General features: G+C 54.8%; 1 pseudogene; it reads right to left on the bottom strand.

Moving 5' to 3' along the window:
• Window positions 1–75581: 75581 nt before the first annotated feature.
• On the bottom strand, window positions 75582–75783 carry LOC139227245 (U2 spliceosomal RNA; annotated as a pseudogene).
• Window positions 75784–142951: the final 67168 nt, after the last annotated feature.

Below are 142951 nucleotides of genomic sequence, written 5' to 3'. Positions count from 1 at the left end.
CAGCACCTTCAGGGACTCTACCCCAGGGAGAGTCACACCTTCAGGGACTGTACCCCAGGGAGAGTCAGCATCTTCAGGGACTGTACCCCAGGGAGAGTCAGCACCTTCAGGGACTGTACCCCAGGGAGAGTCAGCATCTTCAGGGTCTGTACCCCAGGGAGAGTCAGCACCTTCAGGAACTGTACCCCAGGGAGAGTCAGCACCTTCAGAAACTGTACCCCAAGGAGATGCAGCACTTTTAAAGACTGTACCCCAGGGAGAGTCTGCACCTTCAGGGAGTGTACCCCACGGAGAGTCAGAACCTTCATGGCCTGTACCCCAGGGAGAGCCTGCACCTTCAGGGACTGTACCCCAGGGAGAGTCAGCACCTTCAGGATCTGTAACCCAGGGAGAGTCATCACCTTCAGGGACTGTACCCCAGGGAGAGTCAGCACCTTTAAAGACTCTACCCCAGGGAAAGTCAGCATCTTCAGGGACTGTACCCCAGGGAGAGTCAGCACCTTCAGGAACTGTCCCCCAGGGACAGTCAGCACCTTCAGGGACTGTACCCCACGGAGAGTCAACACCTTCAGGAACTGTTTTCCAGCGAGAATCAACACCTTCAGGAAATGTTCCCCAGGGAGAGTCTGCACCTTCAGGGACTGTACCCCGGGGAGAGTCAGTACCTTCACGAACTGTACCCCAGGAAGAGTCTGCACCTTCAAGGACTGTATCCCAGGGAGAGTCAGCACCTTCAGAAACTGTACCCCAGGGAGAGTCAACACTTTCAGGAACTGTTCCCCAGGGAGAGTCAGCACCTTCAGAAACTGTACCCCAGGGAGAGTCATCACCTTCAGGGACTGTACCCCAGGGAGAGTCAGCACCTTTAAAGACTCTACCCCAGGGAAAGTCAGCATCTTCAGGGACTGTACCCCAGGGAGAGTCAGCACCTTAAGGGACTGCACGCCAGGGAGAGTCAACACTTTCAGGAACTGTACCCCAGGGAGAGTCAGCACCTTCAGGGACTGTACCCCAGGGAGATTCAGCATCTACAGAAACTGCACCCCAGGGAGATTCAGCACCTTCAGGAACTGTACCCCTGGGAGAGTCAGTACCTTCACGGACTGTACCCCAGGAAGAATCTGCACCTTCAAGGACTGTATCCCAGGGAGAGTCACACCTTCAGGGACTGTACCCCAGGGAGAGTCAGCACCTTCAGTTACTGTACTCAAGGGAGAGTCAGCACCTTCAGAAACTGTACCCCAGGGAGAGTCAACACTTTCAGGAACTGTTACCCAGGGAGAGTCAGCACCTTCAGGGACTGTACTCCAGGGAGAGTCAGCATCTTCAGAAACTGTACCCCAGGGAGAGTCAACACTTTCAGGAACTGTAGCCCAGGGAGAGTCAGCACCTTCAGGGACTGTACCCCAGGGAGAGTCAGTACCTACAGGAACTGTACCCCAGGGAGAGTCAGCAGCTTCAGGAACTGCACCCCAGGGAGAGTCAGCACCTTCAGGAACTGTACCCCAGGGAGAGTCAGCACCTTCAGGGACTGTACCCCAGGGAGAGTCAGCACCTTCAGGAACTGTACCCCAGGGAGAGTCAGCACCTTCAGGGAATGTACTCCAGGAAGAGTCAGCACCTTCAGGAACTGTACCCCAGGGAGAATCAGCACATTCAGGAACTGTACCTCAGGGAGAGTCAGCACATTTAGGGAATGTGCCCCAGGGAGTGTCCGCACATTTAGGGAATGTTCTCCAGGGAGAGTCAGCACCTTCAGGGACTGTACTCCAGGAAGAGTCAGCACCTTTAGTAACTGTACCCCAGGGAGATTCAGCACATTCAGGAACTGTACCCCAGGGAGAGTCAGCACATTTAGGGAATGTACCCCAGGGAGTGTCAGCACCTTCAGGAACTGTACCCCAGGGAGAGTCAGCACCTTCAGGAACTGTACCCCAGGGAGAGTGAGCACCTTCAGGGACTGTACCCCAGGGAGAGTCAGCACCTTCAGGGACTGTTCCCCAGGGAGAGTCAGCACCTTCAGGGTCTGTACCCCAGGGAGAGTCAACACCTTCAGGAACTGTTCCCCAGCGAGAATCAACACCTTCAGGAAATGTTCCCCAGGGAGAGTCTGCACCTTCAGGGACTGTACCCCTGGGAGAGTCAGTACCTTCACGAACTGTACCCCAGGAAGAGTCTGCACCTTCAAGGACTGTATCCCAGGGAGAGTCACACCTTCAGGGACTGTACCCCAGGGAGAGTCAGCATCTTCAGGGACTGTACCCCAGGGAGAGTCAGCACCTTCAGGGACTGTACCCCAGGGAGAGTCAGCACCTTCAGGGTCTGTACCCCAGGGAGAGTCAGCACCTTCAGGAACTGTACCCCAGGGAGAGTCAGCACCTTCAGAAACTGTACCCCAGGGAGAGTCAGCACTTTTAAGGACTGTACCCCAGGGAGAGTCTGCACCTTCAGGGAGTGTACCCCACGGAGAGTCAGAACCTTCATGGCCTGTACCCCAGGGAGAGCCTGCAGCTTCAGGGACTGTACCCCAGGGAGAGTCAGCACCTTCAGGATCTGTAACCCAGGGAGAGTCATCACCTTCAGGGACTGTACCCCAGGGAGAGTCAGCACCTTCAGGGACTCTACCCCAGGGAAAGTCAGCATCTTCAGGGACTGTACCCCAGAGAGAGTCAGCACCTTCAGGGACTGTACCCCAGGGAGAGTCAGCACCTTAAGGGACTGTACGCCAGGGAGAGTCAGCACCTTCAGGAACTGTCCCCCAGGGACAGTCAGCACCTTCAGGGACTGTACCCCAGGGAGAGTCACCACCTTCAGGGACTGTACCCCAGGGAGAGTCAGCACCTTCAGGGACTCTACCCCAGGGAAAGTCAGCATCTTCAGGGACTGTACCCCAGGGAGAGTCAGCACCTTCAGGAACTGTACCCCAGGGAGAGTCAGCACCTTCAGAAACTGTACCCCAGGGAGAGTCAGCACTTTTAAGGACTGTACCCCAGGGAGAGTCTGCACCTTCAGGGAGTGTACCCCACGGAGAGTCAGAACCTTCATGGCCTGTACCCCAGGGAGAGCCTGCACCTTCAGGGACTGTACCCCAGGGAGAGTCAGCACCTTCAGGATCTGTAACCCAGGGAGAGTCATCACCTTCAGGGACTGTACCCCAGGGAGAGTCAGCACCTTCAGGGACTCTACCCCAGGGAGAGTCACACCTTCAGGGACTGTACCCCAGGGAGAGTCAGCATCTTCAGGGACTGTACCCCAGGGAGAGTCAGCACCTTCAGGGTCTGTACCCCAGGGAGAGTCAGCATCTTCAGGGTCTGTACCCCAGGGAGAGTCAGCACCTTCAGGAACTGTACCCCAAGGAGAGTCAGCACTTTTAAGGACTGTACCCCAGGGAGAGTCTGCACCTTCAGGGAGTGTACCCCACGGAGAGTCAGAACCTTCATGGCCTGTACCCCAGGGAGAGCCTGCACCTTCAGGGACTGTACCCCAGGGAGAGTCAGCACCTTCAGGATCTGTAACCCAGGGAGAGTCATCACCTTCAGGGACTGTACCCCAGGGAGAGTCAGCACCTTTAAAGACTCTACCCCAGGGAAAGTCAGCATCTTCAGGGACTGTACCCCAGGGAGAGTCAGCACCTTCAGGGACTGTACGCCAGGGAGAGTCAGCACCTTCAGGAACTGTCCCCCAGGGACAGTCAGCACCTTCAGGGACTGTACCCCAGGGAGAGTCAGCACCTTAAGGGACTGTACGCCAGGGAGAGTCAACACCTTCAGGAACTGTTTTCCAGCGAGAATCAACACCTTCAGGAAATGTTCCCCAGGGAGAGTCTGCACCTTCAGGGACTGTACCCCGGGGAGAGTCAGTACCTTCACGAACTGTACCCCAGGAAGAGTCTGCACCTTCAAGGACTGTATCCCAGGGAGAGTCAGCACCTTCAGAAACTGTACCCCAGGGAGAGTCAACACTTTCAGGAACTGTTCCCCAGGGAGAGTCAGCACCTTCAGGGACTGTACTCCAGGGAGAGTCAGCACCTTCAGAAACTGTACCCCAGGGAGAGTCAACACCTTCAGAAACTGTACGCCAGGGAGAGTCAGCACCTTCAGGAACTGTCCCCCAGGGACAGTCAGCACCTTCAGGGACTGTACCCCAGGGAGAGTCAACACCTTCAGGAACTGTTTTCCAGCGAGAATCAACACCTTCAGGAAATGTTCCCCAGGGAGAGTCTGCACCTTCAGGGACTGTACCCCGGGGAGAGTCAGTACCTTCACGAACTGTACCCCAGGAAGAGTCTGCACCTTCAAGGACTGTATCCCAGGGAGAGTCACACCTTCAGGGACTGTTCCCCAGGGAGAGTCAGCACCTTCAGGGACTGTACTCCAGGGAGAGTCAGCACCTTCAGAAACTGTACCCCAGGGAGAGTCAACACTTTCAGGAACTGTTCCCCAGGGAGAGTCAGCACCTTCAGGGACTGTACTCCAGGGAGAGTCAGCACCTTCAGAAACTGTACCCCAGGGAGAGTCAACACTTTCAGGAACTGTTCCCCAGGGACAGTCAGCACCTTCAGGGACTGTACTCCAGGGAGAGTCAGCACCTTCAGAAACTGTACCCCAGGGAGAGTCAACACTTTCAGGAACTGTACCCCAGGGAGAGTCAGCACCTTCAGGGACTGTATCCCAGGGAGATTCAGCATCTACAGAAACTGTACCCCAGGGAGATTCAGCACCTTCAGGAAATGTACCCCAGGGAGAGTCAGTACCTTCAGGGACTGTACCCCAGGGAGAGTCAGCACCTACAGGAACTGTACCCCAGGGAGAGTCAGCACCTTAAGGGACTGTACGCCAGGGAGAGTCAGCACCTTCAGGAACTGTCCCCCAGGGACAGTCAGCACCTTCAGGGACTGTACCCCAGGGAGAGTCATCACCTTCAGGGACTGTACCCCAGGGAGAGTCAGCACCTTCAGGGACTCTACCCCAGGGAAAGTCAGCATCTTCAGGGACTGTACCCCAGGGAGAGTCAGCACCTTCAGGGACTGTACCCCAGGGAGAGTCAGCACCTTAAAGGACTGTATGCCAGGGAGAGTCAGCACCTTCAGGAACTGTCCCCCAGGGAGAGTCAGCACCTTCAGGGACTGTACCCCAGGGAGAGTCAACACCTTCAGGGACTGTACCCCGGGGAGAGTCAGTACCTTCACGAACTGTACCCCAGGAAGAGTCTGCACCTTCAAGGACTCTATCCCAGGGAGAGTCACACCTTCAGGGACTGTACCCCAGGTAGAGTCAGCACCTTCAGGGACTGTACTCCAGGGAGAGTCAGCACATTCAGAAACTGTACACCAGGGAGAGTCAACACTTTCAGGAACTGTACCCCAGGGAGAGTCAGCACCTTCAGGGACTGTACCCCAGGGAGATTCAGCATCTACAGGAACTGTACCCCAGGGAGATTCAGCACCTTCAGGAAATGTACCCCAGGGAGAGTCAGTACCTTCAGGGACTGTACCCCAGGGAGAGTCAGCACCTACAGGAACTGTACCCCAGGGAGAGTCAGCACCTTCAGGAACTGCACCCCAGGGAGAGTCAACACCTTCTGGAACTGTTCCCCAGGGAGAGTCAGCACCTTCAGGAACTGTACCCGAGGGAGAGTCAGCACCTTCAGGGACTGTACCCCAGGGAGAGTCAGCACCTTCAGGAACTGTACCCCAGGGAGAGTCAGCACCTTCAGGGAATGTACTCCAGGAAGAGTCAGCACCTTCAGGAACTGTACCCCAGGGAGAATCAGCACATTCAGGAACTGTACCTCAGGGAGAGTCAGCACCTTCAGGAACTGTACCCCAGGGAGAGTGAGCACCTTCAGGGACTGTACCCCAGGGAGAGTCAGCACCTTCAGGGACTGTTCCCCAGGGAGAGTCAGCACCTTCAGGGTCTGTACCCCAGGGAGAGTCAACACCTTCAGGAACTGTTCCCCAGCGAGAATCAACACCTTCAGGAAATGTTCCCCAGGGAGAGTCTGCACCTTCAGGGACTGTACCCCTGGGAGAGTCAGTACCTTCACGAACTGTACCCCAGGAAGAGTCTGCACCTTCAAGGACTGTATCCCAGGGAGAGTCACACCTTCAGGGACTGTACCCCAGGGAGAGTCAGCATCTTCAGGGACTGTACCCCAGGGAGAGTCAGCACCTTCAGGGACTGTACCCCAGGGAGAGTCAGCACCTTCAGGGTCTGTACCCCAGGGAGAGTCAGCACCTTCAGGAACTGTACCCCAGGGAGAGTCAGCACCTTCAGAAACTGTACCCCAGGGAGAGTCAGCACTTTTAAGGACTGTACCCCAGGGAGAGTCTGCACCTTCAGGGAGTGTACCCCACGGAGAGTCAGAACCTTCATGGCCTGTACCCCAGGGAGAGCCTGCAGCTTCAGGGACTGTACCCCAGGGAGAGTCAGCACCTTCAGGATCTGTAACCCAGGGAGAGTCATCACCTTCAGGGACTGTACCCCAGGGAGAGTCAGCACCTTCAGGGACTCTACCCCAGGGAAAGTCAGCATCTTCAGGGACTGTACCCCAGAGAGAGTCAGCACCTTCAGGGACTGTACCCCAGGGAGAGTCAGCACCTTAAGGGACTGTACGCCAGGGAGAGTCAGCACCTTCAGGAACTGTCCCCCAGGGACAGTCAGCACCTTCAGGGACTGTACCCCAGGGAGAGTCATCACCTTCAGGGACTGTACCCCAGGGAGAGTCAGCACCTTCAGGGACTCTATCACAGGGAAAGTCAGCATCTTCAGGGACTGTACCCCAGGGAGAGTCAGCACCTTCAGGAACTGTACCCCAGGGAGAGTCAGCACCTTCAGAAACTGTACCCCAGGGAGAGTCAGCACTTTTAAGGACTGTACCCCAGGGAGAGTCTGCACCTTCAGGGAGTGTACCCCACGGAGAGTCATCACCTTCATGGCCTGTACCCCAGGGAGAGCCTGCACCTTCAGGACCTGTACCCCAGGGAGAGTCAGCACCTTCAGGATCTGTAACCCAGGGAGAGTCATCACCTTCAGGGACTGTACCCCAGGGAGAGTCAGCACCTTCAGGGACTCTACCCCAGGGAGAGTCACACCTTCAGGGACTGTACCCCAGGGAGAGTCAGCATCTTCAGGGACTGTACCCCAGGGAGAGTCAGCACCTTCAGGGACTGTACCCCAGGGAGAGTCAGCATCTTCAGGGTCTGTACCCCAGGGAGAGTCAGCACCTTCAGGAACTGTACCCCAGGGAGAGTCAGCACCTTCAGAAACTGTACCCCAAGGAGAGTCAGCACTTTTAAGGACTGTACCCCAGGGAGAGTCTGCACCTTCAGGGAGTGTACCCCACGGAGAGTCAGAACCTTCATGGCCTGTACCCCAGGGAGAGCCTGCACCTTCAGGGACTGTACCCCAGGGAGAGTCAGCACCTTCAGGATCTGTAACCCAGGGAGATTCATCACCTTCAGGGACTGTACCCCAGGGAGAGTCAGCACCTTTAAAGACTCTACCCCAGGGAAAGTCAGCATCTTCAGGGACTGTACCCCAGGGAGAGTCAGCACCTTCAGGAACTGTACCCCAGGGAGAGTCAGCACCTTCTGGAACTGTCCCCCAGGGACAGTCAGCACCTTCAGGGACTGTACCCCAGGGAGAGTCAGCACCTTCAGGGACTGTTCCCCAGGGAGAGTCAGCACCTTCAGGGTCTGTACCCCAGGGAGAGTCAACACCTTCAGGAACTGTTCCCCAGCGAGAATCAACACCTTCAGGAAATGTTCCCCAGGGAGAGTCTGCACCTTCAGGGACTGTACCCCTGGGAGAGTCAGTACCTTCACGAACTGTACCCCAGGAAGAGTCTGCACCTTCAAGGACTGTATCCCAGGGAGAGTCACACCTTCAGGGACTGTACCCCAGGGAGAGTCAGCATCTTCAGGGACTGTACCCCAGGGAGAGTCAGCACCTTCAGGGACTGTACCCCAGTGAGAGTCAGCACCTTCAGGGTCTGTACCCCAGGGAGAGTCAGCACCTTCAGGAACTGTACCCCAGGGAGAGTCAGCACCTTCAGAAACTGTACCCCAGGGATAGTCAGCACTTTTAAGGACTGTACCCCAGGGAGAGTCTGCACCTTCAGGGAGTGTACCCCACGGAGAGTCAGAACCTTCATGGCCTGTACCCCAGGGAGAGCCTGCAGCTTCAGGGACTGTACCCCAGGGAGAGTCAGCACCTTCAGGATCTGTAACCCAGGGAGAGTCATCACCTTCAGGGACTGTACCCCAGGGAGAGTCAGCACCTTCAGGGACTCTACCCCAGGGAAAGTCAGCATCTTCAGGGACTGTACCCCAGAGAGAGTCAGCACCTTCAGGGACTGTACCCCAGGGAGAGTCAGCACCTTAAGGGACTGTACGCCAGGGAGAGTCAGCACCTTCAGGAACTGTCCCCCAGGGACAGTCAGCACCTTCAGGGACTGTACCCCAGGGAGAGTCATCACCTTCAGGGACTGTACCCCAGGGAGAGTCAGCACCTTCAGGGACTCTACCCCAGGGAAAGTCAGCATCTTCAGGGACTGTACCCCAGGGAGAGTCAGCACCTTCAGGAACTGTACCCCAGGGAGAGTCAGCACCTTCAGAAACTGTACCCCAGGGAGAGTCAGCACTTTTAAGGACTGTACCCCAGGGAGAGTCTGCACCTTCAGGGAGTGTACCCCACGGAGAGTCAGAACCTTCATGGCCTGTACCCCAGGGAGAGCCTGCACCTTCAGGGACTGTACCCCAGGGAGAGTCAGCACCTTCAGGATCTGTAACCCAGGGAGAGTCATCACCTTCAGGGACTGTACCCCAGGGAGAGTCAGCACCTTCAGGGACTCTACCCCAGGGAGAGTCACACCTTCAGGGACTGTACCCCAGGGAGAGTCAGCATCTTCAGGGACTGTACCCCAGGGAGAGTCAGCACCTTCAGGGACTGTACCCCAGGGAGAGTCAGCATCTTCAGGGTCTGTACCCCAGGGAGAGTCAGCACCTTCAGGAACTGTACCCCAGGGAGAGTCAGCACCTTCAGAAACTGTACCCCAAGGAGAGTCAGCACTTTTAAGGACTGTACCCCAGGGAGAGTCTGCACCTTCAGGGAGTGTACCCCACGGAGAGTCAGAACCTTCATGGCCTGTACCCCAGGGAGAGCCTGCACCTTCAGGGACTGTACCCCAGGGAGAGTCAGCACCTTCAGGATCTGTAACCCAGGGAGAGTCATCACCTTCAGGGACTGTACCCCAGGGAGAGTCAGCACCTTTAAAGACTCTACCCCAGGGAAAGTCAGCATCTTCAGGGACTGTACCCCAGGGAGAGTCAGCACCTTCAGGGACTGTACGCCAGGGAGAGTCAGCACCTTCAGGAACTGTCCCCCAGGGACAGTCAGCACCTTCAGGGACTGTACCCCAGGGAGAGTCAGCACCTTAAGGGACTGTACGCCAGGGAGAGTCAACACCTTCAGGAACTGTTTTCCAGCGAGAATCAACACCTTCAGGAAATGTTCCCCAGGGAGAGTCTGCACCTTCAGGGACTGTACCCCGGGGAGAGTCAGTACCTTCACGAACTGTACCCCAGGAAGAGTCTGCACCTTCAAGGACTGTATCCCAGGGAGAGTCAGCACCTTCAGGGACTGTACTCCAGGGAGAGTCAACACCTTCAGAAACTGTACCCCAGGGAGAGTCAACACCTTCAGAAACTGTACGCCAGGGAGAGTCAGCACCTTCAGGAACTGTCCCCCAGGGAGAGTCAACACTTTCAGGAACTGTTCCCCAGGGAGAGTCAGCACCTTCAGGGACTGTACTCCAGGGAGAGTCAGCACCTTCAGAAACTGTACCCCAGGGAGAGTCAACACTTTCAGGAACTGTTCCCCAGGGACAGTCAGCACCTTCAGGGACTGTACTCCAGGGAGAGTCAGCACCTTCAGAAACTGTACCCCAGGGAGAGTCAACACTTTCAGGAACTGTTCCCCAGGGACAGTCAGCACCTTCAGGGACTGTACTCCAGGGAGAGTCAGCACCTTCAGAAACTGTACCCCAGGGAGAGTCAACACTTTCAGGAACTGTACCCCAGGGAGAGTCAGCACCTTCAGGGACTGTATCCCAGGGAGATTCAGCATCTACAGAAACTGTACCCCAGTGAGATTCAGCACCTTCAGGAAATGTACCCCAGGGAGAGTCAGTACCTTCAGGGACTGTACCCCAGGGAGAGTCAGCACCTACAGGAACTGTACCCCAGGGAGAGTCAGCACCTTAAGGGACTGTACGCCAGGGAGAGTCAGCACCTTCAGGAACTGTCCCCCAGGGACAGTCAGCACCTTCAGGGACTGTACCCCAGGGAGAGTCATCACCTTCAGGGACTGTACCCCAGGGAGAGTCAGCACCTTCAGGGACTCTACCCCAGGGAAAGTCAGCATCTTCAGGGACTGTACCCCAGGGAGAGTCAGCACCTTCAGGGACTGTACCCCAGGGAGAGTCAGCACCTTAAAGGACTGTATGCCAGGGAGAGTCAGCACCTTCAGGAACTGTCCCCCAGGGAGAGTCAGCACCTTCAGGGACTGTACCCCAGGGAGAGTCAACACCTTCAGGAACTGTTCCCCAGCGAGAATCAACACCTTCAGGAAATGTTCCCCAGGGAGAGTCTGCACCTTCAGGGACTGTACCCCGGGGAGAGTCAGTACCTTCACGAACTGTACCCCAGGAAGAGTCTGCACCTTCAAGGACTCTATCCCAGGGAGAGTCACACCTTCAGGGACTCTACCCCAGGGAGAGTCAGCACCTTCAGGGACTGTACTCCAGGGAGAGTCAGCACATTCAGAAACTGTACACCAGGGAGAGTCAACACTTTCAGGAACTGTACCCCAGGGAGAGTCAGCACCTTCAGGGACTGTACCCCAGGGAGATTCAGCATCTACAGGAACTGTACCCCAGGGAGATTCAGCACCTTCAGGAAATGTACCCCAGGGAGAGTCAGTACCTTCAGGGACTGTACCCCAGGGAGAGTCAGCACCTACAGGAACTGTACCCCAGGGAGAGTCAGCACCTTCAGGAACTGCACCCCAGGGAGAGTCAACACCTTCTGGAACTGTTCCCCAGGGAGAGTCAGCACCTTCAGGAACTGTACCCCAGGGAGAGTCAGCACCTTCAGGGACTGTTCTCCAGGGAGAGTCAGCACCTTCAGGAACTGTACCCCGGGGAGAGTCAGTACCTTCACGAACTGTACTCCAGGAAGAGTCAGCACCTTCAGTAACTGTACCCCAGGGAGAGTCAGCACATTCAGGAACTGTACCCCAGGGAGAGTCAGCACATTTAGGGAATGTACCCCAGGGAGTGTCAGCACCTTCAGGAACTGTACCCCTGGGAGAGTCAGCACCTTCAGGAACTGTACCCCAGGGAGAGTGAGCACCTTCAGGGACTGTACCCCAGGGAGACTCAGCACCTTCAGGGACTGTTCCCCAGGGAGAGTCAGCACCTTCAGGGTCTGTACCCCAGGGAGAGTCAAAACCTTCAGGAACTGTTCCCCAGGGAGAGTCAGCACCTTCAGGGTCTGTACCCCGGGGAGAGTCAGTACCTTCACAAACTGTACCCCGGGGAGAGTCAGTACCTTCAGCGACTGTTCCCCAGGGAGAGTCAGCACCTTCAGGGTCTGTACCCCAGGGAGGGTCAGCACCTTCAGGAACTGTTCCTCAGGGAGAGTCAGCACCTTCAGGGACTGTACCCCGGGGAGAGTCAGTACCTTCAGGGACTGTACCCCAGGGAGATTCAGCACCTTCAGGGACTGTACTCCAGGGAGAGTCAGCACCTTCAGAAACTGTACACCAGGGAGAGTCAACACTTTCAGGAACTGTTCCCCAGGGAGAGTCAGCACCTTCAGGGACTGTACTCCAGGGAGAGTCAGCACCTTCAGAAACTGTACCCCAGGGAGAGTCAACACTTTCAGGAACTGTACCCCAGGGAGAGTCAGCACCTTCAGGGACTGTACCCCAGGGAGATTCAGCATCTACAGGAACTGTACCCCAGGGAGATTCAGCACCTTCAGGAAATGTACCCCAGGGAGAGTCAGTACCTTCAGGGACTGCACCCCAGGGAGAGTCAGCACCTACAGGAACTGTACCCCAGGGAGAGTCAGCACCTTCAGGAACTGCACCCCAGGGAGAGTCAACACCTTCAGGGACTGTACTCCAGGGAGAGTCAGCACCTTCAGGAACTGTACCCCGGGGAGTGTCAGTACCTTCACGAACTGTACTCCAGGAAGAGTCAGCACATTTAGGGAATGTACCCCAGGGAGAGTCAGCACCTTCAGCGACTGTACCCCAGGGAGAGTCTGTACCTTAACGAACTGTACCGCAGGAAGAGTCAGCACCTTCGGGAACTGTTCCCCAGGGCGAGTCAGCACCTTCAGGGACTGTACCCCAGGGAGAGTCAGCACCTTCAGGGACTGTACCCCAGGGAGAGTCAGCACCTTCAAGAACTGTACCCCAGGGATAGTCAGCACATTCAGGAACTGTACCCCAGGGAGAGTCAGCACATTCAGGAACTGTACCCCTGGGAGAGTCAGCACCTTCAGGGACTGTACCCCAGGAAAGTTAGCACCTTTTGGGACTGTACCCCAGGGAGAGTCAGCACTTTAAGGGACTGCACCCCAGGGAGAGTCAGCACCTTCGGGGACTGTACCCCAGGGAGAGTCAACACCTTCTGGAACTGTTCCCCAGGGAGAGTCAACACCTTCAGAGAATGTTCTCCAGGGAGAGTCAGCACATTCAGAACCTGTACCCCAGGGAGAGTCAGCACCTTCAGCGACTGTACCCCAGGGAGAGTCTGTACCTTCACAAACTGTACCCCAGGAAGAGTCAGCACCTTCAAGGACTGTACCCCAGGGAAAGTCCGCACCTTCAGGAACTGTACCCCAGGGAGAGTCAACACCTTCAGGAACTGTTCCCCAGGGAGAGTCAGCACCTTCAGGAACTATACCCCGGGGAGATTCAGCACCTTTGCGTACTGTACCCCAGGGAGAGTCTGCACCTTCAGGCATTGTACCCCAGGGAGAGTAAGCATCTTCAGGAAATGCACCCCAGGGTGAGTCGGCACCTTTAGGGACTGTACCCCAGGGAGAGTCAGCACCTTCAGGGACTGTACCCCAGGGAGAGTCAGCACCTTCAGGGACTGTACTCCAGGGAGAGTCAGCACCTTCAGGATCTGTACCCCAGGGAGAGTCAGCACCTTCAGGGACTGTACTCCAGGATTGTCAGCACCTTCAGGAACTGTACCCCAGGGAGAGTCAGCACATTCAGGAACTGTACCTCAGGGAGAGTCAGCACTTTCAGCAACTGTACCCCAGGGAGAGTCAGTACATTTAGGGAATGTACCCCAGGGAGAGTCAGCACATTTAGGGAAAGTTCCCCAGGGAGAGTCAGCTCCTTCAGGGACTGTACCCCAGGGAGAGTCAGCACCTTCAGGGACTGTACCCCAGGGAGAGTCAGCACCTTCAGGGACTGTACCCCAGGGAGAGTCAGCACCTTCAGGAACTGTACCCCAGGGAGAGTCTGTACCTTCACAAACTGTACCCCAGGAAGAGTCAGCACCTTCAAGGACTGTACCCCAGGGAAAGTCCGCACCTTCAGGAACTGTACCCCAGGGAGAGTCAGCACCTTCAGGTACTATACCCCGGGGAGATTCAGCACCTTTGCGTACTGTACCCCAGGGAGAGTCAGCACATTCAGGAACTGTACCCCAGGGACAGTCAGCACCTTCAGGGACTGTACCCCAGGAAAGTTAGCACCTTCTGGGACTGTACCCCAGGGAGAGTCAGCACTTTAAGGGACTGTACCCCAGGGAGAGTCAGCACTTTAAGGGACTGCACCCCAGGGAGAGTCAGCACCTTTGGGGACTGTACCCGAGGGAGAGTCAACACCTTCTGGAACTGTTCCCCAGGGAGAGTCAACACCTTCAGAGAATGTTCCCCAGGGAGAGTCAGCACCTTCAGGGACTGTACCCCAGGGAGAGTCTGTACCTTCACGGACTGTACCCCAGGGAGAGTCAACACCTTCAGGAACTGTTCCCCAGGGAGAGTCAGCACCTTCAGGACCTGTACCCCAGGGAGAGTCAGCACCTTCAGAAACTGTACCCCAGGGAGAGTCAACACTTTCAGGAACTGTACCCCAGGGAGAGTCAGCACCTTCAGGGACTGTACCCCAGGGAGAGTCGGCACCTTCAGGGACTGTACCCCAGGGTGAGTCAGCACCTTCAGGAACTGTACCCCAGGGAGAGTCAGCACCTTCAGGGACTGTACCCCAGGGAGAGTCAGCACCTTCAGGAACTGTACCCCAGGGAGAGTCAGCACATTTAGGGAATGTACCCCAGGGAGAGTCAGCACCTTCAGGGACTGTACCCCAGGGAGAGTCAGCACCTTCAAGAACTGTACCCCAGGGTGAGTCAGCACTTTCAGGAACTGTACCCCAGGGAGAGTCAGCACATTCAGGAACTGTACCCCAGGGACAGTCAGCACCTTCAGGGACTGTACCCCAGGGAGAGTCAGCACTTTAAGGGACTGCACCCCAGGGAGAGTCAGCACCTTCGGGGACTGTACCCGAGGGAGAGTCAACACCTTCTGGAACTGTTCCCCAGGGAGAGTCAACACCTTCAGAGAATGTTCCCCAGGGAGAGTCAGCACATTCAGGACCTGTACCCCAGGGAGAGTCAGCACCTTCAGGGACTGTACCCCAGGGAGAGTCTGTACCTTCAGGGACTGTACCCCAGGGAGAGTCAGCACCTTCAGGACCTGTACCCCAGGGAGATTCAGCACCTTCAGGGACTGTACCCCAGGGAGAGTCAACACTTTCAGGGACTGTACCCCAGGGAGAGTCAGCACCTTCAGGGACTGTACTCCAGGGAGAGTCAGCACCTTCAGGGACTGTACTCCAGGGAGAGTCAGCACATTCAGAAACTGTACACCAGGGAGAGTCAACACTTTCAGGAACTGTACCCCAGGGAGAGTCAGCACCTTCAGGGACTGTACCCCAGGGAGATTCAGCATCTACAGGAACTGTACCCCAGGGAGATTCAGCACCTTCAGGAAATGTACCCCAGGGAGAGTCAGTACCTTCAGGGACTGTACCCCAGGGAGAGTCAGCACCTACAGGAACTGTACCCCTTGGAGAGTCAGCACCTTCAGGAACTGTACCCCAGGGAGAGTGAGCACCTTCAGGGATTGTACTCCAGGGAGAGTCAGCACCTTCAGGGACTGTTCCCCAGGGAGAGTCAGCACCTTCAGGGTCTGTACCCCAGGGAGAGTCAGTACCTTCACGAACTGTACCCCAGGAAGAGTCTGCACCTTCAAGGACTGTATCCCAGGGAGAGTCAGCACCTTCAGAAACTGTACCCCAGGGAGAGTCAACACTTTCAGGAACTGTTCCCCAGGGAGAGTCAGCACCTTCAGGGACTGTACTCCAGGGAGAGTCAGCACCTTCAGAAACTGTACCCCAGGGAGAGTCAACACCTTCAGAAACTGTACGCCAGGGAGAGTCAGCACCTTCAGGAACTGTCCCCCAGGGACAGTCAGCACCTTCAGGGACTGTACCCCAGGGAGAGTCAACACCTTCAGGAACTGTTTTCCAGCGAGAATCAACACCTTCAGGAAATGTTCCCCAGGGAGAGTCTGCACCTTCAGGGACTGTACCCCGGGGAGAGTCAGTACCTTCACGAACTGTACCCCAGGAAGAGTCTGCACCTTCAAGGACTGTATCCCAGGGAGAGTCACACCTTCAGGGACTGTTCCCCAGGGAGAGTCAGCACCTTCAGGGACTGTACTCCAGGGAGAGTCAGCACCTTCAGAAACTGTACCCCAGGGAGAGTCAACACTTTCAGGAACTGTTCCCCAGGGAGAGTCAGCACCTTCAGGGACTGTACTCCAGGGAGAGTCAGCACCTTCAGAAACTGTACCCCAGGGAGAGTCAACACTTTCAGGAACTGTTCCCCAGGGAGAGTCAGCACCTTCAGGGACTGTACTCCAGGGAGAGTCAGCACCTTCAGAAACTGTACCCCAGGGAGAGTCAACACTTTCAGGAACTGTACCCCAGGGAGAGTCAGCACCTTCAGGGACTGTATCCCAGGGAGATTCAGCATCTACAGAAACTGTACCCCAGGGAGATTCAGCACCTTCAGGAAATGTACCCCAGGGAGAGTCAGTACCTTCAGGGACTGTACCCCAGGGAGAGTCAGCACCTACAGGAACTGTACCCCAGGGAGAGTCAGCACCTTAAGGGACTGTACGCCAGGGAGAGTCAGCACCTTCAGGAACTGTCCCCCAGGGACAGTCAGCACCTTCAGGGACTGTACCCCAGGGAGGGTCATCACCTTCAGGGACTGTACCCCAGGGAGAGTCAGCACCTTCAGGGACTCTACCCCAGGGAGAGTCAGCACCTTCAGGAACTGTCCCCCAGGGACAGTCAGCATCTTCAGGGACTGTACCCCAGGGAGAGTCAGCACCTTCAGGGACTGTACCCCAGGGAGAGTCAGCACCTTAAAGGACTGTACGCCAGGGAGAGTCAGCACCTTCAGGAACTGTCCCCCAGGGAGAGTCAGCACCTTCAGGGACTGTACCCCAGGGAGAGTCAACACCTTCAGGAACTGTTCCCCAGCGAGAATCAACACCTTCAGGAAATGTTCCCCAGGGAGAGTCTGCACCTTCAGGGACTGTACCCCGGGGAGAGTCAGTACCTTCACGAACTGTACCCCAGGAAGAGTCTGCACCTTCAAGGACTCTATCCCAGGGAGAGTCACACCTTCAGGGACTGTACCCCAGGGAGAGTCAGCACCTTCAGGGACTGTACCCCAGGGAGATTCAGCATCTACAGGAACTGTACCCCAGGGAGAGTCAGCACATTCAGAAACTGTACACCAGGGAGAGTCAACACTTTCAGGAACTGTACCCCAGGGAGAGTCAGCACCTTCAGGGACTGTACCCCAGGGAGATTCAGCATCTACAGGAACTGTACCCCAGGGAAATTCAGCACCTTCAGGAAATGTACCCCAGGGAGAGTCAGTACCTTCAGGGACTGTACCCCAGGGAGAGTCAGCACCTACAGGAACTGTACCCCAGGGAGAGTCAGCACCTTCAGGAACTGCACCCCAGGGAGAGTCAACACCTTTTGGAACTGTTCCCCAGGGAGAGTCAGCACCTTCAGGAACTGTACCCCAGGGAGAGTCAGCACCTTCAGGGACTGTACTCCAGGGAGAGTCAGCACCTTCAGGAACTGTACCCCGGGGAGAGTCAGTACCTTCACGAACTGTACTCCAGGAAGAGTCTGCACCTTCAAGGACTGTATCCCAGGGAGAGTCAGCACCTTCAGGGACTGTACCCCAGGGAGAGTCAACACTTTCAGGAACTGTTCCCCAGGGAGAGTCAGCACCTTCAGGGACTGTACTCCAGGGAGAGTCAGCACCTTCAGAAACTGTACCCCAGGGAGAGTCAACACCTTCAGAAACTGTACGCCAGGGAGAGTCAGCACCTTCAGGAACTGTCCCCCAGGGACAGTCAGCACCTTCAGGGACTGTACCCCAGGGAGAGTCAACACCTTCAGGAACTGTTTTCCAGCGAGAATCAACACCTTCAGGAAATGTTCCCCAGGGAGAGTCTGCACCTTCAGGGACTGTACCCCGGGGAGAGTCAGTACCTTCACGAACTGTACCCCAGGAAGAGTCTGCACCTTCAAGGACTGTATCCCAGGGAGAGTCAAACCTTCAGGGACTGTTCCCCAGGGAGAGTCAGCACCTTCAGGGACTGTACTCCAGGGAGAGTCAGCACCTTCAGGGACTGTACCCCAGGGAGAGTCAGTACCTTCACGAACTGTACCCCAGGAAGAGTCTGCACCTTCAAGGACTGTATCCCAGGGAGAGTCACACCTTCAGGGACTGTTCCCCAGGGAGAGTCAGCACCTTCAGGGACTGTATCCCAGGGAGAGTCAGCACCTTCAGAAACTGTACCCCAGGGAGAGTCAACACTTTCAGGAACTGTTCCCCAGGGAGAGTCAGCACCTTCAGGGACTGTACTCCAGGGAGAGTCAGCACCTTCAGAAACTGTACCCCAGGGAGAGTCAACACTTTCAGGAACTGTACCCCAGGGAGAGTCAGCACCTTCAGGGACTGTATCCCAGGGAGATTCAGCATCTACAGAAACTGTACCCCAGGGAGATTCAGCACCTTCAGGAAATGTACCCCAGGGAGAGTCAGTACCTTCAGGGACTGTACCCCAGGGAGAGTCAGCACCTACAGGAACTGTACCCCAGGGAGAGTCAGCACCTTAAGGGACTGTACGCCAGGGAGAGTCAGCACCTTCAGGAACTGTCCCCCAGGGACAGTCAGCACCTTCGGGGACTGTACCCCAGGGAGAGTCATCACCTTCAGGGACTGTACCCCAGGGAGAGTCAGCACCTTCAGGGACTCTACCCCAGGGAAAGTCAGCATCTTCAGGGACTGTACCCCAGGGAGAGTCAGCACCTTCAGGGACTGTACCCCAGGGAGAGTCAGCACGTTAAAGGACTGTATGCCAGGGAGAGTCAGCACCTTCAGGAACTGTCCCCCAGGGAGAGTCAGCACCTTCAGGGACTGTACCCCAGGGAGAGTCAACACCTTCAGGAACTGTTCCCCAGCGAGAATCAACACCTTCAGGAAATGTTCCCCAGGGAGAGTCTGCACCTTCAGGGACTGTACCCCGGGGAGAGTCAGTACCTTCACGAACTGTACCCCAGGAAGAGTCTGCACCTTCAAGGACTCTATCCCAGGGAGAGTCACACCTTCAGGGACTGTACCCCAGGGAGAGTCAGCACCTTCAGGGACTGTACTCCAGGGAGAGTCAGCACATTCAGAAACTGTACACCAGGGAGAGTCAACACTTTCAGGAACTGTACCCCAGGGAGAGTCAGCACCTTCAGGGACTGTACCCCAGGGAGATTCAGCATCTACAGGAACTGTACCCCAGGGAGATTCAGCACCTTCAGGAAATGTACCCCAGGGAGAGTCAGTACCTTCAGGGACTGTACCCCAGGGAGAGTCAGCACCTACAGGAACTGTACCCCAGGGAGAGTCAGCACCTTCAGGAACTGCACCCCAGGGAGAGTCAACACCTTTTGGAACTGTTCCCCAGGGAGAGTCAGCACCTTCAGGAACTGTACCCCAGGGAGAGTCAGCACCTTCAGGGACTGTACTCCAGGGAGAGTCAGCACCTTCAGGAACTGTACCCCGGGGAGAGTCAGTACCTTCACGAACTGTACTCCAGGAAGAGTCAGCACCTTCAGTAACTGTACCCCAGGGAGAGTCAGCACATTCAGGAACTGTACCCCAGGGAGAGTCAGCACATTTAGGGAATGTACCCCAGGGAGTGTCAGCACCTTCAGGAACTGTACCCCTGGGAGAGTCAGCACCTTCAGGAACTGTACCCCAGGGAGAGTGAGCACCTTCAGGGACTGTACCCCAGGGAGACTCAGCACCTTCAGGGACTGTTCCCCAGGGAGAGTCAGCACCTTCAGGGTCTGTACCCCAGGGAGAGTCAAAACCTTCAGGAACTGTTCCCCAGGGAGAGTCAGCACCTTCAGGGTCTGTACCCCGGGGACAGTCAGTACCTTCACGAACTGTACCCCGGGGAGAGTCAGTACCTTCAGGGACTGTTCCCCAGGGAGAGTCAGCACCTTCAGGGTCTGTACCCCAGGGAGGGTCAGCACCTTCAGGAACTGTTCCTCAGGGAGAGTCAGCACCTTCAGGGACTGTACCCCGGGGAGAGTCAGTACCTTCAGGGACTGTACCCCAGGGAGATTCAGCACCTTCAGGGACTGTACTCCAGGGAGAGTCAGCACCTTCAGAAACTGTACACCAGGGAGATTCAACACTTTCAGGAACTGTTCCCCAGGGAGAGTCAGCACCTTCAGGGACTGTACTCCAGGGAGAGTCAGCACCTTCAGAAACTGTACCCCAGGGAGAGTCAACACTTTCAGGAACTGTACCCCAGGGAGAGTCAGCACCTTCAGGGACTGTACCCCAGGGAGATTCAGCATCTACAGGAACTGTACTCCAGGGAGATTCAGCACCTTCAGGAAATGTACCCCAGGGAGAGTCAGTACCTTCAGGGACTGCACCCCAGGGAGAGTCAGCACCTACAGGAACTGTACCCCAGGGAGAGTCAGCACCTTCAGGAACTGCACCCCAGGGAGAGTCAACACCTTCAGGAACTGTACCCCAGGGAGAGTCAGCACCTTCAGGGACTGTACCCCAGGGAGAGTCAGCACCTTCAGGAACTGTACCCCAGGGAGAGTCAGCACATTTAGGGAATGTACCCCAGGGAGAGTCAGCACCTTCAGCGACTGTACCCCAGGGAGAGTCTGTACCTTAACGAACTGTACCCCAGGAAGAGTCAGCACCTTCGGGAACTGTTCCCCAGGGCGAGTCAGCACCTTCAGGGACTGTACCCCAGGGAGAGTCAGCACCTTCAGGGACTGTACCCCAGGGAGAGTCAGCACCTTCAAGAACTGTACCCCAGGGATAGTCAGCACATTCAGGAACTGTACCCCAGGGAGAGTCAGCACATTCAGGAACTATACCCCTGGGAGAGTCAGCACCTTCAGGGACTGTACCCCAGGAAAGTTAGCACCTTCTGGGACTGTACCCCAGGGAGAGTCAGCACTTTAAGGGACTGCACCCCAGGGAGAGTCAGCACCTTCGGGGACTGTACCCCAGGGAGAGTCAACACCTTCTGGAACTGTTCCCCAGGGAGAGTCAACACCTTCAGAGAATGTTCTCCAGGGAGAGTCAGCACATTCAGGACCTGTACCCCAGGGAGAGTCAGCACCTTCAGCGACTGTACCCCAGGGAGAGTCTGTACCTTCACAAACTGTACCCCAGGAAGAGTCAGCACCTTCAAGGACTGTACCCCAGGGAAAGTCCGCACCTTCAGGAACTGTACCCCAGGGAGAGTCAACACCTTCAGGAACTGTTCCCCAGGGAGAGTCAGCACCTTCAGGAACTATACCCCGGGGAGATTCAGCACCTTTGCGTACTGTACCCCAGGGAGAGTCTGCACCTTCAGGCATTGTACCCCAGGGAGAGTAAGCATCTTCAGGAAATGCACCCCAGGGTGAGTCGGCACCTTTAGGGACTGTACCCCAGGGAGAGTCAGCACCTTCAGGGACTGTACCCCAGGGAGAGTCAGCACCTTCAGGGACTGTATTCCAGGGAGAGTCAGCACCTTCAGGGACTGTACCCCAGGGAGAGTCAGCACCTTCAGGAACTGTACCCCAGGGAGAGTCAGCACATTCAGGAACTGTACCTCAGGGAGAGTCAGCACTTTCAGCAACTGTACCCCAGGGAGAGTCAGTACATTTAGGGAATGTACCCCAGGGAGAGTCAGCACATTTGGGGAAAGTTCCCCAGGGAGAGTCAGCACCTTCAGGGACTGTACCCCAGGGAGAGTCAGCACCTTCAGGGACTGTACCCCAGGGAGAGTCAGCACCTTCAGGGACTGTACCCCAGGGAGAGTCAGCACCTTCAGGAACTGTACCCCAGGGAGAGTCTGTACCTTCACAAACTGTACCCCAGGAAGAGTCAGCACCTTCAAGGACTGTACCCCAGGGAAAGTCCGCACCTTCAGGAACTGTACCCCAGGGAGAGTCAGCACCTTCAGGTACTATACCCCGGGGAGATTCAGCACCTTTGCGTACTGTACCCCAGGGAGAGTCAGCACATTCAGGAACTGTACCCCAGGGACAGTCAGCACCTTCAGGGACTGTACCCCAGGAAAGTTAGCACCTTCTGGGACTGTACCCCAGGGAGAGTCAGCACTTTAAGGGACTGTACCCCAGGGAGAGTCAGCACTTTAAGGGACTGCACCCCAGGGAGAGTCAGCACCTTCGGGAACTGTTCCCCAGGGCGAGTCAGCACCTTCAGGGACTGTACCCCAGGGAGAGTCAGCACCTTCAGGGACTGTACCCCAGGGAGAGTCAGCACCTTCAAGAACTGTACCCCAGGGATAGTCAGCACATTCAGGAACTGTACCCCAGGGAGAGTCAGCACATTCAGGAACTATACCCCTGGGAGAGTCAGCACCTTCAGGGACTGTACCCCAGGAAAGTTAGCACCTTCTGGGACTGTACCCCAGGGAGAGTCAGCACTTTAAGGGACTGCACCCCAGGGAGAGTCAGCACCTTCGGGGACTGTACCCCAGGGAGAGTCAACACCTTCTGGAACTGTTCCCCAGGGAGAGTCAACACCTTCAGAGAATGTTCTCCAGGGAGAGTCAGCACATTCAGGACCTGTACCCCAGGGAGAGTCAGCACCTTCAGCGACTGTACCCCAGGGAGAGTCTGTACCTTCACAAACTGTACCCCAGGAAGAGTCAGCACCTTCAAGGACTGTACCCCAGGGAAAGTCCGCACCTTCAGGAACTGTACCCCAGGGAGAGTCAACACCTTCAGGAACTGTTCCCCAGGGAGAGTCAGCACCTTCAGGAACTATACCCCGGGGAGATTCAGCACCTTTGCGTACTGTACCCCAGGGAGAGTCTGCACCTTCAGGCATTGTACCCCAGGGAGAGTAAGCATCTTCAGGAAATGCACCCCAGGGTGAGTCGGCACCTTTAGGGACTGTACCCCAGGGAGAGTCAGCACCTTCAGGGACTGTACCCCAGGGAGAGTCAGCACCTTCAGGGACTGTATTCCAGGGAGAGTCAGCACCTTCAGGGACTGTACCCCAGGGAGAGTCAGCACCTTCAGGAACTGTACCCCAGGGAGAGTCAGCACATTCAGGAACTGTACCTCAGGGAGAGTCAGCACTTTCAGCAACTGTACCCCAGGGAGAGTCAGTACATTTAGGGAATGTACCCCAGGGAGAGTCAGCACATTTGGGGAAAGTTCCCCAGGGAGAGTCAGCACCTTCAGGGACTGTACCCCAGGGAGAGTCAGCACCTTCAGGGACTGTACCCCAGGGAGAGTCAGCACCTTCAGGGACTGTACCCCAGGGAGAGTCAGCACCTTCAGGAACTGTACCCCAGGGAGAGTCTGTACCTTCACAAACTGTACCCCAGGAAGAGTCAGCACCTTCAAGGACTGTACCCCAGGGAAAGTCCGCACCTTCAGGAACTGTACCCCAGGGAGAGTCAGCACCTTCAGGTACTATACCCCGGGGAGATTCAGCACCTTTGCGTACTGTACCCCAGGGAGAGTCAGCACATTCAGGAACTGTACCCCAGGGACAGTCAGCACCTTCAGGGACTGTACCCCAGGAAAGTTAGCACCTTCTGGGACTGTACCCCAGGGAGAGTCAGCACTTTAAGGGACTGTACCCCAGGGAGAGTCAGCACTTTAAGGGACTGCACCCCAGGGAGAGTCAGCACCTTCGGGGACTGTACCCGAGGGAGAGTCAACACCTTCTGGAACTGTTCCCCAGGGAGAGTCAACACCTTCAGAGAATGTTCCCCAGGGAGAGTCTGCACATTCAGGACCTGTACCCCAAGGAGAGTCAGCACCTTCAGGGACTGTACCCCAGGGAGAGCCTGTACCTTCACGAACTGTACTCCAGGAAGAGTCAGCACCTTCAGTAACTGTACCCCAGGGAGAGTCAGCACATTCAGGAACTGTACCCCAGGGAGAGTCAGCACATTTAGGGAATGTACCCCAGGGAGTGTCAGCACCTTCAGGAACTGTACCCCTGGGAGAGTCAGCACCTTCAGGAACTGTACCCCAGGGAGAGTGAGCACCTTCAGGGACTGTACTCCAGGGAGAGTCAGCACCTTCAGGGACTGTTCCCCAGGGAGAGTCAGCACCTTCAGGGTCTGTACCCCAGGGAGAGTCAAAACCTTCAGGAACTGTTCCCCAGGGAGAGTCAGCACCTTCAGGGTCTGTACCCCGGGGAGAGTCAGTACCTTCACGAACTGTACCCCGGGGAGAGTCAGTACCTTCAGGGACTGTTCCCCAGGGAGAGTCAGCACCTTCAGGGTCTGTACCCCAGGGAGGGTCAGCACCTTCAGGAACTGTTCCTCAGGGAGAGTCAGCACCTTCAGGGACTGTACCCCGGGGAGAGTCAGTACCTTCAGGGACTGTACCCCAGGGAGATTCAGCACCTTCAGGGACTGTACTCCAGGGAGAGTCAGCACCTTCAGAAACTGTACACCAGGGAGAGTCAACACTTTCAGGAACTGTTCCCCAGGGAGAGTCAGCACCTTCAGAAACTGTACCCCAGGGAGAGTCAACACTTTCAGGAACTGTACCCCAGGGAGAGTCAGCACCTTCAGGGACTGTACCCCAGGGAGATTCAGCATCTACAGGAACTGTACCCCAGGGAGATTCAGCACCTTCAGGAAATGTACCCCAGGGAGAGTCAGTACCTTCAGGGACTGCACCCCAGGGAGAGTCAGCACCTACAGGAACTGTACCCCAGGGAGAGTCAGCACCTTCAGGAACTGCACCCCAGGGAGAGTCAACACCTTCAGGAACTGTACCCCAGGGAGAGTCAGCACCTTCAGGGACTGTACCCCAGGGAGAGTCAGCACCTTCAGGAACTGTACCCCAGGGAGAGTCAGCACATTTAGGGAATGTACCCCAGGGAGAGTCAGCACCTTCAGGAACTGTACCCCAGGGAGAGTCAGCACCTTCAAGAACTGTACCCCAGGGAGAGTCAGCACATTCAGGAACTGTACCCCAGGGAGAGTCAGCACATTCAGGAACTGTACCCCAGTGAGAGTCAGCACCTTCAGGGACTGTACCCCAGGAAAGTTAGCACCTTCTGGGACTGTGCCCCAGGGAGAGTCAGCACTTTAAGGGACTGCACCCCAGGGAGAGTCAGTACCTTCGGGGACTGTACCCCAGGGAGAGTCAACACCTTCTGGAACTGTTCCCCAGGGAGAGTCAACACCTTCAGAGAATGTTCCCCAGGGAGAGTCAGCACATTCAGGTCCTGTACCCCGGGGAGAGTCTGTACCTTAACGAACTGTACCCCAGGAAGAGTCAGCACCTTCAAGGACTGTACCCCAGGGAAAGTCAACACTTTCAGGGACTGTACCCCAGGGAGATTCAGCATCTTCAGGAACTGTACCCCAGGGAGAGTCAGTACCTTCAGGGACTGTACCCCAGGGAGAGTCAGCACCTACAGGAACTGTACCCCACGGAGAGTCAGCTCCTTCAGGAACTGCACCCCAGGGAGAGTCAGCACCTTCAGAAACTGTACCCCAGGGAGAGTCAACACTTTCAGGAAATGTACCCCAGGGAGAGTCAGTACCTTCAGGGACTGCACCCCAGGGAGAGTCAGCACCTACAGGAACTGTACCCCAGGGAGAGTCAGCACCTTCAGGAACTGCACCCCAGGGAGAGTCAACACCTTCAGGAACTGTACCCCAGGGAGAGTCAGCACCTTCAGGGACTGTACCCCAGGGAGAGTCAGCACCTTCAGGAACTGTACCCCAGGGAGAGTCAGCACATTTAGGGAATGTACTCCAGGGAGAGTCAGCACCTTCAGGAACTGTACCCCAGGGAGAGTCAGCACCTTCAAGAACTGTACCCCAGGGAGAGTCAGCACATTCAGGAACTGTACCCCAGGGAGAGTCAGCACATTCAGGAACTGTACCCCAGGGAGAGTCAGCACCTTCAGGGACTGTACCCCAGGAAAGTTAGCACCTTCTGGGACTGTGCCCCAGGGAGAGTCAGCACTTTAAGGGACTGCACACCAGGGAGAGTCAGTACCTTCTGGAACTGTTCCCCAGGGAGAGTCAACACCTTCAGAGAATGTTCCCCAGGGAGAGTCAGCACATTCAGGTCCTGTACCCCGGGGAGAGTCTGTACCTTAACGAACTGTACCCCAGGAAGAGTCAGCACCTTCAAGGACTGTACCCCAGGGAAAGTCAACACTTTCAGGGACTGTACCCCAGGGAGATTCAGCATCTTCAGGAACTGTACCCCAGGGAGAGTCAGTACCTTCAGGGACTGTACCCCAGGGAGAGTCAGCACCTACAGGAACTGTACCCCACGGAGAGTCAGCTCCTTCAGGAACTGCACCCCAGGGAGAGTCAGCACCTTCAGTGACTGTACCCCAGGGAGAGTCAGCACCTTCAGGAACTGTACCCCAGGGAGACTCAGCACATTTAGAGAATGTACCCCAGGGAGAGTCAGCACATTCAGGAACTGTACCCCTGGGAGAGTCAGCACCTTCAGGGACTGCACCCCAGGGAGAGTCAAAACCTTCAGGAACTGTACCCCAGGGAGAGTCAGCACCTTAAGGGACTGTACGCCAGGGAGAGTCAGCACCTTCAGGAACTGTCCCCCAGGGACAGTCAGCACCTTCAGGGACTGTACCCCAGGGAGAGTCATCACCTTCAGGGACTGTACCCCAGGGAGAGTCAGCACCTTCAGGGACTCTACCCCAGGGAAAGTCAGCATCTTCAGGGACTGTACCCCAGGGAGAGTCAGCACCTTCAGGGACTGTACCCCAGGGAGAGTCAGCACCTTAAAGGACTGTATGCCAGGGAGAGTCAACACCTTCAGGAACTGTTCCCCAGCGAGAATCAACACCTTCAGGAAATGTTCCCCAGGGAGAGTCTGCACCTTCAGGGACTGTACCCCGGGGAGAGTCAGTACCTTCACGAACTGTACCCCAGGAAGAGTCTGCACCTTCAAGGACTCTATCCCAGGGAGAGTCAGCACCTTCAGGTACTGTACTCCAGGGAGAGTCAGCACCTTCAGAAACTGTACCCCAGGGAGAGTCAACACTTTCAGGAACTGTACCCCAGGGAGAGTCAGCACCTTCAGGGACTGTACCCCAGGGAGATTCAGCATCTACAGGAACTGTACCCCAGGGAGATTCAGCACCTTCAGGAAATGTACCCCAGGGAGAGTCAGTACCTTCAGGGACTGTACCCCAGGGAGAGTCAGCACCTACAGGAACTGTACCCCAGGGAGAGTCAGCACCTTCTGGAACTGTTCCCCAGGCAGAGTCAGCACCTTCAGGAACTGTACCCCAGGGAGAGTCAGCACCTTCAGGGACTGTACTCCAGGGAGAGTCAGCACCTTCAGTAACTGTACCCCAGGGAGAGTCAGCACATTCAGGAACTGTACCCCAGGGAGAGTCAGCACATTTAGGGAATGTACCCCAGGGAGTGTCAGCACCTTCAGGAACTGTACCCCTGGGAGAGTCAGCACCTTCAGGAACTGTACCCCAGGGAGAGTGAGCACCTTCAGGGACTGTACCCCAGGGAGACTCAGCACCTTCAGGGACTGTTCCCCAGGGAGAGTCAGCACCTTCAGGGTCTGTACCCCAGGGAGAGTCAAAACCTTCAGGAACTGTTCCCCAGGGAGAGTCAGCACCTTCAGGGTCTGTACCCCGGGGAGAGTCAGTACCTTCACGAACTGTACCCCGGGGAGAGTCAGTACCTTCAGGGACTGTTCCCCAGGGAGAGTCAGCACCTTCAGGGTCTGTACCCCAGGGAGGGTCAGCACCTTCAGGAACTGTTCCTCAGGGAGAGTCAGCACCTTCAGGGACTGTACCCCGGGGAGAGTCAGTACCTTCAGGGACTGTACCCCAGGGAGAGTCAGCACCTTCAGGGACTGTACTCCAGGGAGAGTCAGCACATTTAGGGAATGTACCCCAGGGAGAGTCAGCACCTTCAGCGACTGTACCCCAGGGAGAGTCTGTACCTTAACGAACTGTACCCCAGGAAGAGTCAGCACCTTCGGGAACTTTTCCCCAGGGCGAGTCAGCACCTTCAGGGACTGTACCCCAGGGAGAGTCAGCACCTTCAGGGACTGTACCCCAGGGAGAGTCAGCACCTTCAGGGACTGTACCCCAGGGATAGTCAGCACCTTCAAGAACTGTACCCCAGGGATAGTCAGCACATTCAGGAACTGTACCCCAGGGAGAGTCAGCACATTCAGGAACTGTACCCCTGGGAGAGTCAGCACCTTCAGGGACTGTACCCCAGGAAAGTTAGCACCTTCTGGGACTGTACCCCAGGGAGAGTCAGCACTTTAAGGGACTGCACCCCAGGGAGAGTCAGCACCTTCGGGGACTGTACCCCAGGGAGAGTCAACACCTTCTGGAACTGTTCCCCAGGGAGAGTCAACACCTTCAGAGAATGTTCTCCAGGGAGAGTCAGCACATTCAGGACCTGTACCCCAGGGAGAGTCAGCATCTTCAGGGACTGTACCCCAGGGAGAGTCTGTACCTTCACAAACTGTACCCCAGGAAGAGTCAGCACCTTCAAGGACTGTACCCCAGGGAAAGTCCGCACCTTCAGGAACTGTACCCCAGGGAGAGTCAACACCTTCAGGAACTGTTCCCCAGGGAGAGTCAGCACCTTCAGGAACTATACCCCGGGGAGATTCAGCACCTTTGCGTACTGTACCCCAGGGAGAGTCTGCACCTTCAGGCATTGTACCCCAGGGAGAGTAAGCATCTTCAGGAAATGCACCCCAGGGTGAGTCGGCACCTTTAGGGACTGTACCCCAGGGAGAGTCAGCACCTTCAGGGACTGTACCCCAGGGAGAGTCAGCACCTTCAGGGACTGTACTCCAGGGAGAGTCAGCACCTTCAGGATCTGTACCCCAGGGAGAGTCAGCACCTTCAGGGACTGTACTCCAGGATTGTCAGCACCTTCAGGAACTGTACCCCAGGGAGAGTCAGCACATTCAGGAACTGTACCTCAGGGAGAGTCAGCACTTTCAGCAACTGTACCCCAGGGAGAGTCAGCACATTTAGGGAATGTACCCCAGGGAGAGTCAGCACATTTAGGGAAAGTTCCCCAGGAAGAGTCAGCACCTTCAAGGACTGTACCCCAGGGAAAGTCCGCACCTTCAGGAACTGTACCCCAGGGAGAGTCAGCACCTTCAGGTACTATACCCCGGGGAGATTCAGCACCTTTGCGTACTGTACCCCAGGGAGAGTCAGCACATTCAGGAACTGTACCCCAGGGACAGTCAGCACCTTCAGGGACTGTACCCCAGGAAAGTTAGCACCTTCTGGGACTGTACCCCAGGGAGAGTCAGCACTTTAAGGGACTGTACCCCAGGGAGAGTCAGCACTTTAAGGGACTGCACCCCAGGGAGAGTCAGCACCTTCGGGGACTGTACCCGAGGGAGAGTCAACACCTTCTGGAACTGTTCCCCAGGGAGAGTCAACACCTTCAGAGAATGTTCCCCAGGGAGAGTCTGCACATTCAGGACCTGTACCCCAGGGAGAGTCAGCACCTTCAGGGACTGTACCCCAGGGAGAGTCTGTACCTTCACGGACTGTACCCCAGGGAGATTCAACACCTTCAGGAACTGTTCCCCAGGGAGAGTCAGCACCTTCAGGGACTGTACCCCAGGGAGAGTCAGCACCTTCAGGACCTGTACCCCAGGGAGATTCAGCACCTTCAGGGACTGTACCCCAGGGAGAGTCAACACTTTCAGGAACGTTACCCCAGGGAGAGTCAGCACCTTCAGGGACTGTACCCCAGGGAGAGTCGGCACCTTCAGGGACTGTACCCCAGGGTGAGTCAGCACCTTCAGGAACTGTACCCCAGGGAGAGTCAGCACCTTCAGGGACTGTACCCCAGGGAGAGTCAGCACCTTCAGGAACTGTACCCCAGGGAGAGTCAGCACATTTAGGGAATGTACCCCAGGGAGAGTCAGCACCTTCAGGGACTGTACCCCAGGGAGAGTCAGCACCTTCAAGAACTGTACCCCAGGGTGAGTCAGCACTTTCAGGAACTGTACCCCAGGGAGAGTCAGCACATTCAGGAACTGTACCCCAGGGACAGTCAGCACCTTCAGGGACTGGACCCCAGGGAGAGTCAGCACTTTAAGGGACTGCACCCCAGGGAGAGTCAGCACCTTCGGGGACTGTACCCGAGGGAGAGTCAACACCTTCTGGAACTGTTCCCCAGGGAGAGTCAACACCTTCAGAGAATGTTCCCCAGGGAGAGTCAGCACATTCAGGACCTGTACCCCAGGGAGAGTCAGCACCTTCAGGGACTGTACCCCAGGGAGAGTCTGTACCTTCACGGACTGTACCCCAGGGAGGGTCAACACTTTCAGGGACTGTACCCCAGGGAGAGTCAGCACCTTCAGGGACTGTACTCCAGGGAGAGTCAGCACCTTCAGGAACTGTACCCCAGGGAGAGTCAGCACCTTCAGGGACTGTACTCCAGGGAGAGTCAGCACCTTCAGGAACTGTACCCCGGGGAGAGTCAGTACCTTCACGAACTGTACTCCAGGAAGAGTCAGCACCTTCAGTAACTGTACCCCAGGGAGAGTCAGCACCTTCGGGGACTGTACCCCAGGGAGAGTCAACACCTTCTGGAACTGTTCCCCAGGGAGAGTCAACACCTTCAGAGAATGTTCTCCAGGGAGAGTCAGCACATTCAGGACCTGTACCCCAGGGAGAGTCAGCATCTTCAGGGACTGTACCCCAGGGAGAGTCTGTACCTTCACAAACTGTACCCCAGGAAGAGTCAGCACCTTCAAGGACTGTACCCCAGGGAAAGTCCGCACCTTCAGGAACTGTACCCCAGGGAGAGTCAACACCTTCAGGAACTGTTCCCCAGGGAGAGTCAGCACCTTCAGGAACTATACCCCGGGGAGATTCAGCACCTTTGCGTACTGTACCCCAGGGAGAGTCTGCACCTTCAGGCATTGTACCCCAGGGAGAGTAAGCATCTTCAGGAAATGCACCCCAGGGTGAGTCGGCACCTTTAGGGACTGTACCCCAGGGAGAGTCAGCACCTTCAGGGACTGTACCCCAGGGAGAGTCAGCACCTTCAGGGACTGTACTCCAGGGAGAGTCAGCACCTTCAGGATCTGTACCCCAGGGAGAGTCAGCACCTTCAGGGACTGTACTCCAGGATTGTCAGCACCTTCAGGAACTGTACCCCAGGGAGAGTCAGCACATTCAGGAACTGTACCTCAGGGAGAGTCAGCACTTTCAGCAACTGTACCCCAGGGAGAGTCAGTACATTTAGGGAATGTACCCCAGGGAGAGTCAGCACATTTAGGGAAAGTTCCCCAGGGAGAGTCAGCACCTTCAGGGACTGTACCCCAGGGAGAGTCAGCACCTTCAGGGACTGTACCCCAGGGAGAGTCAGCACCTTCAGGGACTGTACCCCAGGGAGAGTCAGCACCTTCAGGAACTGTACCCCAGGGAGAGTCTGTACCTTCACAAACTGTACCCCAGGAAGAGTCAGCACCTTCAAGGACTGTACCCCAGGGAAAGTTCGCACCTTCAGGAACTGTACCCCAGGGAGAGTCAGCACCTTCAGGTACTATACCCCGGGGAGATTCAGCACCTTTGCGTACTGTACCCCAGGGAGAGTCAGCACATTCAGGAACTGTACCCCAGGGACAGTCAGCACCTTCAGGGACTGTACCCCAGGAAAGTTAGCACCTTCTGGGACTGTACCCCAGGGAGAGTCAGCACTTTAAGGGACTGTACCCCAGGGAGAGTCAGCACTTTAAGGGACTGCACCCCAGGGAGAGTCAGCACCTTCGGGGACTGTACCCGAGGGAGAGTCAACACCTTCTGGAACTGTTCCCCAGGGAGAGTCAACACCTTCAGAGAATGTTCCCCAGGGAGAGTCTGCACATTCAGGACCTGTACCCCAGGGAGAGTCAGCACCTTCAGGGACTGTACCCCAGGGAGAGTCTGTACCTTCACGGACTGTACCCCAGGGAGATTCAACACCTTCAGGAACTGTTCCCCAGGGAGAGTCAGCACCTTCAGGGACTGTACCCCAGGGAGAGTCAGCACCTTCAGGACCTGTACCCCAGGGAGATTCAGCACCTTCAGGGACTGTACCCCAGGGAGAGTCAACACTTTCAGGAACGTTACCCCAGGGAGAGTCAGCACCTTCAGGGACTGTACCCCAGGGAGAGTCGGCACCTTCAGGGACTGTACCCCAGGGTGAGTCAGCACCTTCAGGAACTGTACCCCAGGGAGAGTCAGCACCTTCAGGGACTGTACCCCAGGGAGAGTCAGCACCTTCAGGAACTGTACCCCAGGGAGAGTCAGCACATTTAGGGAATGTACCCCAGGGAGAGTCAGCACCTTCAGGGACTGTACCCCAGGGAGAGTCAGCACCTTCAAGAACTGTACCCCAGGGTGAGTCAGCACTTTCAGGAACTGTACCCCAGGGAGAGTCAGCACATTCAGGAACTGTACCCCAGGGACAGTCAGCACCTTCAGGGACTGTACCCCAGGGAGAGTCAGCACTTTAAGGGACTGCACCCCAGGGAGAGTCAGCACCTTCGGGGACTGTACCCGAGGGAGAGTCAACACCTTCTGGAACTGTTCCCCAGGGAGAGTCAACACCTTCAGAGAATGTTCCCCAGGGAGAGTCAGCACATTCAGGACCTGTACCCCAGGGAGAGTCAGCACCTTCAGGGACTGTACCCCAGGGAGAGTCTGTACCTTCACGGACTGTACCCCAGGGAGGGTCAACACTTTCAGGGACTGTACCCCAGGGAGAGTCAGCACCTTCAGGGACTGTACTCCAGGGAGAGTCAGCACCTTCAGGAACTGTACCCCAGGGAGAGTCAGCACCTTCAGGGACTGTACTCCAGGGAGAGTCAGCACCTTCAGGAACTGTACCCCGGGGAGAGTCAGTACCTTCACGAACTGTACTCCAGGAAGAGTCAGCACCTTCAGTAACTGTACCCCAGGGAGAGTCAGCACATTCAGGAACTGTACCCCAGGGAGAGTCAGCACATTTAGGGAATGTACCCCAGGGAGTGTCAGCACCTTCAGGAACTGTACCCCTGGGAGAGTCAAAACCTTCAGGAACTGTTCCCCAGGGAGAGTCAGCACCTTCAGGGTCTGTACCCCGGGGAGAGTCAGTACCTTCACGAACTGTACCCCGGGGAGAGTCAGTACCTTCAGCGACTGTTCCCCAGGGAGGGTCAGCACCTTCAGGAACTGTTCCTCAGGGAGAGTCAGCACCTTCAGGGACTGTACCCCGGGGAGAGTCAGTACCTTCAGGGACTGTACACCAGGGAGAGTCAGTACCTTCAGCGACTGTTCCCCAGGGAGAGTCAGCACCTTCAGGGACTGTACTCCAGGGAGAGTCAGCACCTTCAGAAACTGTACCCCAGGGAGAGTCAACACTTTCAGGAACTGTACCCCAGGGAGAGTCAGCACCTTCAGGGACTGTACCCCAGGGAGATTCAGCATCTACAGGAACTGTACCCCAGGGAGATTCAGCACCTTCAGGAAATGTACCCCAGGGAGAGTCAGTACCTTCAGGGACTGCACCCCAGGGAGAGTCAGCACCTACAGGAACTGTACCCCAGGGAGAGTCAGCACCTTCAGGAACTGCACCCCAGGGAGAGTCAACACCTTCAGGAACTGTACCCCAGGGAGAGTCAGCACCTTCAGGGACTGTACCCCAGGGAGAGTCAGCACCTTCAGGAACTGTACCCCAGGGAGAGTCAGCACCTTCAAGAACTGTACCCCAGGGAGAGTCAGCACATTCAGGAACTGTACCCCAGGGAGAGTCAGCACATTCAGGAACTGTACCCCAGGGAGAGTCAGCACCTTCAGGGACTGTACCCCAGGAAAGTTAGCACCTTCTGGGACTGTGCCCCAGGGAGAGTCAGCACTTTAAGGGACTGCACCCCAGGGAGAGTCAGTACCTTCGGGGACTGTACCCCAGGGAGAGTCAACACCTTCTGGAACTGTTCCCCAGGGAGAGTCAACACCTTCAGAGAATGTTCCCCAGGGAGAGTCAGCACATTCAGGTCCTGTACCCCGGGGAGAGTCTGTACCTTAACGAACTGTACCCCAGGAAGAGTCAGCACCTTCAAGGACTGTACCCCAGGGAAAGTCAACACTTTCAGGGACTGTACCCCAGGGAGATTCAGCATCTTCAGGAACTGTACCCCAGGGAGAGTCAGTACCTTCAGGGACTGTACCCCAGGGAGAGTCAGCACCTACAGGAACTGTACCCCACGGAGAGTCAGCTATTTCAGGAACTGCACCCCAGGGAGAGTCAGCACCTTCAGAAACTGTACCCCAGGGAGAGTCAACACTTTCAGGAACTGTACCCCAGGGAGAGTCAGCACCTTCAGGGACTGTACCCCAGGGAGATTCAGCATCTACAGGAACTGTACCCCAGGGAGATTCAGCACCTTCAGGAAATGTACCCCAGGGAGAGTCAGTACCTTCAGGGACTGCACCCCAGGGAGAGTCAGCACCTACAGGAACTGTACCCCAGGGAGAGTCAGCACCTTCAGGAACTGCACCCCAGGGAGAGTCAACACCTTCAGGAACTGTACCCCAGGGAGAGTCAGCACCTTCAGGGACTGTACCCCAGGGAGAGTCAGCACCTTCAGGAACTGTATCCCAGGGAGAGTCAGCACATTTAGGGAATGTACCCCAGGGAGAGTCAGCACCTTCAGGAACTGTACCCCAGGGAGAGTCAGCACCTTCAAGAACTGTACCCCAGGGAGAGTCAGCACATTCAGGAACTGTACCCCAGGGAGAGTCAGCACATTCAGGAACTGTACCCCAGGGAGAGTCAGCACCTTCAGGGACTGTACCCCAGGAAAGTTAGCACCTTCTGGGACTGTGCCCCAGGGAGAGTCAGCACTTTAAGGGACTGCACCCCAGGGAGAGTCAGTACCTTCGGGGACTGTACCCCAGGGAGAGTCAACACCTTCTGGAACTGTTCCCCAGGGAGAGTCAACACCTTCAGAGAATGTTCCCCAGGGAGAGTCAGCACATTCAGGTCCTGTACCCCGGGGAGAGTCTGTACCTTAACGAACTGTACCCCAGGAAGAGTCAGCACCTTCAAGGACTGTACCCCAGGGAAAGTCAACACTTTCAGGGACTGTACCCCAGGGAGATTCAGCATCTTCAGGAACTGTACCCCAGGGAGAGTCAGTACCTTCAGGGACTGTACCCCAGGGAGAGTCAGCACCTACAGGAACTGTACCCCACGGAGAATCAGCTCCTTCAGGAACTGCACCCCAGGGAGAGTCAGCACCTTCAGTGACTGTACCCCAGGGAGAGTCAGCACCTTCAGGAACTGTACCCCAGGGAGACTCAGCACATTTAGAGAATGTACCCCAGGGAGAGTCAGCACATTCAGGAACTGTACCCCAGGGAGAGTCAGCACCTTCAGGGACTGTACCCCAGGAAAGTTAGCACCTTCTGGGACTGTACCCCAGTGAGAGTCTGTACCTTCGGGGACTGTACCCCAGGCAGAGTCAACACCTTCTGGAACTGTTCCCCAGGGAGTGTCAACACCTTCAGAGAATGTTCTCCAGGGAGAGTCAGCACATTCAGGACCTGTACCCCAGGGAGAGTCAGCACCTTCAGGGACTGTACCCCAGGGAGAGTCTGTACCTTCACGAACTGTACCCCAGGACGAGTCAGTACCTACAAGGACTGTACCCCAGGGAAAGTCCGCACCTTCAGGAACTGTACCCCAGGGAGAGTCAACACCTTCAGGAACTGTACCCCAGGGAGAGTCAGCACCTTCTGGAACTGTACCCCAGGGAGAGTCAGCACCTTCAGAGAATGTTCCCCAGGGAGAGTCTGCACATTCAGGACCTGTACCCCAGGGAGAGTCAGCACCTTCAGGGACTGTACCCCAGGGAGAGTCTGTACCTTCACGGACTGTACCCCAGGGAGAGTCAACACCTTCAGGAACTGTTCCCCAGGGCGAGTCAGCACCTTCAGGGACTGTACCCCAGGGAGAGTCAGCACCTTCAGGACCTGTACCCCAGGGAGATTCAGCACCTTCAGGGACTGTACCCCAGGGAGAGTCAACACTTTCAGGAACGTTACCCCAGGGAGAGTCAGCACCTTCAGGGACTGTACCCCAGGGAGAGTCGGCACCTTCAGGGACTGTACCCCAGGGAGAGTCAGCACCTTCAGGGACTGTACCCCAGGGAGAGTCAGCACCTTCAGGAACTGTACCCCAGGGAGAGTCAGCACATTTAGGGAATGTACCCCAGGGAGAGTCAGCACCTTCAGGGACTGTACCCCAGGGAGAGTCAGCACCTTCAAGAACTGTACCCCAGGGTGAGTCAGCACTTTCAGGAACTGTACCCCAGGGAGAGTCAGCACATTCAGGAACTGTACCCCAGGGACAGTCAGCACCTTCAGGGACTGTACCCCAGGGAGAGTCAGCACTTTAAGGGACTGCACCCCAGGGAGAGTCAGCACCTTCGGGGACTGTACCCGAGGGAGAGTCAACACCTTCTGGAACTGTTCCCCAGGGAGAGTCAACACCTTCAGGGACTGTACCCCAGGGAGAGTCAGCACCTTCAGGGACTGTACCCCAGGGAGAGTCTGTACCTTCACGGACTGTACCCCAGGGAGAGTCAACACCTTCAGGAACTGTTCCCCAGGGCGAGTCAGCACCTTCAGGGACTGTACCCCAGGGAGAGTCAGCACCTTCAGGACCTGTACCCCAGGGAGATTCAGCACCTTCAGGGACTGTACCCCAGGGAGAGTCAACACTTTCAGGGACTGTACCCCAGGGAGAGTCAGCACCTTCAGGGACTGTACTCCAGGGAGAGTCAGCACCTTCAGGAACTGTACCCCAGGGAGAGTCAGCACCTTCAGGGACTGTACTCCAGGGAGAGTCAGCACCTTCAGGGACTGTACCCCAGGGAGAGTCAGCACATTCAGGAACTGTACCCCAGGGAGAGTCAGCACATTTAGGGAATGTACCCCAGGGAGTGTCAGCACCTTCAGGAACTGTACCCCTGGGAGAGTCAGCACCTTCAGGAACTGTACCCCAGGGAGAGTGAGCACCTTCAGGGACTGTACTCCAGGGAGAGTCAGCACCTTCAGGGACTGTTCCCCAGGGAGAGTCAGCACCTTCAGGGTCTGTACCCCAGGGAGAGTCAAAACCTTCAGGAACTGTTCCCCAGAGAGAGTCAGCACCTTCAGGGTCTGTACCCCGGGGAGAGTCAGTACCTTCACGAACTGTACCCCGGGGAGAGTCAGTACCTTCAGGAAATGTACCCCAGGGAGAGTCAGTACCTTCAGGGACTGCACCCCAGGGAGAGTCAGCACCTACAGGAACTGTACCCCAGGGAGAGTCAGCACCTTCAGGAACTGCACCCCAGGGAGAGTCAACACCTTCAGGAACTGTACCCCAGGGAGAGTCAGCACCTTCAGGGACTGTACCCCAGGGAGAGTCAGCACCTTCAGGAACTGTACCCCAGGGAGAGTCAGCACATTTAGGGAATGTACCCCAGGGAGAGTCAGCACCTTCAGGAACTGTACCCCAGGGAGAGTCAGCACCTTCAAGAACTGTACCCCAGGGAGAGTCAGCACATTCAGGAACTGTACCCCAGGGAGAGTCAGCACATTCAGGAACTGTACCCCAGGGAGAGTCAGCACCTTCAGGGACTGTACCCCAGGAAAGTTAGCACCTTCTGGGACTGTGCCCCAGGGAGAGTCAGCACTTTAAGGGACTGCACCCCAGGGAGAGTCAGTACCTTCGGGGACTGTACCCCAGGGAGAGTCAACACCTTCTGGAACTGTTCCCCAGGGAGAGTCAACACCTTCAGAGAATGTTCCCCAGGGAGAGTCAGCACATTCAGGTCCTGTACCCCGGGGAGAGTCTGTACCTTAACGAACTGTACCCCAGGAAGAGTCAGCACCTTCAAGGACTGTACCCCAGGGAAAGTCAACACTTTCAGGGACTGTACCCCAGGGAGATTCAGCATCTTCAGGAACTGTACCCCAGGGAGAGTCAGTACCTTCAGGGACTGTACCCCAGGGAGAGTCAGCACCTACAGGAACTGTACCCCACGGAGAGTCAGCTCCTTCAGGAACTGCACCCCAGGGAGAGTCAGCACCTTCAGTGACTGTACCCCAGGGAGAGTCAGCACCTTCAGGAACTGTACCCCAAGGAGACTCAGCACATTTAGAGAATGTACCCCAGGGAGAGTCAGCACATTCAGGAACTGTACCCCAGGGAGAGTCAGCACCTTCAGGGACTGTACCCCAGGAAAGTTAGCACCTTCTGGGACTGTACCCCAGTGAGAGTCTGTACCTTCGGGGACTGTACCCCAGGCAGAGTCAACACCTTCTGGAACTGTTCCCCAGGGAGCGTCAACACCTTCAGAGAATGTTCTCCAGGGAGAGTCAGCACATTCAGGACCTGTACCCCAGGGAGAGTCAGCACCTTCAGGGACTGTACCCCAGGGAGAGTCTGTACCTTCACGAACTGTACCCCAGGAAGAGTCAGTACCTACAAGGACTGTACCCCAGGGAAAGTCCGCACCTTCAGGAACTGTACCCCAGGGAGAGTCAACACCTTCAGGAACTGTACCCCAGGGAGAGTCAGCACCTTCAGGAACTGTACCCCAGGGAGAGTCAGCACCTTCAGGAACTGTACCCCAGGGAGAGTCAGCACCTTCAGGGACTGTTCCCCAGGGAGAGTCAGCACCTTCAGGGACTGTACCCCAGGGAGAGTCAACACTTTCAGGGACTGTACCCCAGGGAGAGTCAGCACCTTCAGGGACTGTACTCCAGGGAGAGTCAGCACCTTCAGGAACTGTACCCCAGGGAGAGTCAGCACCTTCAGGGACTGTACTCCAGGGAGAGTCAGCACCTTCAGGAACTGTACCCCGGGGAGAGTCAGTACCTTCACGAACTGTACTCCAGGAAGAGTCAGCACCTTCAGTAACTGTACCCCAGGGAGAGTCAGCACATTCAGGAACTGTACCCCAGGGAGAGTCAGCACATTTAGGGAATGTACCCCAGGGAGTGTCAGCACCTTCAGGAACTGTACCCCTGGGAGAGTCAGCACCTTCAGGAACTGTACCCCAGGGAGAGTGAGCACCTTCAGGGACTGTACTCCAGGGAGAGTCAGCACCTTCAGGGACTGTTCCCCAGGGAGAGTCAGCACCTTCAGGGTCTGTACCCCAGGGAGAGTCAAAACCTTCAGGAACTGTTCCCCAGGGAGAGTCAGCACCTTCAGGGTCTGTACCCCGGGGAGAGTCAGTACCTTCACGAACTGTACCCTGGGGAGAGTCAGTACCTTCAGGAAATGTACCCCAGGGAGAGTCAGTACCTTCAGGGACTGCACCCCAGGGAGAGTCAGCACCTACAGGAACTGTACCCCAGGGAGAGTCAGCACCTTCAGGAACTGCACCCCAGGGAGAGTCAACACCTTCAGGAACTGTACCCCAGGGAGAGTCAGCACCTTCAGGGACTGTACCCCAGGGAGAGTCAGCACCTTCAGGAACTGTACCCCAGGGAGAGTCAGCACATTTAGGGAATGTACCCCAGGGAGAGTCAGCACCTTCAGGAACTGTACCCCAGGGAGAGTCAGCACCTTCAAGAACTGTACCCCAGGGAGAGTCAGCACATTCAGGAACTGTACCCCAGGGAGAGTCAGCACATTCAGGAACTGTACCCCAGGGAGAGTCAGCACCTTCAGGGACTGTACCCCAGGAAAGTTAGCACCTTCTGGGACTGTGCCCCAGGGAGAGTCAGCACTTTAAGGGACTGCACCCCAGGGAGAGTCAGTACCTTCGGGGACTGTACCCCAGGGAGAGTCAACACCTTCTGGAACTGTTCCCCAGGGAGAGTCAACACCTTCAGAGAATGTTCCCCAGGGAGAGTCAGCACATTCAGGTCCTGTACCCCGGGGAGAGTCTGTACCTTAACGAACTGTACCCCAGGAAGAGTCAGCACCTTCAAGGACTGTACCCCAGGGAAAGTCAACACTTTCAGGGACTGTACCCCAGGGAGATTCAGCATCTTCAGGAACTGTACCCCAGGGAGAGTCAGTACCTTCAGGGACTGTACCCCAGGGAGAGTCAGCACCTACAGGAACTGTACCCCACGGAGAGTCAGCTCCTTCAGGAACTGCACCCCAGGGAGAGTCAGCACCTTCAGTGACTGTACCCCAGGGAGAGTCAGCACCTTCAGGAACTGTACCCCAGGGAGACTCAGCACATTTAGAGAATGTACCCCAGGGAGAGTCAGCACATTCAGGAACTGTACCCCAGGGAGAGTCAGCACCTTCAGGGACTGTACCCCAGGAAAGTTAGCACCTTCTGGGACTGTACCCCAGTGAGAGTCTGTACCTTCGGGGACTGTACCCCAGGCAGAGTCAACACCTTCTGGAACTGTTCCCCAGGGAGCGTCAACACCTTCAGAGAATGTTCTCCAGGGAGAGTCAGCACATTCAGGACCTGTACCCCAGGGAGAGTCAGCACCTTCAGGGACTGTACCCCAGGGAGAGTCTGTACCTTCACGAACTGTACCCCAGGAAGAGTCAGTACCTACAAGGACTGTACCCCAGGGAAAGTCCGCACCTTCAGGAACTGTACCCCAGGGAGAGTCAACACCTTCAGGAACTGTACCCCAGGGAGAGTCAGCACCTTCAGGAACTGTACCCCAGGGAGAGTCAGCACCTTCAGGAACTGTACCCCAGGGAGAGTCAACACCTTCAGGAACTGTTCCCCAGGGAGAGTCAGCACCTTCAGGAACTGTACCCCGGGGAGATTCAGCACCTTTGCGGACTGTACCCCAGGGAGAGTCTGCACCTTCAGGCATTGTACCCCAGGGAGAGTCAGCATCTTCAGGAAATGCACCCCAGGGAGAGTCGGCACCTTAAGGGACTTTATCCCAGAGAGAGTCAGCACCTTCAGGGTCTGTACCCCAGGGAGAGTCAGCACATTTAGGGAATGTTCCCCAGGGAGAGTCAGCACCTTCAGGGACTGTACCCCAGGGAGAGTCAGCATCTTCAGGGACTGTACTCCAGGGAGAGTCAGCACCTTCAGGAAATGTACCCCAGGGAGAGTCAGTATCTTCAGGGACTGTACCCCAGGGAGATTCAGCACCTTCAGGAAATGTACCCCAGGGAGAGTCAGTACCTTCAGGGACTGTACCCCAGGGAGAGTCAGCACCTACAGGAACTGTACCCCACGGAGAGTCAGCACCTTCAGGAACTGCACCCCAGGGAGAGTCAGCACCTTCAGTGACTGTACCCCAGGGAGAGTCAGCACCTTCAGGAACTGTACCCCAGGGAGACTCAGCACATTTAGAGAATGTACCCCAGGGAGAGTCAGCACCTTCAGGGACTGTACCCCAGGGAGAGTCAGCACCTTCAAGAACTGTACTCCAGGGAGAGTCAGCACCTTCAGGAACTGTACTCCAGGGAGAGTCAGCACCTTCAGAAACTGTACCCCAGGGAGAGTCAACACTTTCAGGAACAGTACACCAGGGAGAGTCAGCACTTTAAGGGACTGCACCCCAGGGAGAGTCAGCACCTTCGGGGACTGTACCCCAGGGAGAGTCAACACCTTCAGAGAATGTTCTCCAGGGAGAGTCAGCACATTCAGGACCTGTACCCCAGGGAGAGTCAGCACCTTCAGGGACTGTACCCCAGGGAGAGTCTGTACCTTCACGAACTGTACCCCAGGAAGAGTCAGCACCTTCGGGGACTGTACCCCAGGGAGAGTCAACACCTTCTGGAACTGTTCCCCAGGGAGAGTCAACACCTTCAGAGAATGTTCCCCAGGGAGAGTCAACACATTCAGGTCCTGTACCCCGGGGAGAGTCTGTACCTTAACGAACTGTACCCCAGGAAGAGTCAGCACCTTCAAGGACTGTACCCCAGGGAAAGTCAACACTTTCAGGGACTGTACCCCAGGGAGATTCAGCATCTTCAGGAACTGTACCCCAGGGAGAGTCAGTACCTTCAGGGACTGTACCCCAGGGAGAGTCAGCACCTACAGGAACTGTACCCCACGGAGAGTCAGCTCCTTCAGGAACTGTACCCCAGGGAGAGTCAGCACCTTCAGAAACTGTACCCCAGGGAGAGTCAACACTTTCAGGAACTGTACCCCAGGGAGAGTCAGCACCTTCAGGGACTGTACCCCAGGGAGATTCAGCATCTACAGGAACTGTACCCCAGGGAGATTCAGCACCTTCAGGAAATGTACCCCAGGGAGAGTCAGTACCTTCAGGGACTGCACCCCAGGGAGAGTCAGCACCTACAGGAACTGTACCCCAGGGAGAGTCAGCACCTTCAGGAACTGCACCCCAGGGAGAGTCAACACCTTCAGGAACTGTACCCCAGGGAGAGTCAGCACCTTCAGGGACTGTACCCCAGGGAGAGTCAGCACCTTCAGGAACTGTACCCCAGGGAGAGTCAGCACATTTAGGGAATGTACCCCAGGGAGAGTCAGCACCTTCAGGAACTGTACCCCAGGGAGAGTCAGCACCTTCAAGAACTGTACCCCAGGGAGAGTCAGCACATTCAGGAACTGTACCCCAGGGAGAGTCAGCACATTCAGGAACTGTACCCCAGGGAGAGTCAGCACCTTCAGGGACTGTACCCCAGGAAAGTTAGCACCTTCTGGGACTGTGCCCCAGGGAGAGTCAGCACTTTAAGGGACTGCACCCCAGGGAGAGTCAGTACCTTCGGGGACTGTACCCCAGGGAGAGTCAACACCTTCTGGAACTGTTCCCCAGGGAGAGTCAACACCTTCAGAGAATGTTCCCCAGGGAGAGTCAGCACATTCAGGTCCTGTACCCCGGGGAGAGTCTGTACCTTAACGAACTGTACCCCAGGAAGAGTCAGCACCTTCAAGGACTGTACCCCAGGGAAAGTCAACACTTTCAGGGACTGTACCCCAGGGAGATTCAGCATCTTCAGGAACTGTACCCCAGGGAGAGTCAGTACCTTCAGGGACTGTACCCCAGGGAGAGTCAGCACCTACAGGAACTGTACCCCACGGCCAGTCAGCTCCTTCAGGAACTGCACCCCAGGGAGAGTCAGCACCTTCAGTGACTGTACCCCAGGGAGAGTCAGCACCTTCAGGGACTGTATCCCAGGGAGAGTCAGCACCTTCAGAAACTGTACCCCAGGGAGAGTCAACACTTTCAGGAACTGTTCCCCAGGGAGAGTCAGCACCTTCAGGGACTGTACTCCAGGGAGAGTCAGCACCTTCAGAAACTGTACCCCAGGGAGAGTCAACACTTTCAGGAACTGTACCCCAGGGAGAGTCAGCACCTTCAGGGACTGTATCCCAGGGAGATTCAGCATCTACAGAAACTGTACCCCAGGGAGATTCAGCACCTTCAGGAAATGTACCCCAGGGAGAGTCAGTACCTTCAGGGACTGTACCCCAGGGAGAGTCAGCACCTACAGGAACTGTACCCCAGGGAGAGTCAGCACCTTAAGGGACTGTACGCCAGGGAGAGTCAGCACCTTCAGGAACTGTCCCCCAGGGACAGTCAGCACCTTCGGGGACTGTACCCCAGGGAGAGTCATCACCTTCAGGGACTGTACCCCAGGGAGAGTCAGCACCTTCAGGGACTCTACCCCAGGGAAAGTCAGCATCTTCAGGGACTGTACCCCAGGGAGAGTCAGCACCTTCAGGGACTGTACCCCAGGGAGAGTCAGCACGTTAAAGGACTGTATGCCAGGGAGAGTCAGCACCTTCAGGAACTGTCCCCCAGGGAGAGTCAGCACCTTCAGGGACTGTACCCCAGGGAGAGTCAACACCTTCAGGAACTGTTCCCCAGCGAGAATCAACACCTTCAGGAAATGTTCCCCAGGGAGAGTCTGCACCTTCAGGGACTGTACCCCGGGGAGAGTCAGTACCTTCACGAACTGTACCCCAGGAAGAGTCTGCACCTTCAAGGACTCTATCCCAGGGAGAGTCACACCTTCAGGGACTGTACCCCAGGGAGAGTCAGCACCTTCAGGGACTGTACTCCAGGGAGAGTCAGCACATTCAGAAACTGTACACCAGGGAGAGTCAACACTTTCAGGAACTGTACCCCAGGGAGAGTCAGCACCTTCAGGGACTGTACCCCAGGGAGATTCAGCATCTACAGGAACTGTACCCCAGGGAGATTCAGCACCTTCAGGAAATGTACCCCAGGGAGAGTCAGTACCTTCAGGGACTGTACCCCAGGGAGAGTCAGCACCTACAGGAACTGTACCCCAGGGAGAGTCAGCACCTTCAGGAACTGCACCCCAGGGAGAGTCAACACCTTTTGGAACTGTTCCCCAGGGAGAGTCAGCACCTTCAGGAACTGTACCCCAGGGAGAGTCAGCACCTTCAGGGACTGTACTCCAGGGAGAGTCAGCACCTTCAGGAACTGTACCCCGAGGAGAGTCAGTACCTTCACGAACTGTACTCCAGGAAGAGTCAGCACCTTCAGTAACTGTACCCCAGGGAGAGTCAGCACATTCAGGAACTGTACCCCAGGGAGAGTCAGCACATTTAGGGAATGTACCCCAGGGAGTGTCAGCACCTTCAGGAACTGTACCCCTGGGAGAGTCAGCACCTTCAGGAACTGTACCCCAGGGAGAGTGAGCACCTTCAGGGACTGTACCCCAGGGAGACTCAGCACCTTCAGGGACTGTTCCCCAGGGAGAGTCAGCACCTTCAGGGTCTGTACCCCAGGGAGAGTCAAAACCTTCAGGAACTGTTCCCCAGGGAGAGTCAGCACCTTCAGGGTCTGTACCCCGGGGACAGTCAGTACCTTCACGAACTGTACCCCGGGGAGAGTCAGTACCTTCAGGGACTGTTCCCCAGGGAGAGTCAGCACCTTCAGGGTCTGTACCCCAGGGAGGGTCAGCACCTTCAGGAACTGTTCCTCAGGGAGAGTCAGCACCTTCAGGGACTGTACCCCGGGGAGAGTCAGTACCTTCAGGGACTGTACCCCAGGGAGATTCAGCACCTTCAGGGACTGTACTCCAGGGAGAGTCAGCACCTTCAGAAACTGTACACCAGGGAGATTCAACACTTTCAGGAACTGTTCCCCAGGGAGAGTCAGCACCTTCAGGGACTGTACTCCAGGGAGAGTCAGCACCTTCAGAAACTGTACCCCAGGGAGAGTCAACACTTTCAGGAACTGTACCCCAGGGAGAGTCAGCACCTTCAGGGACTGTACCCCAGGGAGATTCAGCATCTACAGGAACTGTACTCCAGGGAGATTCAGCACCTTCAGGAAATGTACCCCAGGGAGAGTCAGTACCTTCAGGGACTGCACCCCAGGGAGAGTCAGCACCTACAGGAACTGTACCCCAGGGAGAGTCAGCACCTTCAGGAACTGCACCCCAGGGAGAGTCAACACCTTCAGGAACTGTACCCCAGGGAGAGTCAGCACCTTCAGGGACTGTACCCCAGGGAGAGTCAGCACCTTCAGGAACTGTACCCCAGGGAGAGTCAGCACATTTAGGGAATGTACCCCAGGGAGAGTCAGCACCTTCAGCGACTGTACCCCAGGGAGAGTCTGTACCTTAACGAACTGTACCCCAGGAAGAGTCAGCACCTTCGGGAACTGTTCCCCAGGGCGAGTCAGCACCTTCAGGGACTGTACCCCAGGGAGAGTCAGCACCTTCAGGGACTGTACCCCAGGGAGAGTCAGCACCTTCAAGAACTGTACCCCAGGGATAGTCAGCACATTCAGGAACTGTACCCCAGGGAGAGTCAGCACATTCAGGAACTATACCCCTGGGAGAGTCAGCACCTTCAGGGACTGTACCCCAGGAAAGTTAGCACCTTCTGGGACTGTACCCCAGGGAGAGTCAGCACTTTAAGGGACTGCACCCCAGGGAGAGTCAGCACCTTCGGGGACTGTACCCCAGGGAGAGTCAACACCTTCTGGAACTGTTCCCCAGGGAGAGTCAACACCTTCAGAGAATGTTCTCCAGGGAGAGTCAGCACATTCAGGACCTGTACCCCAGGGAGAGTCAGCACCTTCAGCGACTGTACCCCAGGGAGAGTCTGTACCTTCACAAACTGTACCCCAGGAAGAGTCAGCACCTTCAAGGACTGTACCCCAGGGAAAGTCCGCACCTTCAGGAACTGTACCCCAGGGAGAGTCAACACCTTCAGGAACTGTTCCCCAGGGAGAGTCAGCACCTTCAGGAACTATACCCCGGGGAGATTCAGCACCTTTGCGTACTGTACCCCAGGGAGAGTCTGCACCTTCAGGCATTGTACCCCAGGGAGAGTAAGCATCTTCAGGAAATGCACCCCAGGGTGAGTCGGCACCTTTAGGGACTGTACCCCAGGGAGAGTCAGCACCTTCAGGGACTGTACCCCAGGGAGAGTCAGCACCTTCAGGGACTGTATTCCAGGGAGAGTCAGCACCTTCAGGGACTGTACCCCAGGGAGAGTCAGCACCTTCAGGAACTGTACCCCAGGGAGAGTCAGCACATTCAGGAACTGTACCTCAGGGAGAGTCAGCACTTTCAGCAACTGTACCCCAGGGAGAGTCAGTACATTTAGGGAATGTACCCCAGGGAGAGTCAGCACATTTGGGGAAAGTTCCCCAGGGAGAGTCAGCACCTTCAGGGACTGTACCCCAGGGAGAGTCAGCACCTTCAGGGACTGTACCCCAGGGAGAGTCAGCACCTTCAGGGACTGTACCCCAGGGAGAGTCAGCACCTTCAGGAACTGTACCCCAGGGAGAGTCTGTACCTTCACAAACTGTACCCCAGGAAGAGTCAGCACCTTCAAGGACTGTACCCCAGGGAAAGTCCGCACCTTCAGGAACTGTACCCCAGGGAGAGTCAGCACCTTCAGGTACTATACCCCGGGGAGATTCAGCACCTTTGCGTACTGTACCCCAGGGAGAGTCAGCACATTCAGGAACTGTACCCCAGGGACAGTCAGCACCTTCAGGGACTGTACCCCAGGAAAGTTAGCACCTTCTGGGACTGTACCCCAGGGAGAGTCAGCACTTTAAGGGACTGTACCCCAGGGAGAGTCAGCACTTTAAGGGACTGCACCCCAGGGAGAGTCAGCACCTTCGGGAACTGTTCCCCAGGGCGAGTCAGCACCTTCAGGGACTGTACCCCAGGGAGAGTCAGCACCTTCAGGGACTGTACCCCAGGGAGAGTCAGCACCTTCAAGAACTGTACCCCAGGGATAGTCAGCACATTCAGGAACTGTACCCCAGGGAGAGTCAGCACATTCAGGAACTATACCCCTGGGAGAGTCAGCACCTTCAGGGACTGTACCCCAGGAAAGTTAGCACCTTCTGGGACTGTACCCCAGGGAGAGTCAGCACTTTAAGGGACTGCACCCCAGGGAGAGTCAGCACCTTCGGGGACTGTACCCCAGGGAGAGTCAACACCTTCTGGAACTGTTCCCCAGGGAGAGTCAACACCTTCAGAGAATGTTCTCCAGGGAGAGTCAGCACATTCAGGACCTGTACCCCAGGGAGAGTCAGCACCTTCAGCGACTGTACCCCAGGGAGAGTCTGTACCTTCACAAACTGTACCCCAGGAAGAGTCAGCACCTTCAAGGACTGTACCCCAGGGAAAGTCCGCACCTTCAGGAACTGTACCCCAGGGAGAGTCAACACCTTCAGGAACTGTTCCCCAGGGAGAGTCAGCACCTTCAGGAACTATACCCCGGGGAGATTCAGCACCTTTGCGTACTGTACCCCAGGGAGAGTCTGCACCTTCAGGCATTGTACCCCAGGGAGAGTAAGCATCTTCAGGAAATGCACCCCAGGGTGAGTCGGCACCTTTAGGGACTGTACCCCAGGGAGAGTCAGCACCTTCAGGGACTGTACCCCAGGGAGAGTCAGCACCTTCAGGGACTGTATTCCAGGGAGAGTCAGCACCTTCAGGGACTGTACCCCAGGGAGAGTCAGCACCTTCAGGAACTGTACCCCAGGGAGAGTCAGCACATTCAGGAACTGTACCTCAGGGAGAGTCAGCACTTTCAGCAACTGTACCCCAGGGAGAGTCAGTACATTTAGGGAATGTACCCCAGGGAGAGTCAGCACATTTGGGGAAAGTTCCCCAGGGAGAGTCAGCACCTTCAGGGACTGTACCCCAGGGAGAGTCAGCACCTTCAGGGACTGTACCCCAGGGAGAGTCAGCACCTTCAGGGACTGTACCCCAGGGAGAGTCAGCACCTTCAGGAACTGTACCCCAGGGAGAGTCTGTACCTTCACAAACTGTACCCCAGGAAGAGTCAGCACCTTCAAGGACTGTACCCCAGGGAAAGTCCGCACCTTCAGGAACTGTACCCCAGGGAGAGTCAGCACCTTCAGGTACTATACCCCGGGGAGATTCAGCACCTTTGCGTACTGTACCCCAGGGAGAGTCAGCACATTCAGGAACTGTACCCCAGGGACAGTCAGCACCTTCAGGGACTGTACCCCAGGAAAGTTAGCACCTTCTGGGACTGTACCCCAGGGAGAGTCAGCACTTTAAGGGACTGTACCCCAGGGAGAGTCAGCACTTTAAGGGACTGCACCCCAGGGAGAGTCAGCACCTTCGGGGACTGTACCCGAGGGAGAGTCAACACCTTCTGGAACTGTTCCCCAGGGAGAGTCAACACCTTCAGAGAATGTTCCCCAGGGAGAGTCTGCACATTCAGGACCTGTACCCCAAGGAGAGTCAGCACCTTCAGGGACTGTACCCCAGGGAGAGCCTGTACCTTCACGAACTGTACTCCAGGAAGAGTCAGCACCTTCAGTAACTGTACCCCAGGGAGAGTCAGCACATTCAGGAACTGTACCCCAGGGAGAGTCAGCACATTTAGGGAATGTACCCCAGGGAGTGTCAGCACCTTCAGGAACTGTACCCCTGGGAGAGTCAGCACCTTCAGGAACTGTACCCCAGGGAGAGTGAGCACCTTCAGGGACTGTACTCCAGGGAGAGTCAGCACCTTCAGGGACTGTTCCCCAGGGAGAGTCAGCACCTTCAGGGTCTGTACCCCAGGGAGAGTCAAAACCTTCAGGAACTGTTCCCCAGGGAGAGTCAGCACCTTCAGGGTCTGTACCCCGGGGAGAGTCAGTACCTTCACGAACTGTACCCCGGGGAGAGTCAGTACCTTCAGGGACTGTTCCCCAGGGAGAGTCAGCACCTTCAGGGTCTGTACCCCAGGGAGGGTCAGCACCTTCAGGAACTGTTCCTCAGGGAGAGTCAGCACCTTCAGGGACTGTACCCCGGGGAGAGTCAGTACCTTCAGGGACTGTACCCCAGGGAGATTCAGCACCTTCAGGGACTGTACTCCAGGGAGAGTCAGCACCTTCAGAAACTGTACACCAGGGAGAGTCAACACTTTCAGGAACTGTTCCCCAGGGAGAGTCAGCACCTTCAGAAACTGTACCCCAGGGAGAGTCAACACTTTCAGGAACTGTACCCCAGGGAGAGTCAGCACCTTCAGGGACTGTACCCCAGGGAGATTCAGCATCTACAGGAACTGTACCCCAGGGAGATTCAGCACCTTCAGGAAATGTACCCCAGGGAGAGTCAGTACCTTCAGGGACTGCACCCCAGGGAGAGTCAGCACCTACAGGAACTGTACCCCAGGGAGAGTCAGCACCTTCAGGAACTGCACCCCAGGGAGAGTCAACACCTTCAGGAACTGTACCCCAGGGAGAGTCAGCACCTTCAGGGACTGTACCCCAGGGAGAGTCAGCACCTTCAGGAACTGTACCCCAGGGAGAGTCAGCACATTTAGGGAATGTACCCCAGGGAGAGTCAGCACCTTCAGGAACTGTACCCCAGGGAGAGTCAGCACCTTCAAGAACTGTACCCCAGGGAGAGTCAGCACATTCAGGAACTGTACCCCAGGGAGAGTCAGCACATTCAGGAACTGTACCCCAGTGAGAGTCAGCACCTTCAGGGACTGTACCCCAGGAAAGTTAGCACCTTCTGGGACTGTGCCCCAGGGAGAGTCAGCACTTTAAGGGACTGCACCCCAGGGAGAGTCAGTACCTTCGGGGACTGTACCCCAGGGAGAGTCAACACCTTCTGGAACTGTTCCCCAGGGAGAGTCAACACCTTCAGAGAATGTTCCCCAGGGAGAGTCAGCACATTCAGGTCCTGTACCCCGGGGAGAGTCTGTACCTTAACGAACTGTACCCCAGGAAGAGTCAGCACCTTCAAGGACTGTACCCCAGGGAAAGTCAACACTTTCAGGGACTGTACCCCAGGGAGATTCAGCATCTTCAGGAACTGTACCCCAGGGAGAGTCAGTACCTTCAGGGACTGTACCCCAGGGAGAGTCAGCACCTACAGGAACTGTACCCCACGGAGAGTCAGCTCCTTCAGGAACTGCACCCCAGGGAGAGTCAGCACCTTCAGAAACTGTACCCCAGGGAGAGTCAACACTTTCAGGAAATGTACCCCAGGGAGAGTCAGTACCTTCAGGGACTGCACCCCAGGGAGAGTCAGCACCTACAGGAACTGTACCCCAGGGAGAGTCAGCACCTTCAGGAACTGCACCCCAGGGAGAGTCAACACCTTCAGGAACTGTACCCCAGGGAGAGTCAGCACCTTCAGGGACTGTACCCCAGGGAGAGTCAGCACCTTCAGGAACTGTACCCCAGGGAGAGTCAGCACATTTAGGGAATGTACCCCAGGGAGAGTCAGCACCTTCAGGAACTGTACCCCAGGGAGAGTCAGCACCTTCAAGAACTGTACCCCAGGGAGAGTCAGCACATTCAGGAACTGTACCCCAGGGAGAGTCAGCACATTCAGGAACTGTACCCCAGGGAGAGTCAGCACCTTCAGGGACTGTACCCCAGGAAAGTTAGCACCTTCTGGGACTGTGCCCCAGGGAGAGTCAGCACTTTAAGGGACTGCACACCAGGGAGAGTCAGTACCTTCTGGAACTGTTCCCCAGGGAGAGTCAACACCTTCAGAGAATGTTCCCCAGGGAGAGTCAGCACATTCAGGTCCTGTACCCCGGGGAGAGTCTGTACCTTAACGAACTGTACCCCAGGAAGAGTCAGCACCTTCAAGGACTGTACCCCAGGGAAAGTCAACACTTTCAGGGACTGTACCCCAGGGAGATTCAGCATCTTCAGGAACTGTACCCCAGGGAGAGTCAGTACCTTCAGGGACTGTACCCCAGGGAGAGTCAGCACCTACAGGAACTGTACCCCACGGAGAGTCAGCTCCTTCAGGAACTGCACCCCAGGGAGAGTCAGCACCTTCAGTGACTGTACCCCAGGGAGAGTCAGCACCTTCAGGAACTGTACCCCAGGGAGACTCAGCACATTTAGAGAATGTACCCCAGGGAGAGTCAGCACATTCAGGAACTGTACCCCTGGGAGAGTCAGCACCTTCAGGGACTGCACCCCAGGGAGAGTCAAAACCTTCAGGAACTGTACCCCAGGGAGAGTCAGCACCTTAAGGGACTGTACGCCAGGGAGAGTCAGCACCTTCAGGAACTGTCCCCCAGGGACAGTCAGCACCTTCAGGGACTGTACCCCAGGGAGAGTCATCACCTTCAGGGACTGTACCCCAGGGAGAGTCAGCACCTTCAGGGACTCTACCCCAGGGAAAGTCAGCATCTTCAGGGACTGTACCCCAGGGAGAGTCAGCACCTTCAGGGACTGTACCCCAGGGAGAGTCAGCACCTTAAAGGACTGTATGCCAGGGAGAGTCAACACCTTCAGGAACTGTTCCCCAGCGAGAATCAACACCTTCAGGAAATGTTCCCCAGGGAGAGTCTGCACCTTCAGGGACTGTACCCCGGGGAGAGTCAGTACCTTCACGAACTGTACCCCAGGAAGAGTCTGCACCTTCAAGGACTCTATCCCAGGGAGAGTCAGCACCTTCAGGTACTGTACTCCAGGGAGAGTCAGCACCTTCAGAAACTGTACCCCAGGGAGAGTCAACACTTTCAGGAACTGTACCCCAGGGAGAGTCAGCACCTTCAGGGACTGTACCCCAGGGAGATTCAGCATCTACAGGAACTGTACCCCAGGGAGATTCAGCACCTTCAGGAAATGTACCCCAGGGAGAGTCAGTACCTTCAGGGACTGTACCCCAGGGAGAGTCAGCACCTACAGGAACTGTACCCCAGGGAGAGTCAGCACCTTCTGGAACTGTTCCCCAGGCAGAGTCAGCACCTTCAGGAACTGTACCCCAGGGAGAGTCAGCACCTTCAGGGACTGTACTCCAGGGAGAGTCAGCACCTTCAGTAACTGTACCCCAGGGAGAGTCAGCACATTCAGGAACTGTACCCCAGGGAGAGTCAGCACATTTAGGGAATGTACCCCAGGGAGTGTCAGCACCTTCAGGAACTGTACCCCTGGGAGAGTCAGCACCTTCAGGAACTGTACCCCAGGGAGAGTGAGCACCTTCAGGGACTGTACCCCAGGGAGACTCAGCACCTTCAGGGACTGTTCCCCAGGGAGAGTCAGCACCTTCAGGGTCTGTACCCCAGGGAGAGTCAAAACCTTCAGGAACTGTTCCCCAGGGAGAGTCAGCACCTTCAGGGTCTGTACCCCGGGGAGAGTCAGTACCTTCACGAACTGTACCCCGGGGAGAGTCAGTACCTTCAGGGACTGTTCCCCAGGGAGAGTCAGCACCTTCAGGGTCTGTACCCCAGGGAGGGTCAGCACCTTCAGGAACTGTTCCTCAGGGAGAGTCAGCACCTTCAGGGACTGTACCCCGGGGAGAGTCAGTACCTTCAGGGACTGTACCCCAGGGAGAGTCAGCACCTTCAGGGACTGTACTCCAGGGAGAGTCAGCACATTTAGGGAATGTACCCCAGGGAGAGTCAGCACCTTCAGCGACTGTACCCCAGGGAGAGTCTGTACCTTAACGAACTGTACCCCAGGAAGAGTCAGCACCTTCGGGAACTTTTCCCCAGGGCGAGTCAGCACCTTCAGGGACTGTACCCCAGGGAGAGTCAGCACCTTCAGGGACTGTACCCCAGGGAGAGTCAGCACCTTCAGGGACTGTACCCCAGGGATAGTCAGCACCTTCAAGAACTGTACCCCAGGGATAGTCAGCACATTCAGGAACTGTACCCCAGGGAGAGTCAGCACATTCAGGAACTGTACCCCTGGGAGAGTCAGCACCTTCAGGGACTGTACCCCAGGAAAGTTAGCACCTTCTGGGACTGTACCCCAGGGAGAGTCAGCACTTTAAGGGACTGCACCCCAGGGAGAGTCAGCACCTTCGGGGACTGTACCCCAGGGAGAGTCAACACCTTCTGGAACTGTTCCCCAGGGAGAGTCAACACCTTCAGAGAATGTTCTCCAGGGAGAGTCAGCACATTCAGGACCTGTACCCCAGGGAGAGTCAGCATCTTCAGGGACTGTACCCCAGGGAGAGTCTGTACCTTCACAAACTGTACCCCAGGAAGAGTCAGCACCTTCAAGGACTGTACCCCAGGGAAAGTCCGCACCTTCAGGAACTGTACCCCAGGGAGAGTCAACACCTTCAGGAACTGTTCCCCAGGGAGAGTCAGCACCTTCAGGAACTATACCCCGGGGAGATTCAGCACCTTTGCGTACTGTACCCCAGGGAGAGTCTGCACCTTCAGGCATTGTACCCCAGGGAGAGTAAGCATCTTCAGGAAATGCACCCCAGGGTGAGTCGGCACCTTTAGGGACTGTACCCCAGGGAGAGTCAGCACCTTCAGGGACTGTACCCCAGGGAGAGTCAGCACCTTCAGGGACTGTACTCCAGGGAGAGTCAGCACCTTCAGGATCTGTACCCCAGGGAGAGTCAGCACCTTCAGGGACTGTACTCCAGGATTGTCAGCACCTTCAGGAACTGTACCCCAGGGAGAGTCAGCACATTCAGGAACTGTACCTCAGGGAGAGTCAGCACTTTCAGCAACTGTACCCCAGGGAGAGTCAGCACATTTAGGGAATGTACCCCAGGGAGAGTCAGCACATTTAGGGAAAGTTCCCCAGGAAGAGTCAGCACCTTCAAGGACTGTACCCCAGGGAAAGTCCGCACCTTCAGGAACTGTACCCCAGGGAGAGTCAGCACCTTCAGGTACTATACCCCGGGGAGATTCAGCACCTTTGCGTACTGTACCCCAGGGAGAGTCAGCACATTCAGGAACTGTACCCCAGGGACAGTCAGCACCTTCAGGGACTGTACCCCAGGAAAGTTAGCACCTTCTGGGACTGTACCCCAGGGAGAGTCAGCACTTTAAGGGACTGTACCCCAGGGAGAGTCAGCACTTTAAGGGACTGCACCCCAGGGAGAGTCAGCACCTTCGGGGACTGTACCCGAGGGAGAGTCAACACCTTCTGGAACTGTTCCCCAGGGAGAGTCAACACCTTCAGAGAATGTTCCCCAGGGAGAGTCTGCACATTCAGGACCTGTACCCCAGGGAGAGTCAGCACCTTCAGGGACTGTACCCCAGGGAGAGTCTGTACCTTCACGGACTGTACCCCAGGGAGATTCAACACCTTCAGGAACTGTTCCCCAGGGAGAGTCAGCACCTTCAGGGACTGTACCCCAGGGAGAGTCAGCACCTTCAGGACCTGTACCCCAGGGAGATTCAGCACCTTCAGGGACTGTACCCCAGGGAGAGTCAACACTTTCAGGAACGTTACCCCAGGGAGAGTCAGCACCTTCAGGGACTGTACCCCAGGGAGAGTCGGCACCTTCAGGGACTGTACCCCAGGGTGAGTCAGCACCTTCAGGAACTGTACCCCAGGGAGAGTCAGCACCTTCAGGGACTGTACCCCAGGGAGAGTCAGCACCTTCAGGAACTGTACCCCAGGGAGAGTCAGCACATTTAGGGAATGTACCCCAGGGAGAGTCAGCACCTTCAGGGACTGTACCCCAGGGAGAGTCAGCACCTTCAAGAACTGTACCCCAGGGTGAGTCAGCACTTTCAGGAACTGTACCCCAGGGAGAGTCAGCACATTCAGGAACTGTACCCCAGGGACAGTCAGCACCTTCAGGGACTGGACCCCAGGGAGAGTCAGCACTTTAAGGGACTGCACCCCAGGGAGAGTCAGCACCTTCGGGGACTGTACCCGAGGGAGAGTCAACACCTTCTGGAACTGTTCCCCAGGGAGAGTCAACACCTTCAGAGAATGTTCCCCAGGGAGAGTCAGCACATTCAGGACCTGTACCCCAGGGAGAGTCAGCACCTTCAGGGACTGTACCCCAGGGAGAGTCTGTACCTTCACGGACTGTACCCCAGGGAGGGTCAACACTTTCAGGGACTGTACCCCAGGGAGAGTCAGCACCTTCAGGGACTGTACTCCAGGGAGAGTCAGCACCTTCAGGAACTGTACCCCAGGGAGAGTCAGCACCTTCAGGGACTGTACTCCAGGGAGAGTCAGCACCTTCAGGAACTGTACCCCGGGGAGAGTCAGTACCTTCACGAACTGTACTCCAGGAAGAGTCAGCACCTTCAGTAACTGTACCCCAGGGAGAGTCAGCACCTTCGGGGACTGTACCCCAGGGAGAGTCAACACCTTCTGGAACTGTTCCCCAGGGAGAGTCAACACCTTCAGAGAATGTTCTCCAGGGAGAGTCAGCACATTCAGGACCTGTACCCCAGGGAGAGTCAGCATCTTCAGGGACTGTACCCCAGGGAGAGTCTGTACCTTCACAAACTGTACCCCAGGAAGAGTCAGCACCTTCAAGGACTGTACCCCAGGGAAAGTCCGCACCTTCAGGAACTGTACCCCAGGGAGAGTCAACACCTTCAGGAACTGTTCCCCAGGGAGAGTCAGCACCTTCAGGAACTATACCCCGGGGAGATTCAGCACCTTTGCGTACTGTACCCCAGGGAGAGTCTGCACCTTCAGGCATTGTACCCCAGGGAGAGTAAGCATCTTCAGGAAATGCACCCCAGGGTGAGTCGGCACCTTTAGGGACTGTACCCCAGGGAGAGTCAGCACCTTCAGGGACTGTACCCCAGGGAGAGTCAGCACCTTCAGGGACTGTACTCCAGGGAGAGTCAGCACCTTCAGGATCTGTACCCCAGGGAGAGTCAGCACCTTCAGGGACTGTACTCCAGGATTGTCAGCACCTTCAGGAACTGTACCCCAGGGAGAGTCAGCACATTCAGGAACTGTACCTCAGGGAGAGTCAGCACTTTCAGCAACTGTACCCCAGGGAGAGTCAGTACATTTAGGGAATGTACCCCAGGGAGAGTCAGCACATTTAGGGAAAGTTCCCCAGGGAGAGTCAGCACCTTCAGGGACTGTACCCCAGGGAGAGTCAGCACCTTCAGGGACTGTACCCCAGGGAGAGTCAGCACCTTCAGGGACTGTACCCCAGGGAGAGTCAGCACCTTCAGGAACTGTACCCCAGGGAGAGTCTGTACCTTCACAAACTGTACCCCAGGAAGAGTCAGCACCTTCAAGGACTGTACCCCAGGGAAAGTTCGCACCTTCAGGAACTGTACCCCAGGGAGAGTCAGCACCTTCAGGTACTATACCCCGGGGAGATTCAGCACCTTTGCGTACTGTACCCCAGGGAGAGTCAGCACATTCAGGAACTGTACCCCAGGGACAGTCAGCACCTTCAGGGACTGTACCCCAGGAAAGTTAGCACCTTCTGGGACTGTACCCCAGGGAGAGTCAGCACTTTAAGGGACTGTACCCCAGGGAGAGTCAGCACTTTAAGGGACTGCACCCCAGGGAGAGTCAGCACCTTCGGGGACTGTACCCGAGGGAGAGTCAACACCTTCTGGAACTGTTCCCCAGGGAGAGTCAACACCTTCAGAGAATGTTCCCCAGGGAGAGTCTGCACATTCAGGACCTGTACCCCAGGGAGAGTCAGCACCTTCAGGGACTGTACCCCAGGGAGAGTCTGTACCTTCACGGACTGTACCCCAGGGAGATTCAACACCTTCAGGAACTGTTCCCCAGGGAGAGTCAGCACCTTCAGGGACTGTACCCCAGGGAGAGTCAGCACCTTCAGGACCTGTACCCCAGGGAGATTCAGCACCTTCAGGGACTGTACCCCAGGGAGAGTCAACACTTTCAGGAACGTTACCCCAGGGAGAGTCAGCACCTTCAGGGACTGTACCCCAGGGAGAGTCGGCACCTTCAGGGACTGTACCCCAGGGTGAGTCAGCACCTTCAGGAACTGTACCCCAGGGAGAGTCAGCACCTTCAGGGACTGTACCCCAGGGAGAGTCAGCACCTTCAGGAACTGTACCCCAGGGAGAGTCAGCACATTTAGGGAATGTACCCCAGGGAGAGTCAGCACCTTCAGGGACTGTACCCCAGGGAGAGTCAGCACCTTCAAGAACTGTACCCCAGGGTGAGTCAGCACTTTCAGGAACTGTACCCCAGGGAGAGTCAGCACATTCAGGAACTGTACCCCAGGGACAGTCAGCACCTTCAGGGACTGTACCCCAGGGAGAGTCAGCACTTTAAGGGACTGCACCCCAGGGAGAGTCAGCACCTTCGGGGACTGTACCCGAGGGAGAGTCAACACCTTCTGGAACTGTTCCCCAGGGAGAGTCAACACCTTCAGAGAATGTTCCCCAGGGAGAGTCAGCACATTCAGGACCTGTACCCCAGGGAGAGTCAGCACCTTCAGGGACTGTACCCCAGGGAGAGTCTGTACCTTCACGGACTGTACCCCAGGGAGGGTCAACACTTTCAGGGACTGTACCCCAGGGAGAGTCAGCACCTTCAGGGACTGTACTCCAGGGAGAGTCAGCACCTTCAGGAACTGTACCCCAGGGAGAGTCAGCACCTTCAGGGACTGTACTCCAGGGAGAGTCAGCACCTTCAGGAACTGTACCCCGGGGAGAGTCAGTACCTTCACGAACTGTACTCCAGGAAGAGTCAGCACCTTCAGTAACTGTACCCCAGGGAGAGTCAGCACATTCAGGAACTGTACCCCAGGGAGAGTCAGCACATTTAGGGAATGTACCCCAGGGAGTGTCAGCACCTTCAGGAACTGTACCCCTGGGAGAGTCAAAACCTTCAGGAACTGTTCCCCAGGGAGAGTCAGCACCTTCAGGGTCTGTACCCCGGGGAGAGTCAGTACCTTCACGAACTGTACCCCGGGGAGAGTCAGTACCTTCAGCGACTGTTCCCCAGGGAGGGTCAGCACCTTCAGGAACTGTTCCTCAGGGAGAGTCAGCACCTTCAGGGACTGTACCCCGGGGAGAGTCAGTACCTTCAGGGACTGTACACCAGGGAGAGTCAGTACCTTCAGCGACTGTTCCCCAGGGAGAGTCAGCACCTTCAGGGACTGTACTCCAGGGAGAGTCAGCACCTTCAGAAACTGTACCCCAGGGAGAGTCAACACTTTCAGGAACTGTACCCCAGGGAGAGTCAGCACCTTCAGGGACTGTACCCCAGGGAGATTCAGCATCTACAGGAACTGTACCCCAGGGAGATTCAGCACCTTCAGGAAATGTACCCCAGGGAGAGTCAGTACCTTCAGGGACTGCACCCCAGGGAGAGTCAGCACCTACAGGAACTGTACCCCAGGGAGAGTCAGCACCTTCAGGAACTGCACCCCAGGGAGAGTCAACACCTTCAGGAACTGTACCCCAGGGAGAGTCAGCACCTTCAGGGACTGTACCCCAGGGAGAGTCAGCACCTTCAGGAACTGTACCCCAGGGAGAGTCAGCACCTTCAAGAACTGTACCCCAGGGAGAGTCAGCACATTCAGGAACTGTACCCCAGGGAGAGTCAGCACATTCAGGAACTGTACCCCAGGGAGAGTCAGCACCTTCAGGGACTGTACCCCAGGAAAGTTAGCACCTTCTGGGACTGTGCCCCAGGGAGAGTCAGCACTTTAAGGGACTGCACCCCAGGGAGAGTCAGTACCTTCGGGGACTGTACCCCAGGGAGAGTCAACACCTTCTGGAACTGTTCCCCAGGGAGAGTCAACACCTTCAGAGAATGTTCCCCAGGGAGAGTCAGCACATTCAGGTCCTGTACCCCGGGGAGAGTCTGTACCTTAACGAACTGTACCCCAGGAAGAGTCAGCACCTTCAAGGACTGTACCCCAGGGAAAGTCAACACTTTCAGGGACTGTACCCCAGGGAGATTCAGCATCTTCAGGAACTGTACCCCAGGGAGAGTCAGTACCTTCAGGGACTGTACCCCAGGGAGAGTCAGCACCTACAGGAACTGTACCCCACGGAGAGTCAGCTATTTCAGGAACTGCACCCCAGGGAGAGTCAGCACCTTCAGAAACTGTACCCCAGGGAGAGTCAACACTTTCAGGAACTGTACCCCAGGGAGAGTCAGCACCTTCAGGGACTGTACCCCAGGGAGATTCAGCATCTACAGGAACTGTACCCCAGGGAGATTCAGCACCTTCAGGAAATGTACCCCAGGGAGAGTCAGTACCTTCAGGGACTGCACCCCAGGGAGAGTCAGCACCTACAGGAACTGTACCCCAGGGAGAGTCAGCACCTTCAGGAACTGCACCCCAGGGAGAGTCAACACCTTCAGGAACTGTACCCCAGGGAGAGTCAGCACCTTCAGGGACTGTACCCCAGGGAGAGTCAGCACCTTCAGGAACTGTATCCCAGGGAGAGTCAGCACATTTAGGGAATGTACCCCAGGGAGAGTCAGCACCTTCAGGAACTGTACCCCAGGGAGAGTCAGCACCTTCAAGAACTGTACCCCAGGGAGAGTCAGCACATTCAGGAACTGTACCCCAGGGAGAGTCAGCACATTCAGGAACTGTACCCCAGGGAGAGTCAGCACCTTCAGGGACTGTACCCCAGGAAAGTTAGCACCTTCTGGGACTGTGCCCCAGGGAGAGTCAGCACTTTAAGGGACTGCACCCCAGGGAGAGTCAGTACCTTCGGGGACTGTACCCCAGGGAGAGTCAACACCTTCTGGAACTGTTCCCCAGGGAGAGTCAACACCTTCAGAGAATGTTCCCCAGGGAGAGTCAGCACATTCAGGTCCTGTACCCCGGGGAGAGTCTGTACCTTAACGAACTGTACCCCAGGAAGAGTCAGCACCTTCAAGGACTGTACCCCAGGGAAAGTCAACACTTTCAGGGACTGTACCCCAGGGAGATTCAGCATCTTCAGGAACTGTACCCCAGGGAGAGTCAGTACCTTCAGGGACTGTACCCCAGGGAGAGTCAGCACCTACAGGAACTGTACCCCACGGAGAATCAGCTCCTTCAGGAACTGCACCCCAGGGAGAGTCAGCACCTTCAGTGACTGTACCCCAGGGAGAGTCAGCACCTTCAGGAACTGTACCCCAGGGAGACTCAGCACATTTAGAGAATGTACCCCAGGGAGAGTCAGCACATTCAGGAACTGTACCCCAGGGAGAGTCAGCACCTTCAGGGACTGTACCCCAGGAAAGTTAGCACCTTCTGGGACTGTACCCCAGTGAGAGTCTGTACCTTCGGGGACTGTACCCCAGGCAGAGTCAACACCTTCTGGAACTGTTCCCCAGGGAGTGTCAACACCTTCAGAGAATGTTCTCCAGGGAGAGTCAGCACATTCAGGACCTGTACCCCAGGGAGAGTCAGCACCTTCAGGGACTGTACCCCAGGGAGAGTCTGTACCTTCACGAACTGTACCCCAGGAAGAGTCAGTACCTACAAGGACTGTACCCCAGGGAAAGTCCGCACCTTCAGGAACTGTACCCCAGGGAGAGTCAACACCTTCAGGAACTGTACCCCAGGGAGAGTCAGCACCTTCTGGAACTGTACCCCAGGGAGAGTCAGCACCTTCAGAGAATGTTCCCCAGGGAGAGTCTGCACATTCAGGACCTGTACCCCAGGGAGAGTCAGCACCTTCAGGGACTGTACCCCAGGGAGAGTCTGTACCTTCACGGACTGTACCCCAGGGAGAGTCAACACCTTCAGGAACTGTTCCCCAGGGCGAGTCAGCACCTTCAGGGACTGTACCCCAGGGAGAGTCAGCACCTTCAGGACCTGTACCCCAGGGAGATTCAGCACCTTCAGGGACTGTACCCCAGGGAGAGTCAACACTTTCAGGAACGTTACCCCAGGGAGAGTCAGCACCTTCAGGGACTGTACCCCAGGGAGAGTCGGCACCTTCAGGGACTGTACCCCAGGGAGAGTCAGCACCTTCAGGGACTGTACCCCAGGGAGAGTCAGCACCTTCAGGAACTGTACCCCAGGGAGAGTCAGCACATTTAGGGAATGTACCCCAGGGAGAGTCAGCACCTTCAGGGACTGTACCCCAGGGAGAGTCAGCACCTTCAAGAACTGTACCCCAGGGTGAGTCAGCACTTTCAGGAACTGTACCCCAGGGAGAGTCAGCACATTCAGGAACTGTACCCCAGGGACAGTCAGCACCTTCAGGGACTGTACCCCAGGGAGAGTCAGCACTTTAAGGGACTGCACCCCAGGGAGAGTCAGCACCTTCGGGGACTGTACCCGAGGGAGAGTCAACACCTTCTGGAACTGTTCCCCAGGGAGAGTCAACACCTTCAGGGACTGTACCCCAGGGAGAGTCAGCACCTTCAGGGACTGTACCCCAGGGAGAGTCTGTACCTTCACGGACTGTACCCCAGGGAGAGTCAACACCTTCAGGAACTGTTCCCCAGGGCGAGTCAGCACCTTCAGGGACTGTACCCCAGGGAGAGTCAGCACCTTCAGGACCTGTACCCCAGGGAGATTCAGCACCTTCAGGGACTGTACCCCAGGGAGAGTCAACACTTTCAGGGACTGTACCCCAGGGAGAGTCAGCACCTTCAGGGACTGTACTCCAGGGAGAGTCAGCACCTTCAGGAACTGTACCCCAGGGAGAGTCAGCACCGTCAGGGACTGTACTCCAGGGAGAGTCAGCACCTTCAGGGACTGTACCCCAGGGAGAGTCAGCACATTCAGGAACTGTACCCCAGGGAGAGTCAGCACATTTAGGGAATGTACCCCAGGGAGTGTCAGCACCTTCAGGAACTGTACCCCTGGGAGAGTCAGCACCTTCAGGAACTGTACCCCAGGGAGAGTGAGCACCTTCAGGGACTGTACTCCAGGGAGAGTCAGCACCTTCAGGGACTGTTCCCCAGGGAGAGTCAGCACCTTCAGGGTCTGTACCCCAGGGAGAGTCAAAACCTTCAGGAACTGTTCCCCAGAGAGAGTCAGCACCTTCAGGGTCTGTACCCCGGGGAGAGTCAGTGCCTTCACGAACTGTACCCCGGGGAGAGTCAGTACCTTCAGGAAATGTACCCCAGGGAGAGTCAGTACCTTCAGGGACTGCACCCCAGGGAGAGTCAGCACCTACAGGAACTGTACCCCAGGGAGAGTCAGCACCTTCAGGAACTGCACCCCAGGGAGAGTCAACACCTTCAGGAACTGTACCCCAGGGAGAGTCAGCACCTTCAGGGACTGTACCCCAGGGAGAGTCAGCACCTTCAGGAACTGTACCCCAGGGAGAGTCAGCACATTTAGGGAATGTACCCCAGGGAGAGTCAGCACCTTCAGGAACTGTACCCCAGGGAGAGTCAGCACCTTCAAGAACTGTACCCCAGGGAGAGTCAGCACATTCAGGAACTGTACCCCAGGGAGAGTCAGCACATTCAGGAACTGTACCCCAGGGAGAGTCAGCACCTTCAGGGACTGTACCCCAGGAAAGTTAGCACCTTCTGGGACTGTGCCCCAGGGAGAGTCAGCACTTTAAGGGACTGCACCCCAGGGAGAGTCAGTACCTTCGGGGACTGTACCCCAGGGAGAGTCAACACCTTCTGGAACTGTTCCCCAGGGAGAGTCAACACCTTCAGAGAATGTTCCCCAGGGAGAGTCAGCACATTCAGGTCCTGTACCCCGGGGAGAGTCTGTACCTTAACGAACTGTACCCCAGGAAGAGTCAGCACCTTCAAGGACTGTACCCCAGGGAAAGTCAACACTTTCAGGGACTGTACCCCAGGGAGATTCAGCATCTTCAGGAACTGTACCCCAGGGAGAGTCAGTACCTTCAGGGACTGTACCCCAGGGAGAGTCAGCACCTACAGGAACTGTACCCCACGGAGAGTCAGCTCCTTCAGGAACTGCACCCCAGGGAGAGTCAGCACCTTCAGTGACTGTACCCCAGGGAGAGTCAGCACCTTCAGGAACTGTACCCCAAGGAGACTCAGCACATTTAGAGAATGTACCCCAGGGAGAGTCAGCACATTCAGGAACTGTACCCCAGGGAGAGTCAGCACCTTCAGGGACTGTACCCCAGGAAAGTTAGCACCTTCTGGGACTGTACCCCAGTGAGAGTCTGTACCTTCGGGGACTGTACCCCAGGCAGAGTCAACACCTTCTGGAACTGTTCCCCAGGGAGCGTCAACACCTTCAGAGAATGTTCTCCAGGGAGAGTCAGCACATTCAGGACCTGTACCCCAGGGAGAGTCAGCACCTTCAGGGACTGTACCCCAGGGAGAGTCTGTACCTTCACGAACTGTACCCCAGGAAGAGTCAGTACCTACAAGGACTGTACCCCAGGGAAAGTCCGCACCTTCAGGAACTGTACCCCAGGGAGAGTCAACACCTTCAGGAACTGTACCCCAGGGAGAGTCAGCACCTTCAGGAACTGTACCCCAGGGAGAGTCAGCACCTTCAGGAACTGTACCCCAGGGAGAGTCAGCACCTTCAGGGACTGTTCCCCAGGGAGAGTCAGCACCTTCAGGGACTGTACCCCAGGGAGAGTCAACACTTTCAGGGACTGTACCCCAGGGAGAGTCAGCACCTTCAGGGACTGTACTCCAGGGAGAGTCAGCACCTTCAGGAACTGTACCCCAGGGAGAGTCAGCACCTTCAGGGACTGTACTCCAGGGAGAGTCAGCACCTTCAGGAACTGTACCCCGGGGAGAGTCAGTACCTTCACGAACTGTACTCCAGGAAGAGTCAGCACCTTCAGTAACTGTACCCCAGGGAGAGTCAGCACATTCAGGAACTGTACCCCAGGGAGAGTCAGCACATTTAGGGAATGTACCCCAGGGAGTGTCAGCACCTTCAGGAACTGTACCCCTGGGAGAGTCAGCACCTTCAGGAACTGTACCCCAGGGAGAGTGAGCACCTTCAGGGACTGTACTCCAGGGAGAGTCAGCACCTTCAGGGACTGTTCCCCAGGGAGAGTCAGCACCTTCAGGGTCTGTACCCCAGGGAGAGTCAAAACCTTCAGGAACTGTTCCCCAGGGAGAGTCAGCACCTTCAGGGTCTGTACCCCGGGGAGAGTCAGTACCTTCACGAACTGTACCCTGGGGAGAGTCAGTACCTTCAGGAAATGTACCCCAGGGAGAGTCAGTACCTTCAGGGACTGCACCCCAGGGAGAGTCAGCACCTACAGGAACTGTACCCCAGGGAGAGTCAGCACCTTCAGGAACTGCACCCCAGGGAGAGTCAACACCTTCAGGAACTGTACCCCAGGGAGAGTCAGCACCTTCAGGGACTGTACCCCAGGGAGAGTCAGCACCTTCAGGAACTGTACCCCAGGGAGAGTCAGCACATTTAGGGAATGTACCCCAGGGAGAGTCAGCACCTTCAGGAACTGTACCCCAGGGAGAGTCAGCACCTTCAAGAACTGTACCCCAGGGAGAGTCAGCACATTCAGGAACTGTACCCCAGGGAGAGTCAGCACATTCAGGAACTGTACCCCAGGGAGAGTCAGCACCTTCAGGGACTGTACCCCAGGAAAGTTAGCACCTTCTGGGACTGTGCCCCAGGGAGAGTCAGCACTTTAAGGGACTGCACCCCAGGGAGAGTCAGTACCTTCGGGGACTGTACCCCAGGGAGAGTCAACACCTTCTGGAACTGTTCCCCAGGGAGAGTCAACACCTTCAGAGAATGTTCCCCAGGGAGAGTCAGCACATTCAGGTCCTGTACCCCGGGGAGAGTCTGTACCTTAACGAACTGTACCCCAGGAAGAGTCAGCACCTTCAAGGACTGTACCCCAGGGAAAGTCAACACTTTCAGGGACTGTACCCCAGGGAGATTCAGCATCTTCAGGAACTGTACCCCAGGGAGAGTCAGTACCTTCAGGGACTGTACCCCAGGGAGAGTCAGCACCTACAGGAACTGTACCCCACGGAGAGTCAGCTCCTTCAGGAACTGCACCCCAGGGAGAGTCAGCACCTTCAGTGACTGTACCCCAGGGAGAGTCAGCACCTTCAGGAACTGTACCCCAGGGAGACTCAGCACATTTAGAGAATGTACCCCAGGGAGAGTCAGCACATTCAGGAACTGTACCCCAGGGAGAGTCAGCACCTTCAGGGACTGTACCCCAGGAAAGTTAGCACCTTCTGGGACTGTACCCCAGTGAGAGTCTGTACCTTCGGGGACTGTACCCCAGGCAGAGTCAACACCTTCTGGAACTGTTCCCCAGGGAGCGTCAACACCTTCAGAGAATGTTCTCCAGGGAGAGTCAGCACATTCAGGACCTGTACCCCAGGGAGAGTCAGCACCTTCAGGGACTGTACCCCAGGGAGAGTCTGTACCTTCACGAACTGTACCCCAGGAAGAGTCAGTACCTACAAGGACTGTACCCCAGGGAAAGTCCGCACCTTCAGGAACTGTACCCCAGGGAGAGTCAACACCTTCAGGAACTGTACCCCAGGGAGAGTCAGCACCTTCAGGAACTGTACCCCAGGGAGAGTCAGCACCTTCAGGAACTGTACCCCAGGGAGAGTCAACACCTTCAGGAACTGTTCCCCAGGGAGAGTCAGCACCTTCAGGAACTGTACCCCGGGGAGATTCAGCACCTTTGCGGACTGTACCCCAGGGAGAGTCTGCACCTTCAGGCATTGTACCCCAGGGAGAGTCAGCATCTTCAGGAAATGCACCCCAGGGAGAGTCGGCACCTTAAGGGACTTTATCCCAGAGAGAGTCAGCACCTTCAGGGTCTGTACCCCAGGGAGAGTCAGCACATTTAGGGAATGTTCCCCAGGGAGAGTCAGCACCTTCAGGGACTGTACCCCAGGGAGAGTCAGCATCTTCAGGGACTGTACTCCAGGGAGAGTCAGCACCTTCAGGAAATGTACCCCAGGGAGAGTCAGTATCTTCAGGGACTGTACCCCAGGGAGATTCAGCACCTTCAGGAAATGTACCCCAGGGAGAGTCAGTACCTTCAGGGACTGTACCCCAGGGAGAGTCAGCACCTACAGGAACTGTACCCCACGGAGAGTCAGCACCTTCAGGAACTGCACCCCAGGGAGAGTCAGCACCTTCAGTGACTGTACCCCAGGGAGAGTCAGCACCTTCAGGAACTGTACCCCAGGGAGACTCAGCACATTTAGAGAATGTACCCCAGGGAGAGTCAGCACCTTCAGGGACTGTACCCCAGGGAGAGTCAGCACCTTCAAGAACTGTACTCCAGGGAGAGTCAGCACCTTCAGGAACTGTACTCCAGGGAGAGTCAGCACCTTCAGAAACTGTACCCCAGGGAGAGTCAACACTTTCAGGAACAGTACACCAGGGAGAGTCAGCACTTTAAGGGACTGCACCCCAGGGAGAGTCAGCACCTTCGGGGACTGTACCCCAGGGAGAGTCAACACCTTCAGAGAATGTTCTCCAGGGAGAGTCAGCACATTCAGGACCTGTACCCCAGGGAGAGTCAGCACCTTCAGGGACTGTACCCCAGGGAGAGTCTGTACCTTCACGAACTGTACCCCAGGAAGAGTCAGCACCTTCGGGGACTGTACCCCAGGGAGAGTCAACACCTTCTGGAACTGTTCCCCAGGGAGAGTCAACACCTTCAGAGAATGTTCCCCAGGGAGAGTCAACACATTCAGGTCCTGTACCCCGGGGAGAGTCTGTACCTTAACGAACTGTACCCCAGGAAGAGTCAGCACCTTCAAGGACTGTACCCCAGGGAAAGTCAACACTTTCAGGGACTGTACCCCAGGGAGATTCAGCATCTTCAGGAACTGTACCCCAGGGAGAGTCAGTACCTTCAGGGACTGTACCCCAGGGAGAGTCAGCACCTACAGGAACTGTACCCCACGGAGAGTCAGCTCCTTCAGGAACTGTACCCCAGGGAGAGTCAGCACCTTCAGAAACTGTACCCCAGGGAGAGTCAACACTTTCAGGAACTGTACCCCAGGGAGAGTCAGCACCTTCAGGGACTGTACCCCAGGGAGATTCAGCATCTACAGGAACTGTACCCCAGGGAGATTCAGCACCTTCAGGAAATGTACCCCAGGGAGAGTCAGTACCTTCAGGGACTGCACCCCAGGGAGAGTCAGCACCTACAGGAACTGTACCCCAGGGAGAGTCAGCACCTTCAGGAACTGCACCCCAGGGAGAGTCAACACCTTCAGGAACTGTACCCCAGGGAGAGTCAGCACCTTCAGGGACTGTACCCCAGGGAGAGTCAGCACCTTCAGGAACTGTACCCCAGGGAGAGTCAGCACATTTAGGGAATGTACCCCAGGGAGAGTCAGCACCTTCAGGAACTGTACCCCAGGGAGAGTCAGCACCTTCAAGAACTGTACCCCAGGGAGAGTCAGCACATTCAGGAACTGTACCCCAGGGAGAGTCAGCACATTCAGGAACTGTACCCCAGGGAGAGTCAGCACCTTCAGGGACTGTACCCCAGGAAAGTTAGCACCTTCTGGGACTGTGCCCCAGGGAGAGTCAGCACTTTAAGGGACTGCACCCCAGGGAGAGTCAGTACCTTCGGGGACTGTACCCCAGGGAGAGTCAACACCTTCTGGAACTGTTCCCCAGGGAGAGTCAACACCTTCAGAGAATGTTCCCCAGGGAGAGTCAGCACATTCAGGTCCTGTACCCCGGGGAGAGTCTGTACCTTAACGAACTGTACCCCAGGAAGAGTCAGCACCTTCAAGGACTGTACCCCAGGGAAAGTCAACACTTTCAGGGACTGTACCCCAGGGAGATTCAGCATCTTCAGGAACTGTACCCCAGGGAGAGTCAGTACCTTCAGGGACTGTACCCCAGGGAGAGTCAGCACCTACAGGAACTGTACCCCACGGCCAGTCAGCTCCTTCAGGAACTGCACCCCAGGGAGAGTCAGCACCTTCAGTGACTGTACCCCAGGGAGAGTCAGCACCTTCAGGAACTGTACCCCAGGGAGACTCAGCACATTTAGAGAATGTACCCCAGGGAGAGTCAGCACATTCAGGAACTGTACCCCAGGGAGAGTCAGCACCTTCAGGGACTGTACCCCAGGAAAGTTAGCACCTTCTGGGACTGTACCCCAGTGAGAGTCTGTACCTTCGGGGACTGTACCCCAGGCAGAGTCAACACCTTCTGGAACTGTTCCCCAGGGAGCGTCAACACCTTCAGAGAATGTTCTCCAGGGAGAGTCAGCACATTCAGGACCTGTACCCCAGGGAGAGTCAGCACCTTCAGGGACTGTACCCCAGGGAGAGTCTGTACCTTCACGAACTGTACCCCAGGAAGAGTCAGTACCTACAAGGACTGTACCCCAGGGAAAGTCCGCACCTTCAGGAACTGTACCCCAGGGAGAGTCAACACCTTCAGGAACTGTACCCCAGGGAGAGTCAGCACCTTCAGGAACTGTACCCCAGGGAGAGTCAGCACCTTCAGGAACTGTACCCCAGGGAGAGTCAACACCTTCAGGAACTGTTCCCCAGGGAGAGTCAGCACCTTCAGGAACTGTACCCCGGGGAGATTCAGCACCTTTGCGGACTGTACCCCAGGGAGAGTCTGCACCTTCAGGCATTGTACCCCAGGGAGAGTCAGCATCTTCAGGAAATGCACCCCAGGGAGAGTCGGCACCTTAAGGGACTTTATCCCAGAGAGAGTCAGCTCCTTCAGGGTCTGTACCCCAGGGAGAGTCAGCACATTTAGGGAATGTTCCCCAGGGAGAGTCAGCACCTTCAGGGACTGTACCCCAGGGAGAGTCAGCATCTTCAGGGACTGTACTCCAGGGAGAGTCAGCACCTTCAGGAAATGTACCCCAGGGAGAGTCAGTACCTTCAGGGACTGTACCCCAGGGAGATTCAGCACCTTCAGGAAATGTACCCCAGGGAGAGTCAGTACCTTCAGGGACTGTACCCCAGGGAGAGTCAGCACCTACAGGAACTGTACCCCACGGAGAGTCAGCACCTTCAGGAACTGCACCCCAGGGAGAGTCAGCACCTTCAGTGACTGTACCCCAGGGAGAGTCAGCACCTTCAGGAACTGTACCCCAGGGAGACTCAGCACATTTAGAGAATGTACCCCAGGGAGAGTCAGCACCTTCAGGGACTGTACCCCAGGGAGAGTCAGCACCTTCAAGAACTGTACTCCAGGGAGAGTCAGCACCTTCAGAAACTGTACCCCAGGGAGAGTCAACACCTTCAGGAACTGTACTCCAGGGAGAGTAAGCACCTTCAGAAACTGTACTCCAGGGAGAGTCAGCACCTTCAGAAACTGTACCCCAGGGAGAGTCAACACTTTCAGGAACAGTACACCAGGGAGAGTCAGCACTTTAAGGGACTGCACCCCAGGGAGAGTCAGCACCTTCAGGGACTGTACCCCAGGGAGAGTCAACACCTTCTGGAACTGTTCCCCAGGGAGAGTCAACACCTTCAGAGAATGTTCTCCAGGGAGAGTCTGTACCTTCACGAACTGTACCCCAGGAAGAGTCAGCACCTTCAAGGACTGTACCCCAGGAAAAGTCCGCACCTTCAGGAACTGTACCCCAGGGAGAGTCAACACCTTCAGGAACTGTTCCCCAGGGAGAGTCAGCACCTTCAGGAACTGTACCCCGGGGAGATTCAGCACCTTTGCGGACTGTACCCCAGGGAGAGTCTGCACCTTCAGGCATTGTACCCCAGGGAGAGTCAGCATCTTCAGGAAATGCACCCCAGGGAGAGTCGGCACCTTAAGGGACTGTACCCCAGGGAGAGTCAGCACCTTCAGGGTCTGTACCCCAGGGAGAGTCAGCACCTTCAGGGACTGTACTCCAGGAAGAGTCAGCACCTTCAGGAACTGTACCCCAGGGAGAGTCAGCACATTCAGCAACTGTACCCCAGGGAGAGTCAGCACCTTCAGGGACTGTACCCCAGGGAGAGTCAGCACCTTCAGGGACTGTACCCCAGGGAGAGTCAGCACCTTCAAGAACTATACCCCAGGGAGAGTCAGCACATTCAGGAACTGTACCCCAGGGAGAGTCAGCACATTCAGGAACTGTACCCCAGGGAGAGTCAGCACCTTCAGGGACTGTACCCCAGGAAAGTTAGCACCTTCTGGGACTGTACCCCAGGGAGAGTCAGGACTTTAAGGGACTGCACCCCAGGGAGAGTCAGCACCTTCGGGGACTGTACCCCAGGGAGAGTCAACACCTTCTGGAACTGTTCCCCAGGGAGAGTCAGCACATTCAGGACCTGTACCCCAGGGAGAGTCAGCACCTTCAGGGACTGTACCCCAGGGAGAGTCTGTACCTTCACGAACTGTACCCCAGGAAGAGTCAGAACCTTCAAGGACTGTACCCCAGGGAAAGTCCGCACCTTCAGGAACTGTACCCTAGGGAGAGTCAACACCTTCAGGAACTGTTCCCCAGGGAGAGTCAGCACCTTCAGGGACTGTACCCCAGGGAGAGTCAGCGCCTTCAGGGACTGTACCCCAGGGAGAGTCAGCACCTTCAGGGACTGTACCCCAGGGAGAGTCAGCACCTTCAGTAACTGTACCCCGGGTAGATTCAGCACCTTTGCGGACTGTACCCCAGGGAGAGTCAGCACATTTAGGGAATGTACCCCAGGGAGAGTCAGCACCTTCAGGAACTGTACCCCAGGGAGAGTCAGCACATTTAGGGACTGTACCCCAGGGAGAGTCAGCACCTTCAGGGACTGTACCCCAGGGAGAGTCAGCACCTTCAGGGACTGTACCCCAGGGAGAGTCAGTACCTTCAGGGACTGTACCCCAGGGTGAGTCAGCACCTTCAGGGACTGTACCCCAGGGAGAGTCAGCACATTTAGGGAATGTACCCCAGGGAGTGTCAGCACCTTCAGGAACTGTACCCCAGGGAGAGTCAGCACCTTCAGGAACTGTACCCCAGGGAGAGTGAGCACCTTCAGGGACTGTACCCCAGGGAGAGTCAGCACCTTCAGGGACTGTACCCCAGGGAGAGTCAGCACCTTCAGGGTCTGTACCCCAGGGAGAGTCAGCACCTTCAGGGACTGTACCCCAGGGAGAGTCAGCACCTTCAGAAACTGTACCCCAGGGAGAGTCAGCACCTTCAGAAACTGTACCCTAGGGAGAGTCAGCACATTCAGGGACTGTACTATTATGTATGTAACTCTTGGCAACCTGTATCATACCACCACCAGAGGACCTATCTGTTGGAGTCCCAAGGGATCCCAGCATCCCTTGGGAGCACTGTATATGAGCAGGCCTCCCATGCTGTTCCAGTCCCACCCAACCCTTCCCTCGGCGACTATCTGTCCCACCAGTGATAGAGTCTTGGCTTTCGTATTGGACTGTTCAACCACCAAAGAACTCACTTCAGGAGTGGAAGGAAGTCTTCCTCGATTCCGAGGGTCTGCCTATGGTGATGTTGGGAGTCAGGAACTCACTGCCTGAAAGGGTGGTAAAGGCAGAAACCCTCACCACATTTAAAAGATACTTGGATGTGCACTTAAAGTGCCGTAACCTACAGGGCTATGGAACAAGAGCTGGAAAGTGGGATTGGGCTGGATAGCTCTTGGCCTCCTTCTGTGCTGTAATATCTGTGATTCTGAGCCCCAAACTGACTGTGCAAAGCACAGCCTCGCTGCTGAACATGGTACACCAGCACCACCTTGTGGACTCCAGTGAACACTGCAGCATCACAGGACACCCCATTCAATCCAGCACAAATGTCAGCTTAAAACTGGTACCCCTGGTCTTTTTCTCTATCAATTTGCTCCATTCGTGGTCGTGAAGGTGCCGGTGTAGTTTCCCCTCACATGAAGGTGCTGACTCTCCCTGGGGTACAGTCCCTGAAGATGCTGACTCTCCCTGGGGTACAGTTCCTGAATGTGCTGACTCTCCCTGGGGTACAGTCCCTGAAGATGCTGACTCTCCCTGGGGTACAGTTCCTGAATGTGCTGACTCTCCCTGGGGTACAGTCCCTGAAGATGCTGACTCTCCCTGGGGTACAGTCCCTGAAGGTGCTGACTCTCCCTGGGGTACAGTCCCTGAAGGTGTTGACTCTCCCTGGGGTACAGTTCCTGAATATGCTGACTCTCCCTGGGGTACAGTCCCTGAAGGTGCTGACTCTCCCTGGGGTACAGACCCTGAAGGTGCTGACTCTCCCTGGGGTACAGGCCCTGAAGGTGCTGACTCTCCCTGGGGTACAGACCCAGAAGGTGCTGACACTCCCTGGGGTACAGACCCAGAAGGTGCTGACTCTCCCTGGGGTACAGTTCCTGAAGATGCTGACTCTCCCTGGGGTACAGTTCCTGAAGATGCTGACTCTCCCTGGGGTACAGTTCCTGAAGGTGCTGACTCTCCCTGGGGTACAGTTCCTGAAGGTGCTGACTCCCCCTGGGGTACAGACCCTGAAGGTGCTGACACTCCCTGAGGTACAGTCCCTGAAGGTGCTGACTCCCCCTGGGGTACAGACCCTGAAGGTGCTGACTCTCCCAGGGGTACAGTCCCTGAAGGTGTTGACTCTCCCTGGGGTACAGTTCCTGAATGTGCTGACTCTCCCTGGGGTACAGTTCCTGAAGGTGTTGACTCTCCCTGGGGTACAGACCCAGAAGGTGCTGACTCTCCCTGGGGTACAGTTCCTGAAGGTGCTGACTCTCCCTGGGGTACAGTTCCTGAAGACGTTAGTATAATTCCAGTGAAAAAGTCTAGGCGTGACTGTTGACGGGATATTTGTCCATTTGAGATGATACACACCAGATTCTGATGCTGTCCACAGTTTGGATCGACAGGTACATATGCAGGATGTTCACCAGCCAGTGATGAGCAACAGGAGCCCAGGCTGATTTCCTCAACTACTGTCCATCTCTGTCAGCTGACCCTGATCAGCTGACAGCACAGGTCACGGGTGAGCTCTGACCCTGCCAGCTTTGTATGGTCACAGAGTGTCTGGAGGAAGCTCGATATCTGTAACAGTCCTGTCGATATGAAAACAGTCCACAGTGGAAAAGTGGGAATGTAACATCACTATTGTGCTCAATCCCTGGGAGAGCGGAAGTCACGGGTCAGGGAGCATTTGCCCCAGTAGCAGAAATCCCCCATAAATTGTACCCGTTAGGACCAGTGCCTACTCTGCCAACAAAAGCTGCCTGCACTGGACTCCACCAACCGCATGCTAATGAGAGGGGCTGCAGTGTGTACCATCTACAAGATGCACTGCAGCAACTCGCCAAGGCTTCTTCAGCAGCACCTCCCAAACCCACGACCTCTACCCCCTAGGACAAGGGCAGCAGGTCCATGGGAACACCACCACCTCCACGTTCCCCTCCAAGTCTTATGAGGAAAGGTTGAGCAGGTTGGGCCTATACTCATTGAAGTTTAGAAGAATAAGAGGTGATCTTATTGAAACGTATAAAATTATGAGGGGGTTCGACAGGGTAGATGCAGAGAAGACCCTCTGAGAGAAGAAATTCCTCCTCATTTCTGTTTGAAATGGGCGATCCCTTATTCTGAAACTATGGCCCCTAGCTCCACCACCTAGAAGAGAGAGAAGATGGATTGTTGAGAGTAAAGTAGCAAGAAATATAAAAACAGACAGTAAGAGCGTCTACAGGTATATAAAAAGGAAGAGAGTAACTAAAGTAAACATTGGTCCCTTAGAGGATGAGACTGGGGAATTAATAATGGGGAACAGGGAAATGGCAGAGATTTTGAACAAGTATTTTGTATTAGTCTTCACGGTAATATACACGAAAAACATCTCAATATTGGATAATCGGGGCACTAGGGAGGGGGTAACTTAAAACAATCACTATCACTAAAGAAAAAGTACTGGGCAAACTAATGGGATTAAAGGTGGACAAGTCCCCTGGACCTGATGGCCTGCATCCCAGGGTTTTAAAAGAAGTGGCTGCAGAGATAGTGGATGCATTGGTTGTGATCTACCAAAAATTCCCTGGATTCTGGAGAGGTCCCAGTGGATTGGAAAACATAAAGGTAACACCCCTATTTAAGAAAGGAGGGAGACAAAAAGCAGGAAACTATAGACCAGTTAGCCTAACATCTGTCGTTGGGAAAATGCTGGAGTCCATTACTAAGGAAGCAGTAGCAGGACATTTGGAAAAGCATAATACAATCAAACAGAGTCAGCATGGATTTATAAAAGGAAATCATGTTTGACAAATTTGCTGGAGTTCTTTGAGGATGTAATGAGCAGGGTGGATAAGGGGGAACCAGTGGATGTGGTGTATTTGGATTTCCAGACGGCATTTGATAAGGTGCCACATAAAAGGTTACTGCACAAGATAAAAGTTCACGGTGTTGGGGGTAATATATTACCATGGATGGAGGATTGGCTAACTAACAGAAAACAGAAAGTCGGGATAAATGGGTCATTTTCCATTTGGCAAACGGTAAATAGTGACTCTGTACAGTTACACAGTGAGAGTCAACCACGAGGGTCTATGGAGCGTCCTCCTCCATTTCGGATGTCCCTAAAAGTCCGTCCCCATCCTCCGCCTGCTCCACAGTGACATGCAGGCCGTGATCCTGACCAACGAATCCACCACAGACCCAATCCACGTCCAGACCGGGGTCAAACAGGGCTGTGTCATCGCCCCAACCCTCTTCTCAATCTTCCTCGCTGCCATGCTCCACCTCGCAGTCAACAAACTCCCCGCTGGAGTGGAACTAAACTACAGAACCTGTGGGAAGCTGTTCAACCTTCACCGTCTCCAGGCCAGGTCCAAGACCACCCCAACCTCTGTCGTCGAGCTACAGTATGCAGACGATGCCTGCGTCTGCACACACAGAGGCTGAACTCCAGGACATAGTCAACGTATTTACTGAGGGGTATGAACGCATTGGCCTTACGCTAAACATCAGTAAGACAAAGGTCCTCCACCAGCCTGCCCTCGCCGCACAGCACTGCCCCCCCGTCATCAAGATCCACGGCGTGGCCCTGGATAACGTAGACCACTTCCCATACCTTGGGAGCCTCTTATCACCAAGAGCAGACACTGACGTCGAGATCCAACACCGCCTCCCGTGCGCCAGTGCAGCCTTCGGCCGCCTGAGGAAAAGAGTGTTTGAAGACCAGGCCCTCAAAACTGCCACCAAGCTCATGGTCTACAGGGCTGTAGTAATACCCACCCTCCTATATGGCTCAGAGACATGGACCATGTACAGTAGACATCCCAAGTTGCTGGAGAAATATCACCAACGATGTCTCCGCAAGATCCTGCAAATCCCCCGGGAGGACAGACGCACCAACATCAGTGTCCTCGACCAGGCCAACATCCCCAGCATTGAAGCACTGACCACACTCAATCAGCTCCACTGGGCAGGCCAGACAAAAGATTCCCAAAGCAAGTGCCCTACTCGGAACTCCTTCACGGCAAACAAGCCAAAGGTGGGCAGCAGAAACGTTTCAAGGTCATTCTCAAAGTCTCCCTGATAAAATGCAACATCCCCACCGACACCTGGGAGTCCCTGGCCAAAGACTGTCTAAGTGGAGGAAGTGGATCTGAGAGGGCGCTGAGCACCTCGAGTCTCAATGCTGAGAGCATGCAGAAAACAAGCGCAGGCAGCGGAAAGAACACGCAGCAAACCAGTCCCACCCACTCCTTCCCTCAACCACTATCTGTCCCACCTGTGACAGGGTCTGTGGCTCATATTGGACTGTTCAGCCACCAAAGAACTCACTTCAGGAGTGGAAGCAGGTCTTCCTCGATTCTGAGCGACTGTCTGTGTTGATGATGATAATGTACAGTTTTTTTTTTTGAAATTCGTAGCCAATCGTTCCAATTCTTTGTCAAATCACAAACGCCAGAGGTCACCTTGCACACGCCAAGGATCACTCTGCGCCAATGCTCTTAGCCAAAAGGCCTAGAGCCACTGCACCGTTCCTGGAAGTACTGCAATACCAGGTTCGTGCCATGGAGGTGGATGGGTCAGGTCCCCCACACACCTCCTATTTCCAAAAAAGCAAGCATATACCTTCCTGATCCAGGGAGAACCACCCGGAGGTCATGGTGGCTACTCCCCTGTCAGGTCAGTTACGCATGATCTTAGCCAAAAGGCCGAGAAGCGATGTACAGTTACAGTGAGTGACCCTTACCCTGAATAAACAGCGACTCTGTACAGTTAGTGAGTGACCCTTACCCTGAATAAACAGTGACTCTGTACAGTTAGTGAGTGACCCTTACCCTGAATAAACAGTGACTCTGTACAGTTACAGTGAGTGACCCTTACCCTGAATAAACAGTGACTCTGTACAGTTAGTGAGTGACCCTCACCCTGAATAAACAGTGACTCTGTACAGTTAGTGAGTGACCCTTACCCTGAATTAAGTGACTCTGTACAGTTAGTGAGTGACCCTTACCCTGAATAAACAGCGACTCTGTACGGTTACATAACAGAACGGTGAGTGGTATTTAATGGGTTAAGTCCGTGGGGTGTGTGGATTTACAGGTCATGTTTCCTTTGTGAGAAGGCACGAGTTACATGACCTCACTGAACTAAAATCAGGAAGTAGTTTGATTGAGAACCTTGAGTGTATGACAGAAAATGAATTATTAGACAGTGACATTAAAGGGAACACCCAGCAGTTACTGAGGGTTGATTTGTCACGATGGTGACTGGTTAATGTGGGAATCAATGCCAAAGCAACATTCTGTAATATGTATCATCACCTGCAGTGAGCAGATGGATGCTGATGACGGAGCGATGAAAAGCCTATGGGGATTGGAAGCGTGGTTCCTGCACTCCTGGGAGCAGACTGTTGGGATGGGGGCAGTGCTGAACACTGATTAAATCTCTCTGCCTTGTTCAATGGGATTTCGCTGGTCTTCAGTCACTTGTCGAATCTCCTGGATTTTGGTGGGTTTGGTCCTGGCTTCTCCAGGGCAGTGCAGCATGGAACGCAGGAGAAAAATCATATGGTTGACAAAAATTGTGTGTTTTTTTTCCCCATTTTCCTTGCACACTTTAGTTTACACAAAATCACAGCCCAAGAACAGGCCATTCAGCCCCCCCGCTCCGTGCCAAGTGTCCGGCCCCCCTGCTCCGTGCCGAGTGTCCGGCCCCCCCCCCCCCCCGCTCGGTGCCGAGTGTCCGGCCCCCCCGCTCCGTGCCGAGTGTCCGGCCCCCCCGCTCGGTGCCCAGTGTCCGGCCCCCCCGCTCCGTGCCGAGTGTCCGGCCCCCCTTGCTCGGTGCCGAGTGTCCGGCCCCCCCGCTCCGTGCCGAGTGTCCGGCCCCCCCGCTCCGTGCCGAGTGTCCGGCCCCCCCGCTCCGTGCCGAGTGTCCGGCCCCCCCGCTCCGTGCCGAGTGTCCGCCCCCCCGCTCCGTGCCGAGTGTCCGGCCCCCCCGCTCCGTGCCGAGTGTCCGGCCCCCCCGCTCCGTGCCGAGTGTCCGGCCCCTCCCGCTCCGTGCCGAGTGTCCGGCCCCCCCGCTCCGTGCCGAGTGTCCGGCCCCCCCCGTTCCGTGCCGAGTGTCCGGCCCCCCCCGCTCCGTGCCGAGTGTCCGGCCCCCCCCCCCGCTCCGTGCCGAGTGTCCGGCCCCCCCGCTCCGTGCCGAGTGTCCGGCCCCCCCCCCCGCTCCGTGCCGAGTGTCCGGCCCCCCCCGCTCCGTGCCGAGTGTCCGGCCCCCCCCCCCGCTCCGTGCCGAGTGTCCGGCCCCCCCCCCCGCTCCGTGCCGAGTGTCCGGCCCCCCCCGCTCCGTGCCGAGTGTCCGGCCCCCCCCCCCGCTCCGTGCCGAGTGTCCGGCCCCCCCGCTCCGTGCCGAGTGTCCGGCCCCCCCGCTCGGTGCCCAGTGTCCGGCCCCCCCGCTCCGTGCCGAGTGTCCGGCCCCCCCCCGCTCCGTGCCGGGGTTTATGCTCCACACCAGCCCCCTCCCACCCCTCTCCATCTCCCCCCATCACCATATCCTTCTATTCCTTTCTCCCCCATGTGTTTATCCAGCCTCCCCTTAAATACATCGATACTATTCACCTCAACCCCTCCCTGTGGCAGCGAGTTCCACATTCTCACCCCTCTCTGGGTAAAGAAGTTTCTCCCCGAATTCCCCATTGGATTTATTAGTGACTGTCTGATATTGATGGCCCCGAGTTCTGGTCTCCCCACAAGTGGAAACATCTCTACATTTACCCTACCGAACCCTTTCATAATTTTAAAGCCCTCTACCCGCTCACCCTAAGCCCTCTACAGCAAAGAGCTCCAGTGCAAAGATATTGAGGATGTGGAACAAAATGTGACTTGGGCAGGGCAATTGGAGGCGGGAGGTCATGTGAGACTTGCCGTTACCCTCCTTCCATCTCTGAGACCGGCTCCAGATCTGCTCTGGATTTAAGGGTGAGAGGTCACATTGAGAGGGCGGCATGCAGAGCCATCATCTCACCGCCAGATGGCGCCAGCGAAAGACCGAGCCATTTCTGTGGTTGGGTCAAATGGAAATATTTGGGATGCACTGGCCAGTGTTTAGTGAGCGGGCAGGCGAGAGGGGGGACTCTCTTTAAACTGCGCGGTCGCACAGTGCTCTGGTCCTCCCACACAAAGGGCCTGCCGGCTGTTCAGCATGGTCAGGCAGAGAGCCGCACAGGCTCGATGGGCCGAATGGCCTCGTTCTATGCTGTAACCATTCTGTGATTCTGTGCACGGTGTTTTGAATGGCCTTAAAGGGGCCACACGCCCAGAAACAGGGGAATACTGGTGAGGGGTGACTCTGCAGCCAGGGGTGCCTCTGGGGCCAAAACCAGCCCAAACATCATTGTTACAAAAATATTTTGGTGGATTTACTGAGTGGCCTCAGCTCAGGCTCCGTCATATTTAAACACAGAAACAGAGGAGAATTTTAAATTGGAGACATTGGGGAATGTAGGTCAGTGAGCACAGGGGCGATGGGTGAGCAGGAGGTGATGCAAGTTAGTTCACGGGCTGCAGAGTTTTGGATGGGCTGAAGTTTCTGGAGGGTGGAAGATGGGAGGCCGGCCAGGAGAGCGTTGGAACAGTTGAGTCCAGTGGTGGCGAAGGATGAGCTGGGACAGGGCCGGACGATAGTTTGGGGGAGTGATGGAGATAATTTGGGGTTTGGAAGCTGAGGTTAGGGTAGAATGGGACGCTGAGGTTGTGAACAGTCTGGTTCAGCCTGGGACAGTGGCTTGCAGGAGATGGAAGCAGTTCCCAGGATACGGAGTTTGTGATGGGGGCTCAATGGTTAACTGGAGGAAAATACAGGTCGTGCCAGACTGCGTGTTGGACAAGCAGCGTGACCATATAGAGGCAGGGACCCTCTGGAACCTGAAACCATGTTCCGTCATCATCTGCAGTTCTCTGCTCTAATCCCATTTCTTGTCCTCTCTCCAGATCTTTTTATATTCTTTCTTTTTAAATACTTACCCAATTTCCTATTAAATGATGTTACAGTGTCTGCCTCAATAGAGTCTTGTGGTTAAACACTCACTGTTCGAATAAACCTCTGTCAGAAAACATGTCTTCCAACTGCCCCCTTCATTCTCCCTGTGATAATCCTCAGTCTGTGTCCCTTCTTACTGATTGCCAACCAGTGGGAACAGTTGGTCTTATTAACCCTCTCAAAACCTTCTATAGTTTCAAAATCCTTTGTTAGATTCACCTGTTAACCTTTAACTCCACTTTAGCACCTCTCCATCAATTCGTTCAGACTTTCTCCTTAACTCTAACCTTCCATTCCTGGAAACATTCCACTCAATCTCTCTTCCCTTTCTAATGTCCTTTTATCTTTTGTATACTAATATCCTTCGTGTACCCTGTCCTGTGCACACTAATACCCCTCGTATACCCTGTCCTGTGCACGCTAATACCCCTCGTATACCCTGTCCTGTGCACACTAATACCCCTCGTATACCCTGTCCTGTGCACGCTAATACCCCTCGTATACCCTGTCCTGTGCACGCTAATACCCCTTGTATACCCTGTCCTGTGCACGCTATTACCCCTCGTATACCCTGTCCTGTGCACACTAATACCCCTCGTATACCCTGTCCTGTGCACACTAATACTCCTTGTATACCCTGTCCTGTGCACACTAATACCCCTCATATACCCTGTCCTGTGCACACTAATACCCCTCGTATACCCTGTCCTGTGCACGCTAATACCCCTCGCGTACCCTGTCCTGTGCACACTAATACTCCTTGTATACCCTGTCCTGTACACACTAATATCCCTCACCCAGCTCCCCCTCTAATCCCCAGCTTCAGATCTCCCTCCCTAAACCTCTCCGGCTCTCTCCCTCTCCCTCCTCTTTTAAGATGCTCCTTAAAACCTACCGCTTTGACAAAACTTTTGGTCACCTGCTCTACTATCCCCTTACATGGCTCGGTGTCAATTTTTGTTTGATAATCGCTCCCATGAAGCACCTTGGGATGTTTTACCACGTTAAAGGCACTATATAAATACAAGTTGTTGTAATATCAGCACGGACCAGGCTCCGGCACCATTTGCTGCAGTGCTCACCTGCTCACACAGGCTGCAGCAGGCGGGCTCGGGTGTACAACTGCTTGTAGTAACAGCAGCTGTGAGTCATCGATGATTCACTGCGGGGGGAGGTAGGAGTTCACGGCTCGGAATGACAGTCAGTAAACGGCAGTGATGCAGAGTGTTCATTAATTCATCCTCTGCAAGCTCTCCGCAGAGTAAAAACTCTCGTCTCCCCCTCCACACAGTGGGGTTAGGCTGCCATCTATATCAGGCATCAGTCAATCGCCATCAACCGCAGTTCGTGATCATTACATTATTATATTATAATTGTTATAAATCTCGCATTGATGTGTGTTGGCATTTTATGTGTTTACTAAATATATATTAAATGATATTTGTATGTGTCTCTACAACAAATATGCTAAATATTATATATAAAATAAATATACATGTACACATAGATGTGTGGATCACTATAATAAATCTGTGTGCGTCTGTGTGCATGTGTGTTTTTATTTGTATCTGTGTGTCTGTGACTGCACATCTGTTTGTCTGTGTGTGTTTGTGTCTCAGTGAGTGTCTGTGTGTGTGTGTCTGTCTGTGTGTGTCTCAGTGAGTGTTTCAGTGAGTGTGTCTGTGTGTGTGTGTGTGTTTGTGTCTGTCTGTGTGTGTTTGTGTCTCAGTGAGTGTCTGTGTGAGTGTCTGTGTGTGTGTGTGTGTCTCAGTGAGTGTGTCTGTGTGTCTGTGTGTCTGTCTGTGTGTGTTTGTGTCTGTGTGAGAGTGTCTGTGTGTGTGGAGTGTGAGTGTCTGTGTGTGTGTGTCTGTGTATGTGTGTGTCTATGTGTTTGTGTCTCAGTGAGTGTCTGTGTGTGAGTGTGTGTGTGTGTGTCTGTAGTATGTGTGTGTCTGTGTGTTTGTGTCTCAGTGAGTGTGTCTGTGTGTGTGTGTGAGTGTCTGTGTGTGTGGAGTGTGTGTGTGTTTTTGTGCTAAAATATTTGATTCAGTTGTAACACACGAGTAGAATCCAGATGTTGTGGCAACACATAGCAGGTTCATAGCATCCGACAGAGAAAAAGCTGTATCAGGGCACGATCTTTCATTTGATAAAAATCTAAAGCTGCCTGTTCTTTAATGATGGACTTGCTGTCTGTTTCCAGCATTTTCTGTTCCTGTCTGGTGACCACAACTGCTATATTGAGATGTTACTGCTGACTTGGACTCTCTGTTTTCAATCTTTTATTAACTCATCCTCTTTAAGTACTCTTTCATTTTGTACATGTGCACTGTATTTCATCACTGCCTCTCTTGACCCCTCCATGACCTCTGAGGTGTCTGACACCCAAATCTTGGATCATTTGTAATTTCGTAATCTCTTCAGCCACCTTGTTCCAATCTCTGTTCCCCAGCCACCAACCCCTTCCCTCTTGGCATTCATTGTCTCAGGCTGAAGCAAACTTCTTAACCTCAGCATCCTATTTGACCCTGAGCTGAGCTTCCAACTCCATATCCTCCCCATCACCAAGATCACATACTAACATCACCCCTCCCCACCCCTGCCTCCGCCCATCTGCTGCTGAAACTCTCAGCTGTGCTGTGGCCATGTCCAGAGTAGACAGCTCCATTGCTCTCAGGCCAGCCTCTTAGCCTGATTCTCTGGAATATCAGCTCATCCAAAGTTCTGCTGCCTGTGTCCTATCCCACACCAAATCCCCCTTAACTATCACCCCAGTGCTCAATGATCGACATTGCCTCCAGGTCCAGCAACACCTCCAATTTAAAATTCTAATCTAGGTGTTTAAATCCCTTCTTGGCCTCACCTCTCCTTTTTTCTGTAACCCCTTGCAGCACTACACACCACAGTTACTATCATTTTGGACACCTCCTCCCTTCACTCCAGCATTGGCAGCCGTGCCTTCAGCCATCTAGGCCCCAGGCTCCGGTATTTTCTTTCCAAAACTCTCGGCCTTCCTCCTTCAGACCCAGCCGATCGATCAAAACTTTCGTCACCCCTCCTAATGCCTACTTCTTTGGCATGGCATCCATTTAAAAAAAAATTACACGCCTATGAAGCATTTTTCTATGATAAACATGCTATATAAATAAGCGATGTTGTAGTAAAAAGCCAAATGGCTTCCATTCAGTGAGAGTGCATGTGATTTTCACTGTTAAATTTACTATGTCAACTACTTAAAGTCAGCACAACCCAACCCAATACAACCCAACTCAACTCAACCCAACTTTACCCAACTCAACTCAACCCAACTTTACCCAACTCAACTCAACCCAACTCAACTCAACCCAACCCAATTTTATCCAACCCAACTCAACTCAACCCAACTCAACCCAACTCAACTCAACCCAACTCAACCCAACTCAACCCAACTCAACTCAACCCAACTCAACCCAACTCAACGCAACTCAATCCAACTCAACCCAACTCAACTCAACCCAACTCAACCCAACTCTACCCAACTCAACTCAACCCAACTCAACTCAACCCAACTCAACCCAACTCTACCCAACTCAACGCAACTCAATCCAACTCAACCCAACTCAACTCAACTCAACCCAACTCAACTCAACTCAACCCAACTTTATCCAACTCAACTCAACTCAACCCAACTCAACTTAACTCAACTCAACCCAACTTTACCCAACGCAACCCAACCTAACTCAACCCAACCCAACTCAACTCAACTCAACCCAACTTTATCCAACTCAACTCAACTCAACCCAACTTTACCCAACTCAACTCAACTCAACCCAACTTTATCCAACTCAACTCAACCCAACCCAACTTTACCCAACTCAACTCAACCCAACTCAACTCAACCCAACTCAACTCAACCCAACTCAACTCAACTCAACTCAATCCAACACAACTCAACCCAATCCAACTCAACTCAACTCAACCCAACCCAACTCAACCCAACCCAACTCAACCCGATCCAACTCAACCCAACTCAAATCAACTCAACTCAACTCAACTCAACTCAACCCAACTCAGCCCAACCCAACTCAACCCAACCCAACTCAACTCAACCCAACTCAACTCGCCCCAACCCAACTCAACCCAACTCAACCCAACTCAACTCAACCCAACTCAACTCAACCCAACTCAAATCAACTCAACCCAACTCAACCCAACTCAGCCCAACCCAACTCAACCCAACCCAACTCAACTCAACACAACCAGATCCACCCCAACCCAACGGATCAGATCAAAACTATGCAGTACTGCCACATCCAGTCGTAAATGGTGGTGGGGGAAGCTCCATGAACTTTCCCATCCTCAAGGGCAGAGCCCAGCATGTGAATGCCAAAGACAAGGCCAGAAATAATGAGTGGATGATCCATATCGGCTTCCTGCTGATGTCTTCACCATCACAGAAGCCAGTCTTCAGACACTTCAATACACTGCATATCAAGAAATGGCTGAGCGCACTGGATACAGCAAAAGCTATGTGCCCAGACAACATCCCGACTGACGTGCTGAAGGCTTGTGCTCTGAACTAGCCACATCTCTAGCCAAACTGTTCTAGTATAGCGACAACACTGACAAAGTGGAAAATTGCATAAGTATGTCCTGTCCACAAAAAGCAGGACAAATCCAAGTTGGCCAATTGCCACCCCATCAGTCTGCTCTCAATCATCAGCAAAGCGATGAAAGGTGTCATCGACAGTGCCATCAAGCGGCATTTACTCACCAATAACCTGCTAACTGATGCTCAGTCTGGATTCCACCAGGACAACTCGGCTCAGACCTCATTACAGCCTTGGTCCAAACATCGATGGTTTGAGATGTGAATTGGCTAGAATAGACTGACAAATGATACTTAGAGAGTTGATGGTGGATAGGCAATGGCAAACATTTAAAGATCACATGGATGAACTTCAACAATTGTACATCCCTGTCTGGTAAAACGGGGAAGGTGGCTCAACCGTGGCTAACAAGGGAAATTAAGGGTAGTGTTAAATCCAAGGAAGAGGCATATAAATTAGTCAGAAAAAGCAGTAAACCTGAGCACTGGGAGAAATTTAGAATTCAGCAGAGGAGGACAAAGGGTTTAATTAGGAGGGGGAAAATAGAGTATGAGAGGAAGCTTGCTGGGAACATAAAAACTGACTGCAAAAGCTTCTATAGATATGCGAAGAGAAAAAAATTAGTGAAGACAAACGTAGGTCCCTTGCAGTCATATTCAGGTGAATTTATAATGAGGAACAAAGAAATGGCAGACCAGTTGAGCAAATACTTTGGTTCTGTCTTCACGAAGGAAGACACAAATAACCTTCCGTTAGTACTAGGGGACCGACGGTCTAGTGAGAAGGAGGAACTGAAGAATATCCTTATTAGACGGGAAATTGTGTTAGGGAAATTGATGGGATTGAAGGCCGATAAATCCCCGGGGCCTGATAGTCTGCATTCCAGAGTACTTAAGGAAGTGGCCCTAGAAATAGTGGATGCATTGGTGATCATTTTTCAACAGTCTATCGACTCTGGATCAGTTCCTATGGACTGGAGGGTAGCTAATGTAACACCACTTTTTAAAAAAGGAGGGAGAGAGAAAGCGGGTAATTATAGACCGGTTAGCCTGACATCAGTAGTGGGGAAAATGTTGGAATCAATCATTAAGGATGAAATAACAGCGCATTTGGAAAGCAGTGACAGGATCGATCCAAGTCAGCATGGATTTATGAAAGGGAAATCATGCTTGACAAATCTTCTGGAATTTTTTGAGGATGTAACTAGTAGAGTGGACAAGGGAGAACCAGTGGATGTGGTATAGTTGGACTTTCAAAAGGCTTTTGACAAGGTTCCACACAAGAGATTGGTGTGCAAAATTAAAGCACATGGTGTTGGGGGTAATGTACTGACGTGGATAGAGAACTGGTTGGCAGACAGGAAGCAGAGAGTCGGGATAAACGGATTATTTTCAGAATGGCAGGCAATGACTAGTGGGGTGCCGCAGGGCTCAGTGCTGGGATCCCAGCTATTTACAATAAATGATTTGGATGAAGGAATTGAGTGTAATATCTCCAAGTTTGCAGATGATACTAAACTGGATGATGGTGTGAGCTGTGAGGAGGATGCTAAGAGGCTGCAGGGTGACTTGGACAGGTTAGGTGAGTGGCCAAATGCATGGCAGATGCAGTATAATGTGGATAAATGTGAGGTTATCCACTTTGGGGGCAAAAACAGAAAGGCATATTATTATATGAATGGTGACAGATTAGTAAAAGGGAAGGTGCAATGAGACCTGGGTACATCAGTCATTGAAAGTTGGCATGCAGGTACAGCAGGCGGTGAAGAAGGCAAATGGTATGTTGGCCTTCATAGCTAGGGGTTTTGCGTATAGGAGCAGGGAGGTCTTACTGCAATTGTACAGGGCCTTGGTGTGGCCTCAACTGGAATATTGTGTTCAGTTTTGGTCTCCTAATCTGAGGAAGGACGTTCTTGCTATTGAGGGAGTGCAGCGAAGGTTCACCAGACTGATTCCAGGGATGGCTGGACTGGCATATGAGGAGGGACTGGATCAACTGGGCCTTTATTGACTGGAGTTTCGAAGGATGAGAAGGTATCTCATAGAAACATATAAAATTCTGACGGGACTGGACAGGTTAGATGCAGGAAGAATGTTCCCGATGTTGGGGAAGTCCAGAACCAGGGGACACAGTCTAAGGATAAGGGGTAAGCCATTTAGAACTGAGATGAGGAGAAACTTCTTCACTCAGAGAGTTGTTAACCTGTGGAATTCCCTACTGCAGAGAGTTGTTGATGCCAGTTCATTGGATATATTCAAGAGGGAGTTAGATATGGCCCTTACGGCTAAAGGGATCAAGGGGTATGGAGAGAAAGCAGGAAAGGGGTACTGAGGTGAATGATGAGCCATTATCTTAATGAATGGTGGTGCAGGCTTAAAGGGCCGAATGGCCTACTCCTGCACCTATTTTCTATGTTTCTATGGACTAAAGAGCTGAATTCTAGAGGTGAGGTGAGAGTGATTGCCCTTGACATCAAGGCAGCATTTGACTGAGTGAGGCATCAAGGTGCCCTAGTAAAACTGAAGTCAATGGGAATCAGAGGGAAAACTCTCCACTGGCTGGAGTCATACCTAACACAAAGGAATATGGTTGTGGTGGTTGGAGGTCAATCATCACAGCCCCAGGACATCGCTGCAGGAGTTCCTCAGGACAATGTCCTAGGCCCAAACATCTTCAGTTGCTTCATCAATGACCTTCCCTCCATCATAAGGTCAGAAGTGGGGATGTTCGTTGATGACTGCACAGTTTCAGTGTCATACACAGCTCCTCAGATAATGGAGCGGTCCGTGCCCACATACAGCAAGACCTGGACAACATTCAGGCTTGGGCTGATAAGTGGCAAGTAACATTCAATGACCATCTCCAACAAGCGAGAGTCTAACCACCTCCCCTCCCCATTCAATGGCATTACCATCACCGAATCCCTGACCATCAACATCGTGGGGGTCACCATTGACTGGAAACGTAACTGGATCAGTCACATAAATACTGTGGCTACAAGTGCGTGTCAGAAGCTGAGTATTCTGCACCAAGTTGCTCACCTCCTGACTCCTCAAACCTTTCCATCATCTACAAGACACAAGTCAGGAGTGTGATGGAACACGCTCCACTTCCCTAGATGAGTTGCAGCTCCAACAACACTCAAGAAGTTCGACGCCATCCAGGACAAAGCAGCCCACTTGATTGGCCCCCCATCCCCCACCTTCAACACTCACTCCCTCCACCACCGGCGCACCGTGGCTGCAGTGTGCACCATCTACAAGATGTACTGCAACAACTCACCAAGGCTTCTTCAGCAGCACCTCCCAAACCCGCGACCTCTACCACCTAGAAGGACAAGGGCAGCAGGCGCATGGGAACACCACCACCTCCACGTTCCCCTCCCAGTCACACACCATCCTGACTTGGAAATATATCGGCCGTTCCTTCATCGTCGCTGGGTCACAATCCTGGAACTCCCTCCCTAACAGCACTGTGGGAGCACCTTCACCACACGGACTGCAGCGGTTCAAGAAGGCGGCTCACCACCACCTTCTCAAGGGGCAATTAGTGATGGACAATAAATGCCGGCCTTGCCAGCGATGGCCACATCCCAGGAATGAATTAAAAAAACGCAACCCAATCCAATCCAACCTAACCCAACACAACCAACCCACCTCAATATTGTTGCACAGATGATTGGGGGGAATCCCAGAGGAACGGATTCCACTGAAGTTACAGTAGAAGTTCAGGAGAATTCCCATGGAAATTCCAGGTGCGTAACATACCACAACTCGAGTCCAGTCCAGTACAACACAATCGGATCTAGTTTAATCCAATCCAACGCAATCCAGTACTGTAACCTAACTAAGATTAGGATAAACAATCTGCTTTAACGCTTCTGAAGCTGGTTACAAACAAGTCAGCCGAGGAGACAATAATCATTGTTGCTATAAATATAGTTGATGCAAATTGCACCAACTGTACAAAGTGCTGAAAATAACGCAGTGATATTCAGAGCCCTTCTGTTTATTTATAACAAACACAACTTATATTTATATAGCACCTTTAACATACTAAAACATCCCAAGGCACGTCACAGGAGCGATTATCAAACAAAACTTGACACCGAGCCACATCAAAGAGGTAGGTTTTAAGGAGTGTCTTAAAAGAGGAGAGAGAGGCAGAGGTTTAGGGAGGGAGTTCCAGAGCTTAGGGCCCAGGCAGCTGAAAGCACGGCCACCAATGGTGGAGAGATTAAAATCGGGGATGCTCAGGAGACCAGAATTGGAGGAGCGCAGAGATCTTGGGGGGGGTTTGTGGGTCTGGAGGAGATTACAGAGCTAGGGAGGGGTGAGGGCCATGGAGGGATTTGAAAATAAGAATGAGAATTTTAAAATTAGGTGCAGCTTAACCGGAAGCCAATGTAGGTCAGTGAGCACAGGGGTGATGGGTGAGCGGGACTTGGTGCGAGATAGGACACGGGCAGCTAAGTTTTGGATCACCTCTAGTTTACGTAGAGTAGAATGTGAGAGGCCAGCCAGGAGTGCGTTGGAATAGTCAAGTCTAGAGGTAACAAAGGCATGGATGAGGGTTTCAGCAGCGGATGAGCTGAGGTGGGGCGGAGATGGGCGATGTTACAGAGGGGTGATGACGGCAGGTTTGAAGGGGAGGGGACAGTACCTGGGGAGAGAGAACTGTTAACAATATCAGCTAACATTGGGGCCAGGAAGGGAACTAGGGTGATCAGCAGTTTAATGGAAATAGTTTCTTTCTTTAACTGTGTGGGATATAATCCATTCCGTGAGATGGATGTGGTTCTCAGTCTCACTCGCTCCCCTTCAAATGTGCCATCATCACCCCTCTCCTCAAATAATCCACCCTCGACCCCTCCGTCCTCGCAAACTACTGCCCCATCTCCCACCTCCCTTTCCTCTCCAAAGTCCTTGAATGTGTTGTTGCCTCCAAAATCCGTGCCCACCTTTCCCGGAACTCCATGTCTGAATCCCTCTAATCCAGTTTCCACCCAGCCACAGTACCGAAACAACCCCAATTAAAGTCACAAATGACATCCTATGTGACTGTGACATGGTAAACTATCCTTCCTCAACCTGTCCTGTCCATCAACTATCGTGTCTGATCTGCTGACATCTGGAATATCTACTAACCCAACAGTGACTGCAAACCGTCTCAATCAGTGGTCCCTCCACAGGGAAGTGGTACAGAACTGAAGACCAAGACAACATGGTAGGTACTACAGGGAATTCAGGGCCAGAATGATCTCCTGGACTCGTTCCGATCGCTGAGATAGGTCAGAGGAATTTCTAAGATTTTTTCCCCCCCAGATTGGCCTGGGTTTATATTTTTCACCTCTCCCAGGAGATGCCACGGTCCAGGTGGGGTGGAAAGTGGGGATATTATGATACAATAGGTATCACAGTTGTGTGGGACGGGCTGGACGGCCCAGAGGGTCTTTATCTGTCCGTCATTGTTCGTATGTTCACGTGTAACGTGCCACCCAGCTGTGGTGACTTGCATTTCTTGCATGTGACAATTGGGTCACCTGTTGTTGCTGACAGAAGCCTCCTTGCTGCTGATCTCTCGGCGATGTAGGGGGCACCTTTACATGTGGCCTTCTCCACACCAGTGAGACCCCAGCCTCGGCAAAGAGCAGTGGGAAATCAGGCCGCTGCTGTAAAGTGTGGTCTGTGGGGCCGGGGGTCACGGGGTTAGGGATCGTAGAGTCGTGGGGTCGGTGAACAGAGGGAACAGAGGACCGGGAATCACGGGGCTGGGGGGATGGAGTCAAGGGACAGAAGATCAGATGAGTTGACCCAGGAGCCCAGTATACTGACAGAGGATCAGCAGAAGAGCTCTAGGATTTGGGTACATAGTTCCTGGATTAATAATCCAGAGACATGAGTTAAAATCCCACCATAGCAGCTGGGGAATTTAAATTCAGTTAATTAATAAATCTGGAATAAAAAGCTATTATCAGTAATGGTGACCATGAAACTACCGGATTGTGGTAAAAGCCCATCTGGTTCACTAATGTCCTTTAGGGAAGGAAATCTGCCGTCCTTACCCGGTCTGGCCAATATGTGACTCCAGACCCACAGCAATGTGGTTGACTCTTAACTGCCCTCTGAAATGGCCCAGCGAGACACTCAGTTGTAGCAAACCGCTACGAGAAAGTCAGCACAGTGGGAGCACCTTCACCACACGGACTGCAGCGGTTCAAGGTGGTGACTCATCACCACCTTCTCAGGACAATTAAGGATGGGCGATAAATGCCGGTCTTGCCAGCGATGCCCACATCCCAGGAAGGGATATATATATTTTTTTAAATTGCAGGCCATTCTGCTCTCGAGCCTGCCCCGATGTTCAGTGAGATCATGGCTGATCAGTGCATTCATTCCATTTAGCTGCCTTTGCTCCATATCCCACGCTACCCTTACCGAATAAAAATCTATCGATCTCAGTCTTGAAAATTGCCCCCAGCAACCAGAGCCTTTTGTGGGAGAGAGTTGCAGATTTGAGCGAGGCCTGGGTGAGTTGCTGTGGGTGCTGATGTCACTGAGTCACAGCAGGATGAGTGTGTTTAGAGCAGAGACTCCTGCAGCACAGAGTCTGTGAGTCACAACGTCCAACAATTACTGACACATTCAGACTGCTTCACATTCACATCAACAGCATCACTAAACAGCACAAATGGAACATTACCTTCTGCTCAAGTCATTTAAGAGATAACATCAATCCTTCTGGTTGCAGACGATTCTACTGGAGGAACACATGTACAGCACGGGGTTAGATACAGAGTAAAGCTCCCTCTACACTGTCCCATCAAACACTCCCAGGGCAGGTACAGGGGGTTAGATACAGAGTAAAGCTCCCTCTACACTGTCCCATCAAACACTCCCAGGGCAGGTACAGCACGGGTTAGATACAGAGTAAAGCTCCCTCTACACTGTCCCATCAAACACTCCCAGGGCAGGTACAGGGGGTTAGATACAGAGTAAAGCTCCCTCTACACTGTCCCATCAAACACTCCCAGGGCAGGTACAGGGGGTTAGATACAGAGTAAAGCTCCCTCTACACTGTCCCATCAAACACTCCCAGGGCAGGTACAGGGGGTTAGATACAGAGTAAAGCTCCCTCTACACTGTCCCATCAAACACTCCCAGGGCAGGTACAGCACGGGGTTAGATAGAGAGTAAAGCTCATAAGAACATAAGAAATAGGAGCAGGAGGAGGCCATTTGGCCCCTCAGGCCTGCCGCCATTCAATAAAATCATGGCTGATCTGATCATGGACTCAGCTCCACTTCCCTGTCTGCTCCCCATAACATAGAAACATAGAAAATAGGTGCAGGAGTAGGCCATTCGGCCCTTCGAACCTGCACCACCATTCAAGAAGATCATGGCTGATCACCCACCCCAGCACCTCCCCCCCACGCCCCTCCACACCCCCCCCCCCACCCCAGCCGCAAGGACCACATCCAACTCCCTCCCGAACACATCCAATGAACTGGCATCAACAACTCTCCACGGCAGGGAACCCCACAGGCCAACAACTCCCCGAGTGAAGAAGTCTCTCCCAATCCCAGCCCCAAACAGCCCACCCCCCCATCCCAAGACCGTGCCCTACTCCCCGCCGGGCTCCGGACCCACCCAACACCGGGAACACTCCCCCGCACCCAACAAGCCTCGTCCCGTCAGAATCCTTCCCAAATGCCGAACACCCCCGGATGTCGAGCCCCAAGCCCCGGCCACCCCAGAGCCACGCCCCCGCGACACCAACCACACCACATCCACCAATCGCCATCTGCGCAGTCAACCCGTCCACCCCACTCCGAACACTCCCCGCACCGAGGCACAGAGCCCCCAGGCCCACCCCTCCAACACACTTCGCCCCCCCAGACCTCCGCTGCAATGTGGCCCCTCCTGTCCCCCGCCCTGGGTTTCTGCGCCCCCCACCTCCACCACTCTCCCCTCCATCCCCCGCCCCCGTCTCCCCTCATCTTCCCTCTGCCTCCCCGCACAGTCTCCCATCTTTAGGGCAGTAACCTTCTGGGGCCGGGAATTTTAGCCCCCAGCGTGGAAGTCCTGCTCCCGCCCCAGAATTGGCCTTACCCCCCCTTATTGGCAGCGGAGTGAAATTTCCCCACTCCACTTCCATTGGGGGCAGTTACCGGGGCACGACTGGATGCTCCTGTGACAGTGGGAACTGGTGCTCTCCACTCTCTGTCCTGTGACAGTGGGAACTTGTGCTCTCCACTCTCCCGTCCTGTGACAGTGGGAACTGGTGCTCTCCACTCTCCCGTCCTGTGACAGTGGGAACTGGTGCTCTCCACTCTCTCTCCTGTGACAGTGGGAACTGGTGCTCTCCACTCTCTGTCCTGTGACAGTGGGAACTGGTGCTCTCCACTCTCCCGTCCTGTGACAGTGGGAACTGGTGCTCTCCACTCTCTGTCCTGTGACAGTGGGAACTGGTGCTCTCCACTCTCTGTTCTGTGACAGTGGGAACTGGTGCTCTCCACTCTCCCATCCTGTGACAGTGGGAACTGGTGCTCTCCACTCTCCCGTCCTGTGACAGTGGGAACTGGTGCTCTCCACTCTCTGTCCTGTGACAGTGGGAACTGGTGCTCTCCACTCTCCCGTCCTGTGACAGTGGGAACTGGTGCTCTCCACTCTCCCGTCCTGTGACAGTGGGAACTGGTGCTCTCCACTCTCCCGTCCTGTGACAGTGGGAACTGGTGCTCTCCACTCTCTGTCCTGTGACAGTGGGAACTGGTGCTCTCCACTCTCCGTCCTGTGACAGTGGGAACTGGTGCTCTCCACTCTCCCGTCCTGTGACAGTGGGAACTGGTGCTCTCCACTCTCCCGTCCTGTGACAGTGGGAACTGGTGCTCTCCACTCTCTGTCCTGTGACAGTTGGAACTGGTGCTCTCCAATCTCTGTCCTGTGACAGTGGGAACTGGTGCTCTCCATTCTCTCTCCTGTGACAGTGGGAACTGGTGCTCTCCACTCTCCCGTCCTGTGACAGTGGGAACTGGTGCTCTCCACTCTCCCGTCCTGTGACAGTGGCAACTGGTGCTCTCCACTCTCTGTCCTGTGACAGTTGGAACTGGTGCTCTCCACTCTCTGTCCTGTGACAGTGGGAACTGGTGCTCTCCACTCTCTCTCCTGTGACAGTGGGAACTGGTGCTCTCCAATCTCTGTCCTGTGACAGTGGGAACTGGTGCTCTCCACTCTCTGTCCTGTGACAGTTGGAACTGGTGCTCTCCAATCTCTGTCCTGTGACAGTGGGAACTGGTGCTCTCCACTCTCTGTCCTGTGACAGTGGGAACTGGTGCTCTCCACTCTCCCGTCCTGTGACAGTGGGAACTGGTGCTCTCCACTCTCCCGTCCTGTGACAGTGGGAACTGGTGCTCTCCACTCTCCCGTCCTGTGACAGTGGGAACTGGTGCTCTCCACTCTCCCGTCCTGTGACAGTGGGAACTGGTGCTCTCCACTCTCTGTCCTGTGACAGTTGGAACTGGTGCTCTCCACTCTCTGTCCTGTGACAGTGGGAACTGGTGCTCTCCACTCTCTGTCCTGTGACAGTGGGAACTGGTGCTCTCCACTCTCTGTCCTGTGACAGTGGGAACTGGTGCTCTCCACTCTCTGTTCTGTGACAGTGGGAACTGGTGCTCTCCACTCTCCCATCCTGTGACAGTGGGAACTGGTGCTCTCCACTCTCTGTCCTGTGACAGTGGGAACTGGTGCTCTCCACTCTCTGTCCTGTGACAGTGGGAACTGGTGCTCTCCACTCTCTGTCCTGTGACAGTGGGAACTGGTGCTCTCCACTCTCTGTTCTGTGACAGTGGGAACTGGTGCTCTCCACTCTCCCATCCTGTGACAGTGGGAACTGGTGCTCACCACTCTCCCGTCCTGTGACAGTGGGAACTGGTGCTCTCCACTCTCTGTCCTGTGACAGTGGGAATTGATGCTCTCCACTCTCCCGTCCTATGACAGTGGGAACTGGTGCTCTCCACTCTGTCCTGTGACAGTGGGAACTGGTGCTCTCCACTCTCCCGTCCTGTGACAGTGGGAACTGGTGCTCTCCACTCTCTCATCCTGTGACAGTGGGAACTGGTGCTCTCCACTCTCTGTCCTGTGACAGTGGGAACTGGTGCTCTCCACTCTCCCATCCTGTGACAGTAGGAACTGGTGCTCTCCACTCTCTGTCCTGTGACAGTGGGAACTGGTGCTCTCCACTCTCTCTCCTGTGACAGTTTAAACTGGTGCTCTCCACACTCCCGTCCTGTGACAGTGGGAACTGGTGCTCTCCACTCTCCCGTCCTGTGACAGTGGGAACTGGTGCTCTCCACTCTCCCGTCCTGTGACAGTGGGAACTGGTGCTCTCCACTCTCCCGTCCTATGACAGTTTGAACTGGTGCTCTCCACTCTCTGTCCTGTGACAGTGGGAACTGGTGCTCTCCACTCTCTGTCCTGTGACAGTGGGAACTGGTGCTCTCCACTCTCCCGTCCTGTGACAGTGGGAACTGGTGCTCTCCACTCTCTGTCCTGTGACAGTTGGAACTGGTGCTCTCCACTCTCTGTCCTGTGACAGTGGGAACTGGTGCTCTCCACTCTCTGTCCTGTGACAGTGGGAACTGGAGCTCTCCACTCTCCCGTCCTGTGACAGTTGGAACTGGTGCTCTCCACTCTCTGTCCTGTGACAGTTGGAACTGTTGCTCTCCATTCTCTGTCCTGTGACAGTGGGAACTGATGCTCTCCACTCTCTGTCTGTGACAGTGGGAACTGGTGCTCTCCACTCTCTGTCCTGTGACAGTGTGAACTGGTGCTCACCACTCTCTGTCCTGTGACAGTTGGAACTGGTGCTCTCCATTCTCTGTCCTGTGACAGTGGGAACTGGTGCTCTCCACTCTCCCGTCCTATGACAGTGGGAACTGGTGCTCTCCACTCTCTGTCCTGTGACAGTGGGAACTGGTGCTCTCCACTCTCTCTCCTGTGACAGTGGGAACTGGTGCTCTCCATTCTCTGTCCTGTGACAGTGGGAACTGGTGCTCTCCATTCTCCTGTCCTGTAACCCTTTACTCCCTTATCGCTCAAAAATCTGTCTATATCTGCCTTAAATATATTCAATGACCCAGCCTTCACAGCTCTCTGGGGCAGAGAATTCCATAGATTAACAACCTTCTGAGAGAAGAAATTCCTTCTCATCTCAGTTTTAAATGGGCGGCCTCTTATTCTAAGACTATGTCCCCTAGTTTAGTTTCCCCTCTGAGTGGAAATATACTCTCTGCATATATCTTGTCGAGGCCCCTCATTATCTTATATGTTTCAATAAGATCACCTCTCATTTTTCTGAACTCCAATGAGTAGAGGCCCAACCTACTCAACCTATCTTCATAAGTCAACCCCCTCATCTCCGGAATCAACCGAGTGAACCTTCTCTGAACAGCCTCCAATGCAAGTATATCCTTCCTTAAATACAGAGACCAAAACTGTACGCAATATTCCAGGTGTGGCCTCACCAATACCCTGTACAGTTGTAGCAGGACTTCTCTGCTTTTATACTCTATCCCCCTTGCAATAAAGGCCAATATTCCATTTGCCTTCCTGATCACTTGCTGTACCTGCATACTCACTTTTTGTGTTTCATGCACAAGGATCCCCAGGTCCCTCTGTACTGCAGCACTTTGCAATTTTTCTCCATTTAAATTATAATTTGCTTTTCTATTATTTCTGCCAAAGCGGATAACCTCACATTTCCCACATTATACTCCATCTACCAAATATTTGCCCACTCACTTAGCCTGTCTATATTGCTTTGCAGATTTTTTTGTGTCCTCCTCACAATTTTCCCACCCATCTTTGTATCATCAGCAAACTTGGCTACATTACACTCGGTCCCTTCATCCAAGTCATTAATATAGATTGTAAATAATTGAGGACCCAGCACCGATCCCTGTGGCACCCCACCAGTCACTTTTTGCCAAACGGAAAATGACCCATTTATCCCAACTCTCTGCTTTCTGTTAGTTAACCAATCCTTTATCCATGCTGATATATTACCCCTAACCCCATGAACTTTTATCTTGTGCAGTAACCTTTTATGTAGCACCTTATCGAATGCCGTCTGGAAATCCAAATACACCACATCCACTGGTTCCCCCTTATCCACCCTGCTCATTACATCCTCAAAGAATTCCAGCAAATTTGTCAAACATGATTTCCCTTTCATAAAATCATGCTGACTCTGCCTGACCGAATTATGCTTTTCCAAATGTCCTGCTACTGCTTCATTACTAATGGACTCCAGCATTTTCCCAATGGCAGATGTTAGACTAACTGGTCGATAGTTTCCTGCTTTTTGTCTGCCTCCTTTTTTTACATTTGCGGGTTTCTAATCTACTGGGACCTCCCCAGAATCCAGGGAATTTTGGTAAATTACAACTGTTATGTCTTTAGATGCTGTGATAATGACTCCACGAGGCAAAGTATTATACTTGAACTGTAGTGACCTCCATTTAATATAACTCCAGAGTGAGGATACCACATGGTGGTCTCCCTTTTATACCTGGGTACCTGTGGTGTACAGGTGACCCCTGGGCCTCCACCAGTAGCACCCTCTGGTGGTGCCAGCATAGTGTATACAGTGTGAACCTTGTTGATGGTACCTGCGGTAAACAAGTCTCCATCTTATGCAACTGTACAGTGACTACACAGAGAGTATATCTATAGTCTGCATATATAACAACAACCAATGCATCCACTATCTCTGCAGCCACTTCTCTTAACACCCTAGGATGTAAGCGATCAGGTCCAGGGGACTTGTCCGCCTTTAGTCCCATTATTTTACCGAGTGCTACTTCATGAGTGATAGTGATTGTATTAAGTTCCTCCCTCCCTATAGCCCCTTGATTATCCACGATTGGAATGTTTTTAGTGTCCTCTACCGTGAAGACCGATACAAAATAATTGTTCAACCTCTCTTCCATTTCCCATTCTCCATTATTAATTTCCCAGTCTCATCCTCCAGGGGATCAACATTTACTTTAGCCACTCTTTTACTTTTTATGTACCTCTAGAAACTCTTATTATCTGTTTTTATATTTCGTGCTAGTTTACTTTCAGAATCTATCTTCCCTCTCTTTATCATTTTTTTAGTCATTCTTTGCTGGCTTTTAAAAATTTCCCAATCCTCTGGCCTCCCATTGGTCTTGGCTACATTGTATGCCCTTGTTTTCAATTTGATACCATCCCTTATTTCCTTATTTCCCTCTAAAATGTCCCATCACACACTCCCAGGGTAGGTACCGCATGGTTAGATACAGAGTAAAGCTCCCTCTACATGGTCCCATCAAACACTCCCAGGGCAGGTACAGGGGGTTAGATACAGAGTAAAGCTCCCTCTACACTGTCCCATCAAACACTCCCAGGGCAGGTACAGCACGGGGTTAGATACAGAGTAAAGCTCCCTCTACACTGTCCCATCAAACACTCCCAGGGCAGGTACAGCAGGGGTTAGATACAGAGTAAAGCTCCCTCTACACTGTCCCATCAAACACTCCCAGGGCAGGTACAGCACGGGTTAGATACAGAGTAAAGCTCCCTCTACACTGTCCCATCAAACACTCCCAGGGCAGGTACAGGGGGTTAGATACAGAGTAAAGCTCCCTCTACACTGTCCCATCAAACACCCCCAGGGCAGGTACAGCATGGGTTAGATACAGAGTAAAGCTCCCTCTACACTGTCCCATCAAACACTCCCAGGGCAGGTACAGCACGGGTTAGATACAGAGTAAAGCTCCCTCTACACTGTCCCATCAAACACTCCCAGGGCAGGTACAGCACGGGTTAGATACAGAGTAAAGCTCCCTCTACACTGTCCCATCAAACACTCCCAGGGCAGGTACAGGGGGTTAGATACAGAGTAAAGCTCCCTCTACACTGCCCCATCAAACTCTCCCGGGGCAGGTACAGGGGGTTAGATACAGAGTAAAGCTCCCTCTACACTGTCCCATCAAACACTCCCAGGGCAGGTACAGGGGGTTAGATACAGAGAAAGCTCCCTCTACACTGTCCCATCAAACACTCCCAGGGCAGGTACAGGGGGTTAGATACAGAGTAAAGCTCCCTCTGCACTGTCCCATCAAACACTCCCGGGGCAGGTACAGCACGGGGTTAGATACAGAGTAAAGCTCCCTCTACACTGTCCCATCAAACACTCCCAGGGCAGGTACAGCACGGGGTTAGATACAGAGTAAAGCTCCCTCTACACTGTCCCATCAAGCACTCCCAGGGCAGGTACAGCACGGGGTTAGATACAGAGTAAAGCTCCCTCTACACTGTCCCATCAAACACTCCCAGGGCAGGTACAGGGGGTTAGATACAGAGTACAACTGTGTTGCAACCTGGGTGTTGTGGTGCAGTATTGTTTCCAAGTCTCACAGCAGCTCCCTGATACTGACCGATGTCCTGTGGAATGGTGGTTGGTTTTGTGAAGTGGTTAATTTGCCAGATAGCCAAGCAGAGAAAGACAACCTTCGCAGTTCAGTCTGGGCTGGATTAAAATAATCACCAAGCACCAAATCTCAGCATCTGAGGAGAGTTTAGATTTCGAATCAGTAAAAGAATGTTAGAGAATGTGTGGGAATTGAAAGCAGTGTGTGGGTGGAGAGCGGGCCTTGTGACCATGAGCAGGTATAATTAATTGATTGATGTGTAGCAGGGCAGGGAATCAGAGCATTGTGTAATTGTCACAAGCCCAGTTACATGCTGTGCTTGCACTGGCCTTCCCACCTGTGTTCTCGACAATACCAGTCATAGAAACATAGAAAATAGGTGCAGGAGTAGGCCATTCAGCTCTTCGAGCCTGCACCACCATTCAATAAGATCATGGCTGATCATTCCCTCAGTACCCCTTTCCTGCTTTCTCTCCATACCCCTTGATCCCTTTAGCCGTAAGGGCCATATCTAACTCCCTCTTGAATATATCCAATGAACTGGCCTCAACAACTCTCTGCGGCAGGGAATTCCACAGGTTAACAATTCTCTGAGTGAAGAAGTTTCTCCTCATCTCAGTCCTAAATGGCCTACCCCTTATCCTTAGACTGTGTCCCCTGGTTCTGGATTTCCCCAACATCGGGAACATTCTTCCTGCATCTAACCTGTCCAGTCCCTTCAGAATTTTATATGTTTCTATGAGATCCCCTCTCATCCTTCTAAACTCCAGTGAATACAGGCCCAGTCGATCCAGTCTCTCCTCATATGTCAGTCCTGCCATCCCTGGAATCAGTCTGGTGAACCTTCGCTGCACTCCCTCAATAGCAAGAATGTCCTTCCTCAGGTTAGGAGACCAAAACTGAACACAGCCATAGCAACTTACCGTGGCTGGCATTGCTCCAATAGAACCAACTGACAAGGTGCTGATATTTTGGGGGGGTGCTTTAACAGCTCGGGGAATGCTGCACAACAATCACCGTTTGCCGGCACACATCAAATGTCAACTTATCGCGGGGCGCTGACCTGCTGACTTTCGCCGCAGCGATGTCAAAGACGAGGGGCCAAAATTGCCCTTTTTTACATCCGCTAGTGCCTCCGAGGGGCAATGGTGTTTTTCCCCGGGGGAGGGTGGCGCTTTTCCCGGGTCTGCATTATCGCCGTGTGTGCCGACCCCTCACCGACCTGTGGGGGGAAATTGCCCCACAGGCTGCAAGGCTACCAGGGCCTCATTTAAAGGGGCGGCCTTTAGTGCCCCGAGCCGCCATCTGTATTTGTCCACACCGTGCAGCCTGGCACTGGTTCTGGCAAAACCCGGTCCAGTGTGTCCCTGGGGCCCGGGGCAGTGTGTCCCTGGGGCCCGGGGCAGTGTGTCCCTGGGGTCCAGTGGTGACCCGGTCTAATGTGTCCCTGGGGCCCGGGGCAGCCCGGTCTAATGTGTCCCTGGGGCCCAGTGGTGACCCGGTCTAATGTGTCCCTCGGGCCCGGGGCAGCCCGGTCTAATGTGTCCCTGGAGCCCGGGGCAGCCCGGTCTAATGTGTCCCTGGGGCCCAGTGGTGACCCGGTCTAATGTGTCCCTGGGGCCCGGGGCAGCCCGGTCCAATGTGTCCCTGGGGCCCGGGGCAGCCCGGTCCAATGTGTCCCTGGGGCCCAGTGGTGCCCACCAAAGGGCTGCCGAGTGCGCGGTGGCCCTATCCTTTAATGGAACGGAGGGGTGGTGTAGCGCGTCAGGGATACACGGAGCATCCGTGCAGCGCTGTCTGCACCGCACTATCGCCCGGGAGCACCCCTCAAAGGAAGCGGACGCCAGAGGGGCGCACGGCCCAATTCCGCGTCAGAGCGGGATTTCCAGACCAGGCGATAAAAGTCCCGACGCCAAAGGTTACCCCCCCCCCCATCGAGGCGAGGGGCAATTTCACCCCCAGTCTGGCGACTGCCTGGAGCAGAGAAGATGCAAACACCCGGGGCCAGGGATCGGACCTGGGGCCAGAGTGAGAGACTGGGTGCTGCTATGAAGCAGTTGCCAGAGAAGGCTGTGGGGACATTTAGTTGGAATGTCACAACCTGCTAACTGAGTTACAAAGGCGCCCAGTTTAAATGCTCCATTTTATTGGCGGAACCAAGTTCCACCAGTGAGTCATGAAGCATCTGCAGTAATGCATCTATCCCCCAGAATAAATGTGCTAAAGCTCTTTGTGGGTCTCAATGCAAGAGACTGAGGGGTTCATCAAACCCACCTCGCACAGACCCCATGGTTTCCGGACCCCAGAATGTCACACTGTGGATTTAGGGACCCCAGAATGTCACACTGTGGGTTTAGGGACCCCAGAATGTCACACTGTGGATTTAGGGACCCCAGAATGTCACACTGTGGGTTTAGGGACCCCAGAATGTCACACTGTGGGTTTAGGGTCCCCAGAATGTCACACTGTGGGTTTAGGGACCCCAGAATGTCACACTGTGGGTTTAGGGTCCCCAGAACGTCTCACTGTGGGTTTAGGGTCCCCAGAATGTCACACTGTGGGTTTAGGGACCCCAGAATGTCACACTGTGGATTAAGGTCCCCAGAATGTCACACTGTGGGTTTAGGTTCCCCAGAACGTCACACTGTGGGTTTAAGGACCCCAGAATGTCACACTGTGGGTTTAAGGACCCCAGAACGTCTCACTGTGGGTTTAGGGTCCCCAGAATGTCACACTGTGGGTTTAAGGTCCCCAGAATGTCACACTGTGGGTTTAGGGTCCCCAGAATGTCACACTGTGGGTTTAAGGACCCCAGAATGTCACACTATGTGTTTAGGGTCCCCAGAATGTCACACTGTGGATTAAGGTCCCCAGAATGTCACACTGTGGGTTTAAGGACCCCAGAATGTCACACTGTGGGTTTAAGGACCCCAGAATGTCACACTGTGGGTTTAGGGTCCCCAGAACGTCAAACTGAACAATGATGAGGGCCATGGATTGGGTGAATCTGCCCTCGTTAAGCGCGGGCTACCGAGGGCGATTACAGCAGCCTAATTGCCACCTCTGCTCGAATCGGTAACTCCACAGAGGCTGAGTGGGTGTTGGCTCTGGGAGTATGTGTCTCACTGGGTGGGGGTGTCTCTGGGAGGGGGTGTCTCTGGGTGGGTAGTGTAGAATTTACCAATATTTCGCAAAGATTCCTGGTACCTTTCCCCTGCAGAGGAGAAGAATCCCTTTCTGGACTTTCAAAATGGAAGGAAAAACTTCGGGACACAACTGAGTTTTAAAGGGGGAGATGAGGCCTGCAGGGGATAAAAAGGGGGTGCATTCATGGAGACCCCCCACCCAAGTATTTGGACTCACAGGAAAGGGAATTTAATTTGGAACTGTCTACCAGAAAGTTTGAAATCCTAAAGTGCACATGGAAGAAACTACGAACTTTAATCGAATTTGGGATTTTTAAAAGGTGAATGTTGGGTCTGCAAGAAAAGAGGTGGGGTCAATCTCTAAAGGGCCAGTTTGGACATTGGAGCTAATCAAATTATCTGGGAACTGTTTACCCTCGAAACTTGCCCCTAGAAAACATTAGCATTCAAACAATCGACCATGGAAGAAACATTATCACCCCACCCAGAGGACCCAAATGTCACATACATATTCCAACAGGCATAGAAATATCTGGCTCAGGCCAGACTAGCACAATGGACAAGAGCTCATCAACTTCGAAAAGCCTATTAACGCCAGATTAAAACCACTTAATCAAGTTTCAGTTAGCTGGGCTGCAAAATCGAAACAAAGAGCTGGGCCAGATCTGGTGGGAGATAAGGAAGCCTTTTTGGGGTATATCTATTCCCAGTTTTACCAGGAAAAGACACAGACTCGAACACAGACACATACAAGCAGCCGGAGCTGGGGAGTGAAGAAATAGAGTAGTGAAGGAAACTATAAGAAATCGTCACGGGCCGACCGAGCACGAGGCCCACGATACGGAAGGTTGTCGGCAACCAAATTGACAACCACTCTACAATCTACTTCTGAACGACCCAATGGATGAGAAATTACCAAAAGGGACTAACTAAAACTATTCCTAACCAAAGAAAGTGGGTACTTACCCCATACATCCAAAACGCAACTTACCGCATCAACGGACGCACCCCAACCGAAGACTACGCAGTCCGAAGTCCTCTCCTCCATCCGGGGTACGGCTCGCCGAGAAGGCCAAGTGCAGCGAACCCCGAAACCGCGATTCACTGGCAACTGTCTAAAGGGATTGGTGAGCATAGCCCCTGAACCCCCCAGAGCTTTAACTTCGTTAGTTAGGGGAATTGGGAGGGGGGAGGTTGGGATAACTTGTGTAAATGTATCTGCATTCTCCTTTTTACCCCAGTTAGAGTTTAAGCTGTATTATTTTCCCCAAAGGCTGTAATTTGACATTTTATTCAATGTGTTGTACCCCTCAGTGTGTATTGGTCTGTGTGTGTTATTAAAGGTGTGCCTTTTACTTCTTTTTAAACACAATAAAGCCACACCTGCTTCCTACCTTGAAACCGATTGTCTGTCCAAGTCTGTCACAGTCCCTTTATAATTCCAGTGTCTAGAACCAAGGGTGTGGGAGCGATTCGGAACCACTCATATAAGGTCAGAAGGGAAAGCGGACCCCCTGAAAACCACCCCTTACATAATGGCGACCCAGATGGGACACTGGTACAAGGGACGTGATAAGAGAGAGACTGGTTTCAGGAAAAGAAGCAAATTGGAAGAGGGGATTTCCTCGTATGTGTTTAAGAGGGTAAATGTGGCTAAGGAGTGGGTACTCGATCTATTGTATGCTGAGCGTCCAGAAGATGCTGCAGTTCAATGGACCGAGAACAAGGACCATAAAAAGTCAATAGAGAAGGCCATTTGGCTAATTTGCCTTCAGCAACAGATCCGGCTTCTAGATGAGGAGAATGAGAAATTAAAGGGAGTATTGAGACAGGCAGAAGAGAGGTCCAGCGCAAGGGCCACAGTCGGGGAAAGGCTGTGGACAGAGGTGGGACAGTTAAAGGAAAGTAGAGAGCTCACTAAAGAAAGGCACAAAACCCAACTGGACCTTTTACAGTGTCAGATTATTGAAGCCAAGAATAGCGAACGGGCATTGCGGGAAGAGAATTCCTGCCTCGCCAAGCAAGTTAAAGAGTACGGGGAGAGGGTGAGAGACATTCAGGTAGCCTATAAGGTAGCCAGTACCAGGGAATTTGAGGCAGGAGACCACGGCCCCTGCCAGCAGCAGATCCAAAGCTTGAACCTTGCTCTATCCCGGGCTAAAGGCATGGTGTGCCTGATAAACCCGGGTTTAGCCCAGGAACACCTGGTTGGGCAAGGAGAAACCCCTCAGTCACCGCCTGTAGCTCCCAGGAATGGCCCGGGGCAGCAGGGGTGTCAGCCAGAGTGCGGGACAGGCAAGGATTGCAAACTACCAACACCGGCAGCCCCGAGTTTTAACTCGGCTTGGCAGCAGGGGGAAGAGGGCGAGCCAATACAAGGAGGGCTGGAACCAGGGCCAATGCACCCGGTCCGGCAGCAGAAGTTTGGCCCGCCTGATGCCAATGGGGCAGCAGGACCCCTAGAAAGCAACTTCGTAGTCCCCCACGACACCCAAAAACTGAGGGCTATGATAGGCCACCTAAGTAAGCTCACCCAACAGGGGGATCCCTCGGTACACTTCCTGGAAGTGGAACACACAGGGGATATTAACGGGTGCGATGATTCGGAGCAGGCTAAGCTGTTGCTCTTCTCACTAGACACCAAGCTGTGCCATTCCCTCTCTGCAGACAGCAGAAAGGGGCGAAACACGTCCGCTACGGTTAAGGAGGAGGTTCTAGAGGCCATGGGTATGAACGACGGGAGTCCTTTCTCCTGAGTGGAGAAGACAGTGCAGCTCGATGGGGAGACTCCACAGGCTTTCGCCGACAGGTTGTGGCCAGTCTATGAAAGGGCCTGTAGTGGGGTTCTTGACCAGGCCCACCTGAACCCTAACGAGCTGGCTCACTGGCTCCGCAGCCTGGTGGCAAACAGCCTATCTGGAGTAAAGGCAAAAGCCCAGGTCTGGTTCGATCCAAGAGATCCCAGAACCACCGAGGAGACAGTGGTCAGACAGTTGACCCTGGCTTACCGGAACGGTAGAGGGACAGAGGAGCCCTCCTCTAAAGGGAGGGTCCATGAGATTAAACCCAGCAAGGCAAGAGAGAGTGGCATCAGGAAGGTGGGCACCCTCCCCACAAAGGGGGCGAGTGTTTTGGGTGTGGGAAAAGTGGGCACTGGAGGAAGGACTGTAGGAACCCATGGAAAGAGACTAAGGGAAAGGCCACTCCAGCCCCAGCCCGTAAGGCCGGGGCAGGAACACCCGACTCATATGAGACACTCGTAGCCGCCCTACAGACACTCATAAACGGACAGAGAGCAGTAGCTATCGCAACCGGTCCAGTAGCCGGTACGGTAAAACCCTCTGCTCCAACCCACCCAGATACATGACTCGAGCCAGTGCAGCCTGTGTACCTGTGTTCCCTAGAGTACGATGCCTGGAAGAGACTGTGTGTTACGATGGAGGTGGAGAAAGTGAAAGGGACCTACCTGCTAGATACTGGTGCTTCCAGCACCCTTGTATATGCAGATAACCCAGCTACCTCACCTCTATCGAACGGGGTCCCGTACAGTCTAGTGGGGTTCACAGGCAATGAGCAAACTGGTTCATTTTCCATCCCGCTCACCATTCAGTTAGGGACACTCAAAACCAAATGGAAGTGTGTCCTGATGAAATGGGAGCAGAAGGGAAAAGGGATCCTGGGAGCTGATTTTATCATTGGCCACCAGATCCTAGTGGATCTCAGGAACCACTGTCTATGGGGAGCTATAGTGACTGACAGGGAAGGTGAGGTGGCGGTGATCCCAGAAAAAGGGGCCAAGGGAACATTGTGTACCGTGAAGCCAAAGGAGGGTTATGACTTGGAATTACTGGTCAGTAACACCCCAGTGGAGTACCAGGCATATGTACGGGCACACCTTGCAGCATTCGCCACCCACAAACATGACTGTGGTAGGGTAACGGGGGTGGAAGTTAGTATAGTAGGGGACCCCATGACCCGACCACAAAAGCAATATAACTTCCCCAGGGAGGCAGAGGCAGACCTGACAACGGCGCTGGGATCACTGGTAGAGCAAGGGGTGTTAAGACCGATAGCAACCCATGTGAACTCTCCACTGTGGCCGGTTAAGAAACCGGACAACTCATGGAGGGCCACCGTGGACTATCGAGTACTAAATAAGAATATCCCTGCCTGTGCTCCCACTGTAGCAGCCATAGCGGATCTCATCGGGAGTATTCCAGCATCCGCGACCACTTTCACAGTACTGGACATTTCAAATGGGTTCTGGTCCATTCCTTTAAAACGGGAGGACCAGTACAAGTTCGCCTTTACCTTTAAGGGCCAACAATACACGTGGAACTGTCTTCCCCAAGGCTTCCACAATAGTCCCAGCATTTTTCACCAATGCATGGCGAACTGTTTAAAGGGCTTTAGCAGACCCCAGCAGTTGGTGCAGTATGTGGATGACCTGCTCCTGTTCACCGATCAGGGGGAGGAACATGGCCCACTGCTGGCTGAGCTACTGGAGCTGCTAAAAGAAGAAGGGTTTAAAGTAAACCCCAAGAAGGCACAGATCGGCCTGAAGGAAGTCAAATTCCTGGGGCTGACTGTGCGCGCTGGGGAAAGGGCCATAGACAAGGCTAGAAGGGAGGCAGTACAGGAGTTACCAGCCCCCAACACAGTGACGGGTAAGATCCTTTCTAGGGCTCACCGGGTACTGCAGAGACTTCATTGAGGATTATGCAGCCACCGCAGCCCCTCTGCTCAGGCTCCTACACAAGGGGGTAGAGTGGGACTGGGATGAGGGTTTGCGAGGCAGCATTTAATCAGCTCAAGAAGGACTTGCAGACCGCGCCAGCCTTGGGAGCGATAGATGTAGGAAAGGAGTTTTTCCTGGAGGTGGCAGCCAGCGGGGACAGTTTGAGCTCAGTGCTGCTCCAGGAGTGGCACAGCCAGCTGAGACCGGTGGTTTACTCCTCCAGGATCCTCACAGATGTGGAGAAGGGGTACTCCAACTGTGAGAGACACCTCCTAGCCACACATTGGGCAGTGAAAAGATCCTTGATCTTCAGGGGAGGGTCTCCTCTAACACTCCTAACCCACCACACACCTACTCAGATGCTCCTAGATGGGAGGATTAAGGACGGGACGGTGAGCAGTGCCCGCATTGCTCGCTAGACCCTGCTCCTCTCCCAGATGGATCTCAGAGTAGAAGGTCCCCGCGAGCCAAGGCTCGCAGCCAACCTAATCTATCCAGGGAAAGCCCACAGGTGCTCCATAGAAGGGGTATGGGAGGTAAACATTGGCCTTCGGGCTGGGTTACACCCTACAGGCCGGGACATCTACGTGGACAGGTCCAGCACGGTATCTGCTGGTGAACGACTCACTGGGTGCGGAGTCTATGACCCAAGGGCAGGTATCGCCCTGACAATCAAGCTCCCCAGCACCATGAGCGCCCAGCACGCTGAACTGTCTGCCGTAATGTACGTGGTGACTCACCCCGAGGAATTCCCTACCCCGTACACGATTTACTCTGACAGTATGTTCACCTGTAATTCATGTATGGAGTACCTGGCTATCTGGTCCCGTCGCGGATACACGTCCGCTGACGGGAGACCCCTGGCAATCAAGCCCCTGCTGGAGAAAATCATGACAGCAGTGGGGGAAGAAGGAAAGGTCTACATACATAAGGTGAAGGCCCATTCAAAAACAGAACCCCGTGCAGAGGGAAACCAACAGGCTGACAAACTGGCCAAAGAAGGTGCCGGCACGGGAAAGTTCTGGGACCCCTGTGACACCGGCCGCATAGCAGCAGTCAAGAATAAGAACAGGATAGCAGAGAGTACAGGGATAGCTTTGGCCCCGGACTTAAATACAGATCAGCTACAGGACCCAGTCCTGAAAGCTGTCCTGAACGCACTAGCTAGAGGAGAGAGAGTAGAAGGTCCGTACGAATGAGTGATCACAATATGGTTGAATTTGTAATACAGATTGAGGATGAGGAAGTTGTGTCAGAAACGAGCGTACTTGCTTAAACAAAGGGGACTACAGTGGGATGAGGGCAGAGTTGGCTAAAGTAGACTGGAAACAAGGACTAAACGGTGGCACAATTGAGGAACAGTGGAGGACTTTTAAGGAGCTCTTTCATAGTGCGCAACAAAAATATATTCCAGTGAAAAAGAAGGGCGGCAAGAGAAGAGATAACCAGCCGTGGATAATCAAGGAAATAAAGGAAAGTATCAAATCAAAGACCAATGCGTATAAGGTGGCCAAGGTTAGTGGGAAACTAGAGGATTGGGAAGATTTTAAGCAACAGCAAAGAATGACTAAAAAAGCAATAAAGAAAGGGAAGGTAGATTACGAAGGTAAACTTGCGCAAAACATAAAAACAGATAGTAAAAGCTTTTACAGATGTATAAAACGGAAAAGAGTGACTAAAGTAAATGTTGGTCCCTTAGAAGATGAAAAGGGGGATTTAATAATGGGAAATGTGGAAATGGCTGAGACCTTAAACAATTATTTTGCTTCCGTCTTCACAGTGGAAGACACAAAAACCATGCCAAAAATTGCTGGTCATAGGAATGTGGGAAGGGAGGACCTTGAGACAATCACTATCACTAGGGGGGTAGTGCTGGACAGGCTAATGGGACTCAAGGTAGACAAGTCCCCTGGTCCTGATGAAATGCATCCCAGGGTATTAAAAGAGATGGCGGAAGTTATAGCAGATGCATTTGTTATAATCTACCAAAATTCTCTGGACTCTGGGGAGGTACCAGCGGATTGGAAAGCAGCTAATGTAACGCCTCTGTTTAAAAAAGGGGGCAGGCAAAAGGCAGGTAACTATAGGCCGGTTAGTTTAACATCTGTAGTGGGGAAAATGCTTGAAACTATCATTAAGGAAGAAATAGCGGGACATCTAGATAGAAATAGTGCAATCAAGCAGACGCAACATGGATTCACGAAGGGGAAATCATGTTTAACTAATTTACTGGAATTCTTTGAGGATATAACGAGCATGGTGGATAGAGGTGTACCGATGGATGTGGTGTATTTAGATTTTCAAAAGGCATTCGATAAGATGCCACACAAAAGGTTACTGCAGAAGATAAAGGTGCGCGGAGTCAGAGGAAATGTATTAGCATGGATAGAGAATTGGCTGGCTAACAGAAAGCAGAGAGTCGGGATAAATGGATCCTTTTCGGGTTGGAAATCGGAGGTTAGTGGAGTGCCACAGAGATCGGTGCTGGGACCACAACTGTTTACAATATACATAGATGACCTGGAAGAAGGGACAGAGTGTAGTGTAACAAAATTTGCAGATGACACTAAGATTAGTGGGAAAGCGGGTTGTGTAGAGGACACAGAGAGGCTGCAAGGAGATTTAGATAGGTTAAGCGAATGGGCTAAGGTTTGGCAGATGGAATACAATGTCGGAAAGTGTGAGGTCATCCACCTTGGCAATAAAAACAGTAAAAGGGAATATTATTTGAATGGGGAGAAATTATAACATGCTGCGGTGCAGAGGGACCTAGGGATCCTTGTGCATGAATCCCAAAAAGTTAGTTTGCAGGTGCAGCAGGTAATCAGGAAGGCGAATGGAATGTTGGCCTTCATTGCGAGAGGGATGGAGTACAAAAGCAGGGAGGTCCTGCTGCAACTGTACAGGGTATTGGTGAGGCCGCACCTGGAGTACTGCGTGCAGTTTTGGTCACCTTACTTAAGGAAGGATATACTAGCTTTGGAGGGGGTACAGAGACGATTCACTCGGCTGATTCCGGAGATGAGGGGGTTACCTTATGATGATAGATTGAGTAGACTGGGTCTTTACTCGTTGGAGTTCAGAAGGATGAGGGGTGATCTTATAGAAACATTTAAAATCATGAAAGGGATCGACAAGATAGAGGCAGAGAGGTTGTTTCCACTGGTCGGGGAGACTAGAACTAGGGGGCACAGCCTCAAAATACGGGGGAGCCAATTTAAAACCGAGTTGAGAAGGAATTTCTTCTCCCAGAGGGTTGTGAATCTGTGGAATTCTCTGCCCAAGGAAGCAGTTGAGGCTAGCTCATTGAATGTATTCAAGTCACAGATAGATAGATTTTTAACCAATAAGGGAATTAAGGGTTACGGGGAGAGGGCGGGTAAGTGGAGCTGAGTCCACGGCCAGATCAGCCGTGATCTTGTTGAATGGCGGAGCAGGCTCGAGGGGCTAGATGGCCTACTCCTGTTCCTAATTCTTATGTTCTTATGTACAGCACAGCAGCCATTACCGTTAAGGAAGGCCTGCTGTTTAAAGAGGGACAATGGGTCGTACCACAGCAGCACAAGAGGGAATTCCTAAAACTGGCCCATGAGGGTCCATGAGCGGGACACCCCGGGCCTGAGACCACCTGGTAACGGGTCGAACAGGCAGGATGGTGGCTGGGACTCAGGGAGGACGTCCGCGAGTTCTGTGCGAACTGCCTGGTGTGTGCTGCGAACAACCTGACCTCCAGAAAAGGAAGGTGTCCCTGGGACACGTCAGGAGGGTAGAGGGACCATGGCAGTCAATCCAAATTGACTACATCGGGCCCCTACCCACCGCCCAGGGAGGCTACAAATACTGCCTAGTCCTGGTGGACGTGTTCTCAAAATGGGTTGAAGCCTTCCCCTGCCGATCAGCCACCGCACTAGGGACAGCTAAGATTCTAGTGAGGGAAGTGTTGTCCCAGTGGGGACTCCCATAGTATGTGGAGTCGGGCCAGGGGAGCCATTTCACCGGGCAGGTAATGCAGGCAACCCTTAAGGTGCTCGGCATTGAGGGGAAATGGCACGTTGCCCACAATCCACAGTCATCGGGTATTGTGGAGCGTTTAAACCGGACTATTAAAGAAAGGCTGCGGAAGGAAACAGGAGACTCACCCCAAAAGTGGGTGGAGGTCTTACCGTTGGTCCTAATGGGGATCCGAGGCAGCCAGTCAAAGAGCACCGGGTATTCCCCATACGAGCTCATGACTGGCCGGATCATGCGGACCCCCACCCATGTCCCAGCCCCGGTGCTCACAGAAGGTCAGCTCAGAGAGGTGAACCGGGACCGGTTTGTCAGGAACCTGTTTGAACACCTCAAACAGATTCACTGGCAGGCTGCTAGTAACATGGGCAGACAGCATCAGGGGAACCGATTGCTGCTAGAACCCAGCAAACACCACGAATGGGAGATAGGGGACCAGGTCATGGTGAGGAACTATGCTCGGGTCGGGGTTTTTGAAGCATTATATATGGGGCCATACAGCATTGTGGACAAGGCAAGCCCGATGGTCTATGCCATAAAGCTGCCCCGCCGTACTAAGTGGTTCCACATCAACCAGTGCAAGCTGTACAACCCAGGGTCAGCCAAGCACAGAGGGCAGCCGGGAGGGGTGAACCGTCCTCAGGACAGGGACCCTCCGTTGGCCGCCCCCGACGGTGGAGGGCCCACAGGGAATGTGGCAGGCTCAGAAACCGTGCCTATGGGGGCGGTGAATTGCAGTACTGGAGGGGCTATCCCACCCATCGTTTGGGATTCGGACGCACCCCCAGTAACCCAAGCCCTGAGAAGGACCCTCCGTACACCACGGCCAAAGATACTGTGGTCACCGGCATCTGAGCCTCAGCGATTCTACCCTAGGAGAAGGGCAGCCCGACAGGGAAGGCCAAAGGTCAGAAGTACTGAGGTCGCTCAGAGTAGGGACCCCCAGCCAGCCGCCTCCAGTGGTGAGGGTCTCACAGGAGCAGTAGCAACGAGCTGTCCCAGAGACAAGGGTCTCCAGCTCACCGGCTGCAGGGAAACCCTAGCATCCAGGCGGCTATCAGGCCGCACAAGGTATGGGCCTGACAGGGACTAACCAGGCCACACGGAGACGGGTGGCGGTTGTACATAGCTCTAGTTTTTAGTTTAAGGCAGCTGACTGCACCATTTTACATTTTAAGGTTTAGTTTAGAATTGAGGTTAATTTTGCAATAATGTTCAGGTGATTATTTTGAATTTGTCTTGTGTGTCAGCCAGCCTGAGAGCAGTTTTCAAGGGCAGGATCCAGACATTACCGGGTGATGGACAAACCTCAGGAGACCAATTGATGTTGTTTAATTTTAATCTATGTTTTTTCCTTCTGTAATGTGTTTGTACGTTGCCTATATGCTGGTGAATATAATGTAACTGAAATGGAATGTAACTGTGCTGAAATACAATTGTAGTGATTGAACCCCGCCCTCCAAGCTGGGAGGGTGTAAATGTAAAAAGTTTGTACCTGTAAAGGGAAAAATGTGTATCTATGGTGATGTTGCATAAGTGTAATGCATATTTTGGGTATTAGTTTAGTTAATACCCCCCCCCCCAGTGTTTGGACTCACAGGAAAGGGAATTTAATTTGGAACTGTCTACCAGAAAGTTTGAAATCCTAAAGTGCACATGGAAGAAACTACGAACTTTAATCGAATTTGGGATTTTTAAAAGGTGAATGTTGGGTCTGCAAGAAAAGGGGTGGGGTCAATCTCTAAAGGGCCAGTTTGGACATTGGAACTAATCAAATTGTCTGGGAACTGTTTACCCTCGAAACTTGCCCCTAGAAAACATTAGCATTCAAACAATCGACCATGGAAGAAACATTATCACCCCACCCAGAGGACCCAAATGTCACATACATATTCCAACAGGCATAGAAATATCTGGCTCAGGCCAGACTAGCACAATGGACAAGAGCTCATCAACTTCAAAAAGCCTATTAACGCCAGATTAAAACCACTTAATCAAGTTTCAGTTAGCTGGGCTGCAAAATCGAAACAAAGAGCTGGGCCAGATCTGGTGGGAGATAAGGAAGCCTTTTTGGGGTATATCTATTCCCAGTTTTACCAGGAAAAGACACAGACTCGAACACAGACACATACAAGCAGCCGGAGCTGGGGAGTGAAGAAATAGAGTAGTGAAGGAAACTATAAGAAATCGTCACGGACCGACCGAGCACGAGGCCCACGATACGGAAGGTTGTCGGCAACCAAATTGACAACCCCTCTACAATCTACTTCTGAATGACCCAACGGGGGAGAAATTACCAAAAGGGACTAACTAAAACTATTCCTAACCAAAGAAAGTGGGTACTTACCCCATACATCCAAAACGCAACTTACCGCATCAACGGACTCACCCCAACCGAAGACTACGCAGTCCGAAGTCCTCTCCTCCATCCGGGGTACGGCTCGCCGAGAAGGCCAAGTGCAGCGAACCCCAAAACCGCGATTCACCGGCAACTGTCTAAAGGGATTGGTGAGCATAGCCCCTGAACCCCCCAGAGCTTTAACTTCGTTAGTTAGGGGAATTGGGAGGGGGGAGGTTGGGATAACTTGTGTAAATGTATCTGCATTCTCCTCTTTACCCCATTTAGAGTTTAAGCTGTATTATTTTCCCCAAAGGCTGTAATTTGACATTTTATTCAATGTGTTGTACCCCTCAGTGTGTATTGGTCTGTGTGTGTTATTAAAGGTGTGCCTTTTACTTCTTTTTAAACACAATAAAGCCACACCTGCTTCCTACCCTGAAACTGATTGTCTGTCCAAGTCTGTCACAGTCCCTTCATAATTCCAGTGTCTAGAACCAAGGGTGTGGGACCGATTTGAAACCGCTCATATAAGGTCAGAAGGGAAAGCTGACCCCCTGAAAACCATCCCTTACAGTGTGTGTCTCTGGGAGGGGGTGTCTCTGGGAGAGGTGTGCCTGGGAGGAGATGTCTATGGGAGGGTGTGTGTCTCTGGGAGGGTGTGTGTCTGGGTGGGGGTATCTCTGGGTGGGTGTGTGTCTCTGGGTGGGGGTGTGTCTCTGGGTGGGGGTGTGTCTCTGGGTGGGGGTGTCTCTGGGCAGGTGTCTCTCCAGGTGGGTGGGTGTCTCTGGGAGGGTGTGTGTCTCTGGGTGTGTGTCTCTGGGAGGATGTGTGTCTCTGGGTGTGTGTCTCTGTGAGGGTGGGTGTGTCTCTGGATGGGGTTGTGTCTCTGGGAGGGTGGATGCCTCTGGGTGTGTAACTCTGGGTGTGTGTCTGGGAGGGTGTGTGTCTCTGTGTGGGGGTATCTCTGGGAGGGTGTGTATCTCTGGGAGGGTGTGTGTCTCTGTGTGGGGGTATCTGTGGGAGGGTGTGTGTCTCTGGGAGGATGTGTGTTTCTGGGTGGGAATGTCTCTCTGGGTGGGGATGTCTCTGTGAGAGTGGGTGTCTCTGGGTGTGTGTCTCTGGGTGGGGGTGTCTCAGGGTGTGTGTCTCTGGGTGGGGGTGTCTCTGGTTGTGTCTCTCTGGGTGGGTGTGTCTCTGTGAGGGTGGGTGTCTCTGGGTGTGTGTCTCTGGGTGGGATGTCTCTCTGGGTGGGGGTGTCTCTGTGAGGGTGGGTGTCTCTGGGTGTGTGTCTCTGGGTGGGGTTGTCTCTGGTTGTGTCTCTCTGGGTGTGTGTCTCTGGGTGTGTCTCTCTGGGTGGGGGTGTCTCTGTGAGGGTGCGTGTCTCTGGGTGTGTCTCTCTGGGTGCGTGTCTCTGGGTGTGTCTCTCTGGGTGGGGGTGTCTCTGTGAGGGTGCGTGTCTCTGGGTGTGTCTCTCTGGGTGGGGTTGTCTCTGTGAGGGTGGGTGTCTCTGGTTGTGTCTCTCTGGGTGCGTGTCTCTGGGTGTGTGTCTCTGGGTGGGGGTGTCTCTGGGTGTGTGTCTCTGGGTGGGGGTGTCTCTGGGTGTGTTTCTTGGCTGCACCAGTCACCAGTCACCAGTCACCAGTTTCAGCACCGATCTAAGTGCTAAGTGGAGATAATGGAGACGTCTGCCAACTCATCAAGTGGCTCGGAAGCAAACGGTGAGTCGGAGGTTTGGAAGAAGGCAGTATGATGCAGACAAAACTCTGCTTCAGAACTCTCATCAACAGCAAGTTCACGTAGCTTTGCAGCAGTTGCCATGGTAACGAATACAGCCCCCTCCAGTGTGTCCGTGAGACTCAGGGACCCGAGTGAGTCAGCGAGAGAGAATATGTTCGTGTGTGCTTTTGTTCAGACCATGCGTAACCAATATAGATCAGCTGCTCTTGGTGAGAGAGAGCAAGGTTACTGGTGGGGAGAGGGCTGAGAATGTGCTGCAGCAGGCAGAGTGAGTGGAGAGACAATCCGCTGGCACCGCTCCCTGGTACCTTCACAACAGATTAACAAACTTTCACACAATCAGTGAAGGGAACATTTCCAAGTCCGTGTGTTGAGCACTGCAATGATGCCCAGACACGACACTGGCTTTCAAATGCCTGTCAGTGTTCCCCTGCCTTTTACAGTCAGGCAGCACCAGGGGTCGCCTGACAAACAGCTGAACACATGCCCCATTTCTGGGGGTCCCATTGGATCTTTCCTGGGGTCCAGTGTCACAGCCACATTCTCCACTCACCCAAAATACCCTCCTCCTGCCCAACACCCAGACAGGGGCCCCACACTGCCCTTCAACAAATCTCTCCTTCAGTTGGTGGATGAATAAGAAAGAAAGCCTTGCATTTATATCGGACTTTCCACCATCTCAGGATCTCCCAAAGGGCTTCACAGCCATTGGAGTGTAGTCACTGTTGTAATGTGGGAAACACGGCAGCCAATTTCCGCACAGCAAGCTCCCACACATAGCAATATGATAATGACCAGATAATCTGTTTTAGTGATGTTGATTGAGGGATAAATATTGGCCCCAGGACACCGGGGAGAACTCCCCTGCTCTTCTTCAAAATAGTGCCCTGGGATCTTTTACATCCACCTGAGAGGGCAGACGAGGGCCTTGGTTTAACCTCTCATCCGAAAGCCGGCACCGCCGATAGTGCGGCGCTCCCTCAGTACTGCCCCTCCGACAGTGCGGCACTCCCCCAGTACTGCCCCTCCGACAGTGCGGCACTCCCCCAGTACTGCCCCTCCGACAGTGCGGCACTCCCCCAGTACCGTCCCTCCGACACTGCAGCGCTCCCCCAGTACCGTCCCTCCGACAGTACGGCACTCCCTCAGTACTGCCCCTCCGACAGTGCGGCACTCCCTCAGTACTGCCCCTCCGACAGTGCGGCACTCCCTCAGTACTGCCCCTCCGACAGTGCGGCGCTCCCTCAGTACTGCCCCTCCGACAATGCGGCGCTCCCTCAGTACTGCCCCTCCGACAGTGCGGCGCTCCCTCAGTACTGCCCCTCCGACAGTGCGGCGCTCCCTCAGTATTGCCCCTCCGACAGTGCGGCGCTCCCTCAGTATTGCCCCTCCGACAGTGCGGCGCTCCCTCAGTACTGCCCCTCCGACAGTGCGGCGCTCCCTCAGTATTGCCCCTCCAACAGTGCGGCACTCCCTCAGTATTGCCCCTCCGACAGTGCGGCGCTCCCTCAGTACTGCCCCTCCGACAGTGCGGCACTCCCTCAGTACTGCCCCTCCGACAGTGCGGCACTCCCTCAGTATTGCCCCTCCGACAGTGCGGCGCTCCCTCAGTACTGCCCCTCCGACAGTGCGGCGCTCCCTCAGTACTGCCCCTCCGACAGTGCGGCGCTCCCTCAGTACTGCCCCTCCGACAGTGCGGCGCTCCCTCAGTATTGCCCCTCCGACAGTGCGGCACTCCCTCAATACTGCCCCTCCAACAGTGCGGCGCTGCCTCAGTACTGCACTGGAGTTTGCGCTCAAGTTGCTGGAGTGGGACTTGAACCCCTGACCTTACGACTCAGAGTCTCAATAGATACTCTATCAGGCTGTGGTCAGACTGTATCGCACCGGGTAAATGTGTTTATACAGGTGAATGAACAGCACTCAATGCAACCAAGACTTCGGCAGTAAGAAGAAACTTAATTAATTTATCAAAATATCAAAAAACAGCAAAGACATTTTTCCAGCAGTAACCCTCGAGTTAAGACTATCGCTTGATTGGGGTAATATATTAGCATGGATAGAATATTAGCTGACAAACAGAAAATACAGAGTCGGGATAAATGGTTCATTCTCTGGTTGGCAACCAGTAACTAGTGGGGTGCCGCAGGGATCAGTGCTGGGACCCCAACTATTTACAATCTATATTAATGACTTGGAAGAAGGGACCGAGTGTAACGTAGCCAAGTTTACTGATGATACAAAGATGGGAGGATGGGCAAGATGTGAGGAGGACATAAAAAGGCTGCAGGAGGACATAGACAGGCTGAGTGAGTGGGCAAGAATTTGGCAGATGGAGTATAATGTTGGAAAGTGTGAGGTCATGCACTTTGGTAGAAAAAATCAAAGAGCAAGTTATTATTTAAATGGAGAAATATTGCAAAGTGCCGCAGTACAGCGGGACCTGGGGGTTACTTGTGCATGAAACACAAAAGGATAGTATGCAGGTACAGCAAGTGATCAGGAAGGCCAATGGAATCTTGGCCTTTATTGCAAAGGGGATGGAGTATAAAAGCAGGGAAGTCTTGCTCCAGTTATACAGGGTATTGGTGAGGCCACATCTGGAGTACTGCGTGCAGTTTTGGTTTCCATATTTAGGAAAGGATATACTTGCTGTGGAGGCAGTTCAGAGAAGGTTCACTCGGTTGATTCCGGGGATGAGGGGGTTGACTTATGAGGAAAGGTTGAGTAGGTTGGGCCTCTACTCATTGGAATTCAGAAGAATGAAGGTGATCTTATAGAACCGTATAAGATTATGAGGGGGCTTGACAAGGTGGATGGAGAGAGGATGTTTCCACTGGTGGGGGAGACTAGAACTAGAGGGCATGATCTTAGAATAAGGGGCCACCCATTTAAAACTGAGATGAGGAGAAATTTCTTCTCTCAGAGGGTTTTGTATCTGTGGAATTCGCTGCCTCAGAGAGCTGTGGAAGCTGGGACATTGAATAAATTTAAGACAGAAATAGACAGTTTCTTAAACGATAAGGGGATAAGGGGTTATGGGGAGCGGGCGGGGAAGTGGAGCTGAGTCCATGATCAGATCATCCATGATCGTATTAAATGGCGGAACAGCTCGAGGGGCCTCATGGCCTACTCCTGCTCCTATTTCTTATGTTCTTATGAGTTCTTACTTGTTACAGGGAACTTAGGAGCACGGAGTCCTTGAGGAATGTAGGAAGAGGAGGAGCCTGTTCCACCATTCGATTAGTTCAGTGTTGTTCTGTGACTTAGCTCCATATTAGCTCCACATCCCTTCATACCCTGCCCAACAAAATCCATCGGTCTCAGTCTGGAAAGCTCCAACTGACCCCCAGCACCCACAGCCTTTGGGGGAGAGAGTTCCCGATTCCCACAGCCCTGTGTGTGAAGAAGTGCTCCCTGACATCACCCTGAACGGCCGGGCTCTAATTTTAAGGTCCTGCCCCTTGTTCTGGACTCCCCCCACCAGACGGAATAGTTTCTCTCGCTCTACCCCATCGAATCCTTTAATCATCTTAAACCCCTCGATCAGATCCCCCCTTAATCTTCTGCACTCGAGGGCCACAAGCCCAGTCTGTGCGACCTGCCCTCGGGATTTAACCCTTTCAGCCCCGGTATCAGTCTGGTGAACCTGCGCTGCCCCCCTCCGAGGGCAATATATGCTCCCCAAGGGGCGGGGCCCAGGACTGGGCGCTGTGACTCCAGGGGCAGGGGTCTGACCAGAGCTGTGTAGTGCAGCATCACCTCCTCCCCTTTGACTGGATTGTGGCCCCTGAAAGCTCCAGACTGACCAGCATGGTGTGGAAAGAGGCAGCTCCATCTCCACACCCCACACCTCTCCGCCTCTTCCTCCTCCTTTAAGACGCTCCTTAAATCCGACCTCCTTGACCCAGCTTTATGTAACCTGTCCCAATATCTCCTTACATGGCTCGGTGTCAAAGTTAGTTTGATAATCGCGCCTTGGGGCGTCTGACGTTAAAGGCACTATATAAATGCAGGTTGTTGTTGAGCACACAGTTGCTTGTCAAAGAATCATTTATCTGCAGCACTCTGGTTTACCAGACTCAGATAGCAATCAAACCAAATACTTTAAGCGGGTGTTCAGGCTGACAGTCACGTGTGGTAAGTGAAGTGGAATGACGACCCATCGATCTAACACTCTGTGACACTAGGATCCTATCCCAGGCCGCTGCAACTTATCTAAAGCCACCCCAACACAGTGGGGATCAGACAGTCTGCGCCGGAAAAACAGTGAGCCAGAGACAATATTAACCCGTGTGTGCCATGCCCAGCAAGACATCATTCAGTAATAATCTGCTCCAGCACAAAATAAAAAGGCTTCTTGTCAACTCAAGGTGTTGTGTAATGAAAGAGCAGCATTGTATATCAAGCAGGATGGGTAATGCACCTCAGTTACTGTCGATTCAGCACAGCAAGAGTTCATTAAACTAATTCATATAAATATGCGGCAACTCAAACAATCTATGCACTGAGCTCATGGGGAGTATAAACACTGGCATAGACCTGTTGGGCCGAATGGCCTCTCGGTGCCGTACCATCTGGGTAATTGTACTTGAAGAAGTGGATTCAACTCCTGTCTGCAAACACCTTCCCTCCATCTCGGCGCAGTTCTACAGTCACTGGATGACTGACGACAGAATCCAGTGACCAATCAGCCAACCTGAAGGGGCCTGGTGGGCACCCACACAATGAAAGGGACACAAAGGAAAATAACCTACAGACCCTGAAGGTGCTGACTCTCCCTGGGGTACAGACCCTGAAGGTGCTGACTCTCCCTGGGGTACAGACCCTGAAGGTGCTGACTCTCCCTGGGGTACAGACCCTGAAGGTGCTGACTCTCCCTGGGGTACAGACCCTGAAGGTGCTGACTCTCCCTGGGGTACAGTCCCTGAAGGTGCTGACTCTCCCTGGGGTACAGACCCTGAAGGTGCTGACTCTCCCTGGGGTACAGTTCCCGAAGGTGCTGACTCTCCCTGGGGTACAGTTCCTGAAAATGCTGACTCTCCCTGGGGTACAGACCCTGAAGGTGCTGACTCTCCCTGGGGTACAGTTCCTGAAGGTGCTGACTCTCCCTGGGGTACAGTCCCTGAAGGTGCTGACTCTCCCTGGGGTACAGTTCCTGAAAATGCTGACTCTCCCTGGGGTACAGACCCTGAAGGTGCTGACTCTCCCTGGGGTACAGTCCCTGAAGGTGCTGACTCTCCCTGGGGTACAGTTCCTGAAGGTGCTGACTCTCCCTGGGGTACAGTTCCTGAAGACCCTCACCCAGCCCATCGCCCAACTCACACAGACTGTGCCTGTATCTGTACTGTCAAAGGTGTGTGTTGGAGAGATAGACAAACTGAGTGAGAGACGAACACACCAGTTCTGACAATAGGTCATTAACCTGAAACATTACCTCTGTTTCTCTCTCCACAGATGCTGCCTGACCTGCTGAGTATTTCCAGGATTTTCTGTTTTTATTTCAGATTCCAGGATCCGTGGTATTTTGTTTTTGTGGACACACTGAGGGAGTGGAGGTGGTGGAGACCAGCCCACTGAAGTCACTCTGTGAGCTGCGCTGTTTCCTGGCTGGTGTTGAACAGCTCAGTGGTGAATGAAGAACCCATACCTGTGCTATACCACACCCCGCAGAGGACAAGGTGTCCAGAATGAGTTGGTGCCTGTACCATTCATCCCACCGCTCTGCCTCTTTAAATAATGTCAGCTTCGACTGAAACCATATCTCCTGGAGCTGGTCAGTCCGTGCCGTCCCACGCCTGAACTGGACGTGGTATTAGCAAACTTGGATCAGTATGAATTGGCCGCAGCCGATTGGATGGTGACCGCTTGAATGGACCATGCGATGAGGCCTCAGTGGAGGGGTATCAGAGCACCAGCCTCTGGTCACTTTACTGTATTCTGAAACTCTGTGGATGAAATAAATCCACAGATGAAATTGTTCATTTAATAAAAGGTGCGAGCATTCCTGAGTTTTACTAATTTACCGCTTGCAGTTAAAGTCGCATTTTCAGCAATCGCTTGATTTGAAGCAGCAGATCTGTGACCTCGGTTTGAACCCCAGACGGGCGGGAAATCCCGCCCGGCAACAGGTCCACAGGGAATCCCGCCCGGCAACAGGCCCACTAGGAATCCCGCCCGGCAACAGGTCCACGGGGAATCCCGCCCAGCAACAGGTCCACGGGGAATCCCGTCCGGCAACAGGTCCACGGGGAATCCCGCCCAGCAACAGGTCCACAGGAAATCCCGCCCAGCAACAGGTCCATGGGGAATCCCGCCCAGCAACAGGTCCACGGGGAATCCTGCCCGGCAACAGGTCCACGGGGAATCCCGCCCGGCAACAGGTCCACGGGGAATCCCGCCTGGCAACAGGTCCACAGGGAATCTCGCCCGGCAACAGGTCCACGGGGAATCCCGCCTGGCAACAGGTCCACAGGGAATCTCGCCCGGCAACAGGTCCACGGGGAATCCCGCCCGGCAACAGGTCCACAGGGAATCTCGCCCAGCAACAGGTCCATGGGGAATCCCGCCCAGCAACAGGTCCACGGGGAATCCCGCCCGGCAACAGGAACACGGGGAATCCTGCCCGGCAACAGGTCCATGGGGAATCCCGCCCAGCAACAGGTCCACGGGGAATCCCGCCCGGCAACAGGCCCACGGGGAATCCCGCCCGGCAACAGGTCCATGGGGAATCCCGCCCAGCAACAGGCCCACGGGGAATCCCGCCCAGCAACAGGTCCACGGGGAATCCCGCCCGGCAACAGGCCCACGGGGAGTCCCGCCCGGCAACAGGCCCACGGGGAATCCCGCCCGGCAACAGGCCCACGGGGAATCCCACCCGGCAACAGGCCCATGGGGAAGGAACGGCTGGCCAGAAGAAGCTCAAGTAAGTCTTAGAGATTTCTTTCCGTTTGAAGTCCCCGTGGGCCAGGAGGAGCTGGAATGTTCCCCAGTGTGCCCCCCAGCATTGTGCCCAATCTCCAGGGAACCTTCAGCCCCCTGATTGCCCCGGAACCCCTGCACCCACTGACAGCCAGGGCTCGTTCCGATGGCATTCACTGGCCGCGGCCTCCTGTCTCCCAGTCCCGCTCGCTCGCTCCTGCCCGTGCACTCCATGGAATCTGGAAAGTTAATGGGGAGCCGATTGAAGTTTGCAGGATATTAAGGGGGACAGATAGGATAGATAGAGGGAAACTATTTCTACTGATTCCGGGACTTGTGTTCACGGTCTAAAAATTAGAGCCAGACCTTTCAGGAGTGAAATTAGGAAACATTTCTAGACACACAGGGTGGGAGAGTTTTGGAACTCTCTTCTGCAAATGGCAATTAATGCTGGGGGGCAATTGTTAATTTTACATTGGAGCTTAATAGATTTTGGTTAACCAAAGATATTAAGCAATATGGGCCAAAAGCGGGTAAATGGAGTTAGATCGCAGATACATCCATGATCTCATCGAATGGCAGAACAGGCTCGAGGGGCTGAATGGCCTCCTCCTGTTCCTGTGTAACAGGCTCGAGGGGCCGACTGGCCTGCTCCTGTTCCTGTGCAACAGGCTCGAGGGGCAGAATGGTCTCCTCCTGTTCCTGTGTAACAGGCTCGAGGGGCTGAATGGCCTCCTCCTGTTCCTGTGTAACAGGCTCGAGGGGCTGAATGGCCTCCTCCTGTTCCTGTGTAACAGGCTCAAGGGGCTGAGTGGCCTCCTCCTGTTCCTGTGCAACAGGCTCGAGGGACTGAATGGCCTCCTCCTGTTCCTGTGTAACAGGCTCGAGGGGCTGAATGGCCTCCTCCTGTTCCTGTGTAACAGGCTCGAGGGGCTGAATGGCCTCCTCCTGTTCCTGTGTAACAGGCTCGAGGGGCTGAATGGCCTCCTCCTGTACCTGTGTAACAGGCTCAAGGGTCCAAATTGCCTTCTCCGGTTCCTGTTCTTGTGTAACAGGTTCGAGGGGCCGAATGGCCTCATCCTGTTCCTGTGTAACAGACTCGAGGGGCCGAATGGCCTCCTCCGGTTCCTGTTCTTGTGTAACAGGCTCGAGGGGCTGAATGGCCTCCTCCTGTTCCTGTGTAAGAGGCTCGAGGGGCTGAATGCCCTCCTCCTGTTCCTGTGTAACAGGCTCGAGGGGCTGAATGGCCTACTCCTGTTCCTGTGTAACAGGCTCGAGGGGCTGAATGGCCTCCTCCTGTTCCTGTGTAACAGGCTCGAGGGGCTGAATGGCCTCCTCCAGTTCCTGTGTAACAGGCTCGAGGGGCTGAATGGCCTCCTCCTGCTCCTGTGTAACAGGCTCGAGGGGCTGAAATTTCTCCTCCTGTTCATGTGTAACAGGCTCGAGGGGCTGAATGGCCTCCTCCTGTTCCTGTGTAACAGGCTCGAGGGGCTGAATGGCCTCCTCTTGTTCCTGTGTAACAGGCACGAGGGGCTGAATGGCCTCCTCCTGTCCCTGTGTAACAGGCTCGAGGGGCTGAATGGCCTCCTCCTGTTCCTGTGTAACAGGCTCGAGGGGCTGAATGGCCTCCTCCTGTTCCTGTGTAACAGGCTCGAGGGGCTGAATGGCCTCCTCCTGTTCCTGTGTAACAGGCTCGAGGGGCTGAATGGCCTCCTCCTGTTCCTGTGTAACAGGCTCGAGGGGCTGAATGGCCTCCTCCTGTTCCTGTGTAACAGGCTCGAGGGGCTGAATGGGCTCCTCCTGTTCCTGTGTAACAGGCTCGAGGGGCTGAATGGCCTCCTCCTGTTCCTGTGTAACAGGTTGGAGGGGCTGAATGGCCTCCTCCTGTTCCTGTGTAACAGGCTCGAGGGGCTGAATGGCCTCCTGTTCCTGTGTAACAGGCTCGAGGGGCTGAATGGCCTCCTCCTGTTCCTGTGTAACAGGCTCGAGGAGCTGAATAGCCTCCTCCTCTACATGTGTAACAGGCTCGAGGGGCTGAATGGCCTCCTCCGGTTCCTGTTCTTGTGTAACAGGTTCGAGGGGCCGAATGGCCTCCTCCTGTTCCTGTGTACCAGACTCGAGGGGCCGAATGGCCTCCTTCGGTTCCTGTTCTTGTGTAACAGGCTCGAGGGGCTGAATGGCCTCCTCCTGTTCCTGTGTAACAGGCTCGAGGGGCTGAATGGCCTCCTCCTGTTCCTGTGTAACAGGCTCGAGTGGCTGAATGGCCTCCTCCTGTTCCTGTGTAACAGGCTCGAGGGGCTGAATGGCCTCCTCCTGTTCCTGTGTAACAGGCTCGAGGGGCTGAATGGCCTCCTCCTGTTCCTGTGTAACAGGGTCGAGGGGCTGAATGGCCTCCTCCTGTTCCTGTGTAACAGGCTCGAGGGGCTGAATAGCCTCCTCCTCTACATGTGTAACAGGCTCGAGGGGCTGAATGGCCTCCTCCTGTTCCTGTGTAACAGGCTCGAGTGGCTGAATGGCCTCCTCCTGTTCCTGTGTAACAGGTTGGAGGGGCTGAATGGCCTCCTCCTGTTCCTGTGTAACAGGCTCGAGGGGCTGAATGGCCTCCTGTTCCTGTGTAACAGGCTCGAGGGGCTGAATGGCCTCCTCCTGTTCCTGTGTAACAGGCTCGAGGGGCTGAATAGCCTCCTCCTCTACATGTGTAACAGGCTCGAGGGGCTGAATGGCCTCCTCCTGTTCCTGTGTAACAGGCTCGAGGGGCTGAATGGCCTCCTGTTCCTGTGTAACAGGCTCGAGGGGCCGAATGGCCTCCTCCTGTTCCTGTGTAACAGGCTCGAGGGACCGAATGGCCTCCTCCTGTTCCTGTGTAACAGGTCGAGGGGCTGAATGGCCTCCTCCTGTTCCTGTGTAACAGGCTCGAGGGGCTGATTGGGCCCCCTCCAGTTCCTGTGTAACAAGCTCGAGGGGCTGAATGGCCTCCTCCTGTTCCAGTGGAACAGGCTCGAGGGGCCGAATGGCCTCCTCCTGTTCCTGTGTAACAGGCTCGAGGGGCTGAATGGCCTCCTCCTGTTCCTGTGTAACAGGCTCGAGGGGCTGAATGGGCTGCCTCCAGTTCCTTTGTAACAGGCTCGAGGGGATGAATGGCCTCCTCCTGTTCCTGTGTAGCAGGCTCGAGGGGATGAATGAGCCTCCTCCTGTTCCTGTGTAACAGGCTCGAGCGGCTGAATGGCCTCCTCCTGTTCCGGTGGAACAGGCTCGAGGGGCCGAATGGCCTCCTCCTGCTCCTGTCTAACAGGCTCGAGGGGCTGAAATTTCTCCTCCTGTTCATGTGTAACAGGCTCGAGGGGCTGAAATTTCTCCTCCTGTTCATGTGTAACAGGCTCGAGGGGCTGAATGGCCTCCTCCTGTTCCTGTGCAACAGGCTCGAGGGGCTGAATGGCCTCCTCTTGTTCCTGTGTAACAGGCTCGACGGGCTGAATGGCCTCCTCCTGTTCCTGTGTAACAGGCTCGAGGGGCTGAATGGCCTCCTCCAGTTCCTGTGTAACAGGCTCGAGGGGCTGAATGTCCTCCTCCTGCTCCTGTGTAACAGGCTCGAGGGGCTTAAATTTCTCCTCCTGTTCATGTGTAACAGGCTCGAGGGGCTGAATGCCCTCCTCCTGTTCCTGTGTAACAGGCTCGAGGGGCTGAATGGCCTCCTCTTGTTCCTGTGTAACAGGCACGAGGGGCTGAATGGCCTCCTCCTGTCCCTGTGTAACAGGCTCGAGGGGCTGAATGGCCTCCTCCTGTTCCTGTGTAACATGCTCGAGGGGCTGAATGGCCTCCTCCTGTTCCTGTGTAACAGGCTCGAGGGGCTGAATAGCATCCTCCTGTTCCTGTGTAACAGGCACGAGGGGCTGAATGGCCTCCTCCTGTACCTGTGTAACAGGCTCGAGGGGCTGAATGGCTTCCTCTTGTTCCTGTGTAACAGGCACGAGGGGATGAATGGCCTCCTCCTGTTCCTGTGTAACAGGCTCGAGGGGCTGAATGGCCTCCTCCTGTTCCTGTGTAACAGGCTCGAGGGACTGAATGGCCTCCTCCTGTTCCTGTGTAACAGGCTCGAGGGGCTGAATGGCCTCCTCCTGTTCCTGTGTAACAGGCTCGAGGGGCTGAATGGCCTCCTCCTGTTCCTGTGTAACAGGCTCGAGGGGCTGAATGGCCTCCTCCTGTTCCTGTGTAACAGGCTCGAGTGGCTGAATGGCCTCCTCCGGTTCCTGTTCTTGTGTAACAGGTTCGAGGGGCCGAATGGCCTCCTCCTGTTCCTGTGTAACAGACTCGAGGGGCCGAATGGCCTCCTTCGGTTCCTGTTCTTGTGTAACAGGCTCGAGGGGCTGAATGGCCTCCTCCTGTTCCTGTGTAACAGGCTCGAGGGGCTGAATGGCCTCCTCCTGTTCCTGTGTAACAGGCTCGAGGGGCTGAATGGCCTCCTCCTGTTCCTGTCTAACAGGCTCGAGGGGCTGAATGGCCTCCTCCTGTTCCTGTGTAACAGGCTCGAGGGGCTGAATGGCCTCCTCCTGTTCCTGTGTAACAGGCTCGAGGGGCTGAATGGCCTCCTCCTGTTCCTGTGCAACAGGCTCGAGGGGCTGAATGGCCTCCTCCTGTTCCTGTGTAACAGGTTGGAGGGGCTGAATGGCCTCCTCCTGTTCCTGTGTAACAGGCTCGAGAGGCTGAATGGCCTCCTGTTCCTGTGTAACAGGCTCGAGGGACCGAATGGACTCCTCCTGTTCCTGTGTAACAGGCTCGAGGGGCTGAATGGCCTCCTCCTGTTCCTGTGTAACAGGCTCGAGGGGCTGATTGGGCCCCCTCCAGTTCCTGTGTAACAAGCTCGAGGGGCTGAATGGCGTCCTCCTGTTCAGTGGAACAGGCTCGAGGGGCCGAATGGCCTCCTCCTGTTCCTGTGTAACAGGCTCGAGGGGCTGAATGGGCTGCCTCCAGTTCCTGTGTAACAGGCTCGAGGGGATGAATGGCCTCCTCCTGTTCCTGTGTAGCAGGCTCGAGGGGATGAATGGGCCTCCTCCTGTTCCTGTGTAACAGGCTCGAGCGGCTGAATGGCCTCCTCCTGTTCCTGTCTAACAGGCTCGAGGGGCTGAAATTTCTCCTCCTGTTCATGTGTAACAGGCTCGAGGGGCCGAATGGCCTCCTCCTGTTCCTGTGTAATAGGCTCGAGGGGCTGAATGGACCTCCTCCTGTTCCTGTGTAACAGGCTCGAGGGGCTGAAATTTCTCCTCCTGTTCATGTGTAACAGGCTCGAGGGGCTGAATGGCCTCCTCCTGTTCCTGTGCAACAGGCTCGAGGGGCTGAATGGCCTCCTCTTGTTCCTGTGTAACAGGCACGAGGGGCTGAATGGCCACCTCCTGTTCCTGTGTAACAGGCTCGAGGGGCTGAATGGCCTCCTCCTGTTCCTGTGTAACAGGCTCGAGGGGCTGAATGGCCTCCTCCTGTTCCTGTGTAACAGGCTCGAGGGGCTGAATGGCCTCCTCCAGTTCCTGTGTAACAGGCTCGAGGGGCTGAATGGCCTCCTCCTGCTCCTGTGTAACAGGCTCGAGGGGCTGAAATTTCTGCTCCTGTTCATGTGTAACAGGCTCGAGGGGCTGAATGGCCTCCTCCTGTTCCTGTGTAACAGGCACGAGGGGCTGAATGGCCTCCTCTTGTTCCTGTGTAACAGGCACGAGGGGCTGAATGGCCTCCTCCTGTCCCTGTGTAACAGTCTCGAGGGGCTGAACGGCCTCCTCCTGTTCCTGTGTAACAGGCTCGAGCGGCTGAATGGCCTCCTCCTGTTCCTGTCTAACAGGCTCGAGGGGCTGAAATTTCTCCTCCTGTTCATGTGTAACAGGCTCGAGCGGCTGAATGGCCTCCTCCTGTTCCTGTCTAACAGGCTCGAGGGGCTGAAATTTCTCCTCCTGTTCATGTGTAACAGGCTCGAGGGGCTGAATGGCCTCCTCCTGTTCCTGTGTAACAGGCTCGAGGGGCTGAATGGCCTCCTCCTGTTCCTGTGTAACAGGTTGGAGGGGCTGAATGGCCTCCTCCTGTTCCTGTGTAACAGGCTCGAGGGGCTGAATGGCCTCCTGTTCCTGTGTAACAGGCTCGAGGGGCTGAATGGCCTCCTCCTGTTCCTGTCTAACAGGCTCGAGGGGCTGAATAGCCTCCTCCTCTAAATGTGTAACAGGCTCGAGGGTCTGAATGGCCTCCTCCTGTTCCTGTGTAACAGGCTCGAGGGGCTGAATGGCTTCCTGTTCCTGTGTAACAGGCTCGAGGGGCCGAATGGCCTCCTCCTGTTCCTGTGTAACAGGCTCGAGGGACCGAATGGCCTCCTCCTGTTCCTGTGTAACAGGCTCGAGGGGCTGAATGGCCTCCTCCTGTTCCTGTGTAACAAGCTCGAGGGGCTGATTGGGCCCCCTCCAGTTCCTGTGTAACAAGCTCGAGGGGCTGAATGGCCTCCTCCTGTTCAGTGGAACAGGCTCGAGGGGCTGAATGGCCTCCTCCTGTTCCTGTGTAACAGGCTCGAGGGGCTGAATGGGCTGCCTCCAGTTCCTGTGTAACAGGCTCGAGGGGATGAATGGCCTCCTCCTGTTCCTGTGTAGCAGGCTCGAGGGGATGAATGGGCCTCCTCCTGTTCCTGTGTAACAGGCTCGAGGGGCTGAATGGCCTCCTCCTGTTCCTGTATAACAGGCTCGAGGGGCTGATTGGGCCCCCTCCAGTTCCTGTGTAACAAGCTCGAGGGGCTGAATGGCCTCCTCCTGTTCCAGTGGAACAGGCTCGAGGGGCCGAATGGCCTCCTCCTGTTCCTGTGTAACAGGCTCGAGGGGCTGAATGGCCTCCTCCTGTTCCTATGTAACAGGCTCGAGGGGCTGAATCGGCTGCCTCCAGTTCCTGTGTAACAGGCTCGAGGGGCTGAATGGACCTTCTCCTGTTCCTGTGTAACAGGCTCGAGGGGCTGAATGGCCTGCTCCTGTTCCTGTGTAACAGGTTCGTGGGGCTGAATGGCCTCCTCCTGCTCATGTGTCACAGGCTCGAGTGGCTGAATAGCCTCCTCCTGTTCCTGTGTAACAGGCTCGAGGGGCTGAATGGCCTCCTCCTGTTCCTGTATAACAGGCTCGAGGGGCTGATTGGGCCCCCTCCAGTTCCTGTGTAACAAGCTCGAGGGGCTGAATGGCCTCCTCCTGTTCCAGTGGAACAGGCTCGAGGGGCCGAATGGCCTCCTCCTGTTCCTGTGTAACAGGCTCGAGGGGCTGAATGGCCTCCTCCTGTTCCTATGTAACAGGCTTGAGGGGCTGAATGGGCTGCCTCCAGTTCCTGTGTAACAGCTCGAGGGGATGAATGGCCTCCTCCTGTTCCTGTGTAACAGGCTCGAGGGGCTGAATGCCCTCCTCCTGCTCCTGTGTAACAGGCTCGAGCGGCTGAATGGCCTCCTCCTGTTCCTGTGTAACAGGCTCGAGGGCCTGAATATCCTCCTCCTGTTCCTGTGTAACAGGCTCGAGGGGCTGAATGGCCTCCTCCTGTTCCTGTGCAACATTCACGAGGGGCTGAATGGCCTCCTCCTGTTCCTGTGTAACAGGCTCGAGGGGCTGAATGGCCTCCTCCTGTTCCTGTGTAACAGGCTCGAGGGGCTGAATGGCCTCCTCCTGTTCCTGTGTAACAGGCTCGAGGGGCTGAATGGCCTCCTCCTGCTCCTGTGTAACAGGCTCGAGGGGCTGAATGGACCTTCTCCTGTTCCTGTGTAACAGGCTCGAGGGGCTGAATGGCCTCCTGTTCCTGCGTAACAGGCTCGAGGGGCCGAATGGCCTCCTCCTCTTACTGTGTAACAGGCTCGAGGGGCCGAATGGCCTCCTCCTGTTCCTGTGTAACAGGCTCGAGGGGCTGAATGGCCTCCTCCTGTTCCTGTGTAACAGGTACGAGGGGCTGAATGGCCTCCTCCTGTTCCTGTTCCTGTGTAACAGGCTCGAGGGGCTGAATGGCCTCCTCCTGTCCCTGTGTAACAGGCTCGAGGGGCCGAATGGCCTCCTCCTGTTCCTGTGTAACAGGCTCGAGGGGCCGAATGGCCTCCTCCTGTTCCGGTGTAACAGACTTGAGGGGCTGAATGGCCTCCTCCTGTTCCTGTCTAACAGGCTCGAGGGGCTGAATGGCCTCCTCCTGCTCCTGTGTAACAGGCTCGAGGGGCTGAATGGACCTTCTCCTGTTCCTGTGTAACAGGCTCGAGGGGCTGAATGGCCTGCTCCTGTTCCTGTGTAACAGGTTCGAGGGGCTGAATGGCCTCCTCGTGTTCCTGTGTAACAGGCTCGAGGGGCTGAATTTTCTCCTCCTGTTCCTGTGTAACAGGCTCGAGGGGCTGAATGGCCTCCTCCTCTTCCTGTGTAAGAGGCTCGAGGGGCTGAATATGCCTCCTCCAGTTCCTGTGTAACAGGCTCGAGGGGCTGAATGGCCTCCTCCTGTTCCTGTGTAACAGGCTCGAGGGGCTGAATGGCCTCCTCCTGCTCCTGTGTAACAGGCTCGAGGGGCTGAATGGACCTTCTCCTGTTCCTGTGTAACAGGCTCGAGGGGCTGAATGGCCTCCTGTTCCTGCGTAACAGGCTCGAGGGGCCGAATGGCCTCCTCCTCTTACTGTGTAACAGGCTCGAGGGGCCGAATGGCCTCCTCCTGTTCCTGTGTAACAGGCTCGAGGGGCTGAATGGCCTCCTCCTGTTCCTGTGTAACAGGTACGAGGGGCTGAATGGCCTCCTCCTGTTCCTGTTCCTGTGTAACAGGCTCGAGGGGCTGAATGGCCTCCTCCTGTCCCTGTGTAACAGGCTCGAGGGGCCGAATGGCCTCCTCCTGTTCCTGTGTAACAGGCTCGAGGGGCCGAATGGCCTCCTCCTGTTCCGGTGTAACAGACTTGAGGGGCTGAATGGCCTCCTCCTGTTCCTGTCTAACAGGCTCGAGGGGCTGAATGGCCTCCTCCTGCTCCTGTGTAACAGGCTCGAGGGGCTGAATGGACCTTCTCCTGTTCCTGTGTAACAGGCTCGAGGGGCTGAATGGCCTGCTCCTGTTACTGTGTAACAGGTTCGAGGGGCTGAATGGCCTCCTCGTGTTCCTGTGTAACAGGCTCGAGGGGCTGAATTTTCTCCTCCTGTTCCTGTGTAACAGGCTCGAGGGGCTGAATGGGCCTTCTCCTGTTCCTGTGTAACAGGCTCGAGGGGCTGAATGGCCTCCTCCTCTTCCTGTGTAAGAGGCTCGAGGGGCTGAATATGCCTCCTCCAGTTCCTGTGTAACAGGCTCGAGGGGCTGAATGGCCTCCTCCTGTTCCTGTGTAATAGACTCGAGGGGCTGAATGCCCTCCTCCTGTACCTGTGTAAGTGGCTCGAGGGGCTGAATATGCCTCCTCCAGTTCCTGTGTAACATTCTCGAGGGGCTGAATGGCCTCCTCCTCTTCCTGTGTAACAGGCTCGAGGGGCTGAATGGCCTCCTCCTGTTCCTGTGTAACAGGCTCGAGGGGCTGAATGGCATTCTCCTGTTCCTGTGTAACAAGCTCGAGGGGCTGAATGGGCCTCCTCCTGTTCCTGTGTAACAGGCACGAGGGGCTGAATGGCCTTCTCCTGTTCCTGTGTAACAGGCTCGAGGGGCTGAATGGCCTCCTCCTGTTCCTGTGTAACAGGCTCGAGGGGCTGAATGGGCCTCCTCCTATTCCTGTGTAACATGTTCGAGGGGCTGAATGGCCTCCTCCTGTTCCAGTGTAACAGGCTCGAGGGGCTGAATGGGCCTCCTGCTGTTCCTGTGTCACAGGCTCGAGGGGCTGAATGGCCTCCTCCTGTTCCTGTGTAACAGGCTCGAGGGGCTGAATGGCCTCCTCCTGTTCCTGTGTAACAGGCTCGAGGGGCTGAATGGCCTCCTCCTGTTCCTGTGTAACAGGCTCGAGGGGCTCAATGGCCTCCTCCTGTTCCTGTGTAACAGACACGAGGGGCTGAATGGACCTCCTCCTGATCCTGTGTAACAGGCTCGAGGGGCTGAATGGCCTCCTCCTGTTCCTGTGTAACAGGCTCGAGGGGCTGAATGGGTCTCCTCCTGTTCCTGTGTAACAGGCTCGAAGGCCGAATGGCCTCCTCCTGTTCCTGTGTAACAGGCTCGAGGGGCTGAATGGACCTCCTCCTGATCCTGTGTAACAGGCTCGAGGGGCTGAATGGACCTTCTCCTGTTCCTGTGTAACAGGCTCGAGGGGCTGAATGGCCTGCTCCTGTTCCTGTGTAACAGGTTCGAGGGGCTGAATGGCCTCCTCGTGTTCCTGTGTAACAGGCTCGAGGGGCTGAATTTTCTCCTCCTGTTCCTGTGTAACAGGCTCGAGGGGCTGAATGGCCTCCTCCTCTTCCTGTGTAAGAGGCTCGAGGGGCTGAATATGCCTCCTCCAGTTCCTGTGTAACAGGCTCGAGGGGCTGAATGGCCTCCTCCTGTTCCTGTGTAACAGGCTCGAGGGGCTGAATGGCCTCCTCCTGCTCCTGTGTAACAGGCTCGAGGGGCTGAATGGACCTTCTCCTGTTCCTGTGTAACAGGCTCGAGGGGCTGAATGGCCTCCTGTTCCTGCGTAACAGGCTCGAGGGGCCGAATGGCCTCCTCCTCTTACTGTGTAACAGGCTCGAGGGGCCGAATGGCCTCCTCCTGTTCCTGTGTAACAGGCTCGAGGGGCTGAATGGCCTCCTCCTGTTCCTGTGTAACAGGTACGAGGGGCTGAATGGCCTCCTCCTGTTCCTGTTCCTGTGTAACAGGCTCGAGGGGCTGAATGGCCTCCTCCTGTCCCTGTGTAACAGGCTCGAGGGGCCGAATGGCCTCCTCCTGTTCCTGTGTAACAGGCTCGAGGGGCCGAATGGCCTCCTCCTGTTCCGGTGTAACAGACTTGAGGGGCTGAATGGCCTCCTCCTGTTCCTGTCTAACAGGCTCGAGGGGCTGAATGGCCTCCTCCTGCTCCTGTGTAACAGGCTCGAGGGGCTGAATGGACCTTCTCCTGTTCCTGTGTAACAGGCTCGAGGGGCTGAATGGCCTGCTCCTGTTACTGTGTAACAGGTTCGAGGGGCTGAATGGCCTCCTCGTGTTCCTGTGTAACAGGCTCGAGGGGCTGAATTTTCTCCTCCTGTTCCTGTGTAACAGGCTCGAGGGGCTGAATGGGCCTTCTCCTGTTCCTGTGTAACAGGCTCGAGGGGCTGAATGGCCTCCTCCTCTTCCTGTGTAAGAGGCTCGAGGGGCTGAATATGCCTCCTCCAGTTCCTGTGTAACAGGCTCGAGGGGCTGAATGGCCTCCTCCTGTTCCTGTGTAATAGACTCGAGGGGCTGAATGCCCTCCTCCTGTACCTGTGTAAGTGGCTCGAGGGGCTGAATATGCCTCCTCCAGTTCCTGTGTAACATTCTCGAGGGGCTGAATGGCCTCCTCCTCTTCCTGTGTAACAGGCTCGAGGGGCTGAATGGCCTCCTCCTGTTCCTGTGTAACAGGCTCGAGGGGCTGAATGGCATTCTCCTGTTCCTGTGTAACAAGCTCGAGGGGCTGAATGGGCCTCCTCCTGTTCCTGTGTAACAGGCACGAGGGGCTGAATGGCCTTCTCCTGTTCCTGTGTAACAGGCTCGAGGGGCTGAATGGCCTCCTCCTGTTCCTGTGTAACAGGCTCGAGGGGCTGAATGGGCCTCCTCCTATTCCTGTGTAACATGTTCGAGGGGCTGAATGGCCTCCTCCTGTTCCAGTGTAACAGGCTCGAGGGGCTGAATGGGCCTCCTGCTGTTCCTGTGTCACAGGCTCGAGGGGCTGAATGGCCTCCTCCTGTTCCTGTGTAACAGGCTCGAGGGGCTGAATGGCCTCCTCCTGTTCCTGTGTAACAGGCTCGAGGGGCTGAATGGCCTCCTCCTGTTCCTGTGTAACAGGCTCGAGGGGCTCAATGGCCTCCTCCTGTTCCTGTGTAACAGACACGAGGGGCTGAATGGACCTCCTCCTGATCCTGTGTAACAGGCTCGAGGGGCTGAATGGCCTCCTCCTGTTCCTGTGTAACAGGCTCGAGGGGCTGAATGGGTCTCCTCCTGTTCCTGTGTAACAGGCTCGAAGGCCGAATGGCCTCCTCCTGTTCCTGTGTAACAGGCTCGAGGGGCTGAATGGACCTCCTCCTGATCCTGTGTAACAGGCTCGAGGGGCTGAATGGCATCCTCCTGTTCCTGTGTAACAGGCTCGAGGGGCTGAATGGCCTCCTCCTTTTCCTGTGTAACAGGCTCGAAGGCCGAATGGCCTCCTCCTGTTCCTGTGTAACAGGCTCGAGGGGCCGAATGGGCCTCCTCCTGTTCCTGTGTAACAGGCTCGAGGAGCTGAATGGCCTCCTCCTGTTCCTGTGTAACAGGCTCGAGGCGCTGAATGGCCTCCTCCTGTTCCTGTGTAACAGGCTCGAGGGGCTGAATGGCCTCCTCCTGTTCCTGTGTAACAGGCTGGAGGGGCTGAATGGCCTCCTCCTGTTCCTGTGTAACAGGCTCAAGGGTCCGAATGGCCTCCTCCGGTTCCTGTTCTTGTGTAACAGGTTCGAGGGGACGAATGGCCTCCTCCTGTTCCTGTGTAACAGGCTCGAGGGGCTGAATGGCCTCCTGTTCCTGCGTAACAGGCTCGAGGGTCCGAATGGCCTCCTCCTCTTACTGTGTAACAGGCTCGAGGGGCCGAATGGCCTCCTCCTGTTCCTGTGTAACAGGCTCGAGGGGCTAATAGGCCTCCTCCTGTTCCTGTTCCTGTGTAACAGGCTCGAGGGGCTGAATGGCCTCCTCCTGTCCCTGTGTAACAGGCTCGAGGGGCTGAATGGCCTCCTCCTGTTCCTGTGTAACAGGCTCGAGGGGCTGAATGGCCTCCTCCTGTTCCGGTGTAACAGGCTCGAGGGGCTGAATGGCCTCCTCCTGTTCCTGTCTAACAGGCTCGAGGGGCTGAATGGCCTCCTCCTGTTCCTGTGTAACAGGCTCGAGGGGCTGAATGGCCTCCTCCTGTTCCAGTGTAACAGGCTCGAGGGGCTGAGTGGCCTCCTCCAGTTCCTGTGTAACAGGTTCGAGGGGCTGAATGGCATCCTCCTGTTCCTGTGTAACAGACTCGAAGGGCTGAATGCCCTCCTCCTCTTCCTGTGTAAGAGGCTCGAGGGGCTGAATATGCCTCCTCCAGTTCCTGTGTAACAGGCTCGAGGGGCTGAATGGCCTCCTCCTGTTCCTGTGTAATAGACTCGAGGGGCTGAATGCCCTCCTCCTGTTCCTGTGTAAGTGGCTCGAGGGGCTGAATATGCCTCCTCCAGTTCCTGTGTAACATTCTCGAGGGGTTGAATGGCCTCCTCCTGTTCCTGTGTAACAGGCTCGAGGGGCTGAATGGCCTCCTCCTGTTCCTGTGTAACAGGCTCGAGCGGCTGAATGGCATTCTCCTGTTCCTGTGTAACAAGCTCAAGGGGCTGAATGGGCCTCCTCCTGTTCCTGTGTAACAGGCACGAGGGGCTGAATGGCCTTCTCCTGTTCCTGTGTAACAGGCTCGAGGGGCTGAATGGCCTCCTCCTGTTCCTGTGTAACAGGCTCGAGGGGCTGAATGGGCCTCCTCCTGTTCATGTGTAACATGTTCGAGGGGCTGAATGGCCTCCTCCTGTTCCTGTGTAACAGGCTCGAGGGGCTGAATGGGCCTCCTGCTGTTCCTGTGTCACAGGCTCGAGGGGCTGAATGGCCTCCTCCTGTTCCTGTGTAACAGGCTCGAGGGGCTGAATGGCCTCCTCCTGTTCCTGTGTAACAGGCTCGAGGGGCTGAATGGCCTCCTCCTGTTCCTGTGTAACAGGCTCGAGGGGCTCAATGGCCTCCTCCTGTTCCTGTGTAACAGACACGAGGGGCTGAATGGACCTCCTCCTGATCCTGTATAACAGGCTCGAGGGGCTGAATGGCCTCCTCCTGTTCCTGTGTAACAGGCTCGAGGGGCTGAATGGGTCTCCTCCTGTTCCTGTGTAACAGGCTCGAAGGCCGAATGGCCTCCTCCTGTTCCTGTGTAACAGGCTCGAGGGGCTAAATGGACCTCCTCCTGATCTTGTGTAACAGGCTCGAGGGGCTGAATGGCATCCTTCTGTTCCTGTGTAACAGGCTCGAGGGGCTGAATGGCCTCCTCCTGTTCCTGTGTAACAGGCTCGAAGGCCGAATGGCCTCCTCCTGTTCCTGTGTAACAGGCTCGAGGGGCTGAATGGCCTCCTCCTGTTCCTGTGTAACAGGCTCAAGGGGCTGAATGGCCTCCTCCTGTTCCTGTGTAACAGGCTCGAGGGGCTTAATGGACCTCCTCCTCTTCCTGTGTAACAGGCTCGAGGGGCTGAATTTCCTCCTCCTGTTCCTGTGTAACAGGCTCAAGGGGCTGAATGGGCCTCCTCCTGTTCATGTCTAACAGGCACTAGGGGCTGAATGGTCTCCTCGTGTTCCTGTGTAACAGGCTCGAGGGGATGAATGGCCTCCTCCTGTTCCTGTGTAACAGGCTCGAGGGGCTGAATGGCCTCCTCCTGTTCCAGTGTAACAGGCTCGAGGGGCTGAATGGCCTCCTCCTGTTCCTGTGTAACAGGCTCGAGGGGCTGAATGGCATGCTCCTGTTCCTGTGTAACAAGCTCGAGGGGCTGAATGGGCCTCCTCCTGTTCCTGTGTAACAGGCACGAGGGGCTGAATGGCCTTCTCCTGTTCCTGTGTAACAGGCTCGAGGGGCTGAATGGCCTCCTCCTGTTCCTGTGTAACAGGCTCGAGGGGCTGAATGGGCCTCCTCCTGTTCCTGTGTAACATGTTCGAGGGGCTGAATGGCCTCCTCCTGTTCCTGTGTAACAGGCTCGAGGGGCTGAATGGGCCTCCTGCTGTTCCTGTGTCACAGGCTCGAGGGGCTGAATGGCCTCCTCCTGTTCCTGTGTAACAGGCTCGAGGGGCTGAATGGCCTCCTCCTGTTCCTGTGTAACAGGCTCGAGGGGCTGAATGGCCTCCTCCTGTTCCTGTGTAACAGGCTCGAGGGGCTCAATGGCCTCCTCCTGTTCCTGTGTAACAGACACGAGGGGCTGAATGGACCTCCTCCTGATCCTGTGTAACAGGCTCGAGGGGCTGAATGGCCTCCTCTTGTTCCTGTGTAACAGGCTCGAGGGGCTGAATGGGTCTCCTCCTGTTCCTGTGTAACAGGCTCGAAGGCCAAATGGCCTCCTCCTGTTCCTGTGTAACAGGCTCGAGGGGCTGAATGGACCTCCTCCTGATCCTGTGTAACAGGCTCGAGGGGCTGAATGGCATCCTCCTGTTCCTGTGTAACAGGCTCGAGGGGCTGAATGGCCTCCTCCTGTTCCTGTGTAACAGGCTCGAAGGCCGAATGGCCTCCTCCTGTTCCTGTGTAACAGGCTCGAGGGGCCGAATGGGCCTCCTCCTGTTCCTGTGTAACAGGCTCGAGGAGCTGAATGGCCTCCTCCTGTTCCTGTGTAACAGGCTCGAGGCGCTGAATGGCCTCCTCCTGTTCCTGTGTAACAGGCTCAAGGGTCCGAATGGCCTCCTCCGGTTCCTGTTCTTGTGTAACAGGTTCGAGGGGCTGAATGGCCTCCTCCTGTTCCTGTGTAACAGGCTCGAGGGGCTGAATGGCCTCCTGTTCCTGCGTAACAGGCTTGAGGGGCCGAATGGCCTCCTCCTCTTACTGTGTAACAGGCTCGAGGGGCCGAATGGCCTCCTCCTGTTCCTGTGTAACAGGCTCGAGGGGCTGATAGGCCTCCTCCTGTTCCTGTTCCTGTGTAACAGGCTCGAGGGGCTGAATGGCCTCCTCCTGGCCCTGTGTAACAGGCTCGAGGGGCTGAATGGCCTCCTCCTGTTCCTGTGTAACAGGCTCGAGGGGCTGAATGGCCTCCTCCTGTTCCGGTGTAACAGGCTCGAGGGGCTAAATGGCCTCCTCCTGTTCCTGTCTAATAGGCTCGAGGGGCTGAATGGCCTCCTCCTGCTCCTGTGTAACAGGCTCGAGGGGCTGAATGGACCTTCTCCTGTTCCAGTGTAACAGGCTCGAGGGGCTGAATGGCCTGCTCCTGTTCCTGTGTAACAGGTTCGAGGGGCTGAATGGCCTCCTCGTGTTCCTGTGCAACAGGCTCGAGGGGCTGAATGGCCTCCTCCTGTTCCTGTGTAACAGGCTCGAGGGGCTGAATGGCCTCCTCCTGACCCAGTGTAACAGGCTCGAGGGGCTGAATGGGCTCCTCCTGTTCCTGTGTAACAGGCTCGAGGGGCTTAATGGACCTCCTCCTCTACCTGTGTAACAGGCTCGAGGGGCTGAATTTCCTCCTCCTGTTCCTGTGTAACAGGCTCAAGGGGCTGAATGGGCCTCCTCCTGTTCATGTCTAACAGGCACTAGGGGCTGAATGGCCTCCTCCTGTTCATGTGTAACAGGCTCGAGGGGCTGAATGGCCTCCTCCTGTTCCTGTGTAACAGGCTCGAGGGGCTGAATGGCCTCCTCCTGTTCCTGTGTAACAGGCTCGAGGAGCTGAATAGCCTCCTCCTCTACATGTGTAACAGGCTCGAGGGGCTGAATGGCCTCCTCCGGTTCCTGTTCTTGTGTAACAGGTTCGAGGGGCCGAATGGCCTCCTCCTGTTCCTGTGTACCAGACTCGAGGGGCCGAATGGCCTCCTTCGGTTCCTGTTCTTGTGTAACAGGCTCGAGGGGCTGAATGGCCTCCTCCTGTTCCTGTGTAACAGGCTCGAGGGGCTGAATGGCCTCCTCCTGTTCCTGTGTAACAGGCTCGAGGGGCTGAATGGCCTCCTCCTGTTCCTGTGTAACAGGTTGGAGGGGCTGAATGGCCTCCTCCTGTTCCTGTGTAACAGGCTCGAGGGGCTGAATGGCCTCCTGTTCCTGTGTAACAAGCTCGAGGGGCCGAATGGCCTCCTCCTGTTCCTGTGTAACAGGCTCGAGGGACCGAATGGCCTCCTCCTGTTCCTGTGTAACAGGTCGAGGGGCTGAATGGCCTCCTCCTGTTCCTGTGTAACAGGCTCGAGGGGCTGATTGGGCCCCCTCCAGTTCCTGTGTAACAAGCTCGAGGGGCTGAATGGCCTCCTCCTGTTCCAGTGGAACAGGCTCGAGGGGCCGAATGGCCTCCTCCTGTTCCTGTGTAACAGGCTCGAGGGGCTGAATGGCCTCCTCCTGTTCCTGTGTAACAGGCTCGAGGGGCTGAATGGGCTGCCTCCAGTTCCTGTGTAACAGGCTCGAGGGGATGAATGGCCTCCTCCTGTTCCTGTGTAGCAGGCTCGAGGGGATGAATGGGCCTCCTCCTGTTCCTGTGTAACAGGCTCGAGCGGCTGAATGGCCTCCTCCTGTTCCGGTGGAACAGGCTCGAGGGGCCGAATGGCCTCCTCCTGCTCCTGTCTAACAGGCTCGAGGGGCTGAAATTTCTCCTCCTGTTCATGTGTAACAGGCTCGAGGGGCTGAAATTTCTCCTCCTGTTCATGTGTAACAGGCTCGAGGGGCTGAATGGCCTCCTCCTGTTCCTGTGCAACAGGCTCGAGGGGCTGAATGGCCTCCTCTTGTTCCTGTGTAACAGGCTCGACGGGCTGAATGGCCTCCTCCTGTTCCTGTGTAACAGGCTCGAGGGGCTGAATGGCCTCCTCCAGTTCCTGTGTAACAGGCTCGAGGGGCTGAATGTCCTCCTCCTGCTCCTGTGTAACAGGCTCGAGGGGCTGAAATTTCTCCTCCTGTTCATGTGTAACAGGCTCGAGGGGCTGAATGCCCTCCTCCTGTTCCTGTGTAACAGGCTCGAGGGGCTGAATGGCCTCCTCTTGTTCCTGTGTAACAGGCACGAGGGGCTGAATGGCCTCCTCCTGTCCCTGTGTAACAGGCTCGAGGGGCTGAATGGCCTCCTCCTGTTCCTGTGTAACATGCTCGAGGGGCTGAATGGCCTCCTCCTGTTCCTGTGTAACAGGCTCGAGGGGCTGAATAGCATCCTCCTGTTCCTGTGTAACAGGCACGAGGGGCTGAATGGCCTCCTCCTGTACCTGTGTAACAGGCTCGAGGGGCTGAATGGCTTCCTCTTGTTCCTGTGTAACAGGCACGAGGGGATGAATGGCCTCCTCCTGTTCCTGTGTAACAGGCTCGAGGGGCTGAATGGCCTCCTCCTGTTCCTGTGTAACAGGCTCGAGGGACTGAATGGCCTCCTCCTGTTCCTGTGTAACAGGCTCGAGGGGCTGAATGGCCTCCTCCTGTTCCTGTGTAACAGGCTCGAGGGGCTGAATGGCCTCCTCCTGTTCCTGTGTAACAGGCTCGAGGGGCTGAATGGCCTCCTCCTGTTCCTGTGTAACAGGCTCGAGTGGCTGAATGGCCTCCTCCGGTTCCTGTTCTTGTGTAACAGGTTCGAGGGGCCGAATGGCCTCCTCCTGTTCCTGTGTAACAGACTCGAGGGGCCGAATGGCCTCCTTCGGTTCCTGTTCTTGTGTAACAGGCTCGAGGGGCTGAATGGCCTCATCCTCTTCCTGTGTAACAGGCTCGAGGGGCTGAATGGCCTCCTCCTGTTCCTGTGTAACAGGCTCGAGGGGCTGAATGGCCTCCTCCTGTTCCTGTCTAACAGGCTCGAGGGGCTGAATGGCCTCCTCCTGTTCCTGTGTAACAGGCTCGAGGGGCTGAATGGCCTCCTCCTGTTCCTGTGTAACAGGCTCGAGGGGCTGAATGGCCTCCTCCTGTTCCTGTGCAACAGGCTCGAGGGGCTGAATGGCCTCCTCCTGTTCCTGTGTAACAGGTTGGAGGGGCTGAATGGCCTCCTCCTGTTCCTGTGTAACAGGCTCGAGAGGCTGAATGGCCTCCTGTTCCTGTGTAACAGGCTCGAGGGGCTGAATGGCCTCCTCCTGTTCCTGTGTAACAGGCTCGAGGGGCTGAATAGCCTCCTCCTCTACATGTGTAACAGGCTCGAGGGGCTGAATGGCCTCCTCCTGTTCCTGTGTAACAGGCTCGAGGGACCGAATGGCCTCCTCCTGTTCCTGTGTAACAGGCTCGAGGGGCTGAATGGCCTCCTCCTGTTCCTGTGTAACAGGCTCGAGGGGCTGATTGGGCCCCCTCCAGTTCCTGTGTAACAAGCTCGAGGGGCTGAATGGCCTCCTCCTGTTCAGTGGAACAGGCTCGAGGGGCCGAATGGCCTCCTCCTGTTCCTGTGTAACAGGCTCGAGGGGCTGAATGGGCTGCCTCCAGTTCCTGTGTAACAGGCTCGAGGGGATGAATGGCCTCCTCCTGTTCCTGTGTAACAGGCTCGAGGGGCTGAATGGCCTCCTCCAGTTCCTGTGTAACAGGCTCGAGGGGCTGAATGTCCTCCTCCTGCTCCTGTGTAACAGGCTCGAGGGGCTGAAATTTCTCCTCCTGTTCATGTGTAACAGGCTCGAGGGGCTGAATGCCCTCCTCCTGTTCCTGTGTAACAGGCTCGAGGGGCTGAATGGCCTCCTCTTGTTCCTGTGTAACAGGCACGAGGGGCTGAATGGCCTCCTCCTGTCCCTGTGTAACAGGCTCGAGGGGCTGAATGGCCTCCTCCTGTTCCTGTGTAACATGCTCGAGGGGCTGAATGGCCTCCTCCTGTTCCTGTGTAACAGGCTCGAGGGGCTGAATAGCATCCACCTGTTCCTGTGTAACAGGCACGAGGGGCTGAATGGCCTCCTCCTGTACCTGTGTAACAGGCTCGAGGGGCTGAATGGCTTCCTCTTGTTCCTGTGTAACAGGCACGAGGGGATGAATGGCCTCCTCCTGTTCCTGTGTAACAGGCTCGAGGGGCTGAATGGCCTCCTCCTGTTCCTGTGTAACAGGCTCGAGGGACTGAATGGCCTCCTCCTGTTCCTGTGTAACAGGCTCGAGGGGCTGAATGGCCTCCTCCTGTTCCTGTGTAACAGGCTCGAGGGGCTGAATGGCCTCCTCCTGTTCCTGTGTTACAGGCTCGAGGGGCTGAATGGCCTCCTCCTGTTCCTGTGTAACAGGCTCGAGTGGCTGAATGGCCTCCTCCGGTTCCTGTTCTTGTGTAACAGGTTCGAGGGGCCGAATGGCCTCCTCCTGTTCCTGTGTAACAGACTCGAGGGGCCGAATGGCCTCCTTCGGTTCCTGTTCTTGTGTAACAGGCTCGAGGGGCTGAATGGCCTCATCCTGTTCCTGTGTAACAGGCTCGAGGGGCTGAATGGCCTCCTCCTGTTCCTGTGTAACAGGCTCGAGGGGCTGAATGGCCTCCTCCTGTTCCTGTCTAACAGGCTCGAGGGGCTGAATGGCCTCCTCCTGTTCCTGTGTAACAGGCTCGAGGGGCTGAATGGCCTCCTCCTGTTCCTGTGTAACAGGCTCGAGGGGCTGAATGGCCTCCTCCTGTTCCTGTGCAACAGGCTCGAGGGGCTGAATGGCCTCCTCCTGTTCCTGTGTAACAGGTTGGAGGGGCTGAATGGCCTCCTCCTGTTCCTGTGTAACAGGCTCGAGAGGCTGAATGGCCTCCTGTTCCTGTGTAACAGGCTCGAGGGGCTGAATGGCCTCCTCCTGTTCCTGTGTAACAGGCTCGAGGGGCTGAATAGCCTCCTCCTCTACATGTGTAACAGGCTCGAGGGGCTGAATGGCCTCCTCCTGTTCCTGTGTAACAGGCTCGAGGGACCGAATGGCCTCCTCCTGTTCCTGTGTAACAGGCTCGAGGGGCTGAATGGCCTCCTCCTGTTCCTGTGTAACAGGCTCGAGGGGCTGATTGGGCCCCCTCCAGTTCCTGTGTAACAAGCTCGAGGGGCTGAATGGCCTCCTCCTGTTCAGTGGAACAGGCTCGAGGGGCCGAATGGCCTCCTCCTGTTCCTGTGTAACAGGCTCGAGGGGCTGAATGGGCTGCCTCCAGTTCCTGTGTAACAGGCTCGAGGGGATGAATGGCCTCCTCCTGTTCCTGTGTAGCAGGCTCGAGGGGATGAATGGGCCTCCTCCTGTTCCTGTGTAACAGGCTCGAGCGGCTGAATGGCCTCCTCCTGTTCCTGTCTAACAGGCTCGAGGGGCTGAAATTTCTCCTCCTGTTCATGTGTAACAGGCTCGAGGGGCCGAATGGCCTCCTCCTGTTCCTGTGTAATAGGCTCGAGGGGCTGAATGGACCTCCTCCTGTTCCTGTGTAACAGGCTCGAGGGGCTGAAATTTCTCCTCCTGTTCATGTGTAACAGGCTCGAGGGGCTGAATGGCCTCCTCCTGTTCCTGTGCAACAGGCTCGAGGGGCTGAATGGCCTCCTCTTGTTCCTGTGTAACAGGCACGAGGGGCTGAATGGCCACCTCCTGTTCCTGTGTAACAGGCTCGAGGGGCTGAATGGCCTCCTCCTGTTCCTGTGTAACAGGCTCGAGGGGCTGAATGGCCTCCTCCTGTTCCTGTGTAACAGGCTCGAGGGGCTGAATGGCCTCCTCCAGTTCCTGTGTAACAGGCTCGAGGGGCTGAATGGCCTCCTCCTGCTCCTGTGTAACAGGCTCGAGGGGCTGAAATTTCTGCTCCTGTTCATGTGTAACAGGCTCGAGGGGCTGAATGGCCTCCTCCTGTTCCTGTGTAACAGGCACGAGGGGCTGAATGGCCTCCTCTTGTTCCTGTGTAACAGGCACGAGGGGCTGAATGGCCTCCTCCTGTCCCTGTGTAACAGGCTCGAGGGGCTGAACGGCCTCCTCCTGTTCCTGTGTAACAGGCTCGAGCGGCTGAATGGCCTCCTCCTGTTCCTGTCTAACAGGCTCGAGGGGCTGAAATTTCTCCTCCTGTTCATGTGTAACAGGCTCGAGCGGCTGAATGGCCTCCTCCTGTTCCTGTCTAACAGGCTCGAGGGGCTGAAATTTCTCCTCCTGTTCATGTGTAACAGGCTCGAGGGGCCGAATGGCCTCCTCCTGTTCCTGTGTAACAGGCTCGAGGGGCTGAATGGCCTCCTCCTGTTCCTGTGTAACAGGTTGGAGGGGCTGAATGGCCTCCTCCTGTTCC

This window comes from Pristiophorus japonicus, chromosome 16, assembly GCF_044704955.1.
Source record: "Pristiophorus japonicus isolate sPriJap1 chromosome 16, sPriJap1.hap1, whole genome shotgun sequence".
Taxonomy (NCBI): domain Eukaryota; kingdom Metazoa; phylum Chordata; class Chondrichthyes; family Pristiophoridae; genus Pristiophorus; species Pristiophorus japonicus.
Note: the sequence above shows the minus strand (reverse complement) of the source record. Positions and strands in the feature narration are given on the sequence as shown.